This window comes from Camellia sinensis, chromosome 3, assembly GCF_055761805.1.
Source record: "Camellia sinensis isolate YWXY chromosome 3, ASM5576180v1, whole genome shotgun sequence".
Classification (NCBI taxonomy): Eukaryota; Viridiplantae; Streptophyta; class Magnoliopsida; order Ericales; family Theaceae; genus Camellia; species Camellia sinensis.
Window position 1 is genome coordinate 161,758,469 of NC_138963.1, and position 144,179 is coordinate 161,902,647.

The 144,179-nt window shown below is 44.7% G+C and overlaps 2 protein-coding genes across 2 annotated transcripts; one reads left to right on the forward strand and one right to left on the reverse strand.

Annotated features, from left to right (window-relative positions):
- Positions 1-18,114: 18,114 nt before the first annotated feature.
- Positions 18,115-88,493, reverse strand: LOC145821984 (uncharacterized). The gene is made up of 4 exons (XM_082918552.1): positions 88,089-88,493; positions 87,908-88,006; positions 87,523-87,699; positions 18,115-18,207 (listed from the first exon to the last, which is right to left on the reverse strand). Exons 1-4 carry the CDS (start codon positions 88,491-88,493, stop codon positions 18,115-18,117), a joined length of 774 nt encoding a protein of 257 aa, XP_082774678.1.
- A 12,552-nt stretch (positions 88,494-101,045) lies between these two features.
- Positions 101,046-118,968, forward strand: LOC145821985 (uncharacterized). Its single transcript, XM_082918553.1, has 5 exons — positions 101,046-101,066; positions 117,370-117,555; positions 117,642-118,205; positions 118,291-118,389; positions 118,684-118,968. Exons 1-5 carry the CDS (start codon positions 101,046-101,048, stop codon positions 118,966-118,968), a joined length of 1,155 nt encoding a protein of 384 aa, XP_082774679.1.
- The last annotated feature ends 25,211 nt before the right edge of the window (positions 118,969-144,179 follow it).

Here is a 144,179-nt window from a genome sequence, read left to right on the forward strand (position 1 = left end):
TTGGCTTCAGAACATTCTCTGACAAGTTTATTATTGGTCAACTATGGAACATGATTGTATTGGTTTTGTTCGGCGATGCCACAAATGTCAAATTCAAGCTAATCGCATGAACATACCGCCATCAAAGCTTTATAATATGACTTCGCCATGACCTTTCTTAGTCTGGGGAATCAACGTCATCGGAGCAGTCTCCCCAAAGGGTTCGAATGGGCATGAGTTCATCTTGGTGGCTGTCGATTATTTTACTAAATGGGTGGAATCTTAGTCTTACTCTGTGTTGAGGGCGTCACGTGTGGCCAAGTTTATCAAGAACAACATCATCTACAAGTATGGGGTGCTAAACAAGATAACCTCAGACAATGGCTCGCACTTCAAGAAAGAGGCGATTGACTTGCTCGAGAAATACAACTTGGCTTTTCACAAGTCATCAACATACAGACCACAGGCCAACGGAGTTATTGAGGCCGCTAAGAAGAATGTCAAGAACATCCTATGGGAGATGGTTGAGACCTATAAGGACTGGTCGGATAAACTGTCGTTTGCGCTTTGGGGTTACAGAACGTCAATTCGGACATCCATGGGGGCGACCCCCTATTCTCTAGTGTATAGAATGGAAGCTATTTTGCCAATTGAAATTGAAGTATCATCACTCAGAATCATGGCCGGGTGTCGGATAACAGAGGCAGATTGGCAGTAGAGCAGATTTGAAGAATTGATGTTGTTTGATAAAAGGAGGTTGAATGTATTGTACCATATCTAGGGCTACCAGCATAGAATTTCTAGGGCTTTTAACAAAAAAGTCAAGTCCAGAAACCTCAAAGAATGAGACATGGTACTGAAGGACATCCGAGACTCCATCCATGACCTTAGGGGCAAGTTCAGACCCAATTAGACTGGTCCCTACATCATCAAGTCTATTTGGTGAGGAAGAGCTATTATCCTTATGGATCTAGATGGCTTGGAGTTCTCATAGCCAATCAACATAGACAAGTTGAAAAAATACTATCCCTAAGAGGTTTGTTAGGTCAAAAACCTAAAAGGGTGGCTTTGGCAAAAGTTAGAGTGCAAAAGGAGAGAGTTAATACTCGAGCGAACTTGAACCAAACTATGTAAGGCCTGATTCCCATCTTTAGTATACGTAGGCAACTTCATCTCGAAGTTTGGCCATAACCATCTCCAACTCAATTATCCTACCTCGTTTGTTTGATTGGGCTGTCTCTTTCCATCATCTGTTAGCTTGGCAGAAGAGTTAGTTGCAAGAAAAAGCAGTGATGTAAAATGCAGTCGTGGGCAGTTATGATCTGCTAATTTAGGGTTGTACATCTTGAGGATTGATTCCATGCGTGTCAGATAGTGACCGTTTTCGAAAATTGTTTTGAAAAGTTTTAATAAATTGTTTTTCCTCAAAATTTTACCTTTTACAACTTCGACCATTTTTGGGACTAAAAAGGAAAATTTTCAGTGCTCACAACTTTAATTCCATTAGTTTCAACTCGAGTACATTCCCTTACTTTTGATTAAACCAAAGTTGCTTTTACATCATAAAAACTTGAAAAGAAAGTCAAGGCAATAAAACTAGGGCCACAGAAAGTTAGGTGGTCCTATGTCTCTTGCTCGCACTTGTGGGCGTCTTTCCTGCCAAAGTTGGCCCAGCGCGTTCCTCATCCTCGAGCTGAGCCAAGAATTCACCGAAAAGGGCATAACTACAGCTAGGGGTAGGGGCCTGAAGTTCTCTCCTCCTCCAAGCAGTCAGGTACCGAGTCAAGTGCTAACCATGAATGGGAAATGGAGTCAGTATTCTACCCCCTCTTCTAGACAAGTCTGATCATGCTCAAACTGGCATCTGAACCAAAAAGGGAAATAGAACACGCAATGCGTGAGGCCAATCAACTGTATACCCGGTTGTCGGGACATATTGTAGCTCATCTCAATCAAGTTAAGCCAGGGGCAACGCCAACCTATGTCACCCGCAGATGTGCTGCACATCCAATCACACCATAGTCCCTTCGTGGGGAAGTCCACCAGCCATGGACGAAAAAAGTAGGCTCGAGCTAAATACTCAGGGAAACGGTCCACCACCTTAAGCTTATAAATTAGCCACACCTGGGAAGGGATGAAAAATAAGAGAGATTAAAGAATAGAGAGGTGTACGTTGAGGGAAAAGTAAGAAAAGGGCTTTAAGAGAAAAATAGAGAATGAGTGTCGAGTGATGTGTGAATCATAAATAAGGAAGGGTGAGAAACAATACCTGAAGAAGCAGTGGGCTCTCTACAAATTGAGTGGTCTCTCGTCCATGAACCTATCAGGGTCTCGGCTAATGCCAAACCAATGCAACTCTTACCCCTCTTTTAGGCATTAGGCCACTTCGATCAACCTAATGTTGGCTCCGCCGTAATTAGGGACAAGAAGGAAGTGTGCTAACAAGCATAAAGAGAGGGCATATTGGTCACTCCTGTCTCTAATACATGAAAAGCGATGAACCAAACAGGGAATATTTAGCTCCCCGTTATGAGCCAAGGACCAAGCCTCATGCAAAGTGAGCCCACACATCTGTTCCAGAGCCCGTGCATGGCTGAAATTTGGATGGGGTATGATTTCCTGGTCACATCCAGACTCAATCAAAGCTTGAAGTTTTTCAAGAGTAGGACACATCTCCTGCGCTCTGAAGTGAAATACATGCATAACCGGGTTCCAGCATCAAACCACGGAATGAAGGAATGGAAAACAAAGTGAAGTACGACTCAATGAAAAAAGCCCATTTATGTCGAAACCTCAAAAATTTAGCTTTTTTCATGCCGTCCAAAGTGGTTATCCAATCCTTGAGCCTCTCAGTAAGGAATATCTCCATTTTTAGAGGAAACAGTAGCAAAAATGGGGTTTTGTCGAAGAAACAGTGCAGAAAGACCTTTTATAATGGATAAGGTTGTGTGAGTGGATGCCAGCTGTCAATCAGCTGTCCACCCACAACAACTGCCCAACAAACCAATTTTTTTGGCCGGCCATCCCTTTAGTGGTCGACTGGCCACTTTTTTTGGCCTGGCAGTTAATCTGCAGTGTTTTGTCCCGTCTCTCTGCTTTAAAGTCTTGTTTTGAGTCTTTTTGTTTTAAGCAAGTGTAAATAGTTGTGTTTAGGTTGTTTTCACTTCGTTTTCCATTTATCAAGTTATATTTACATTTTTGGTCAATTGTTAGCTCAATATCCAGTTACGAACATTGTTCAAATAAAATAATTCTACACATTCAGTTCGATTTGTTTTATGCAAGTGTGGTTCTATGCTCAAGATGAAAAAACAAAAATTCCTTTTTATAAACTTGCAGGGTTTTACCTCGATCATCATTTTTACAAAAAAAGTACAAGTGTTTCCAAGATAAAAGTAAAGGCCTACTTGAAGCTATACAAGTGTAAACTACCAAAATAAAAGAAAAAAAAAAGTTCAAAAATCTACATCAGTCACATCAATCAAACTCGAGAGGCCCTCTTCGTCATCTTCCGTGAAGGGGGCTTAGGGGCATTATCTGCATCAACACCACTGTCTTCAAAAGGATCCGACTCAGAACCAGAATCACTCTCTTCACTCCCTGACTCAGAGGCACTCTCCTCGCTCTCTAACCTCGAGCCAATAACGCCGTCCTTACTCTCAAATCCAGAGTGCCTGCTCGTCGTCTCCTCGGTGCTGCTAGACTCAACATCATCTCCACTCAGATTTAGCTTTGAGGAGGGGGAGGCCTCCTCCGTCTAGGACTCGCTGCTTCTACTGCGGGCACCCATGTCTTTACCCCGACCTCTACTATCGTCCCGGCCGCGTGTTGAGGCCCATCTGCCTCTCCTCTCTGTTGTCGGAGGAGATGCGGCTGATGCTGTTGGTGGGGCTAGTGGAGGTGGAGGCGGAGGCTGAAAATTAGGAACAGGAAATTAGTACAGTAATGCAGAGCAATACAAAATATTAGAGCAATACAATACAGAATTTGTATGGGTACGAATCAGTACAAGTCAGAGCGTGAGAGAAGGGAAAATACTTGGATACTGTGGAGAGTAAGCAATGTCTCCCCCCGTTACACCATCTAAACTAGGAAGGCGACCAATCTGAGGAGATTTTCCTCACACTCCCTAGGCGCCTGCAAGTGAGTTTGAATAATTAGTGACCAAGTAGGGAATACAAAATAAAAATTATAAAGTCAGGTCTATACCTGTGGTGCGTCTGGATCCCTGATGTACTCGTGCCCCTCTTTCGGCGGCTCTATCAGAATTTGATAAGCCAACCCAGTCGGCCGTCAACATGGGATCGTGGTCGGAATCGCTGGCCAACCGATTGTGTGCGTGATAGGAGAAATCTCTCCAACATCAGTCTCAACTGCGTGTGCAGCACCTCCTGCTGCATGTGCATTTGCAGCGTCTCTCGCACGAATCCCAGACAGGGACGACATCAGATAAGTCCTAATGAAGGCTGTGTAGTCTCCACCTCATCAAAAATAATCAGCATCCTGCCCCGCCATGTACTGAATGATAGCCTCAACGGGAAGGCTGTCGACTGTCCTCATGGATGCTAGGGGCAGAGCAGGAACAATCGAGGCAGGTAGGCCTAGAGTCTGGCACATGAACCGCTTGCCTAGATACCAAGCCCCGCAGAAGGGGCCCTCTAATAAGCTCCAAAATTGGGAAGTACCCCAGGATTCGGCAAACTGGTCCCGTATCCCGATAGACATCGTCACCCAAGGCCGCCATGTGATTTGCAAATGGAGTTCGTAGCCGTTAGTTATTGTGAGTGGTAAAGATGGATTGAAGAAATAGCAATGGAAATAAAGCGGCAATGAATATGAGATTCAGATTACCTCTCGTGCTGTCACTATATCAAAATATCGGCATTACTAAGTAAAGGTCATGTCATCACGGTGCCTAGAGCAGTATCTACCATCGTATCGGTGAGAGAAAGGTACGGCTGGTACTATCTCGTCTACTGACACTAGGGCAACGGCTGGGGAATGTGCATATACCCAGTGCCGTGAAGGAGAGATCAGTTGTGTGACCCAACATGTACAAACAGTGTAAAGATAGAAAGTGCAAAGCATAAAGTACAGATACAAACAATTTAAATATAGAAAGTACAAAGCAAAAAGCACATGTACAAATAGTGTAAAGATACAAAGTGCAAAGCAGAAAGCACAGGTACAAATAGTGTAAAAATAGAAAGTGCAAAGCAGAACGCACATTTATAAATAGTGTAAAGACAAAAAGTGCAAAGAAAAAAGCAGGGTGATAAGAACTGAAATGAAAGGGAAGTGCAGTTCGTACCTCCTAGGCCGTCCAATAGCCGCCGACCTTGTTCCCCTTCTTGCAGAAACTAGAGTTCATATATCCGTAGAGCATGGCGAGACCAACTTTTCCCCAATTGTTGAATCTCACTCGGGGCAACGTCATGAAGGCGCTCAGTAGGTATAGCCCTACTATATTCCACCTATTTGCAAACAAGGTGGTACCGAGGAAATAGATTAGAAAGCCCCTGGTGTACTGCTCCACCTCCTCCTTGTGTCTCTGGCTGACGCCCGTGGAAATGCTCGCGAAACCAGCTGTATCGAACCATAGCTAGCCTGTCCAGAGGAGGGTGTACTCCGAGTAGATAGATCTAGGCCGCCTCCCACAGACCCATGTCCATGCCAAAGGGGATCAAATCACCCCTACTCTCAAGCCGGTGATCATGGAGAAATCGCAGTGAGTCATTGTCATCTTCTCGGAGAAGGAGAAGTGGAAGGAGTTGGTGGTGTCCCTCCACCCCTCCACCAAAGCTCCAAGCAAAGCTCGACTGGCCAGTAGTCGTGAAAGTCCGGAGCAGAATAGGCTGAAGGCCATCTCGTCAACCAGATCGCGAACCCAATCAGGGAACTCAAGATACCAGTTTCGTGCTAACACCGCCCATATCCACTCCAAGAATAGGCGTGACCCTGTGTTGAGAAAGAAAAAGCATCGGTTGTGTAACAGTGTGTAACAAAGTGAAAGGCAATAATGAAATGACAAGAAAGTAAGTGCATACAATTAAAGTTCTTACCTCTGTGGCAGCATGAGAAAGATGGAAGGCCCGCTTCCTCAGTAGAACGTCCTTAGGCACGCCCATCGTGTGCGTCCAAGGGTGATAAGTAGCCGGGTCGAATGGCCTCAATCTCAATGGTAGTAACTTGGGCTCACCCACAGGAGGGAAGATCTCATCGCTCTCGATATCAGCGACAATGTCCTCTGCCACCCCATCAACCTCATCGGCTATGGGCTCCTCGACCTCAGCAGCAGATGGAAGTATCGGTACCTCAGGATGGGCACCATCGTGTGGAATGTTGTCCGCCATGGAAAAGATTGTGAAAATAGGGAGAAAATGAGGAAAAAAGGTATAAAAAAAAAAAACCTGAAAAGTCAACCCTAGGAGAGAGAAAAAAGTCAAAACCCAGGAAAATGCGTGAAACCCACGAAAATACGACGGAAAGAAGCCCAAAGTGATGGAAAAACCAAAAACTCAATGAAAATAAAATCTGATTGGTTCAAAACATAGAGGGCAAAGGTGTTTTATGAATAAAGTTTGAGTGGGGCGTTGGGAAATGGGTATAAAGCGTGAAACTAGAAGGAAAAAAAGCTAGAGAGAGACAGGTATTTCAGGTGGTGTGTGTGTGTAAAATGAGGGTTAGGTGGTGTTTGAAAGAAAACCTAGGCCAAAAGGTCGAAACTGCCCCGTAAACCCCACGGGTGGTCAGCCGACTGCCTAGTGGCTGACTGATTCCTTTTTGTGGCCAGCCGACTCCTTTTGTGGTCCAAAGCTAGTTTTTGCCATTCTCATGCCTCATCTGTGTATGGGAGGTCCTGTTTCCATCTTGGGAAGGAAAATTGAGGTATTTGAAGTTGGTTCGAATTTGAAAAAACCTGAGGTTATGTTCCGATTACACAATTTCGAGGCCTGCTACTTCTCCGGCGCATAAATGTGTCCCTATTTCAAACAAGAGCAAGGTGTATCCTTTTGCAAGTATTTGAGGACCTCCGAGTTGGAAGTCGGAGGGTGGAATATGAGATGCTTTCTAAAACACCACTACTTTGCTTTACTTTTTGTGGAATATTGTATTTTTATGTGGTTTATCGCATCTATCGCATGTTTTCATATCATGTGCTGCCTCGTGCCATTTATCCTATCATGCCGAGGCGTGTTTATGATCATTTTACCTTGTTCCTTTTTCTGGTCATATGAAACATGCTCTTGCGTGGTCTATCCTCCTCGTGATGCATGAGACGTAATCTCGGGAGATCCCTTTCTTAGGGTATGCATGAGACGTAAGGGTATGCTTTCTTATCATGCGTGAAATGTAAGGGCATGCATGTCCCTATGCACAGTGGGGTGTTCTCTGCCACTTTCTCTTTGAGGTGCTTTCATTACTATTGCTCTTGTGCATTATATTCGATGGAACATGCATTGCATTGTTTTTATTTATTTTTTATTTTTTTATTACTTGTATTGCATTGTACCTCATTCATATATAGCATACCCTTTGTGGTCACCATTTCTATGTGAGACATAGTTAGGTTTACACCATGCACCCCCACTGCGTGAGACGCAGTTTGGCATGGAGCTTTGACCCTCTCTACGTCAGATGTAGATAGGTTTGCACCCTCCACCGTCTCTGCATGAGACGTAGTTTGGTATGGAGCATTGACCCTCTCTACGTGAGACGTAGTTAGGTTTGCACCCTCCACCCTCTCTGCATGAGACGCAGTTTGGCATGGAGCTTTGACCCTCTCTACGTAAGATGTAGTTAGGTTTGCACCCTCCACCCTCTCTGCGTGAGACACAGTTTGGCATGGAGCTTTGACCCTCTCTACGTGTGACATAGTTAGGTTTGCACCATCCACCCTCTCTACGTGAGATGCAGTCTGGCATGGGGCTTTGACCCTATCTACGTGAGACGTAGTTAGGTTTGAACCCTCCACCCTCTCTGTGTGAGATGTAGTTTGGTATGGAGCTTTCACACTTTCTACGTGAGACGTAGTTTGGCTTGCATTTTCTTACATCCTTTCTAGGGGAGACGTAGTTTGGATTGCATTTTCTTTGATCTTTTCTATGTAAGACGTAGTTTGGCTTGCATCTTCTCACATCTCTTGTATGCGAGACGTAGTTTGGTTTGTATCCCCCATCCTCCTTTCACATGAGACGTGATTGGATGCTATTTGTTCACTTCGTTTCGTGTTAGACACGGCTTGATTTGTTTTGCTTTGATTTAGGCTTTCATTCAAATGTTGTTATCTTGTTAATTGCTTATTCCATTGTTTCATTGCATTGTTTTGCATGATCATAAGCTTTTGCGTGATTCGATGCTATAAGTCTGACTTTCAAATATATCCTTTTTGCATATCATTTGCACCTTGCCCTTGAACTAAGCTGGTTTGATTCGTTGCAAAGGGATGCGTAGGCAACTTTTGAGTTCAACCATTATATTTGCATTTTGATTTATTGCCCAAGTCTTGGGGCCGTGTCAAATGGGTTGTCTTTGGGCTTTGACATTCACTCACGTCATTTCATGACTTCGAGCTTTATCAAAGAGGTGCAACTATAGACACCCGTTTTTTGACCCCCCTTAAGACTGGGCACCTCAGGTAGATCACTCAATGATGAAAGTTACGCTGTATAATTGTGCAAGTTCCTCAACACAAAAAAGCTTCAATTTTCCAAATCCAGAGCCTAGAATTTGTACCATCATTGTACCAAACTTGTTTTGGTTTCCAAAACCTAAATTTTTCCAAAGCCTCACCACCTAGAGGCTAGCAAGCCAACTAGCGGCCGGCTGGCTAGAATTTAGTGGTCGGCCGTCCCTTAGGTGGCCGAGCGGCTAGGTCTCTTGGCTGGCAAATATTTTGCTGCCAACTAACCCCCCATGTGCATACACCATACTAGCTGGCTCTATACAACTGTGTTTGACAAAGGCATTGGTTTTTCTATATATACACGACCATCTCTCTTGAAATTCAGTTAGAAAAAATTCCAAGAGCTCCAAAACTTGAAATTTTCTCTCCCTCTCTATCTTACAACACACATACATTACCCAAACACTTCTTAAACCAATATTTTAGCTCTCTTTGCTGAGATTCTTGAGTCTAAATTTTAGCCCTTGAGAGTGAAAGCTTTGTGGTTTGTGAAACAAAGAGTTATCTCTCTTCAAGAGGTATAACTTCTTCTTTCTTTACACTACTTCTCCGCTATCTTTTCTTGTTGTTTTTGAACTGTTTTTACACTGTTTTTATAGGCTAAACCTTGTGGCATAAAGCTATCTAAGGTGGAGAGGTTAACCACCATTCTTTAAACCTTGTTCTCGAAGCTTTTGCCGTTGTGTTTCCCATCCATTTCTTAACTTTTTCTCAACTTTTTACCATTGATTTTCAGAGTTTTTCAAGTGATAAAAATGTGGTTTTCAAGTTCCAAAAATGGAGGGGGTAGCCACCCCTCTTTAGGCTTGCTTACTAGCTTTATTTCTCTATCGTTCCACCTTACTTTTCCTAGCATTTTCAACTTAATTACAACATTGTTTTAGCTATTTTTAGGACTGTTTCGGTGTATTTATTTCATTTTTGCTTTGTATAGTATGCTTGTAGTGTTGTAGTCGTCATAGGTTGGTGGTTTAGGCATTAGATGCCAACCTATTTGAGTCGATAGCATTTATTTTATGCTTTTCATACATATGATCACCTTTGCATCATCATCTCTACAACCTCCCTCTTTTCTTAGTTTTCTTTGTTTGAGAGTCGTTTTAAAAGAGTGTTGTTTAAGCTGAGAAAGAGACCCTTCCATACTTAATGGTTTAATCTCTTCGGAGGTTCATTACAAAGGCATTACATCTCTCTCATGTCGAAAATAACTTCTTGTTTGACACTTCCCTCCTTTTAGTGGACTTAATTCTAATTTTTTGGACTAAAATGACTAAAGAATGGAAAGGTAATTTAAAAAGGCTAATAAAATCGGACTAAAATGGTGCAAGAGTAATAAAATCAAGTTGGCGTTCAATCAAATGTTAATTGAACCCATTGAGTTTTGAGCCATTTCATACTCTCTTGTGATGATAATGGGTCAAAAATCAATTGAACCACTTCCCTTGATCAATCTCGTGATAAGGAGAGCATTTTTTTGGTATTTTAGTTTCATTTATTAAAGCTTTTATCCCTTGATTCATGGATCATCATGCAATAACCTTGCGTATTGATGGTTTGCAAACTGAGTCTACCCCTCATTTGATCTGTTTAGTGATAAGGAAAGGCAAAAAGGACAAATATCCCCTTGAAACAGTCTATTTGTGCTCTGTTTCTTTTCTGTTGCAGCAAGGCAGACCCCCAAAATAGTGGCCGACTGGCCACCAGACCATCCGGTCGACCACTATATCTGGCCGGTCAACCACCTTTTGTTGACCAAGTAGTGCCATTTTTATGGCAGAACAGAGTAGTGGCTGAAGGTGAAAATTGAGTAATTTTTTGACTGCGAACAGAAAAATTCTGGCAGCGAATCAGAGGCATCCTCGGGTGGACATTCGCATTCATGCATGAGTGATTCGTTGTCCCCCATGGCCTGTTAAATTATGCTTAATAGTATGTTGTTCATTAATTAGTTAAATTCCTTAATTTCTGACAACTTGTAATAATTTGTTCATTACTTAGATTAGTTTAGTTAGTTAATTTATGGGTTTGTAATAGTTAGTTTAATTCGGACACTTGGACATTTATTCGGACCCTCCCACATGAGGGAAAATATGTAATAATGCGTGTATGTCTCCCAACCTCCATGTGTTTCTCCCTTTTATTTATCTGTTTATAATGGCAGCATCATATCTTACATTTTTCATGTCATTACCATGCTTAAAATACCCGTTCTTTACATGCATAAGGTTCGGTTCATCACTCTAACAACATTGTCGTTTATTACTTCCATTAATACGTGCGCTACCTCATGCTATCAAATTGAATCACATGGCAGATTAAAAACTGAATCTATTAGGTGCATTTTTGTATGTATTGCATTAGACGCTTGCGTATTAGATCATGCATTTTTCTATGAATTTCATTTCTTTTTGGCTTGCCTTGGAGTACTAGGTGAGCATTTATTACTTTAGCATATTGCATGCGTGTGATTGTTTCCATATCAAGCGTAATACCATGAGGCTAAGTGCTTAACTGATATATATCTCTTGAATGCCTGTGAATAAAGGCTAATTGCTTAAATTGGGATGTTTAACTAATGTATATACAAGTCCACTTTTTTAAGTGACACTTATTCAAAACTCTATTAAAAAACATGAATCTAAACGTTCCAAATTTTGCAAATTAGTCTATGCTTGTGTGCATCACATAGTAAGAATAGGCTAATAATCCGAACAAGAGCATATAATGTAAATAAGAATCACATCATGATTAGTAGAGGTCGATCTTTGATCGGGTGAGTGAGGTGCTCAATTCATGATCTTTCCCTCTAATACCTAAGTCTTCGAGCCGAGACACTTTGGTGATAATGGACTAATGACCTTTGGCACGAGTCACGGGTTTCCTAAATTTTCCAAAATATTTAGGTGGCGACTCTAAAATCTGGCAATGCAGTTTATTTTTGGCATCTTTGATTGAAACTCAATTTTCTAAAATGGTTTGCTACATTTGGACTCTTTTGTGTTTATTAGCAGATTCAGAACCATAGGAGTCCGAACTGTAGTGTTAATCGTGTCCGAAATGAGCACGAAAAGAAAGCTACAGTTATCTAAAATCATAAAGGAAGTTAGGTAAACGATATTTTAAAGAATAAAGCCAGTAACAATGTGATTTCAATATTATATAAGGGGTGTCAGTATAATTTACCTTCCTTTTTTTTTATATGTTTTTTATAGTAACTTTTGTGGTTTCTTGATATAACATCCTGTGTTAAGACCCAATCCATTTGTACAGTTGCTTGTGAGTTTATAGCTACATTGGGCTTTGTATTACCTTTTCTTTGGGTTTGGGTGACTCTAGGTACTTTGTTTTGCACTTCACAGGTTGGCAGAATTCTTTTGCTATCAGCTAGGTCGCGCCCGTGAGTGTGTAGATTGCACCTGCATTGGGCCACAACTAGGCCTCTACCAAAACTCAAGTTCAGGTCCTATGTACGGGAGTAGAAGTGTGTGGCCTGCGAGAGGCCACGAGGGAGCCAGTGACCAACTTGATTGCACCCACGGTGTGATTGGTCGCCCCCGCGACTGTGCCATTCAAGGTCGCGGTCTTTTGTTCAAGCCCACGATCTTTTTTATCTATAAATATTAGTAAGTTGGAAAAATATCTGTTTTTGATTCATTTCTTCTCCAAAACCTCTCTAGATGCCATTTTTTTTTTGTCATTTTAAGGTATAAAACCTTGGTTTTGATTTAGTTACACCTATCTCCTACCCCTAGTGCCTTCGGCTTTATTGTAGAGCAAGTCGGTGGCAACGTTTTAATTTGAAATTTTACGATTTTTCGCCATTGTTGATTTCCGGCTGTTCTTCGGTTGCTCCTTAAGCTTTGAGGTATGGATTTCTTTAACATCTTGCATGTTATTTACCTTGGTTATGTGCTAGTTTAGTAAGTTGACACCAAGAGAGCCTTGATTTTTGTTTAATAAATGTTTAAAGGCTTAAAAGAGAGGTTATTCTGTACGTGATTTCCAAAACTCCTTTTGGTTGACTCATAAGGATGAGTGTTGTTCAACGTTGAAGGGAACATATTTTTAAAAGAATTTCCCTTTCATTTTTTCACAAAATCTATGAGTTGAAATATATTGGAAAATGGTGGTTGAGTTGTGGAATTATTGGTTATTCAGGTTTTGTATTCGAAATGGAAATGGTAGAAATATAATACTTGTCGATATATTGAGAATGACAAGTTGGGCTCTTTTATATGTATTGTTCCTTTTTAAATATATTGAATAGAGATAATTGCTCTAGCTATCGGTGGAGGATAGCATTGTTTGTTGTAGAAATTGCATGGGGACAAGGTTGATTGAAACCATTTAACTCATCCATTGCACGTATTCAAATGTTTCATTATCATGTATTGAAAAGGTTTGTTTCGAGAAAAATTGGTGAATATCTTGCTGAATCTAGTTAGGGGTTGTGGGTTGTGGTTTTAAGTTGGCCATTGTGTCCTTGCTGAATCTAGTCTATAAACCAACACGATTAGGTATCGATCCTTCCAAATAGTACCGGTGAAATGGTTTTTGGTAGTGCTTGTATAGCCTACTTTCAAACACGTACTTAGAGATTTCCAGTACGTGTATTTACCATCCTATTTCATATTTTGGAAAAATGATATAAACATATGAAAAGTGATTTAAACTATGGCATTGCATGGTTTTTGGAAAAGGAAGATACGCATGGTTTTTGTAATGACATCTTATGTGCATTCATTGCATTGTAGACACCCCATTTTTGACCGTCCTCAAGACTTGGATGTTCTTGTAGGTGCATCCAGTGACAAGTTTGATTGCTCATCGAGCGCTCGAACTCCATGGCGAAACGCCACAGGTTTGAGCTTTCCAAATCCCGCATCAATTCTATCTCATTTTTTGACCATGTTTTGGTCCTTCCAGCATGTTATTCTTGATGCATTGCCGGCCATCCTAAGGCACTGCTGGCTATTGATGTGCCCTGCCAGCCATCAATAAGCCCCTGTTGGCCATCACTAATGGCCGGCTAGCCACTAGTGTATCACTAGATATTTTCTGATATTTTGTGCCAGCTGTTTGCATAGATTGGAGCATCTTCTTGCACGTGGATGGTTGGATCGCTTTGAGAGGATTTTATATCTTCTATATATAGAGGCCTTCATCTTGCGTGCTCAAGGTTGGAAATTTTGAAGACAAAAAAATTTCTCTCTCTCTCTCTCTACAATCCTCTCTCTCTAAATATTTTTCCTTAAAGCCTAAATTCTCTACACTTTTGCTTGTGAGCTCTTGATCAAACTTGATCATCTTGGTGTTGAGGTTGCTTGACGCTCTATTTGAGCTCTAAAAGAGAATTTTTTCTTGGTTTGACTTGCCTTTGTTGCCTAAATAGCATCTTGTCTTCAAAGAGGTAGAATACTGGTGTTTTAAGCATAATTTAAATACTTGTTTGGCCACTTTTGCATGCTATTTTGAGGCTGGTTTTAACCTTTGAAATATCTATTTTATGGTTTAAAATGGTGCTTTGAGGTTTGTTTTGGAGTTAGGGGTGGTCCATCCTTTTTGTAGCTTGTTTGCTAAGTTATTGTGCCATTTTTCAAAGCTTCTATAACAACTTTTTTTTACCTTCTAACCGCTGAATTCCAGTAGATATTCAGTGGTAAAAACTTTGTTTTGAGGTCCAAAATAGGAGGGGGTAGCCTCCCTTCCTTGTGTTTTGTTTGAAAGTGTGGATAGCCCACTATGTGAGCATGTTTTTGCTACTTTTTTGATTTGCTTTAAGTCTATTTTGAGCTGGTTTGGCCACTTGAGGCTTACTTTGTATGCTTGTAGTGCAATTGTGCTTAATAGTCTAGTTTGTGCTATGTGTTGGCCTTTCACTCTAGCCTTTTTTAGCTTATTTCAAGCATGTTTTAGAACTCTTTTTAAACTGTTTTAGGACTATTTTAAAGTGTTTGTGCCTTTGGGGCTTTGTATTGCATGCCTCTAGTGTAGTGCTCTTCAGTAGTTTAGTGTTTTTGGCTTTTGAACATGTTGTGCATGAGTTGCTTGCATGTTGTAATATCATTTTTCATGCCATTTCAGCACTGAAATATCTGCAACCTCCCTCATTTCTTCACTTTTTCATTTGCTTCGAGGGTTGGTTAGCCTTAAGGTTGTGTTTAAGCTTGAGATATAGCTTGTGCTCAATGGTTTTAATCCTCTTTTGAGGGTTTCTACTAACCAAAGGTATGATCTCTCTCATGTATTAAATCATCCTTTGGTTGACCCCTCTCTCATTAGAGGACAATCACCTTGGACTTAACCGGTTAAAGAATGGTTTGGTAATGTAAAACGAGTAAATAAAACATTACAAGTAAAAGCTAAGCAAGATAAGCATGCTGTGTTTGCATTGCATGTGTTCAATCGGATGTTATATTGAACACAAGGTACATTGGACCATTTCATACTCAAAGTGATGAAATGAGCCAATCTCCTTTGTCTCCGTTGTCTTTGATCATTCATGACATGGTAGCGGTCTATAGTCTTGTTTTTGTGCATTTACTGAAAGTGTACAACTTGGATCTTTGGCCATCATGCATTGAAAATGCTTGATTGGTGGTTTGGCATCCAAGAGTGCCACTCCTTTGATGTTTTGAGATGCTAAGGAGGGCACAGTACAAACATATCCTTGGAAAACCCTCAATTTTCCTCTGTTGGTGCTCTGTTGCAGTGTGATGATTCAGCACACCAGTGGCTGGCAGTGGCTCACTGATGGCCGGTAATGCTTCATCCTTGGCCGGCATGGCACATTTTTGGCCGGTAGCAAGCTTTCATGGCTGGTAGGCCACTGGTGCAGTCCTCAGCATTGGTTTGGTAAGGTGGAGCAAAAAGTTCTTGGAACAAGCTCAACCCTACAAACAGAGCCTCTTAAGAGCAAACCGGTGGGCATTTCGGGGTGAAAACCGAGTCCATGCACCTTCTACTTTCCAATGCAGAGCTGAGGCAGTGTAGTTCAATGCTCCAAATGTTTATTTAGTGTACATTGGTTTTGTAATTTAATTAACTAGTTTCTAATTAGTTAAGTGTTGTAATAATTAAGTAGCTTAGCTTAGCTATTTCTTTATTTTGTTTTGTAATAATTAATCTAATTAGTTTAAATAGATTAGCTTAGTTAGCTTAGCTTAGTGTAGCTTAGCTTATTCATTCGGACCCTCCTTCGCGAGGGCGCAATGTTGTAATAAGTGTGCATGTGTGTGTGCATGTCTTCCAACCCTACGTCTTTCTCCCTTTTATTTAACCACTTTCGATGGTTAGTTTAGGGCCATTTTTCAATTAGCATACCTTATGCTTGCAGGTTTGCATCATTCATTTGTCTTGCATGTGCCGAGGCACGACGCATCATTCAAACTGCATTGTATTTCTATACACAACTTTGAATACGTGTTTATCACATGTTATCAAGTCAAATCATGTGCCATATTAGTAGCCGAGCATGTTCATTGCATTATTCCATATGTTGCATTAGGCATCTTGTATAGTTAGGATCATGCATTGTTTCTAACTAGCTTTTGTTTTGGCTTGGAGTACTCGGTAAGCTTTTGCGCTTTAGCATATTGCATGAGTGTAATTAACATAAATGCCATATTTAGCATGCTTTCCATGAGGCTAGTTGCTTATTTCCGAAACTGCATGAATGCCTGTAGATGAAGGCTTTGTTACTTGAATTGGAACAATTCGATAAATGTGAGTTTTAAGCCCACTTTGCGAAGTGGCAAATCATGTTTTAAGCCCACTTGAGGGTGAAAATTTCAAACCATTTTCGAAAGCGAACATGAGTTGAATTCGTTCCAATTCTTACAATTTCAGTCTATACTTGTGTGTGTGTAACATAATAAAGTTAGCTAAATAACCGGAATAAGAACGCATGTGTTTATAAAACAACATATCATGCTTAGTAGAGGTCGATCCTTTGATCGGGTGAGCGGGGGTGCTCATTTCAGGACCTTCCCCTCTCATACCCAAGTTCCTGAGCCAAAGCAACTTTGGTGATGACGGACACGTGGCCTTTGGCACGAGTCCGGGTTTCCTAAATTTTCCCAAAATAAAATATTTAGGTGGCGACTCTGTAATCTGTCAAAGCAGTACAGTTTTGGCATTATTTGATTCCAAATCGATTTTCCAAAATGATTTTCCGGATTGGACTCTTTGGTGTTTATTAGTCTCACATTGCACTTTGTGAAATTAGATTCATAACCGTGACAGGAGTCCGAACTGTGAGACCAATTCGGGCTCTTCGAAAGGGGGACGCAAAGAAAGTCGATTCTACAGTTTTTGTCGATTCTGCTGGGGATTTAGAGAACTTGACTCGAACTCATGATATGTTGTTTTATTTACACCTACGTGTTTCTTTACATTTGCATTTGCATTGGTGCACCTAAGTCATAGTGTTTTCCATTTGCGATTCCTAAACGGTTTTTCAGAGGCATGCTTGGAAAAGCGTGCGACAAGGCTGACTGGTTGCGGGCTTTGCCACGATGGGAACACAAACCTTGGATCTGGACTGCCGCTGTGCCGTTTGATCCTCCTTTCACTTCTCGGTGTTAGGAGTGAGAGGTATATTAGGTGGTCATGCTGAGGCACCCTTTTGACCAATTGACCTAGTTACATATCGGAAGCCATAGAGATTGTTCCAAACTAGGACCGATTTCTCGCCCGAATGCAGGATTGTTTGAAACCGCATGCATGCATAGTGAACCCCTAGCTCCTGAAAAAATTAGGACAGGGAAACCCTACCCCACCATGGGGGTGTTTTGGCTCTCACTTGCTTGATATGTGCTTTTAGAGTGTGACTCTGTAGGAATGTACGTATCAATTGCAAGTCTGGGTATCAATTTGAGGGTATCAGTTTTGAGGCAAAAATTTGGGGCAAAAATCAGTGTTTGAGTACAGATTGTCCAACTTATGATTTCAACTGTGTGTTGTCTTTGTCTCAGCCGAGGTGCTGTGCATTTGCTGATTATTGTTTCCTTTTTTTTTTGCTTTATTTTCTTTTTTTGCAAGGTAGTATTTCACAATTGCTTCCAATGAGGTAGTTTCCCCCCGAGCACTCTAGGCCAGAGTCAGGAGGATTTACCGATCTAAGGATCTTATTGGAGGACAACCAATGTTTGCTTCGCTACCCCTGGTTATGAGATAGAGGACAACCAGGCATAGATCACCAGTTCAACAATCGCCAATTCAACGGTCACTATCTGCTTCACCTGTGCGCAGTCGGGCCTAGTTTTCTGCTTCCACCTCAGAAAGAGAGAATACACCGGTTCTGACAGATCAGCACCCTATAGATAGTATGGAGGATATGATGCGCCAACTTTAATAGACCATCGAGGCCATGCAGGGGGATGCTGCTCGCCAAGCGGAAGTTACCGTTTGCCAAATAGAGGTTGCAGCCTAGTAGGCTGAACTGATTGCTAGGCTTCAACAGCAACAACAACAACCACTGCAGCAAGCAACAACTTCTGCATCCCACCCACCTCCTGTAGATATTCCAGTACCCAGAGCTCCTGTTCCCACAGCCAATGTCCAGGAAAATGCAGACATCACAGTGGATCCAGTTCCATCTCAGACTTCCAAAGCACCAGCCTACCCAACGGGCGCACTGTTTGAGTTTGAGATCGACCCTACCACTCCGAAAGTGAGCAAGCTTGAGAAGCTTTTTAAGAGGGCTCAGGGTGTCAACTCGATCCCGAACATAGAGGACGACTACACAGATTCGGCTGTGACATTGCCGGATAGATTTAAAATGCCACACATAGGCCGCTTCGATGGCTCGGGCGATCCTATGGTCCACTTGCGGCTATTTTCAGATATTCTACAGCTGATGGGCCTGACTAGACTGCAGAAGGTATCTCTCTTTGGCCGGACCCTATCGGGTATTACAACTATCTAGTATGCTAAACTGGAAAATTCTGTGAAAAGGAGCTGGGAAGAGACGGCTGAGGACTTTGTTGCCCAGTATTCCTATAACACTCAAATCGAGGTCACAACTCGTGATCTTGAGGCTACTCGACAAGAGCCGAAGGAAGGCTTGTCAACTTCGTCACTCGGTGGTGGGCCAGGGCCACCATGATGACCACAAGGCCAGCTGAGAAGGACCAGATAAGAATGGTCGTTCATAATCTGCAACGAAATCTACTGCAAAAGATGATTGTCTTACCGCTCCCTACACTTGCCAACCTTCATGAGATAGGGGTGCCGATAGAGGATGCGATGAAACAGGGCCTGATTGACCATGAAAAGGAGCAGCCCAAGAGGGCCTTTACACGCAACTTAAATGCGGCTACGAGAAGCAATGCAGTTGCGAGGACCTCTAATGTTGGTATGGTCACCACCGCACCTAAAACAGCCACCCCCTTCACTGACACATCCGGAACTACCCCATAACTTGCAAAGTACCCACCCCGGGGCCAGAGGGTTTTCACCTAACTCTACATGTCTTTATCCAAAGCCTTGGGGGTCCTAATTAGAAAAGGGCATCTGAAGCCCCTTGAGCCATGCCCGTTGCCTAATCCCCTCCCTCCTATACACAAACCGACCAAGTATTGTGCCTTTCACCAGCAGCATGGTCATGACACCGACCTATGCTTTAGATTCCATCATGAGATTCAGGATCTCATTGACAACAAAGTGATAGCGCCTCCTGAGAAGCCTAACATCACTACAAATCCTTTCCCACCACATAACCAACCCTCTCCCCCACCCAGGCAAGTAAACCTTATCCAAACAATGGCCATCCCATACGACCCCGGCTTATATATCACTCCCTCTCAGCTACCTAAGCCGACGCTATTCATCCCAGAAAGCACAGATTTGTGCATGATGAGTGTAGACACCCTATTTTTGATCACCCTTAAAACTTGGGCGCTACTGATGGTTTACTTGGTAATGAAAGATGTGCAGGGCAAAGGTTCGATTTCTTTGGCAAGAAGAGAGACAAATCCCAACCTCACACCCCTTTTTGGACCAAAAATATTTTGACTAAATGATTTTGAGACCTTAAAACCCTCTCTTTCAAAATAGCTTTTGAAAAAGTTCCTATGATGTTCGGACGCTCGCATTTTGTTAAATATCGCGCTTTTTGATAAACCGAGCAAGGACAAAGTGGAAATGAATGAAGGAGAGATGAACTCTTTTGAAAAAGCTTTTAAAACACCTTGTTTAGGGGTTTGGATTGGAAGAAAAGAGGAGAAGAGAGGAGAAAACTAATTTGGGAGAAGTTCGGCATGAATCCGGGTAAGATCGAAACTGAGCAGTCTTCACTCAAACAGGAATAACTTTTTTCACAGTTGTAATTTTTATGTGATTCTACCACCATTGGAAAGACTACTTCTAGGGATACAATTAGGCTCAAGAATGATCTGAAAAGGTGCCCAAATGAAGGAGTTATGTCCAATTGAAGTTGGGCCCAAAAAGTAGATTTTTCTGTCCAACCAGAGGTGGACGTTTCTGACCATGAATGGGATTTTTTGGCCATGTGCCGGCCATGAATGAGCAATGCCAGCCCCCTTCCATCCGAGAGTGTCCCATGCCGGCCAACAATGATCAAGTGCCGCCCAACATTGAAGAAGTGCCGGCCATTGATGTAGAAAAGCAAATTTTTGCATATATTTGTTGTCCAACTATTCCAGCTGTCTCTCTTGAGATATTTTCGACCAAGACTTGCATTCTTCTATACATAGAGGGGCTTCTCTATGGTTTTTGAGGTTAGAACAATTTAGGAAGAAGTTTGGCAGCCTCTCTCTCCACAATCCTCTCCCTAGATTTCTCTCTCTCTAAAGCTTTTGTGCTTGGAAGCTTGCATACATCCATCTTCAACCTATCAACCCTTAGCAAGAGTGGTTCATCTTTCGGCTGAGATTGCTTGAAGCTCTCTTGGAGCCTCCTTGGAGTTCTTGAAGGTCATTTGGCTTGGTTTTTTTGCTTAAGTGTTGTCTTCCCTTCAAGAGGTATAAGACTCACCCTTTAAGCTTGTTTTGCACACTTGTTTTGCCATCTTTGTAACCTATTTTTGGCTTGGTTTTGAACTGAAGAAAACTCTATTTTTCAGTTCTAAAAATGGTGGTTTAATCCCCTTTTGCGTTTGAGGGTGGTTCACCCTTCTTGTCTTTTTGCTTGTTAAGCTTTTGTGCCATCTTTCAAAGCTTTCTAAAATAACTTTTTTTGGCTTTTTAACCACTGAATTCTAGAGAATTTTCAGTGTTAAAAACCATGTTTTGAGGTTCAAAATAGGAGAGGGTGGCCTCCCCTCCTTGTGTTTTGCTTGCATGTGTTGATGGCCTAGCATGTGAGCATGTATTTTTACCTCTTTGTAGCTTTATTCAAGCACGTTTTAGGCCCTATTTTGACTTGGTTTAACTCTGTTTTTGGCTGGTTGGGCCACTTGTTGCTTACATCTTGCACTTGTAGTGTAATCTTGTTTGCTACCCTAACATACTTGATGATTTAGCCTATCATTCTAGCATGCATTAGCTTAGCTCCAACACTTTGTTGCTACTGTTTTAGCATGTTTAAGCTCTGTTTTGAGCTAGTTTGATCACTCGAGCTTTGCTTTGTATGCTTGTAGTGCAATTGTGCTAAATTGCCTAACATGTGCTATTGTTTTGGCCTCCAAGTCTATCCATTCTTAGCTTATTTCAAGCATGTTTTAGAACTCCATTTAGGCAGTTTTAGGACTGTTTTGGGTTGTCTTGGTCATATGAGCTTTGTCTTGCATAGCTATAGTGTAATTGGCCTCACTAGTTTTGTGTTTCAAGACTCTTAGCATGCTTTGCTTGTGTTGTTTGCATGATTTGGCATCATTTAGCATGTAAATTCAGTGCATAAACAACTGTCACACTCTCACATATTCCACTCTTTCATTGCTTTTATGAGTTGTGCTTTGTGTCTTGTTTGTGAGCCAACATGCGAGCATGTTTTTCTTGCCTTTTGTGCCGAAGTTTCAACATGATTAGGCCACTTTTTTGGCATGATGTAGCTCTGTCCAGAGCTGGTTTGGCCATTTGAGCATCATATTGCAAGCATCTAGTGTTTTGTCATTCACTAGCTCTAATGCTTTTGGCCCTTAACATGTTGTGCATGCGTTGCTTGCATGTTGTAGCACTACTTTTCATGCCATTTCAGCACTGAAAATTCTGCAACCTCTCTTTGTTCTTCACTTTTGAATTTGTTTTTGAAAGTGGTCTGGAACCCTTTGTTGGTATGAGCATGAAATTGAGGAACTCATGCCTAATGGTTTTAATCCTCTCTTGAGGGTTTCTACTAACCAACAGCATGCGACCTCTTTCATGCTCAAGACACTTGTGGCTTTGGCCATCTTTCCAATTAGAGGACTTTCACATTGGACTTAACCGGCTAAAGGACTAATTGGTAAGCTAAAATGTGTAAACAAGAATTGAATCAAGTAAAACTTGTGCAAGATAAGCATGTGTGTTGCATTGCATGTGTTTGGATCGAACGTTAATCCAAACACGAGAAATGTGAGACGTTTCATACTCATAGTGATGAAATGTGTCACGTTTCTTGGTCTTTATTGCCTTTGATCTCTCATGATAAGGTAATGAACTTGTGTCTTTGTTTTTGTGCATTTATTGAATTTGTGCAAGTTGGATCCTTGGCCCTCATGCATTGAAAATGCTCATAGGTGGCTTGAGATCCAATGGTGCCACTCCTTTGATGTTTTGAGATGATAAGGAGTGACATAGTACAAACATGTTCCTGGAAAACCCTCCATTTTTCTCTTTTTTGTGCTCTGTTGCAGTTGGTTGTTTCAACACACTAGTGGCCGGTAGTGCCCCACTGATGGCCAGGACTGCTTCATTCTTGGCCAGTAGTGCACATTCTTGGCCGGCAGGTGGCCGGCAGCCACCATTCATGGCCAACAGGCCACTAGTTCACTCCCCAACAGTTGTTTGGTAAGGTTCAGTAGAAAGTTCTTAGAGACACCCTGCAAACAGAGCCTTTAAAGAGTAAACCAGAAGAGTTTTCCAGACGAAAACCGACGCATGCATCTTCAACATTCTGAAACAGAGCTGAGGGAGTGTAGTTTAAAGCTTTTCTTGTTAGATAGCATGAATTTGTAATTTAATTAATTAGTGTGCTAATTAGTTAAGTGTTGTAATAATTAGTCTAATTAGTTTAATTAGATTATTTGCTTAGCTTAGCTTAGATTAGCTTAGCTATTATTCATTCAGACCCTCATTCGAGAGGGCACAATGTTGTAATAAGGGTGCGTGCTTGTGTGCATGTCTTCCAGCCCCATTTCTTTCTCCCTTTATTTAACCGCTTTCGATGGTTAGTTTTAGGGCATTTTTCAATTAGCATAGCTTATGATTTGTATGTTTGCATCATTCATTTGTATTGCATGCACCGGGCTCGGCGCACCATTCAAACTGCATTGTATTTCAACACTTACTTGAATATGTGTTTTAAAGCATGTTATCAAGTGTTGCATTCATATGCCATCTTAGATAGCCGAGCCTATTTAGTTGCATTTTTGCATGTATTCATTAGGCATCTGAACATAGTTAGGATCATGCATGATTTCTAACTAGTTTTCTATTTTGGCTCGGAGTACACTGTAAGTGTTTACGCTTTAGCATCCTTGTATGAGTGTCAGTGTTTCCATGATAGCATGCTCGCCATGTGGCTATTTGCTTATATGATTAACTGCATGAATGCCATTGGGTGAAGGCTTGATTGCCTGAATTGGGACAACTTGATGATTATGAGTTTTAAGCCCACTTTGCGAAGTGGAAAAATCATGTTTAAAGGCCCACTTGAGGGAGGCAAATCCGTGCTTTAGCCTACATACGAGTAGCGCTTTCAAAAACAAACATGAGTTGTTCCAATTCTCGTGATTGAGTCTATACTTGTATGATGTGCGCATCACATAGTAAGCTAGATTAATAACCGGAATAAGAACACATATGTTTATCAAAGAACGTATCATGTTAGTAGGGGCCGATTTTCTGATCGGGCAAGCGGGGGTGCTCATTTCATGACCTTCTCCCCTCGTACCCAAGTTCCCAAGCCGAGGCAACTTTGGTGATGACGGACACGTGGCCTTTGGCACGAGTCAAGGTTTCCTAAATTTCTCAAAAATAAAATATTTAGGTGGCGACTCTGTAATCTGGCAAAGAAGTCCAATTTTGGCATTATTTGATTTAAAATCGATTTTCCAAAATGATTTGCCGGATTGGACTCTTTGGTGTTATCAGTCTCACATTGCACTTTGTGAGATTAGATTTAGAACCGTGACAGGAGTCCGAACTGTAGAGGACCAATTTGCACCTTTTTTGAAAGGGAGGGCGCGCGAAGAAAGTCGAGTCTACAGTTTCGGGTGACTCTGCTGGGCATTTAGAGAACTTGGCTCAAACTCATGATATGTTGTTTTGTTTACACTTATGTGTTTCTTTGCATTGCATTTGCATAGGTGCGCCTAAGTCACAATGTTTGCCATCTGTTATTCCTGAACGATTTGCCAGAGGCTTGCTTGGAAAAGCATACCATAAGGCTGACCGGTTGCAGGCTTTGCCACGATGGGAACACAAACCTTGGATTTGGATCACCGCCGTACCATTTGATCCACCTTTCACTTCTCAGTGTTTGGTGCAAGAGGTATATTAGGTGGTTTTGCTGAGGCATCCTTTTTGACCATTTGACTTAGTTACATATCGGAAGCGATAGAGACTATCCAAACTAGGACAGGTTGCTCACCCGAATGCAGGATTGTTTGAAACTGCATGCGTGCGTAGCGAAACCCTAGCTCTTGACAAAGTAGGACAGAGAAACCCTACCCCACTATAGGGGTGTTTTGGCTCTCACTTGCTTGATATGTGCTGTTAGGGTGTGTCTCTACAGGAATGTATGTATCGGTTGCAAGTTTTAGTATCAGTTTGAGGATATTAATTTTCAAGCAGAATTTTGAGACAGAGTTTAGTAGAGAGCACAGTCATTCAGCAATGCTCATATTTGTTCTGGTGAAATCAGGCTGAGATGCTGTCTGTTTTCTTCTTTTGCAAGGTAGTCCTAGAACCATAGCTTCAGAAGGCTCCCATATCCCCCGGGTACATTGGACTTGTGTTGATAGACTTTGTCAGGTCAGAGATTCCTTTCAAAGGCGACCAGTGTTTCCTTCACCAGTGGTAAGGCAAAGAAAGGCCAGTCAGGGCTCACCGGTTCATCTGATCCAACAGTCACCAATCACATCACCTTTGTTCAAACTCAGCAGACCGTGATGGCACAAAATTAGGAAGAGGTTGTGGCCATGATGGTGGCATTAAATCAGGGAATCGCCATGCAGGGTGAGACCGATGCCGAAATACAACGCCCATCTTGGGCACCTACCGCACATCCAGTCTCGGAACCCCAATTATCTCAAACCCATGAACCCACTACTTCTGAGCTGGGGAGCATGATTGAAGACTTGCAAAGAACTATGGCAGATTTAGCCTTTGGGATTTTGGCTCCATCATCAACCACATCCAGGGCAAGAAATTTCAATCCAAAAGGCTCCTCAATCTTGGGGCGAGCTGTAACTGAAAAGGGCCAACCTGAAGCCGTCACAGATCTAGGTGGTGATATGTCGGCCAAAACCGGTCTCCGCTCTGATATAGCGACCCAATCCCTTCGCCAAGCTAAAGCAAGTAGTAGAAATGAAGCCGGGACAGGTATTGATCCTTATGCACAACTTCGGTGGGCTATCAAGGCATTGAAGGACAAAGGGCTGAACAAACAGCAACTGTTGGCCGTTGTTGCAATGACTGTGGATGGCACTTTTTCCACTTAGGATGAGAGCATTCTGAATCAAGGGGCAAGTTGGGAAAAGGGATGTCGTACCAGAAACACCCCTCTCAACTTCAGTCCTACATCTGTCGAAGATCAGCAAACCCAGTCAACACCTGCCGACCCTTTCACCGGTACATCCAACACAACCTCACAAACCTCGAAATGCCCACCCCGAGGCAGAGGTTCTTCACCCCGCTTTATATGTCCTTATCCAGAGCCATGGGTGTGTTGATCAAAAAGGGCCATCTCAAACCCCTTAAGCCTCGGCCTCTCCCGAATCCCCTTCCGGCCAAGCATGATCCAGCCAAGTACTGTGCCTTCCATTAACAAACCGATCATGGCACTGACAGTTGCTTTCGTCTTTGCCACGAAATAAAAGATTTCATTGATAACAAGGTCATCATCGCACCAAGTCCCGCAAAGTCTATCGACACTGGATCAGTGAACTTGGGAGATAATGTGACTATTTGATTGGGGGATGAACCACCTTCTGATGGTGCTTAGTTTACTCCAGATGTAGTGGATGGCACGCACTGTTTTGAGCAATGTGCAAATGCTGTTTATTCTACTTTCTGACTTGGGTGTTAGGTCAGTTCTGTTATGTTGTATTGAGTCAACCTTTTTGTGTTGAGTCAGTCGAGTCTATTTTGTTGTATCGAGTCAGTCCTGTTGTGTCGGAGTTGGGTGATTTCAAGGGTGTTACCTTGGACATCACTATCTTGTTTTGTGTTTTTCTTTTACACTCTTTCTTTTGCATCTATTTCTGCCTTTGCGCCAGTCGTGCCAGAAGATTTTGAATGAAAGGACAGAGATTTCGGTGCCTTGAAGTCATTGCATTGACCAAAGTTTTTTTAAATTTTTTTTCTAACACCATGATGAAAACAAGAAGGAAGAAATTCCTCGGGATTTGTAAAAATTTGATCAATGGAGAAGAAGAGAGGCCTGCTAAACCCTTAATGAATGAAATCATGCTTGTTAATGTGAGTACTGAGAAGGATCCTGGCTTGATCTAGATTGGTTCTACATTGTCTTCAGCGCGAGCGACTAGTTGCTTTCTTAGAAGATTTCAAAAAATATTTTGCGTGGTCCTGCGAAGACCTGTGTGGAATCACTCTTGAGATTATACAGCATAGGATCACTCTCAGCCTCGAGACTCAACCCCTTTTGCTTTCAAACCTTGAACTTTGACTCAGAATGTTCAACAATCAATCACAATATAAGGCTTGTATGGCCAGATGTGAAGCAGCTCATGAACTAGAGGCAATAAGGTCGCATAACATCAAAGGAGGCCCTCCAGGCCAGATTTGAAGCAGCCTATGAACTAGGGGCAATAAGGTCGTATGACATCCAAAGAGGCCCGCCAGGCCTGATTTCAAGCATCCCTTGAACTAGGGGAAAAATGTTAGATGTGCTCGAAGATTCAAAAGATGGGTCATTCCGCAAGTCAATAAAGACTGGCAAGAAAGCCAAATCCTAGAATAGAGAAAAGAAGAAAGTTTTGCTGAAGGACAATCGAGTTCCTATCCACAACACTAGGGGCAAATTTAGCCCCCATTAGATGGACTTCTACATCATCAGCGAACAACAGCCATTCTCCAAGATTCAGATGACTTCGAGATCTCAAGACCAATTAACATGGACAAGTTAAACCTTTTTACCCTTGGCTCGCTGGGCCAAAAGCCCAAAAGGGCGACCCAGGCAAAAGTTAGAGCAAAGAAAAAGAAAAAGAACAAAAATGAAGAAAATGAAAAACTGAAAAGAAATGAAGAAAAAGAAAAAAGATGAAAAGAAAAGAAATGAAATGAAATGAAAAGAAAAACAAAGCTCGCAAGGTTGAAAACCTAGAAGGCGGCCTTAGCAAAAGTTAAAGCACAAAAGGAGAGCGTCAACACCCGAGTGAACCTTAACCCAGAACTACGTCAGGCCTGATTCCCATGTTTGGGATACGCAGGAAACTTCATCTTGAAGTCCGGCCCCAATCATTTTCATCTTGCTTGGCTCATCCATGTTGACTGGTTTATCCTTGTTCAAACTTGGCTATCTCATCCATGTACAGAATGGCTCGTCATCGTTTGAAATCGGTTGTCCTATTCCGTTGGAAGATTTAACTGCAAGACAATTGAAGTTTAGATCTAAGTTTGTGCATCTCAAGAGTAAATTCTATGTTGGTCAAGCAGTGGCCATTTGCAAAAACAGTTTTTAGAATTTTTAATGAGGTTGACTGATTCTCTCAAAAATTATTTCAATTTTTCCAAAACTGGACCATTTCTTGGACCCAAAAAAGAAAAAAATTTAGTGCGCATAGCCTGACTTGCATGATTTCAAATCAGAAAATCAAACAAGTATGTTAATCAAACTCTCATATTGATCAAAATTGTGTTAGTAGAAAGACAAAACAAAAAATGGTCAAAATGATGAACTAGGGGCATAGTTGAGTCAGGTTTTCTGTCTTTTCCCTATTGTCAACATACTTGCCAGAATGGGCACTCTATTTGCCAGAAAGGGCACCATACTTGCCGGAAAGGGCATCGTATTCCCCAGAAAAGGCACAACTGAAGCTAACAGCAAAGGGCCGAAAGCTTTCTCATCCTCCCAGCAATGAGGTATCAAGCCAAGTGCAAAGCACGAACTGGAGATGGAGCTGGATATTCGTTTCCCTCATCTGGGATGATCATGCACAAACTGGCATCTAACCCGGAATGGGGACGTAGAAAACGCAATGTGTGAGACCAATCAATTGTATACCTAGCCGGTGAGACGTATTGTAATTCATCTCGGTCAAGCTAAGCCAAGGGCATCATCAACCAATGTCGATTGTAGATCTGTTGCGCATCTGGTCGCACCGTAACCCTTCTGTGGGAGAAACTCACTAGTTGTGAGCGAAAGAAGGAGCATCTAGTAGAATGCTAGGGGCAATAGCCCACAACTTCCTGCTTATCCATCAACCACCCAGGGGAGGGATAAAAAATAACAGAGATTGAAGAATAGAGAGATGTGTGCTGAGAGAAAAAGTGGGGAAAGGGCTTTTTTCAGAGAAAAAGAGATTGAGTGCCAGAGTGGTGTGAGAATCACAAATGAGAAAGGATGGGAAACAATACCCAATGAACTGGCTCCTCGTGAACTGAGAGGTCTCTTGCCATTGGAACACGTCCAAGTGTTGTGTTTGTTGTTTGTCTCGTTTCTTGTTTTGAGTCGTTTTGAGTGTCAATAGATGTGTTTAGGCTATTTCACCTTTGTTTTCCTTTGTTGAGTAAGGGTGCATTGTGGTCAGTCGCAGGCTCAATGCCCGGTTATGAACTCATTCTCAGTCTCAATTTCAAAAAATCATTTTGTGCTCAGAGTGCTGTGTCATTCTCCACATATGTGCAAAACAGGATTTGTTCTTTCATAAAACTGCAATGTTCAATCCAGGTCATGTGAGAACAATCGAACCTGGACCTATCTGAAGCTATTTAGGTTCTAGACTGCAAAGCAAAAGAAAAGAGGGAATTTTTGGAGCATCTTAGTGTGTTTCAACTTCGGCAAGTTCCGAGACTGCATTCCAGGTGCACCTTCTCAGGCCTCGCCATTTCTCTGAAGTATGAGTGTGGCTCTACATCAAGCTCAAGCTCAAGCCTGCTTCAAGCCATAATGGTAATCCAAGCAGCATGCAAATGTTACCCCTTGCCAATTTGAACTGGGTGTGTCCTTTTTGAGTTAAGCACGTTGCAAAGTCCTTCGAGAGGTAAATTGGAGGCATCAAAGTAGATATTTGCCCCCCTCATTGGATAGAATGTACATTTTCATATACACTTTTATTGCATGCGTGCCGCACATCGTTTATGATTCTTGTATAGAATATGTTTTTGTCTCTAGCATATTGTAGACGCGCCCGAGGGGTCTCGAGCTCCATGCTTTGCAAAGGCGCGAAATTCGTTCGCTCTCTAGCTACTACAAGTTCAGACTCAAATGTCACGGTTCTGAATCTAATCTTACAATGTGTGATGTAAGACCGATAAATCACCAAAGAGTCCAAATCTAGCAAATCATTTTAGGAAAACTGATTTTTAGAAAGAAGTGCCAAACATGGACTACTTTGCTAGATACAGAGTCGCTACCTATATATTTTATTTTTGAGGAAATTTAGGAAACCCTGACTCGTGCCGAAGGCCATGTGTCCGTCATCACCAAAGTTGCCTCGGCTTGGGAACTTGGGTACGATTGGGGAAAGTCATCTATGAGCATCCCCGCTCGCCCGATCAAATATCTGCCACTACTAAGCATGATATTTTGTTTTTGAAAACACATGTGCTCTTATTCCGGTTAATTAGCTAGAATTACTATGTGATGCGCACAGTAAAACAAGTATAGACTAGATCGCCTAATTTGGAACAAAGCATTGCATATCCGTTTGTTTGGAAAATAGTTTGAAGTTTGCTACTCGCAAGTAAGCTAAAATGCGGATTTCGATGAATTTTCCCAATTCAGGTAATCCAACCTTCACCCACAGGCATTCAGGCAGTTAATCACATAAGCAAATAGCCTCATGGTAAGCATGCTTTCATGGCAACATTAACACACATGCAGTATGTTAAAGCGTAAACACTCACAGCGTACTCCAAGCCAAAACACGGAACTAGTTAGAAATCGATGCATGATCCTAGTTCATGTTAAAATGGCTAATGCAACACATGCGGAAATGCAACTAAAATAGGCTCGGTTATTCTAGAATGTCATGTGAAATGCAACTTGGTACATGTATTCAAATTGGAATTGAAAATACAGTGCAGTTAGTATGATGCGCCGAACCCGGTGCATGCGATACAGATGAATGGATGCACGCATGCAAGCATAAGGTATGCTAAATTAAACATGCCCTAAAACTAACCATCGTAAGCGGTTAAGTAAAAGGGAGAAAGAAATGGGGGTTGGAAGACGTGCATCACACACACGCACGCTTATTACAACATTACACCCTCTCGAGGGAGGGACCGAATAAGAAGCTAACTAGCTAATTTAAGCTAATTAAACTAATTATTACACAATAAATTAATTAACTAATCCTAGTTAACTAATTATTACAAAACAAAATGAATAGCTAACGCGTTAACTATTAAAGTACGAACCAAAGCAAAAAAGCAAGCTATCTAAGCATGGCAGCTAAGGAAAGCAGTAAATCAAGAGCCTCAGAGGGAGAGGAATGCATGCATGCCCGGTCGCCTCGTTTGGAAATCCAATGCGATGCCCCGATTTGCCTATGTTTTCATTTGTTCTCAGAAACTTGCACCAAGCTCTAGAAAGTTAAAAATCCATCTTGCGAATCCTGTGGGAGGGTGGCCAACCACTTTTTGTTGTTGGAAATCAAGAAAACTGGTCGGCCAGCTACTTTTTCTGGCTGGCCGACCAGTTGTTGCTGCTAAACTGCAATTTGCTGCAATAGAGAGCAAGAAAGGGCATGGCAATGTATTTGCAAGATATGTGTGCACAACTACCCTCCCTATCATGTCATGAACTCAAGGGAGTGTAGTTTCTCGACCCTTGGGCCACCAATCGCGCATTCTCATGAGTGATGGCCGAGAGGCGAAGTTGCACAATTCAATATGAAATGAATCCACAAGTAAACACATAAAGCCTAGAACTCTATCATGGGTGATTAAGAGTGTCGGCGACCGAGAATTAAGACACGTTTCATCACTTTAAGTATGAAACATCCCTCGTTTCTCGTGTTTGGACTAACACCTATTCCAAACACAATGCAAGCAGGCATGGCAAACACAATGCAACTCGAGCATGCAAGTATGCAATATGACTTAAGCATGCAAACATGCAATGCAATATGAACAACCTAATAAGGCTAATGGCATGCACAATGCTAATGTATGCAACAACTAGCATGCACAATGCAAATACCAATTAGCATGCACAATGCCATGATGTAACCTAAACATACACAATGCAAGGTATAAGGCGTACACAATGCGATGAAGATGGCATACACAATGCGACTAGCAACCTAGCATACACAATACAAGGAGTAACATGGCATGCAAAATACTAAATGCTAAGAACTAGATGGCATACTCAATGCAAGGCAATCAATGAGGTTCTCAACACAATGTAATGCATGCATGCACAATGCAATGCAACAAGGGCAACTTGGCATGCTCAATGCAATATACATGGTATACTCAATGGACTTAAACCAAAAGGGTAGACCTCAATCATGCCCAAATCAATGGCCATTGGTGATGAAATGAAGACACATAAAACAAGGCATACATACACAATGCCTTGGCCATCAAAGAGGCCAAGGAGCACAACTCTCAAGAGTGCTCAATGAGTGACAAAAGTGGAAGTGCAACAACACTAAGTGCACTGAAATGAAGCAAGAAATGATGCCAAATCATTCAAACAACATAAGTAATGGGACTTAAACCAAAAGGGTAGACCTCAATCATGCCCAAATCAATGGCCATTGGTGATGAAATGAAGACACATAAAACAAGGCATGCATACACAATGCATTGGCCATCAAAGAGGCCAAGGAGCACAACTCTCAAGAGTGCTCAATGAGTGACAAAAGTGGAAGTGCAACAACACTAAGTGCACTGAAATGAAGCAAGAAATGATGCCAAATCATTCAAACAACATAAGTAAAGCATGCTAGGGTCCAAAGGCATGAAAGCTAGCAAAGAGCAACACAAAGGAGGCGTGCAATACATGGCACAAACGCATGAACTAAGCATGGACATAGCTCAAGTAGGCCAAAACAAGGACCAAAACACGCTGAGATAGGGGCCCCAAAGGCCTAGGCATGCAAGCATATGAGCTATGCCATAAGCTAGGCAAACATGGACAATACTCAAAGGCATTCAAAGCATGAATGAAGTAGGAACATAAGCATGCTATAAGCTCTATAATGTCATGTTAGATGATGCCAAATCATGTACACAACACAAATGAAGCATGCAATAGTGCCCAAAGCTTGAGGCAAACAAGAGCATTTGTACTACAAGTATACAAAACATGAAGCATGTGGTTAAGGCAACCCAAGACAGTCCTAGAACATGTTAAAATGAGTCTAAAACATGTATGGTATTAAGCCAAAATGTGCTAGCATGAAGGGCATGAAGCATGGTGAATGCAAGGCAAATAAGGTGGATTACACTACACCTATCAGGACCAAGCATGGGGTCACTTAAGCAATAAAAATTAGAGTTATGTCATGGCATAATAACCCCAAATAAGCGCTCAAATGGTGGCTCGTAAGCGAAGGCATGAAGGCATACACAATGGTTCATGTTAAGGCATAAAGGGGCAAATCCTCCAACGCATTGAATAAGTGACAAATACAAGTGTATGGCCATGAAACATGGACTGAAATCACATAACAAGTGATGCCAAATCACTAAAATAAGCCAAGTAATGCATGCTAGAGGATTCAATACACAAAGCTAACAAGCTAGATTGAACTAAGGCTATACAAAACAAGTCATGCATGACCAATTCAACACAAATCAGACCTTAAACATGCTAAAGCATGAACAAAGTCTTCATGAAGCTAAGCCAAAAGCATGCTAAAATGACATGTTACAGCATGATGCATGTTAGGCTATTTCATGGGATTGCACTACAAGTCCAAGGAGCATGCAAAGGCCAACCAAACCAAACCTAAACAAAGGTATGACATGGTAAAACAAGCTCAAAAACATGCTGAAATGGACACAACATCGACTAGAATGACATGCTACTTCATGAAGCATACAAAGCTAGTGTGTGTGATTTACACTACAAGTGTATTAGGCATGCAAGAGCCAACCAAACCAACCCAAAACAGATCTAAGGCATGTTAAAATAACACCAAAAACCTACTGAGATAGCCCCAAAACAAGCTAGAAACACATGCTCAAACATGAGGCATACAAGACTAGATTGTGTGATTTACACTACAAGTGTATTAACCATGCATGGAGTGACCAAACTAAGCAACAAAAGTGGTATGCCTCAGCAAAATAACTACAAATACAAGCTAAGATGTGGCCAACAAACACTTAGTAAAGATGCTCAAACATGAGGCTTATTAAGGCATGTATTGAAGATGCAAGGGAAGGGGATGGACCTCTCCTTCTTAGGACTTTAAAACACCATCCCCACCACTGAAATCTCTCTGGATTTTAGTGGTGAGAAGGCCAACACAAGGTGGTCCCCAAGCTCACAAAAAAGGCTTAAAAACAAGGCCAAACAAGGCCTAAGAGGGAGTAAACAACCCCAAAGACAAAAGTGATCTCAAACAAAGATCAAAAGCATGCAAAAATAGAACTTTTATCAGTTATAAGTTAAGCTTAGAATTGCATGCAAGATAGGCTAAAAGCTTAAGCAAGAAAGGGGGATTTAAAGGTCAAAAGCTCACCCTTGAAGACCCTCTTTATAACTTCAACTCCAGCAGATTTTTTGAACTCAATACAACCTAAGAACACCAAAATCAGCACCTTAGTAGCAAATGGATGGTGTTTGTGTTAAAGTAAGACAAATCTACACTTTTGAACACAAAAATGAAGAACGAGAGTGATATAGAGACAAAGCTATATGTAACTCTCTTGGGGCAAAATTCTGAACCTGGAGGAGAGAGGAGGAGCCTCCCTTTTATAGAAGAGGAAAGCTAAAGCTTCTTGGAGAAGCTAAGCTTGAATGTCGTCGCTCTATACACGTGTATGGAGGATGGCTCAAATGCTCTCCAGCTGTGCCAGCTGTCCCAAAATATCTCCAAAAAGGTGCCAAAAAGCAGCCAACCACTTGAAGTGGTCGGCCGACCACTTTAGGTGGTCAACCAGAGCAAGAACTGGTCGACCATAGGTGGGAGAGGTCAACACACTAAATGCAAGGTGGTGGTGTGGTGGCCGACCAGAAAATATGGTCCAAAGACCAAGAAAACCAGTTATCTGACAAGAAAACTAGTTGGAAAAAGGAAAAGTGGTCTCCAAGGAGAAATACTGGTCTCCCACCCTTGTACCACCTTCCAAACAAGGAAAGCAAGGTGTAGACGCTCCCGAACGTCCCCGGAAAAATCCCGCTTCGTTCATTGGGCTCACTACAGCTCAAACTCAAATGCCGCGGTTCTAAATCTAATCTCACAAAGTGCAATAAAAGATCGATAAATCACCAAAGGTTCCAAATCCGAAAAATAGCTTTGAAAAACTGATTTTTAGAAAGGAGTGCCAAACATGGACTGCTTGGCCAAATATGGAGTCGCCACCTAAATATTTTATTTTGGGGGAATTTAGGAAACCCTGACTCGTGCCTAAGGCCACGTGTCCGTCATCACCAAAGTTGCCTCTGCTCAGGAACTTGGGTACGATTGGGGAAGGTCATGCAATGAGCACCCCCCACTCGCCCGATCAAAGATCGGCCACTACTAAACTTGATATCTTGTTTTGAAAACACATGCGTTCTTATTCCAGTTTATTAGCCTAGAATTACTTTGTGATGCGCACAGCATACAAGTATAGACTGGATCACCTAATTTGGAACAAAACATCTCATGTTTGTTTTTTAAAGCAGTTTGCTACTCGCAAGTAGGCTAAAATGCGGATTTTGCCACCCTCAAGTGGGCTTAGAAAATATGGTGATTTACCACTCTCAAGTGGGCTTAAAACTCGCAATCAATGAATTGTTCCAATTCAAGTAATCCAACCTTCACCCACAGGCATTCAGGCAGTTATATCACATAAGAAGTTAGCCTCATGGTAAGCATGCTATCATGGTAGTCACTCACACACATGCAAGGATGCTAAAGCGTAAACACTTACTGAGTACTCCGAGCCAAAACATAAACTAGTTAGTAATCATTGCATGATCCTAGTTCATGTTAAGATGGCTATTGCAACACATGCAAAACGCAGCTAAGATAGGCTCTGCTATTCTAAGATGGCATATGAGATGCTACAGATAACACACATTCAACTTGGAATTAAAATACGATGTAATGAGTATGATGCGCCGAGCCCGATGCATGCAAGACAGATGAATGCATGCAAACATGCGAGCATAAGGATGCTAATTGAAACATGCCCTAAAACTAACCATCGTAAGCTGGTAAATAAAAAAAGGAGAAAGAAGTGGGGATTGGAAGACATGCATCACACACACGCACACTTATTACAAAAGTTGGCCCTCTCGACAGAGGCTCCGAATAAACAGTACAGAATCGACTAATTAACTAACTATTCTAGCTAATTAATTATTACATAACCAAAATTGAAACAAATATACATTCTAAGCTAACAAAAGTACTAAAATGGCCTCATGGCGAGGGATGCATGCCCGGTCGCCTTGTGCGAAAATCCATCGCGATGCCCCGATTTGCCTCTGTTTGCAACTGATCTCAGAGCACTGCACAAATCTCCAGATGGTTGAAACTCCACCCTGGGAATCTGTGGGAAGGCTGCCAACCAGCTATTGGCCATAGAGACGACCTGCCGACCACTTTTGTGGTGAAAAACCAGAAAAAGTGGTCAGCCAGCCACTAAATCTGGTCGGCCGACCAGTTTCTGCCCCTGGTTTCTGGTTTTCTGAAACAGAAGGGAAGAGAGAGAGATGGCAAAGTATTCGCAACACATGTGTGCACGACCACTCTCCCTATCATTGCATAAGCTCAAGGGAGTATAGTCCTTGACCCTCAGGCCACCAATCACGCATCTCGATGAATGATGGTTGAGGAGTCGAATTGCATGACTCAATGTGAAATGAATGCACATACAAGCACCTAAAGCCAACAATTCCGTCATGGGTAGTCAAGAGTGTCGGCGACCGAGAATCAAGGCATGTTTCATCACTTCAAGCATGAAACGTCCCTCGTTCCCCGTGTTTGGACTAACCCCTATTCCAAACACAATGCAACAAACAAGGCATGCACCAATGCAACTCTAGCATGCAATCTTAATGTAATGCAACTAAGTCATGCAAACATGCACAAGATAACATGAAAACATGCAACTAACATACACAATACTATGAACTAACAATGGCATACTCAATGCACATGACACTTATCATACACAATGCACGTAGAAACTAACATACACAAGGAGATGAACAAGGCATGCACAATGCAATGATCAATCATGCGACAACATGGCATACTCAATGCTATGGACTACAATGGCATACTCAATGCAAAATGGACTTAAACCAAAATGGATGGGCCTCAGCCACACCCAAATCAGTGGCCAATAGATGATGGAAATAAGGCATCGAAACACATACGATCATGAACAATGCAATGGCCCCAAGTCTAAGCTACAAAACACAACTTTCCAAACGCATTGAAAGGATGAAATATGGAGTGCAATGACACATGTGTTAGCTCTGAAATGGCGTACAAAATGACTTCGAATTATGCAAACAACACATGTAATGCATGTTGAATGGCTCAAGCATCGAAACTAGTGAAGTGTATTACACTATTGGTATGCAAGGCAATGCTCAAATGGCCAAACCAACTCCAAACAGACCCTATGCAGGCCCAAAACTGTAGCAAAATGAGTTGGGATGATGGCTTGAAAGGCACAAAAATGAAGCTCGTGCAATGGCTCACGAAATAGGGTACAAAAGCACAACTCTCAAGGGCACTTAAAGAGTGGAAAACATGGAAGTATGACAGCCCTATATGCTCTGAAATAGCATGCTCAATGATGCCAAAACATGAAAATACCTCAAGTTAAGCATGCAAAGGACTTCAAAACTCGAAGCTAGTCAAGGCTATTACACTACAAGAATGCATGGCAAGCATTTTTTGACCAAGAGGCCTCAGAACAAAGCTAAGGCAGCGCAAAATATGAACAAAACCAGGTTGGAGCATAGCCAAAATATGCTAGAACAAAGGGCCAAAACATCATGCATTCTAAGCTAGTAAACATTATTTACACTGCAAGCATATGAAGCATGTGAGAAGATACCAAACCAGCTGAAAATGGAGTCATGGCATGCCAAATGATGACCAAAAACCCACTGAAATATGCCCAATACATACAAGAATGACATGCTACTTTGATAAGCCACAAAAGGGATTACTCTACACATGCAAGAGGCAAACCCAAGGTGACCAAACAAGCCATAGACAGAGTCTAGGAAGGCCCTAAAAGTCACCAAAAAGTGCCTGAACCGAGCCTTGAAAGTATGAAAACAAATGCTCCTTTGATAGGCCAAAAATGCAAGTAACCAAGACCAAAAAAGAGAGGGTCACTCCCCTCTGATTTAGGGCCTCAAAACCACATGCCTACCACTGAAAATCCACTAGATTTCAGTGGCTAAAAGGCCATGCAAGGATTAACTCAAAGGCCTTATAGCATGGCACAAAACAAGTCCAAATAGGGCATGCATGAAGGAAGATGACCCTGAGCACCAAAAGGGCCTTAAACAAACATGAAAAACACTTAAATATGGAGCTTTTTTCAATTGACAACAAAGCTCAAATAAGCATGCAAGTATGGCTAAGAGAGTGATCAAGACAAAGCTTAAAAAGAGAGAAAAGAGATTACCCTTGAAGCTCAGCAAAACCAGCAAGTTCCTTAGCCAAAAACCACCCTTTTAACCTCGAAAAATAACCTCTAGGAACCTCAGTTCAATGGTAAGGATGTATGGCTAAGAGTTGGGGCGTTAAAGGTCAAGAACAATACACACTTTTGGCTCAAAATATAGAGATATAGAGAGAGATATGTGTTTGTGCCTTAGGAAATTTTCTCAACCTGGTTCAAGGAGAGAGAGAGCCTCTCTTATAGAAAAACCAAAGCCAAAGCTTCTTGCACGTACACATGTATGGAGGATACAGTCTGTGCCCTCCAGCTGGCACAGCTGGCATCCACACAATCTGTAGAATACGCAGGAAGGCCGCCGACCAGTTAATGTGGTCGGCCGACCACTTTAACTGGTTGGCCGGCTACTTTTTCTGGTCGGCCGACCACTTTTTCAAGAGAAAGTGGTCGGCCAGGAAAATTCTGCCTTCCAGGTCCAATTTCAAATGGCCATAACTCCTTCATATGAACTCCTTTTCAGGTCATTTTTGGGTCCAAGTTGAAGCCCAAGAAGTAAGCTTTCCAATGGCATGAGCGTTGCATCAAAATTCCAATTGTGCAAAAAGTTATTCCTGTTTTGGTGAAGCCGCGCGGTTTTGGTCCTACCTAGATTCATGCCGAACTTCTCCCAAACTAGTTTTCTTCTCTCCTTTCCTCTTTTCTTCAACTCCAAACCCTTAAACAAAGTTTTTTGAAAGATTTTTCAAAGATTTCATCTCTCTTTCATTCATTTCCAGTTCGTCCTTGCTCAGTTTACCGAAAAGCGCAACTTTAACGAAATGCGAGCGTCGGAACATCGTAGGAACTTTATTTTCAAAACATTTTGAAAGAGAGGGTTTCAAGGTCTAAAATCTTTTGATCAAGATTGTTTTGGTCCAAAAGTGAGTATGAAGTTGAGATTTCACTCTCTCCTTACCGAAGAAACTGAACCTTTGCCATGCACACCTTTCCCCATCAAGTAAACTATCAGTAGTGCCCAAGTCTTAAGGGCGGTCAAAAATGGGGTGTCTACAGTTTCCCCTCTTTGATAGAACTCGGAAGTCAAGAAGTGATGGGAGTGAATGTCAAAGCCCAGAGACGACCCATTTTTGACAAGGCTGAAGATTTGGACGAACAATCAAAATACAGATGTAGTTGGTTGAACCCGCAGGCTGCCTACGTATCCCTTTGCAAGGAATCAAACCAGCGTAGTTCAGGGGCAGGATGCAAAATGTTACGCAACAAAATAGTGTGAATGATATATAATGCAATGCAATATATGATCAAACCATGAGTAGTGCAAAACCGCACAAATATCATAAAGAGATGGAGATGCAAAATCGAACTACATATAACACAGAAAAGGTGTCGGAGCGTTGAAACCACAATTCTCTTAGTGGAATATGTGCATGCACAGATAGAACTATGTGTTTCGCAGAAAGAATACAAGTAATTGGGTGGGATGATATAAGCGAGGAATGATCTGCTGAGGAAAGATCATGATCCTACGTGCTAAATGCAATGAAACAAAATGTGAGGCAGTGGATGAAGCGAATGAGGCGCGCGGCCAAACCACATTTCTACTTAGAAAAGGCATAGACACAAAACAGACCACGTCTAGCACAGAAATGGTGCCGACACCCTCAGACCACAATTCTCTTAGTGGAATAGGCATGTGCACATAATCACAGAACCATGCTTTAATGCAAAAAGTATTGGCATATGGCAGACTAAGCTTAACATGGAAAGGATGCAGGCGATGCAATGGATATGTGGTAGATGCATGCGATAGATGCTATATGCAATGTGATGTAGTAGCTAAAATGCAACGTAATAACTAAGAAGTAAAGGTACCTTGCAGTGGCAATTGGCAATGACTTACCTCATGCTGCTGGGGATCTTTCACTTCTTCTTGGTTGAACCACAGGTACTACTTTTCTCCCTGACTATGGTTGCAGCTTTCCCTATTCTCCAACAGGGTGACAGACTAGGTTGGTTCAGTATCCAGAGTTGAGGCGCATACACATGCTATCTCAATCTATGGGGCTGCCATACAGATTTCAAGCCAAGGATATATCCCTGGGTATTTAAACCAGACTTTAGTATCGGAAATCCCGAACCTTTGCGTTCTAGGCATGAGCCATTCAAACTACAATTTCTACCGTCTCAGTTGGTCTCCTAGGAACTCACTGCAAACACAGGCAGGTGGCTATACCAGACCAGCAGAAGTCGTTCGGGCACGATAAACACCAAAGGAATTGCACCTTTAGAGGATTCAAGGTCTCCTAGACTAGAGTAAAACAGATATGACGCAATGGATGTAACTGATAGAGCAATAGATGCAAATGGGGTAACACACTCCAACCACGCTGGAATTGTGAGAGAAGGAAGAACAAAGAAAACCAATCAGGAGCGCGTTCCACGAAACCAGAGATAAATTCCAAAAACGTTGAAATCGTGTGAGGAAGGTGGAGACGTCCCCGAACGTCCCAGGAGGAAATCCCTCATTTTGTTCATTTAGGATCACTACAGTTCAACACTCAATGTCACGGTCCTATATCTAATCTCGCAAAGTGCAATGCAAGACCGATGAATCATCAAAGAGTCCAAATCTAGCAAATCGTTTTGAAAACAGATTTTTTGAAATAAGTGCCAAACATGGACTGTTTTGCCAGAAACAAAGTCGCCACCTAAATATTTTATTTTTGGGAATTTAGGAAACCCTGACTCGTTGCCTAAGGCTACGTGTCTGTCATCGCAAAAGTTGCCTGGAACTTGGGTACGATTGGGGAAGGTCACTTCGTGAGCACCCCCGCTCGCCCAATCAAAGATCGGCCTCTACTAACCATGATATCGAGTTTTGAAAACATTATGTGCTCTTATTCTTGTTTAGTAGCCTAGAATTACTATGTGATGCACACAACATACAAGCATTGACTGGATTGCCTAAATTGGAACAAAGCATCGCATGCCCATTTATTTTGAAAATGGATTGAATTTTGCTACTCGCAAGTAGGCTAAAACACGGGTTTCGACGAATTATTCCAACTCAAACAACCCATCCTTCACCCACAGGCATCCAGGCAGTTACATCACATAAACACATAGCCTTATGGTAAGCATGATATCATGGCAGTCACTCACACGTATGCAAGGATGCTAAAGCATAAATACTTACCGAGTACTCCAAGCCAAAGAAAGAAGCTAAATTTATCTATGCCCCAAATTTATTGCATTATCAGTACTTTCAAGTTTTCTTTATGAATGTAATAAAAAAGCAACTTCAATTTGTATTCAAGAGCTGGAGGACTTTGTATTGAAATCAATATAATTGAGGGTTGTGGGTACCGAAAATTTTCTGCTTTGGTCCAAAAATGGTCTAAGTTGTAAAAAGATTAATTTGAGTAAAATCAACTTTTATTAAAACTTTTCAAAACCATTTTTGATATGGATCAGAACTTGGACACACCTGAGATCTGTCACTGAGATGCACAACCCCGGATTCCAGCAACTGGAAAGTTGCCCCTCGTCTGAATAGCACTGTACCGGAGATCAGAACCGAAGCTCTTGAATGCAGAATAGACAAAGATGACCGAGATGAACAAATTGACAAACTTGATCGGGGAAAAGTTTATGGCTGAACTCCAGGATGAAGTTGCCTACGTGTCCCAAAGATGGGAATCAAGTCTTACGTAGTTCAGGCTTGGGTTCACTCGAGTATTTTCACTGTCCTTTTACGCTCTAACTTTTGCCAAGGCTGCCCTTTGCGGGTTTTCAACCTTGCGAGCTCAGTTTTTGTAATTTCAAATTTTTCATGCTCTAACTTTTGCCCAGGTCGCCTTTTTGGGTTTTCGGCCTAGCGAGCCACTCATGGGTAATATTTCTTCAACTTGTCCATGTTGATCGGCTGTGAGAACTCCAGGCCATCTAGGTCCATCAAAACGACAGCTCCACCCAACCAGATAGACTTAATGATGTAAGGACCAGTCCAGTTGGGTTTGAACTTGCCCCTAGGGTCGTGAATGGGAGCTCGGTTGTCTTTGAGCACCAAATCTCCTTCTTTCAAATTCTTGGACTTAACTTTCTTGTTGAAAGCCCTAGCAATTCTGCGCTGATAACCCTGAACATGGTACAGTGCTTTCAGTCTTCTTTCGTCAAAGAGCATGAGTTCTTCGAATCTACTCTACTGCCAATCTGCTTCAACTATCTGACACTTGGCCAATACTCGCAATGAAAGAACTTCAACCTCGATAGGTAGAATGGCCTCCATCCCATAAACCAATCAATATGGAGTGGCTCTAGTAGAAGTTCTGATTGAAGTCCGGTAGCCCCACAGAGTAAACGACAGCTTATCTGGCCAGTCCTAGTTGGTTTCCACCATCTTTTGCAAAATGTGTTTGATGTTCTTGTTGGCGTCCTCGACTACTCCATTGGTTTGTGGCCGATAGGTGGATGACTTATGAAAAGCCACGTTGTATTTTTCCAACAAGTCAATCACTTCCTTCTTGAAGGGGGAACCTTTATTTGAAATAATCTCGTTTGGGACCTCATAGCGACAGATGATGTTGTTCCTGATGAACTTTGCAACGTGCGAAGCCTTCAATACCGCATAAGATTGGGCCTCGACCCACTTCGTGAAATAATCTATCGCGACCAGAATAAACTCATGCCCATTAGACCTTTTCGGGGTGATAGCTCCGATTACATCAATTCCCCAAACTGAAAGCGGCCATGGCGAAGTCATATTGTACAGCTTCGACGGCGGAATGTTCATGCGGTTTGCATGGATCTGACATTTGTGGCATCACCGAACAAAGCCGATACAATCCTCCTCCATGGTAGACCAATAGTAACCCTGTCAGAGGATCTTCCGAGCTAAAATTAGCCCGTTCATATGTGCTCCGCACTCTCCTCCATGGATGGCCTCCATTAAGCACTTCGATTCTTCGGCATCAATGCACAACTTATGCATTCCCAGATGACCTCTCTTGTACAATTTACCCCCGCAGATGATGAATTGAACGGCTATTCTTCTTATTGCTCTTTTATCCTTGGTAGTTGCCCCTGGTGGATACGCCTCTTTTTCTAAGAAGTTCCAGACATCGTAATACTAGGGGTTCTCATCTTGAACCTCATCTATAGCAGCAATCGACTCGTAGGCTGGCGCAAATTTCTGGTTAATGATGATCAGACGCATCCGAACTCCGAAAGGGATGTTTATCATGGAAGATAGAGTTGCTAGTGAATCTGCGAAATTGTTGTTCTGTCTTAACAGATGAGCGAAGTTTAGTTTCTCAAATTGAGGAATTAACAAGTCCAAGGTCTGGTGATACATTATCATCTTTTCTTCTTTGGCTTTCTGATCTCCTTTTGCTTGAGATAAAACAAGGTTCGAGTCCCTGATGACGTCCAACCGTTTTCCCTAGTTCCAAGGCTGCTTCTAAACCCACAATGCATGCTTCATAATCTGCTTCATTGTTCGGGACTTTGAACCGGAGTTTGAATGCTAGAGGGATATGGGAATTTTCGGGTGCTATCAGCAACACCCCTATCCCATACCCGTATTGGTTTGACGCTCCGTCAAAGTACATCGTCCAAGTTTCGTCTTCGATATGTAAAATGGCCTCATCTGGGAACAAGTACTCAACTGCTTCACCTCCTTCCACCGGATGATCGGCTAAGAACTTCGCTACCGCTCTTCCCTTGACTGACTTGCGTGTCACATATTTCAGATTGAATTCGGAAAGCAACAGTAACCAACGAGCTAGCCTACTCGTAAGTGCCGGTTTCTCAAAGAGATATTTGATGGGATCTAATCTTGAAACCAACATTACAGAGTGAGCTAACAGGTAGTGCTGCAGCTTCCTAGTAGCCCATACCAAGGCTAAGCAAGCCTTTTCCAATGGTGTGTAGCGGGTTTCATACTCCAGCATCTTCTTGCTCAGATAGTAGATAGCCCTCTCCACCTTGTCTTCAGACTTTCGTGCGAGCATGCTGCCCATTGTAGTCTCAGTTACTGAAAGAAACAAAATCAACGGTTTCCCCGACTCAGGTGGTGACAACACAGGTGGGTTCTGTAAGTATTCCTTGATCTGTTCAAAAGCAGCTTGGCATCGGCCGTCCCATTGGAACTTCTTACCTTTCTTCAGGAGACCAAAAAGTGGTTCACAAGTCAAGGTTAATTTTGAGATAAACCGTCTTATGAATTGCACTTTACCCAGAAAGCCTCGCACCTCCTTTTTAGTCCTTGGTGGTAGCATTTCTAAGATGGCCTTGATTTTGGAAGGGTCGACTTCGATACCTCTCTATGTAATCAGAAACCCCATCATTTTCCCTGCTGTAACACCGAACGTACACTTCTGAGGGTTCAGCCGCAACCAGAATTCTCTGATCCTTGGGAAGAACTTTGGCAAGGCGGTGTAGTGGCCCTCTCTTTCTTGGGACTTGACAATCATGTCGCCCATATACACCTCAACCTCTTTGTGGATCATGTCATGCAATATTGTGGTTGCGGCCCGTTGATACATAGCTCCAACGCTCTTCAACCCAAATGGCATCACCCTGTAACAGTAAGTCCCCCACGGGGTGGTGAAAGCAGTCTTCTCTCGGTCTTCAGGTGCCATCACTATCTGATTATAGCCCGAAAATCCATCCATGAATGAAAGCAAAGCATGCCTCGCTGTGAAGTCCGCTAACTCATCAATATGCGGCAAGGGAAAGTCGTCCTTTGAACTGGCTCTGTTCAAGTCTCTGAAATCCACGCATACCCAGATCCTGCCATCCTTCTTCAGCACCAGAACAATGTTGGCCAACCAAGTTGGATATTCGGATACCAGCAGGAACCCTGCGTCAATTTGCTTCGTGACCTCTTCTTTAATCTTGAGGGCACAGTCTGGGCAGATCCTTCTGAGTTTTTGTTTAATGGGTCAGGCCTTTGGGTCAAGAGGGATCTGGTGTTGTACAATCTCAGGATCGATTCCAGGCATGTCTTCGTAGGACCACGCGAAAACATCTTTGAAATCTTTTTATAAAGCGACTAAGCGCTCGTGTTCCTCCGAAGACAACGTGGACCCGATCTAGACCAGCCGCGGGTCCTCCTCAGTACCCACATTAATAAAGTTCATTTCATCAACTACAGGTTTAACAAATCTTTCCTGCTCTTGATCAATTAAGCGTTGCAAAACCGGAGGAACTTCTTCCTCGTCGTTTTCATCAAAATTTTGAAAGTCTTGATTAATACAATAAATCAAGGGCACAGAAAAGTACTCAGAAAGAACATCCATTCCATTCTCACTAAGCATTTCCAAATCGTCCAATTCCTCAGTTACAACAAACTCAAAAGAGAAAGAAAAAGACGACCTGGACAGGACTGTGGCATCCGGGTTATCACCCCCAGGAATACCGAACTCAGACTCAGTTGAGGTAGAACTTGATTCCGACTCAACAGATTCGGTGGAATCAGATTCCCGCTCACTACCTGACCTGATGCTGCTTGACAAAAATCGCTGCTCGTACTGCCAAATTAGAGAGGGTGCGATGGATGCATCCAAAATGTTTGACGGTAGGCCTGCAGCCATTTCATTCCCAATCGTGGACACCGAGAAATTATCCCCCAACCACTTCTGGTCGATCGGAGGATCTGAAAGTACACAAGCCAGCGCTACCCCCATTTCAACTTTGGTGTCCTCAGAATCCACTTTCCCACATTGCTCAACCTCAGCTGATGGGTCTGTCTGCTTCTTGGCAACATCATCCCCGGATAACTGCAGGTTAAAAAAGATCTCAAACCCTGGCACACGGAGCTTCTCCTCGTTTATCCGCGGCTCTGGGAAGCCACAAAATGAAAAGTCCTCCCCCTCCTCGACAAAGCGTCCGTTTAGGGTACCCTGAATGGGTCGGTGCATTAATTCATACGGCTTCCCTGCCTGCTTTGCTCTGGCTCTCCCAGCCATTTCCTTGCCTTTTCTCACCTAGTCCTCCTCGGTGGGTTGATAACCCAAACCAAAGGTATGCGGGTTGTGTGGCACTTCGGCCGATACAGCGATGCTCTTCCGGCCACTCTTCCCCAATCCCATCCCGGGGATGTGTTGAAGCTTGTTCATGAGGTATATTGATTGTGCATTGACATACACCCCCTCATCAACAGCCAAAATGTTCTGCACAACCCGGGCCTCAGCCAGAGTAAACCCCGATAATAACACATCCTCTGTGCCGTGCTCAATTTCCAAGACTGGTGTAGACACTTTCAGCGGCAGATGGATTGATGAATTTTCAAAAACTATAGTTACCCCTTCCCGTGAGGGTATTTCAGCATCTGATGCAAGGTGGAAGAGACTGCCTTCACCTGGTGCAGCCACGGCCGCCCCAAAAGTAGGTTAAAGGCTGCGGGAACATCCAGGACATGAAAGTCAAACTCGTGTTGTCCTGGACCAACCTGGGTATGAATTTTCACAGTCCCCTGTGTTATCATGCGCCAAAATCACTTGGGCAGTTGGCACGAAGTCCACGGGCTTTGACCTGATTGCATATGCCGTCGTCGATGGGCACACATTAATGGCGGATCCCGTGTCAACAAGAACTACCGGTGTCCATTTGTTTCTACACTCCACAGAGATGTAGAGCGGCTTGTTATGGTTCGCATCCGCAGGTGGTAGTTCCTTGTCTGAAAAGGTCAACATCGGGGAAGCTCCTCCTGAAAAAACCATTCCCACCAGCTGTTCAGGTGTGGTGTCTATTGAGAGCTTGGCCTTATCCATTGCCATCAAAACAGCTTGTCTATCAACACGTGAAGCCATAAGCAGTCCCTATATGGAGATGTCTGCTTGTATCTTTTTCAGTTGTTTTAGCACGTCCTCTTCTTCAAGTAGCTTCCCTTTCTACTTCTCCGCCTCCTTATCCTTCCCAAATGCCTCTGGCTGATCTAGGTGTGGGGGCTTGAAATATCGCCCACTCCTAGTCATATGGTCTACTTCGCCAACATACCAGGTATCGTCTGCCTGGTTACTCCCCCAGTCCTCATCGGTGTGGGCAAGACATAGATCATCGTCTTCCCACCGCATACCTTTGGCAGCCGACAGACACCTGTCCGGCTCCGTTAAAAAAATCTCTGTACCCGCAGCACCTTACGTTCCTATAATCGCAGTACATTTTGTTCTCATGCCCACAACACGCTTAACCCCCACAGGAGCTTTAGTTTTCCTGGCTCTCTCAGACTGTTCGATCCCTTTTCATTCTGACTGCGTCAGTGCAGTTCGCTGTTCAACATTCCCTGTATTCAAAATTCTCAAATCTTGAGCAAAATTCTTGGCACCGGCGCTCTTCGGTGATGCATTCTGATTCCCGGCCCTTCCGGCCACAGCTGATGTCCTTGTCCGCAACAAGCCTTGTCCTGGCTGAGTTTCTTCCACAACATCGGGTTGGTCGTCAAGCTACCCTGTAACCTCTGCTGACTCTTCAAAATCAGACCAGTTGACTGTCATGTCTCTTAAGTCTTGTTCATTGAAAAACAGAAGGTCGGCGAAGTCCCCTTCCAAAGCTGCTAAGTCGTCTACTTTCTGATCAAGTCCGTCCCCCCAGATTACACAAATCTCCAGCCCCCGGGCAATTCCACCATCGGTCCAACTTGGTCTGCTGACCTGATGTAATCACTCAGATGATATACCTCCTCATTATAGCTCCCAGAATCCTCAGACCCTGAATCAACAACTCCCCTTTCCTCTGAAATCATCCTTGTTCCCTCTTCGATGGTCACCACCATTGGCTCAGGTTGGGTTTGGGAGATGTCCAACATGCACAAGTTAGTGCTGTCGGGAAAGAACACCTCCGGCTTGGGTAGGTGGGACGGGGTGATATATATGCTGGGGTCATATGACATAACCCCAGTCTGGATAAAGTTGATTCGTTTCTGAGGTGGAGCTTGGTTGTGTAGAGGGAGAGGGTTGGCTGTGACATTGGATTTTTCTGGAGGCACAATCACCCAATTGTCAACGAGATCCTGAATCTCGTGACGCAATCTAAAACAATGGTCGGTATCGTGACCATGTTGCTGGTGAAATGCGCAATATTTGGCTGGGTTATGTGAAGGGGGTAATGGATTTGGCAATGGCCTCGGCTACAGGGGCTTCAAGTGGCCTTTTCTGATAAAAACCCCTAGGGTGTGTTTGATTGGACGGACTGGAAAATGGGGGATTAGAATCCATCGGACTTGAGTCCTGGGACTGTGAATCCCCCGGACTATTTGGTCGGATTGGATATGTATCTTGTGTTTGTTTTTTCATGGGATTAGATGTCTAGATAGGACTATTTTCAGTGAATCCAACGTTTGGTTGGACGGACTGGATAGGATAAATGAACAAAAGACTATTTTACCCTTTTTCAATTGTTTACTAAGTAATAGCAATATTAAACAAATCTTTAATATTTTAATTATTTTTAGTAAACATTAAACATACTAATGGTTAAATTTTGTTTAAAGATATTTAAACATACTAATATTGATAAATTTTTTTGACTAGTACAGATTATTTTTATTTAAACAAATAAAAATTTATTGTTGAAATTAAACATACTAATGGTTAAATGTTTAAATTTTTATTTAAACAATTAACATTGAAATTATTTTGATGTACATATTATGTTTAAACAATTAACAATTAACAATTAAATAAATGTTGATGTACAGATTATGTTTAAACAATTAACAAATGTTGATGTAATTAACAATTAACAAATGTTGATGTAATTAACAATTAAAAAATGTATATGTAATCAAATGTTGACGTATTAAAACATAATTTAATAGATGTTAAATAAATATACATGTTGATGTACAGATGTTGAAATAATTTAACAAACATGTTGATGTACAAATGTTTAAATGTTTAAATAAAACATAATTTAAATAAATGAAATTATTTATTGTTGAAATTAAACATTTAATTGTTTAAATAAAACATCTATTAAAACATCTATTAAATTTAAATAATGAAATTAAATAAAACATAAACAAAATTTTAAAATAAAACATCAATAAAATATCTATAAAAAATTATTTTAAAAAATTAAATAAATAAAACATTAATAAAAAGTTAAATAAAATTATTTTATTTTTAAATTGAAACATTTAAATTTTATTAAATAGAATACATAATTAAATAGTAGAGGGGCACAATTGTCATTTTCGCATCTAATCCAAACAGTGATTAGTCCCCCCAAAACAATCCCACCCCCCGCCCCAGGACAGGATAGTCCCCCATATGGGGGACATGGAGTCCGGCCGGACATGGAGTCCGCCGGACTAAAAAAAAATCAAACGACGGATAAGGAACACTATTTGGATTGTATTTGGATTACAATCCAAATAGTGGATAGTCCACCCCCCTTATCCCGCGAATCAAACACGCCCCTAGAGCTTTAGACAAGGTCATATATAAAGGCGTGAAGGTTCTTTGGCCTCGAGGTTGGAACTTGGTTGTTTGTGGGTTGCTTCCGGACGCACCGGTAAAAGGAGTAGCCGCAAGGGCACTTGGAGGGTTGGTGGTGACCATGCTTACTTCTGAAGCTCTAGCAATTGCAGCACTGCTTGTTCCTGCATTGTTGTTTCGGTTGAAGGTTCTCCTAGGTTGCTCTTTCTCATTGTCAATCAAGCCCTGCTTTAAGGCATCCTCAATCTGTACTCCCATCTAATGCAAATCTGAAAAGGTAGGGAAGGGGAGTAAGATCATTTTCTGCATCAGTTTGGGTTGGAGGTTGCGCACAACCATCCGTACTTTATCCTTATCCGTTGACCTTATGGTCATCATTGAGGCCTTGGCCCTCCAGCGGGCTACGAACTCAGAAAAACTCTCCTTAGGCTCCTGCCTTGTTGTCTCGAAAGCATGAGTTGTAATCTCAATTTGCGTATTATAGGAGTATTGTGCAATGAAAGCCTCGGCCATCGCATCCCAGCTCCGCTTGACATCGTCTTCCAATTTTGTGTACCAGATGGCCGCCACACCCAACAGGGTCCGGCCAAACAATGAAAGCTTCTGCAGTCTGGTGAGGCCCATCGGCCTTAGTATGTCCGAAAAGAAGCGTAGATGCACCATAGGATCCCCGGACTCATCAAAGCAGTGGATTTGTGGCATCTTGAACCAATCTGGCAGCGTCACAGCCGCATCGGTATACCCGTCCTCAATGTCTGGGATGGATTTTACCCCTTGGGATTTCTTGAACAATTTTTCAAGCTCAATAACTTCAATGCTGTAGGGTCCACCTCGAACTCAAAGGGAGAGTCCGGTAGGTTGATAGGAGTGGGTGCCTTGGATAGTTGAGGTGGAATCAGGGGTAGAGGTGGCCCTGTCGGAATGTCCGTATCTGCCTGGATATTTGGTGTCTCCCAGGGTGCTGGAACTCTTGGTGGGGAGGAACCAGGTGTGAAGCAGATGCCCCAGTTTGTTGTTGCAGCCTGGCGATTAACTCCGCCTGCTGAGCCATGATCTCGGCCTATTGCTTGGCAAACTCATCTCGATGAACAGCGTCCTGCTGCATAGCCCTCATACTTTCTTGGAGTTGGCGCATCATGTCCTCCATCCCTGCCATGTTCTGCTATTCCAACTGACTGACTGGTGTATGTTCCCTTTCTGCGGGAGAAACAGGACTCTGATCCCTACTAAACTCAGGTGGAGTAGACAAGGCCCTCTGAACTGACTGTTGAACTAATATTCTCTGCCTAACTGCCCTCCTTCTGGTAACCGAGGGTAGAGAATGAAACACTGGCTGTCCGTCGACCAGATCCGCAGGTCGATTGAGTCGGCGACCTCTTATCCAGATTGCTTGGGGAATATCTGCCTGGTTAGAAGCAATTGTGCTATACTACCTGGCAAAAAGATAAATGAAGCAATAATAAGGAAATAAACAACCAGACAAACGGACAGCATAACAGCGTAAATAAACACACAACACACAGTTGGGCATCACAACACACAGTTGATAAGCTGGATAGACTGTTCTCAAACACTGATCATTGTTCCCAAATCATTACCCCCAAAACTGAATCTGATACCCGCAGATAACTGATTCCCAAAATTCTGAACTGGTGCCCGCAGGCCCGATACCCAAACTTGTAGACTGATACATGCATTCTTGTAGAGACGCACTCTAAAAGCACATAGCAAACAAGTGAGAGCCAAAACACCCTATGTTGGGGTAAGGTATCCCTGTCCTATTTTTTCAGGAGCTAGGGTTTCACTATGCACACAGCGGTTTCAAACAACCTATAATTGGGTAAGCAACCTGTCCTAGCTTGGAATGGTCACTACGGATTCCGAATATGCACTAGGTCGAATGGTCAAAGTGGGTGCCCCGGTAAAAACCGGGTTTGTGTTCCCATCGTGGCAGAGCCCGTAACCGGTCAGCCTTATGGCCCGCAGCCTCTGACAAACCGCTCAGGAATAGTAGATGGCAAACACGGTGTCCTAGGCGCACCAATGCACGTGCAATGAAAAGAAACACATAAGTGCAAACAAAACAAGATATCATGAGTTCGAGTCAAGTTCTCTAAGTCCCCAGCAGAGTCGCCAGAAACTGTAGACGCCCCTGAACGTCCCAAGAGGAAATCCCCCATTTTGTTCATTTGTGCTCACTATAGTTCAGGACTCAATGTCACAGTCCTGTATCTAATCTCGTAGAGGGCAATGCAAGACCGATGAATCATCAAAGAGCCCAAATCTGGGAAACTGTTTTGAAAACAGATTTTTTGAAAGAAGTGCCAAACATGGACTGCTTTGCCAGATACAGAGTCGCCACCTAAATATTTTATTTTGGAGAATTTAGGAAACCCTGGCTCGTTGCCTAACGCCACGTGTCCGTCATCACCAAAGTTGCCTCGGCTCGGGAACTTGGGTATGATTGGGGAAGGTCACTTCTTGAGCACCCCACTCGCCCGATCAAAGATCTGCCTCTACTAACCATGATATCGAGTTTTGAAAACATTATGTGCTCTTATTCCAGTTTATTAGCCTTGAATTACTATGTGATGCACACAGCCTACAAGCATAGATTGCATTGCCTAAATTGGAACGAAGCATCGCATGCCCATTTGTTTCGAAAATGGATTGAATTTTGCTACTCGCAAGTAGGCTAAAACACGATTTTCGACGAATTATTCCAAACTCAAACAACCCATCCTTCACCCATAGGCATCCAGGCAGTTATATCACATAAACAGATAGCCTCATGGTAAGCATGCTATCATGGCAGTCACTCACACGTATGCAAGGATGCTAAAGCGTAAATACTTACCGAGTACTCCAAGCCAAAGAAAGAAGCTAATTAGAAAACATGCATGATTCCTAACTATGCTGAAATGCGTAATGCAACACATGCAAAAATGCAATTAAGATAGGCTCGGCTATTCTAAACATGGCATATGAAATGCAACAGATAACATCTATTCAACTTTGAAATTGAAATACAATGCAGTTAGTATGATGCAACGAGCCCGGTGTATGCAAAACAGATGAATGAATGCAAACATGCGAACTTAAGTATGCTAATTTAAACGTGCCCTAAACTAACCAACCTAAGCTAGTAAATAAAAGGGAGAAAGACGTGGGGTTGGAAGGCGTACATCACACACACGCACACTTATTACAACATTGCCCCCCCTCGGAGGGTCCGAATAATAATACATAATCGAATGAATAATGAACTGCAGCTAACTATTACACAACTCCAATTGATTAACAAATTAACTAAGATAAATAAGCTAGCATGCAAATTTAAATAAAAGCGGACTGCCTCAGCTCTGTTCCGAATGATGGGGATGCATGCATGCTCAGGCCGCCTTGTCAGGAAATCCATCGCGATGCCCCAATTTGCCTCTGTTTGCGACTGGTCTTGGAATATTGTACAAAGCTTCAGAAGGCTGCTTGACCAGTTTTTGCTGCTGGTTTCCGGTTTGCTACAACAAAGAGCGAGAAAGGGGCATGGCAAAGTGTCTTCAACATATGTATAGATGACTACTCTCCCCATCATTGCACAAGCTCTAGGGAGTGTAGTCCTCGATCCTCGTGCCACCAATCACGCATCTCGATGCATGATGCCCGAGTAGTCAGATTGCACGACTCGATGTAAAATGAATGCACACATAAACACAACAAGACCTAAACTCCATCATGGGTAATCCGGAGTGTCAGCGATCGGGAATCGAAGAATGTTTTGTCACTTTGAGTACGAAACGTCTCTCGTTTCCTGTGCTTGGACTAAACCCTACTCCAAACACTATGGAATAACTAGAATGGCATGGCATGCAAACACAATGCAATATCTAGCATGCAATCCTAAACGAAATGCAACTAAGACATGCAAACATGCAAGGAATGACATACAAAGGTGCAACTAGCATACGCAATGCTATGAACTACAAATGGCATACTCAATGCATACAACACCATATGGCATACACAACGCACATGTGACGATGGACATACACAAAGGCCTAATCAGGGCATACGCAACGCGAGATCAAGCATGCGACAACATGGATATGGCACACACAATGCAAGATGGACTTAAACTAAAATGAATGGACCTCAGCCACACTCAAATCAGCAGCCAAACATGAGGGAATGAAAGGTAGGAATACTCATGCAAACATACCCGATGTAAGGAACCGAACCTAAGACATCAAATGCCACTCTATCAAAGCATGGCAAGGGGTGAAATATGGCATACAAACGCACATTTTCTAGCTCTGAAACATGATGCACAATGGTCCCGAATCATTCAAATATGTCACTCAATGCATCCCAGATGGCTCGAATACCGAAACTAGTGAAGCGAATAACACTAGAGGTACACAAAGCAATGCACAAATGACAAAACCAACCTTAAATAGACCCTAGGCAGATCCAAGAAAGTGGGAAAATGGCCCAAAATGATGGCTCAACATGCATAGAAGTGAAGCTCATGCAGTGGTCCCAAAACGAGGCATTTGTGCACAACTCTCAAACGCATTTAAAGAGTGGAAAACATGTGAATATGGCATGCATGTAAGCTCTGAAATATGATATACAGTGCCCTCAAAACATTGAAACAACTCAACATAGGCATGCAATAAGCTCCAGAACTCAAAGCTAGGCAAGGGTATTGAACTACAACCACGCACATCAAGCATTATTTGACCATGAGGAATAAAAACAGAGCTAAGGCAGTCCAAAACATGCACAAAATCAGTTTAAAACATGGCAAAAAAGTGCTACAATCAATGGCCAAAATGGCATGCAACACGAGCTAGTAAAGAGGATTTGCACTACAAGTATATGAGGCAATCAAATGGTCACCAAACCAGCATAAGACAGTTCTATGACATGCCAAATAAACCCCAAAAACCCAATGAAACATGGTCTACGCATGCAAGAATGATAGGCTCCTTTGATAGGCTATAAAGAGGGTTATGCTACAGATGCAAGAGGGACACTTAATATGGAAAAACCACCTCTGGAAAGAGGTTATGCAGGCCTTAAAACTCACTGAAAAGGGCATGAAATGAGGCTAGGAAACATGCACACATTGGCTCCTTTGATATGCTATGAAGAGGGTTATGCTACGCATGCAAGAGGGACACCTAATATGGCAAAAATAGCTCTGGACAGAGCTCATGCAGGTCCTAAAACTCACCAAAAAGGGCCTGAAATGTGGCTTTGGAACATGAAAATAAGGGGTCCTTTGTAAAGCCAAAAAAGCTAGTAAGCATGACAAGGGGTGAGATGGTCGCCCCTCTCTGATTTTGATCCTTGAAAACACATAATAACCACTGAAAATCTGCTGGATTTCAGTGGTCAAAAGGGCCAACAAAGCTCAACACAAAGGTCCTAATCCATGGCTCAAAACAAAGGGAAATGAAGCATGCAAGGGGGTAGGTGACCCCCAACAGAAAAATGGTCTTAAACAAACATGTTAAAAGGCTCAAAATAAGACTTTTTTTAGTTTATGACAAAGCCCAAATATGCTTGCAAATAGAGCTAATATATGAAGCAAAACAATGCTTAAAAGAGGGAAAGAAGTGTTACCCTTGTAGAGAAGACCTCCACCAGCTTCTAGACCAAAATAGCAAACCTTCAACCTCTAAAAACCAGCTCCAAGGTGCTTAGAGTGACGGTGGAGGTGTTAGCATAGGAGGTGGTGTGCAATAGGCCAAAAACAAGGGACCTTTGGAGCTAAAATGGGGAGAAATAGGGAGGGGAATGTATGTATGCCTTCAAACAATTGCTCAGCCCTTGCAAAGGAAGAGGAGCTCTTCCTTTATAGAGCCAAGGGTCAAAAGCTTCTTCAAGAAGCTTAAAACCTAGGTTATGGGGAGGATGCAATCTGTGGCTTCCAGTTGGCACAGCTGGCAACAACTCACTGAGACAAAAAAGGAGAAAGCTGGCCGACCAGTTCAGGTGGTCGGCCGACCAGGGTCAAAAGGTCCAGGTGGTCGGTTGGCTCCTACGGTGGTCTCCACACTCAATGCAAGCAAGTGGTGTGGTGGGAGACCAGTAATTGCGGCCCAAAAGTGAGGAAGACCACTTACCTGTCAAGAAAACCGGCCGACCAGGGAAAAGTGGTCTCCAAGGAGAAAATGTGGCCTCCCACCCTTATACCACCTTCCAAACAATGAAAATAGGGTCCATGCCAAAAATGAACCAAGACGGATGCAAAATGAGGGTTCGGGGGCCAACACGCGTGGCGGGAGGCCCCGAAAACTGACTGTTAAGCATCGAAAGTGGCGTGCGACCACGAAGGTGGTCTCCTGGGCCACAGTGTCCCTCTAGAGAGAGGAAACAAGGTGTGTGTCAAAAATCAGAGCAAACGGAGAAAGTTAAGCGATCCCGAACCGAGGCGCACGGCCAACGGCTTCAAAAACCGGAAACTGGTCTCCAAACGGGAACAGTGGTCTACGACCACGAAAAGTAGTCTACAGCCACTGAGAGATGGTCAACGAGACCTCCCCCTCCCTTTAGGAAGAGAAAACAGAACCTGGTTCGTAAACTAAGGCAAAGCACAAAAGAGTCCCGAAGTCCGAAGGCAAGGCTCTTAGCCGAGACTTCGAAACCTCAAAACGAGCACAACATGCGCAATCACCGAGCGCTCAATCGATGACGTCTGAGTCTTAAGGTCTGCCAAAAATGAAGTGTCTACAAAAAGGGGACACTCTAACCACGGTGAAATCGTGAGAAGAGGCCTGAAAACAAAACGCCCAAGCACGTACACAATGCAAACTTGGATAAATTCCAAACACGCTGAAATCGTGTGAGGAAAGGGACACTCAAACCACGTTGAAATCGTGAGAAGAGGCCTGAAAACAAAACACCCAAGCGCGTACACGACCCAACCTGGGATGAATTCCAAACACGCTGAAATCGTGTTAGGAAAGGGACAATCAAACCACGCTGAAATCGTGAGAAGAGGCCTAAAAACAACCGCCCAGGTGTGTACACAACGCAACCTGAGATAAATTCCAAACACTCTGAAATCGTGTGAGGAAACGGACACTCAAACCACGCTGAAATTGTGAGAGCAGGTCCGAAAACAAATCGCCTAGGTGCGTACACGACGCAACCTGAGATGAATTCCAAACACGCTGAAATCGTGTGAGGAAAGGGATATTCAAACCACGCTGAAATCGTGAGAGGAGGTCCGAAAACAAACCGTCCAGGTGCGTACACAACGCAACCTGAGATAAATTCCAAACACGCTGAAATCGTGTGGGGAAAGGGACACTCAAACCGCGTTCAAATCATGAGAGGAGGTCCGAAACAGACCGCCCAGGTGCGTACACGATGCAACCTGAGATAAATTCCAAACACGCTAAAATCGTGTGAGGAAAGGGACGCTCAAACCACGCTGAAATCGTGAGAGGAGGTCTGAAACAAACTATCAGGAGTGCGTTCCACGCAACCTGAAATAGCGCCGGAGGACAACGATCCTAAACGCTGCACAGCGTGAAAGGATAAACGATACAAGATAACACAAGATGCAAATAAATGCAATAAGTGTGATGATATGATACATGTTACAACATGTTACAAGCAATGCAGTGCATGATGCTTAGGGATTGTAATAAACAAACAAAGCGGCACTTTAGAAAGCACCTCATGGGCTGAGTGGTGATGAACCGCTCTACTCTGATTGGGATCTTCTCTTGTATTCTTCGAATACTTACCTTCAACTAACAGTATAAAGGTTCTGAAATGCTGACAAGGAGCAACATTTGCCTGTAGAAACCACAAATGTCGTTTTTCGTCCTGATCATATTCATAACTTTCCCTGGGAACTCATTGCAAACACAGCCAAGATGCCTCTGGCATGCAATGGTACTCAGAGAGAGCACTCCTGATCACCATTTTGGCTTTGATGCAGACTTGATCTTGAGCTTGAGGTAGAGGCGAACTCATACTTCGGAGTATCAACAAGGCTTAAAGAGGCACCTTCCGAGTACTATCACAGAATTTTTCTAAAATTGAAACAAACTCAAACGGTTCAATTTTCCTTCATTTCTTTTGCTTTGCAGTCTGGAACCTATATAGCTTCAGATAGGTCCTGCTTTTACTATTCTGGCATGACCTAGGTTGAAGCCTGCAGTTTTATGAAAGAACTAATCCTATTTTGCACAAATGTTGAGAACGGCACAGCACTTCGAGCACAAAAAAATTTTATTTTTGAATTTAAAATAAGAAATGAGTTCTTAACCGGGTATTGAGCCGACGACTGGCCACAGCCAAAACGACTCGACAAAGGAAAAACGAAGGTAAAACAACCTAAACACATCCGTTGACACTCAAAATGATTGAAGACAAGAATCGAGACAAATAAAGACACAAACGCAACACTCGGATGTGTATCACCAATGGCAAGAGACCTCTCAGTTCATGAGGAGCCAGTTTCTTCGGGTATTGTTTCCCACCGTTTTCTCATTTGTGATTCTCACATCACTCGGCCCTCAGGCTCTGTTTTTCTAAAAAAGCCCTTTCCTCACTTTTTCTCTCAGCGCACATCTCTCTATTCTTCAATCTCTCATTTTTTATCCCTCCCCTGAGTGGTTGATGGATAAGCAGGAAGTTGTGGGTTCTTGCCTCTGGTATTCTACCTGATTCTCATTCTTGTTCACAACAGTGAGTTTCTCCCACAGAGGAGTTGTAATGCGACCAGACGCGCAGCAGATCTGCAACTGACATCGGTTGACGATACTCTGCTGGGGAGTTTGGACGTGATCAGATCTGTCTGGATGAGGGAGTGGAATACCTTGCTCCATTCCAGTTTGTGCTTCACACTTGGCTTGTTACCTCGTTGCTTAGAGGATATGAGAGCCTTCAGTCCTTTTCTGTTAGCTTCCGCTGTGCCCTTCTTGGCGAATAGGGTGCCCTTTCTGGTAAGTGCATTGATAAAGGAGAAAAGACAGAAAGCCTGACTCAACTGTGCCCCTAGTTCATCATTTTGACCATTTTTTTTTTGTTTTTGGCTTCTGCTAAAACAATTTTAACCAAAATGAGAGTTAGATTAACACGCTTGTTTGATTTTTTGATTTGAAATCATGCAAGTCAGGTTATGAGCACTGGAAATTTCCTTTTTTGGGTCCAAGAAATGGTCCAGTTTTAGAAAAATGGAATAATTTTGGAGAGAATTAGTCAACCTCATTAAAAATTCTCAAAAACTATTTTTGCAAATGTCCACTGCTTGACCAATGCAGGATTTACTCTTGAGATGCACAACCTCATATCTAAAACAATGAAAAATTGCCCCTTGTCTGAACGGCATTGCAGGGCAACTGAAAGTTGCCCCTAGTTTGAATAGCACTGCAGCACTACATGGCAACGAAAAGTTGCCCCTAGTCTGAATAGCGCCGCAGCACGTGGTAACCAATCCTCACAGTGACCATTACCACCAAACTCTCTGATACAAAGAAGACAAAGATGATCAGAACCAGTACATGGACAGAGTCAATTTGGAAGTGTTTATGGCCGGACTTCATAATGAAGTTGCCTACATATCCTAAACATGGGAATCAAGCCTGACGTAGTTCTGGTTAGGTACACTCGTGTATTAACCCTCACCTTTTACGCTCTAACTTTTGCCAAGGCCGCCCTTCCGGGTTTTCAACCTTGCAAGCTATGTTTTTCTACTTTTCCTTTCAATTCTTTTCACTTTTTTTCTACTTTTCTTCTCTCTTTTTTTTTTTTCATTCTTTGCACTTTTCTTTTTTTCTTTTTTTTTTCATTCTTTGCGCTTTTGTTTTTTTTTTTTTGTTCTTTTTCTTCTTTTTGCTGCTCTAACTTTTGCCTAGGTCACCCTTCCGGGTTTTTGGCCCAGCGAGCCTCTCACGGGTAAAAGTGTGGCTTTGTCCATGTCAAATGGTTTTGAGATCCTGAAGTCATCTGAATCCAAGAGAAAGGCTGCTGTTCGCTGACGATGCAGGAGTCCATCCAATAGGGGGCTGAATTTGCCCCTAGTGTTGTGGATAGGAACTCGGTTATCCTTTAGCAATACTTTCTTCTTCCTCCCCTCTGGGATTTGGCATTCTTGCTGATCTTTGTTAGCTTGAGAAACATCCTAATTTTTTTGACTCTTCGAGCACCTTTGATATTTTTGCCCCTAGTTCGAGGGGTGTTTATGATCTAGCTTTGCAAGCTTCTTTTGACGACATCTGATCTTCTTGATCTGACTTCCCTGCCCATAGTTCGAGGGCTGCTTCAAATCTAGCCACACATGCCTCACATTGTAGTTGACCGTTGAACATTCTGAATTCAAGTTCAAGGTTTGAAAGTGAGGGGTCGAGTCTCGGGGCTAAGTGCTATCCTGAGCTGCACAATCTCAAGAGCGATTCCACATAGGTCTTCGCAGGACCGCGCAAAATATTTTTTGAAATCTTTTAAGAAAGTGACTAGTCGCTCGTGTCGAAGACAATGTAGAACCAATCCAGATCAAGACAGGATCCTTCTCAGTACTCACATTAACAAACATAATCTCAATCATTATGGGTTTAGCATGCCTCTCTTTCTCTCAATTGATCAAAAAAAAAAAATTACAAATCCCGAGGAATTCCTTCCTCTTTGTTTTCATCACAATGTTCAAAATGTTTTGAAAAACTCAAGTCAATGTAATGATTTCAAAACACAGAAAGGACACAGTTTTTAGTCAAATACTGCCATCTTATTCAGTACTTCTGGCACAATTAGCACAAGGCAAAAGCAAACACAAGAGTGTGAAAATCGCTGTCGTTCATTCAAATCTGTTGGCATTACTAGCTCCAAGACAGAAACAGACTCAAAAGAAAACGAAATGACAAACACAAAACAAGCAAGTGATGTCCTAGGTAACACCCCTGAAATCACCCAACTCCAACAAAACAGGACTGACTCAGTACAACAAAACAGACCCAACTGACTCAGTAAGAAAAGACTGACTCTGTACAACACAACAAGACTGACCCAATACGCAAGTCAGAAAGTAAAGTAAACAGCATTCGCAAATGCTCAAAATAGTGCGTGCCATCCCCACAGCTGGAGTGAACTGAGTGCCATCCGCAGGTGGTTAATCCCCCGATCACATGGTCACATTATCCTCCAAGTTCACCGATCCAGTGCCGATAGACTTTGCAGAGCTTGGCACGGCAATGACCCCATCGTCAATCAAATCTTGCACTTCGTGGCAAAGACGAAAGCAACTGTCCGTGCCATGATCGGTTTGTTGATGGAAGGCACAGTATTGGGCAGCATCATGCGTAGCCGAAAGAGGATTCGGGAGAGGCTGAGGCTCAAGGGGTTTGAGATGGCCTTGTCTAACAAGGATTTGGAGAGCTTTGGACAACGGCATATAGAGGGCATGGAAGACCCTCTGACCTCGGGGTTGGTACTTCAAGGTTTGTGGATTTTTGCTAGACGCACCAGTAAAGGGATTGACAGGTGTTGGCCTGGTTTGCTGACCTCTTCCGAGTGGAGGATTAGAGCTAACAGGATCGTTTCTGGTACGATGGCCCTTCTCCCGATTTTCCCCTTGCTTCGAACTGCTCTCATTCTGAGTGACGAAACTATCCTCTACAATCTTTGCAACAACTGCGAGCATTTGCTATTTGTTTAGCCCTTCTGCTTTCAAAGCCTCCACAGCCCACAGACGGTGTTCATGGGGATCAATACCTGCCCCTACCTTGTTCTTAGCTCTTGCCTCCACTTTGCCAAGGGATTGGCCTTCTTCCAATACAACCTGTCCCAAGATTGGAAGCCTTTTATCGTGAAACTCCTAGCATGTGATGTGGTCGATGAGGGAGCCAATGTCCCGGAGGCCAGATTTGTCACAGTTCTTTGAAGATCTTCAATCATTCTCATCAACTCAGAAGTAGTGGGTTCACGGGTTTGAGATGATTGGGGTTCAGGTGCACCCATCATGCATAAGTCCATGCTTTCTGGAATGAACACCTCTAGTTTGAGTAGATGGGCCGGGGTGATGTATATGTTGGGGTCGAAGGTGGATGGTAGTGTATGGATGAGGTTGAGGTGGGGAGGTGACAAGTTAGTACTAACCTGAGGTCCTTTGGGTGGAGCTAGGGTCTCTTCGTCAATAAGATCTTGAATCTTATGACGGAGGCGGATGCAACGGTTCGTATCATGACCGTGTTGTTGATGATAGGCGCAGTATTTAGTTAGGTCATATCTTGGTGGAAGAGGATTTGGAAGGGCTTGGGTTCTAGGAGTTCTAGGTGCCCTTCTTCTTGCAGCTTTTCCCAAGCTTGGGGGAGACTCATGTAAAGAGGATTGAACCTTCGGGCTTGAGGCTGATTTGAAGTGATTGGTTTCTAGCCATTGAGGGAAGTGGTGATAAAGTCTACTTCTGAGCATTTTGCCATTGTGCTACCATCAGTAGTAGCATTGGAACTGCGAGCACCATTCTTCTGCAAAGGCTCAACATCTTCCACAAACATTTCTTGTCTGATGGCATCCTCGATTTGAACACCCATTTCATGAAGGGCTAGAAAGGTAAACAGAGGTAGAACCACCATCTTTTGCAGCAACTTGCCATGCAAATTTCAAACAATCATCCTGATCTGATCTTTGTCGGAAGGCCTTGTAGTCATCATTGAGGCCTTTGCTCTCCATCTCATCACGAACTCTGAGAAACCCTCCTTTGGTTCTTGGATGGTGACTTCGAGATGACGAGTTGTGACCTCGACCAGTGTTATAGTAATATTGAGCAATAAAGTCCTCAGCTAGCTCTTCCCAGTTCCATTTCACAGAGTCCTCCAATTTCGCATACCAGATTGCGGCCATCCCAGCTCTTCCCAGTTCCATTTCACAGAGTCCTCCATTTCACAGAGTCCTCCAACTTCTGGGCTGTGGTCAAACCCATTGGCCTTAGGATATCAAAAAACAGGTGGAGGTGCACCATTGGGTCTCCAGAGAGGTCGAAGCGGTCGATATGCGACATTTTGAATCGGTCTGGCAAAGTCACGGCCGAATCAGTGTACCCATCCTCGATATCCGGAATGGACTTCATGCCTTGAGACTTCTTGAACAACTTTTCTAGCTTGCTCACTTTTAGTGCTGTGGGGTCCACTTCGAACTCAAAGGGAGAATCTGGTAGGTTGGTGGGTGTGGGTGCCTTGGACAGCTGGGGTAGGATTGGGGGTAGAGCCGACCCCGTTGGGATGTCCGTATCTTCCTGGACATTTGCTGTCTCCTCGAGTATTGGGACTCTTGATGGGGGAGGAGCTGGGTGTGAAGCAGATGCCCCGGTTTGTTGTTGTAGCCTGGCGATTAACTCTACCTGCTGGGCCATCACCTTGCCCTGGCGTGCGGCAAATTCTGCTTGACGAGCAGCATCCTGCTGCATGGCTTGTAAACTTTCCTGGAGCTGACGAATTATCTCTTCCATACCTTCCATAGAGTGTTGGTTTATCTGAACAACTGGTATATCTGTCCCTACAGTAGAAATTGAGACCTCAGCCTGACTGTTCATTGGTGGGGTGGATAAAGGCCACTGATCTGCTAATTGCTGAACTGGTGATTTGTGCCTGACTAGCCCTTTTACCTTGCCTCTGGCAAAGGAACACTGATTTCCCTTGAACTTAATCTCTGACCTGACAAAGTCTATCAGCACAAGTCCGATGAACCTCGGGGGATATTGGAGCCTTCTGAAGCTATTGTTCCAAGACTACCTTGCAAAAGAGAAAACATGCAGCATCTCAGCCCAATTTCACTCGAATAGATGTGACCATAGTTGAATGACTGCACTCTCTACTGAATTCTGCCTGTGAATTGATACCCTCAGGTAAAACTGATTCCCCCAAAATACTGATGCCTGCAGGCCTGATGCCTAAACTTGAAAATTGATATATGCGTTCCTATAGAGATACACTCTAAAAGCACATAGCAAGTAAGTGAAAGCCAAAAACACCCCTATGTTGGGGTAGGGTTTTCCTGTCCTATTTTGTCAGGAGCTAGGATTTCACTACGCACACAGCGGTTTCAAACAACCTACAATCGGGTACTACGGATTCCGATATGCACTATGTCGAATGGTGAAAAGGGGTACCCCAATAAAAATCGGGGTTTGTGTTCCGATCGCGGCAGAGCCCATAATCAGTCTGCCTTATGGCACGCTTCTCAAAGCGAGCCTAAGGCAAACCATTCAAGAATAGCAGATGGCAAATATGGTGTCTTAGGCGCACCAATGTAAATGCAATGCAAAGAAATACATAAGTGTAATCAAAACAGCATATCATGAGTTCGAGTCAAGTTCTCTAAATCCCCAGCAGAGTCGCCAGAAACTGTAGACGCTCCCGAACGTCCCGGGAAAAATCCCGCTTTGTTCATTAGGCGCACTACAGCTCGAACTCAAATGCCACGGTTCTGAATCCAATCTCATCAAAGATTCCAAGTCCAGCAAATCGTTTTGAAAAACTAATTTTTAGAAAGGAGTGCCAAACATAGACTACTTTGCCAAATACAGAGTCGCCACCTAAATATTTTATTTTGGGGAAATTTAGGAAACCTTGACTCGTGCCTATGGCCACGTGTCCGTCATCACCAAAGTTGCCTCGGCTCAGGAACTTGGGTACAATTGGGGAAGGTCATGCAATGAGCACCCCACTCGCCTGACCAAAGATCGGCCACTACTAAACATGATATCTTGTTTTTGAAAACACATGCGTTTTTTTCTAGTTTATTAGCCTATAATTACTATGTGATGCGCACAGCATACAAGTATAGGCTGGATCACCTAAGTGGAACAAAACATCTCATATTTGATTTTGGAAACGGTTTACTACTCGCAAGTAGGCTAAAATGCGGATTTTACCACCCTCAAGTGGGCTTAGAAAATATGCTGATTTGCCACTCTCAAGTGGGCTTAAAACTCGCAATCAATGAATTGTTCCAATTCAAGTAATCCAACCTTCACCCACAGGCATTCAGGCAATTATATCACATAAGTAGTTAGCCTCATGGTAACCACGCTATCATGGTAGTCACTCACACACATGCAAGGATGCTAAAGCATAAACACTTACCGAGTACTCCGAACCAAAACAACAACTAGTTAGTAATCAATGCATGATCCTAGTTCATGGTAAGATGGCTAATGCAACACATGCAAAATGCAACTAAGATAGGCTCGGCTATTCTAAGATGGCATATGAGATGCTACAGATAATACGCATTCAACTTGGAGTTGAAATAAGATGCAGTTAGTATGATGCGCCGAGCTCGGTGCATGCAAGATAGATGAATGGATGCAAACATGCGAGCATAAGGATGCTAATTGAAACATGTCCTAAAACTAACCATCGTAAGTTGGTAAATAAAAAAAGAGAAAGAAGTGGGGGTTGGAAGACATGCATCACACACATGCACACTTATTACAAAAGTTGGCCCTCTCGACGGAGGGTCCGAATAGATAATACAGAACCGACTAATTAACTAACTATTCTAGCTAATTAATTATTACACAACCAAAATTGAAACAAATATACATTCTAAGCTAACAAAAGTACTGAAATGGCCTCATGATGAGGGAGGCATACCCGATCGCCTTGTGCGAAAATCCATCGCGATACCCAAATTTGCCTCTATTTGCAACTGATCTTAGAGCACTGCACAGTGCTCCAGAAGGCTGAAACTCCACCCTGGGAATCTGTGGGAAGGTTGCAGACCAGCTATTGGCCTTGGAGACCACCTGCTGACCACTTCTGTGGTGAAAAACTAGAAAAAGTGGTCGGCCAGCCACTAAATCTGGTCGGCCGACCAGTTTTTGCCCCTGGTTTCTGGTTTTCTGCAACAGAAGGCAAGAGAGAGAGATGGCAAAGTATTCGTAACAAATGTGTGCACGACCACTCTCTCCATCATTGCATAAGGTCAAGGGAGTGTAGTCCTTGACCCTCGGCCACCAATCCCGCATCTCGATGCATGATGGCTGAGGAGTCGAATTGCACGACTCAATGTGAAATGAATGCACATACAATCACCTAAAGCCAACAACTCCGTCATGGGTAGTCAAGAGTGTCGGCGACCGGGAATCGAGGCACGTTTCATCACTTCAAGCATGAAACGTCCCTCGTTCCCCGTGTTTGGACTAACCCCTATTCGAAACACAATGCAACAAACAAGGCATGCACCAATGCAACTCTAGCATGGAATCTTAATGCAATGCAACTAAGTCATGCAAACATGCAAGGGATAACATGCAAACATGCAACTAGCATACACAATGCTATGAACTAACAATGGCATACTCAATGCACATGACACTTAGCATACACAATGCACGTAGAAACTAACATACACAATGAGATGAACAAGGCATGCACAATGCAATGATCAATCATGCGACAACATGGCATACTCAATGCTATGAACTACAATGGCATACTCAATGCAAAATGGACTTAAACCAAAATGGATGGGCCTCAGCCACACCCAAATCAGTGGTCAATAGATGATGGAAATAAGGCATCAAAACACATACGATCATACACAATGCAACGGCCCCAAGTCTAAGGCACAAAACACAACTTTCCAAACACATTGAAAGGATGAAATATGGAGTGCAATGACACATGTTTCTGCTCAGGAATGGCATACAAAATGACTTCGAATTATGCAAACAACTCATGTAATGCATGTTGAATGGTTCAAGCATCGAAACTAGTGAAGTGTATTACACTATTGGCATGCAAAGGCAATGCTCAAATGGCCAAACCAACTCCAAACAGACCCTATGCAGGCCCAAAACAGTAGCACAATGAGTTGGGATGATGGCTTGAAAGGCACAAATATGAAGCTCATGCAATGGCTCACAAAATAGGGTATAAAAGCACAACTCTCAAGGGCACTTAAAGAGTGGAAAACATGGAAGCACGACAGCCCTATATGCTCTGAAATATCATGCTCAATGATGTCAAAACATGAAAATACCTCAAGTTAAGCATGCAAGGGACTTCAAAACTCGAAGCTAGTCAAGGCTATTACACTACAAGCATGCATGGCAAGCATCTTTCGACCAAGAGGACTCAAAACAGAGCTAAGACAGCCTAAAATATGAACAAAACCAGGTTGGAGCATGGCCAAAATATGCTAGAACAGAGGGCCAAAACATCATGCATTCTAAGCTAATAAACATGATTTACACTACAAGCATATGAAGCATATGAGAGGCTACCAAACCAGCTGAAAATAGAGTCATGTAATGCCAAATGATGACCAAAAACCCACTAAAATATGACCAACACATGCAAGAATGACATGCTACTTTGATAAGCCACAAAAGGGATTACTCTACACATGCAAGAGGCAAACCTAAGGTGACCAAACCAGCCATAGACAGAGTCTAGACAGGCCCTAAAAGTCACCAAAAAGTGCCTGAACCGAGCCTTAAAAGTATGAAAACAAATGCCCCTTTGATAGGCCAAAAATACAAGCAAACAAGACCAAAAGAGAGAGGGTCACCCCCTCTGATTTAGGGCCTCAAAACCACATGCCAACCACTGAAAATCCACTGGATTTCAATGGCTAAAAGGCCATGCAAGGATTAACTCAAAGGCCTTATGGCATCGCACAAAACAAGGCCAAACAGGGCATGCAAGAGGGAAGACGACCCTCAGCACCAAAAGAGCCTTAAACAAACATGAAAAACACTTAAATATGGAACTTTTTTCAGTTGACAACAAAGCTCAAATAAGCATGCAAGTATGGCTAAGAGAGTGATCAAGACAAAGCTTAAAAAGAGAAAAAAGAGATTACCCTTGAAGCTCAGCAAAACCAGCAAGTTCCTCAGCCAAAAACCACCCTTTTAACGTCCAAAAATAACTCTACGAACCTCTGTTCAATGGTAAGGATGTATAGCTAAGAGTTGGGGTGTTAAAGGTCAAGAACAATACACACTTTTGGCTCAAAATATAGAGATATAGAGAGAGATATGTGTTTGTGCCTTAGGAAATTTTCTCAACCTGGTTCAAGGAGAGGGAGAGCCTCTCTTATAGAAAAACCAAAGCCAAAGCTTCTTGGAGAAGCTAGAAGCTTGGATAAATCCCTCCATATACGTGTATGGAGGATACAGTATGTGCCCTCCAGCTGGCACAACTGGCATCCACACAGTCTATAGAATACGTAGGAAGGCCACCGAGCAGTTAAAGTGGTCGGCCGATCACTTTAACTGGTCGACTTGCTACTTTTTTTGGTCGGCCGACCACTTTTTCAGGAGAAAGTGGTCGGCCAGCAACTTTTCTGGTCGGCCAGCTAGTTTTTCTGGTCGGCAGGAAAATTCTGCCTTCCAAGTCCAACTTCAAATGGCCATAACTCCTTCATATGAACTCCTTTTTAGGTCATTCTTGTGTCCAAATTGAAGCCCCAGAAGTAAGATTTCCAATGGAACTAGCCTTGCATCAAAATTCCAACTGCAAAAAAAGTTATTCCAGTTTTGGTGAAGTCGCGCGATTTTGATCGTACTCGGATTCATGCCAAATTTCTCCCAAAGTAGATTTCTTCTCTCCTTTCCTATTTTCTTCAACTCCAAACCCCTAAACAAAGTGTTTTGAAAGATTTTTCAAAGATTTCATCTCTCTTTCATTCATTTCCACTTCATCCTTGCTCAGTTTACTGAAAAGCGCAACATTTAACGATATGCAGGCGTCGGAACATCGTAGGAACTTTATTTTCAAAACATTTTGAAAGAGAGGGTTTCAAGGTCTAAAACCTTTTGATCAAGATTGTTTTGGTCCAAAAGGGGGTATGAAGTTGAGATTTGACTCTCTCCTTGCCGAAGAAACTGAACCTTTGCCTTGCACACCTTTCTCCACGAAGTAAACCATCAGTAGTGCCCAAGTCTTAAGGGTGGTCAAAAATGGGGTGTCTACATAGGGTTTGTACCAAAAACAAACCAAAGCGGATGCAAGACGAGAAAGCCCTGAAAACTAGCTGACAAACATGAAAAGTGGTATGCAACCACAAAAGTGGTCTTCCAGAGCACAGTGTTCCTCTAGGTAGAGGCAACAAGGTGTGGTTTAAAAACCACACCAAACGGAGAATGTTACGCGGTCCCAAGACAAGGCATGCGGCCAAAGGCTCCAAAAACCAGAAACTAGTCTCCAAATGGAAAAAGTGGCCTACGACCACGAAAAGTAGTCTACAACCATAGAGAGGTGGTCTATAAGACCACTCCCTTCCTCCAGGAAGGGAAAACAAGACTCGGTCCGCAAACCGAGCCAAAGCAAAAAGAGTTCCGAGGCCCGGAGATAGGGCTCTCTGCCAAAACTCCGACACCTCAGAACGAGCACAACATGCACCATCACCGAGTGCTTAATCGATGACGTCTGAGTCTTAAGGTCGGTCAAAAATGGGGTGTCTACAGTTGCCCCTCTTTGACAGAACTCGAAAGTCATAAATAACGGGAGTGAATGTCAAAGCCCAGAGACGACCCATTTTTGACAAGGCCGAAGACTTAGACAAACTGGCAAGATAACAAAGAAATGTGCCCGTAGGCAAGGGCAAAATGCAAATGACAAATGCAAGAAGCCGAAAATAACTTGTGATCATACAAAGAAAGCTATAATGAAGCAATTATGCAAAAGAAATGCAACAGTTTTAAGCAGGCGAATACAAATCAAACTACATCACATGCAGAAAGGATGTAAGAGAATTATACAATTCTCGCTATGTCTCACACGGAGTACATACAATACCTGTCTGGTTTGTCTAGTCGCGCCAGCTTCAAATGAACCGTACATACAATATCGTGCCTGCAAAAGAGAGAAACTCAACAGGTACAATATTGTTAGAAACATGCATAACAATGCAAGCGAAAAGTGCGTAACAACGCAAGTGGAGGGATGCATGACAATGCAACCTAAGCGTGACGCATGACAATGCGGTATGAATGCAAGACAATGCAACCTAAGGGTGATACATAACATTGCGGAAGGTATGCATGACAATGCAATGCACTAACGAGTGCAGGTAAGGTGCGCAAGATAGCGCGAATAAAATGCATGCAAAATGCTAGTATGGTGCACAAAATAGTGCGATTGAGGTACGTAAGATAGCGCGATAAAATGCAATGCACAAAACAGTGTGATTGAGGTGCGCCAGATAGCGCGATAGAATGCATGCACAATGCAAGCAATGGACATGGCGTAAAATAGCACGATACGCAAAATAGCGCGATAAAATGCATGCACAATGCAAGTATGGTGCACAAAACAGTGCAATTGAGGTGCGCAAAATAGCGCGAAAAAATGCAATGCACAAAACAGTGCAATTGAGGTGCGCAAGATAGCGCGATAGAATGCATGCACAATGCAAGCAATGGACACATGCACAAAATAGCACGATAAAATGCATGCACAATGCAAGTATGGTGCACAAAATAGTGTGATTGAGGTGCGCAAAATAGCGCGATAGAATGCATGCACAATGCAAGTAATGTACACAGCGCAAGATAGCGCGATGCGCAAAATAGCACGATAAAATGCATGCAAAAAGCAAGTATTGTACACAGCGCAAGATAGCACAATGCACAAAATAGCGCGATAAAATACATGCACAACGCAAGTAATATATTGCAAGAATTGAGAGGGTCAAACATGCGCTTTTTGAGGGATTAGAGATGTTTTTTGGACCGGTGTAATTAGATGGGTCTGGGTATATGAGACACTATTTCTGTTCTTTTTGGGTTGATGTCTCTATGCTGGCTCATTTTCAGTTTCTAGTATAGAGCTCCCACATGCAGGTGTTCTCAGCAGTCGCACGGTGCAGTGGCTAGTATGAGATTGTTTATTTTTTGGGGAGATTGAGATAGAGATGTGTGTAGACACCCCATTTTTCACCGACCTTAAGACTCAGACGTCACTGATTGAGCGCTTGGTGATGTTGCATAATGTGCTCGTTCAGAAGTTTCAGAGTTGCGGCCGTGAGCCCTGCCTCCGGACTTCCGAACCCTCTTTTGTACTTCGCCTCGGTTTGCGAACCAGGCTCGATTTTCTTTATTTCTATTCCTGAGGGAAGGGAGAGGTCCCGTAGACCATCTCTCAATGTCCGTAGGCTACATTTCGTGGTCGTAGGCCATTTTGCCCATTTCGGAGTCCGGTTTCCGATTTTTCGGAATCGTTGGCCGTGTGCCTCGGTTCGGGACCGCCTAACCATCTCCGTTTGTTCTGATTTTTGGCATACTTCCTATTTTCTCCCTTTTGGGGGACACTGGGGTCTGAGAAACCCACTTCGTGGCCGAATGCCACTTTCGGTGCCTAACAGCCCATTTTCGGGACCTCGAACAGCTCGTTTTGGCCCCCGAACATTCGTTTTGCAACAGTTTTCGTTCATTTTTGGCAGGTACCTCTGTTTTATCACCGGGGAGGTCACTGAAGGGTGGGAGGCTAGTAATTGTTGCAGCAACCAGTTATACATCCTCCGACGCCCTCCGACGCCCGTTTTTCACACTTCCGGGCTAATGTTGAACACCTTGGGGCCACATTCTTGAACTTTGAACCACATATTTGTGATGTACACACTTGGGAGGATCGTAAAAGTTGGTGGCCGGCCAGTAATTACACTGGACCCTTTTGAACCCCTCCTTCCGGGCTAATGTTGAACACCTTGGGGCCATCTTCTTGAACTTTGAACCACATATTTGTGATGTACACACTTGGGAGGACCCTAAAAAATGGTGGCCGGCCAGTAATTACACTTGACCCTTTTGAACCCCTCTTTCCGAGCTAATGTTGAACACCCCTGAGCCACTTTCTTGGACTTTTAACCACAGGGTTGTGATGTACACACATGGGAGGACACCATCATGTGGTGGCCGGCCACTAAATCAGCTTGACCCTTTTGACAACTAGCCGGCCGGCTAGGGGGTGTGGCCGGCCGGCCACCTACAACCAAAATAACTGGCCGGCCGAGATCCCCACACTGTTCACTTTACAGCTGTATAGCTTTATCCCCCAGAAAATATCAATATCCGGGGGATATTTTGTGGGGGAAAGTTGCCCTCCTTTTCCCCCACCTTTACACCCCCTTTTTGGCCCTTATAACCAGCTGGTGGCATCACATTTAGGGGTTAGAAAATTGGTTCTTCAAGCCTCAAGATCCATATCTCCCTCCATCCTTCTCATTTTCCTAAAAAACCATAAGTCCTACACCTTGTTTTCTTCATCACCACCAAGCTCTACCATCACCACTTCATTTCCAGCAACAAGGAGGGCTTCTCAAAGGCTAAAGGAGCTGCAAATTGGTCCAAGAAGCAACAAAAGCTTTAGTCTTCAAGGGTGAGTGACATTTCACCTCTTTTGGCCCTTTTTCTTGATCCATTTATAAGCCCTATATGCTTTTTGTTTCAAGCTCCGGCCCTAACTGGAAGTGGCCCTCTTTTGAGCTCATTTTTACTTTTCATTAAGGACTCAACCCTGTTTGAGCCCTCCATGATGCACTTGCTTCATTAATCCTCTTATATGTCATAATCTTGCATGCTATTTTTGGCCCATGAGTAATCTTTTTTTGAGCATGATGTAATCTGTGAATGTGCATATTTTGGGCCCTTCTTCAACATTGTTGAAGGGCCCCTCACCATTTGATGCCTCCATGTGCCACTTGTAGTTATATCCCTTATTTGGCCCCCATTTTTGCATAAATTGGCAGCCCCCCTTGCTTTTGTTTTTGGCCATTTTACAGGCCTAGAGATAGTCTTATTTTGGCCTATACTTCATGTTTCATTAACATTTTTTTTCTGTTTGGTGATTATTTTGTATACTTCATGTTATAGCACCTTTTGAGCCTCAATCTTGTGCCTTTTTTTTTAGCATGTTTGTATATTGATTTGAGGTTTGCCATATACTGTTAACATTCATATTTTTGGTCCCACTTCAATGTTGTAGAAGGAAATTTTTCAGTTTGGATTTTGCTTATATCACTTGCTTCATTACCCCTCTCTTGGCCCCTATTCTTGCATGCCATTTTTGTCCTACCTATGCTTGCTGTTTGGCCATGTTTATAACTGTGAAAGTGCCTTTTTCGGGACTGCATAGCTTCTGTCTTTGCATTACATGTCCATATCGTGCATGTTTGGCATAGCTATAGGCCATTTCGGGTGCCTAAATTCGCATTTCGGGACTATTCCATGCATTTGGTGTCATTTCGCCTCATTTCGGGACTGTTTTACCCCATATTTCATTGCTGAAATTCTATTAGAATGATTTCTTTCCATTTCTATGTCATTGCATCGCATTCTGCCATTGTCTCGGTTTGCGTGCCCGTGTGCACGCACTTCGAGGCACTTCATTTTCATCTACCGGCCTCTTATGTGAGTGTGGCTGAGGCTCTCTCATGTTAGTATAAGTCCATGTTGCATTCTATATGCCATTTTTGTCATTGCATCGCATTCTGCCATTGCCTCGGTTTGCGTGCCCGTGTGCACGCACTTCGAGGCACTTCATTTTCATCTACCGGCCTCTTATGTGAGTGTGGCTGAGGCTCTCTCATGTTAGTATAAGTCCATGTTGCATTCTATATGCCATTTTTGCCATATTGCATCGCATTCTGCCATTGCCTCGGTTTGCGTGCCCGTGTGCACGCACTTCGAGGCACTTCATTTTCATCTACCGGCCTCTTATGTGAGTGTGGCTGAGGCTCTCTCATGTTAGTATAAGTCCATGTTGCATTCTATATGCCATTTTTGCCATATTGCATTGCATATGCCATTGCCTCGGTTTGCGTGCCCGTGTGCACGCACTTCGAGGCACTTCATCTTCGCCTATCGGCTTCTTATGTGAGTGTGACTGAGGCTCTCTCATGTTAGTATAAGTCCATGTTACATTTTCCATGCCATTTTAGCCATATTGCATTGCGTATGCCATCGCCTCGGTTTGCGTGCCCTATGCACGCATTTCGAGACGTCTCATTTTTACAGCATAGTGCATGCTAGGTTGTATCTTAGATCGCATTCTGTCATTTTCTTGATTTGCGTGCCCCGTGTGCACGCATTTCGAGGCATCTCATTTTTACAGCATAGTGCATGCTAGGTTGTATCTTAGATCGCATTCTGTCATTTTCTCGGTTTGCGTGCCCGTGTGCACGCATTTCGAGGCATCTCATTTTTATAGCATTGTGCATGCTAGGTTGTATCTTAGATCGCATTCTGTCATTTTCTCAGTTTGCGTGCCTGTGTGCACACATTTCGAGGCATCTCATTTTTACAGCATAGTGCATGCTAGGTTGTATCTTAGATCGCATTCTGTCATTTTCTCGGTTTGCGTGCCCGTGTGCACGCATTTCGAGTCATCTCATTTTTATAGCATTGTGCATGCTAGGTTGTATCTTAGATCGCATTCTGTCATTTTCTCGGTTTGCGTGCCCGTGTGCACGCATTTCGAGGCATCTCATTTTTATCGCATAGTGCATGCTAGGTTGTATCTTAGATCGCATTTTGTCATTTTCTCGGTTTGCGTGCCCGTGTGCACGCATTTCGAGGCATCTCATTTTCATAGCATTGTGTATGTTAGGATTGTATCTTAGTCGCATTTCATGCATATCATGCATATTGTATCGTGTTCGGGATAGGAGTTAGCCCGGGCACGGGAAACGAGGTGCATTTCGTACTCCGAGTGACGGAATGTGTCTCAATTCCCCAGTCACCGACACTCCGGATCATCCATGATGGAGTTAGGTTTTGTTGTGTTTTCATGTGCATTCATCCTACATTAAATTGTGCAATTCGACTCCTCGGCCATCATGCCTCGGTATGCATGATTGGTGGCACGAGGATCGAGGCATGCATATATTTGTGAAAATACATTGCTATGCCCCTTTCCTGCTCTCTGTTGCAGCAAAATGAAGAATCAGCAACTTTTCGGAGCTTGGCATGCTTTCCAAGAATAACTGCTAAACAGAGGCTAATTGGGGCATCCCGGTGGATTTCCGCGCAAGACAACCCGGACATGCATCATCCATCAGAAGCAAGGCAGTCCCTGGCTTGCATGCCAGTTTTATTTATTTTCTTAGTTAATTTGTTAATTAATTAGGAATTTGTATATTATTTGGACTGTAATATTCGGACTGTAATATTCTTTTATTTGGGACTGTATTATTTATTCGGACCCTCTGCGCGAGGGCACAACTGTAATAAGTGTGCGTGTGTGTGTTGTATGTCTTCCAACCCCACGTCTTTCTCCCTTTTATTTATCCGCTTTTGATGGTTAGATTAGGGCATGTTTAAATTAGCATACAGTATGACAGCATGTTTGCATTCATTCATCTGTATTGCATGCACCGGGCACAGCGCATCATACTAACTGTATTTGTATTTCAATTCCAAGTTGAATACATGTTAGCTGTAGCATTTCATATGCCATGTTTAGAATAGCCGAGCCTACTATAGTTGCATTTTTGCATGTGTTGCATTAGGCATTTCTGTATACTTAGGATCATGCATGATTTCTAATGTAGTTCCTGTTTTGGCTTGGAGTACTCGGTAAGTTTTGTGCTTTAGCATCCTTGCATGCGTGTGAGTGAATGTCATGATAGCATGCTTACCATGAGGCTATTTGCTTATGTGATATAACTGCCTGAATGCCTGTGGGTGAAGGCTGGGTTATCTGGATTGGAACAAATCATTAACTGTGAGTTTTAAGCCCACTAGATAGTGGCAAAACCATCTTTTCTTAAGCCCACCTGAGGGTGGCAAAATCTGCATTTCAAGCCTACTTGCGAGTAGCAAACCATCTTTCAAATAAACAAACATGAAATGTTTTGTTCCAATTCAGGCGACCCGGTCTATACTTGTATGCTGTGCGCATCACATAGTAACCTAGGCTAATAACCGGATTAAGGACACACAAAGTTTTCAAAAACAGATATCATGGTTAGTAGAGGCCGGTCTATGACCGGGTGAGCGGGGGTGCTCACGAAGTGACCTTCCCCAATCGTACCCAAGTTCCTGAGCCGAGGCAACTTTGGTGATGACGGACACGTGGCCTTTTGGCACCGAGTCAGGGTTTCCTAAATTTCCCAAAACAAAATATTTAGGTGGCGACTCTGTATCTGGCAAAGCAGTCCATGTTTGGCACTTCTTTCAAAAATCTATTTTCTCAAAACGATTTGCCGGATTCGGACTCTTTGGTTCAGATTTAGAACCGTGACTACTAAGTCGAGTCCGAGCTGTAGCGAGGTCCCCCGCGGGCTTGTTACAGTTTCTGGCGACTCTGCTGGGGATTTAGAGAACTTGACTCGAACTCGTGATATCTCTTTTTGACTACACTTGTGTGATTCTTTGCATTGCATTTTCATTGGTGCGCCTAGGACACCGTGTTTGCCATCTGCTATTCCTGAACGGTTTGCTGGAGGCTTGTCTTGTCAAGGCATGACCATAAGGCTGATCGGTTGTGGGCTCTGCCAGTATGGGAACACAAACCCCGGTTTTACTGGGGCACCCTCTTTGACCATTCGACCTAGTGCATATTCGGATCCATAGTGACCATTCCAAATTATGACAGGTTGCTTACCCGTTTATAGGTTGTTTGAAACCGCTGCGTGCGTAGTGAAACCCTAGCTCCTGACAAAATAGGACAGGGAAACCCTACCCCAACATAGGGGTGTTTTGGCTCTCACTTATCTGTTATGTGCTTTAGAGTGCGTCTCTACAGGAATGCATGTATCAGTATATGAGTTTGGGCATTAGGCCTGCGGGCATCAGTTCAGTATTGTCAATATCAGGCCTGCGGGCATCAGTTCAGTATTGTCAATATCAGGCCTGCAGGCATCAGTTCAGTATTGTCAGTATCAGGCCTGCGGGCATCAGTTCAGTACATGAGTTTGGGTATCAGGCCTGCGGGCATCAGCCAGTATTTGAGAATTAGTTATCTGTGGATATCAGATTCTGTTTTAGGGGACAGTGATACAGGGATAATAATCAGTGTTTGAGGACAGTGTGTATTCAGCTTATTGACTGTGTGTTGATTATGCCCGACTGTGTGTCATGCATTTTATTTTAAGCTGTTATGCTGTCCGTTTATCTGTTTATTTATTTCCTTTTCGCTTTATTTATCTTTTGCTAGGCCAGTTTTAGCACAATTGCTTCCAACCCAGCAGGCATTCCCCAAGCACTTTGGACACGAGGTCGTCGACTCCATCGATCTCAGGATCTAATCGACGGACAGCCAGTGTTCCATTCTCTACCCCCTGTTACCAGAAGGAAGCAGAAAAAGCGCAGTGTATCTGAACAAAGATCACCAGAACAGTGGTTTCCCCCATCAGTGGACAGTCGGATTGAGATCCCCATTGAGACAGATCTGCCAGTAATTCAGATAGATCAAAACCGTATGACGGCACCAACAGGAGTTGAGGAAATGATGCGCCAAATGCAGGAAACCATGCGGGCCATGCAGCAGGATGCCGTTCGCCGAGATGAACTCGCTAAGCAACAGGCCGAAATTATGACCCAGCAGGCTGAGCTGATTACCAGACTGCAACAGCAGAATACAGCATCTGCTTCACAACAAATTCCTCCTCCGGCGAGGGCTCCATTACCTGAGCAGACACCTGTTGTTCAGAACGCTCCTCCAAACACCCAGAATACTGTGCCGACTATCCAGAACTTGCAAGAGGACACGAATCTTCCAACGGGGCCAGCTCCGCCCCCGCTTCCGCCACAATTGTCCAAGGTCCATACACCCAATCACCCGGACTCTCCCTTCGAGGTCGAGGTTGATCATACAGCTCTGAAATTAAGCAAACTGGAGAAGCTCTTCAAGAAATCCCAAGGGGTCAAGGCTATGCCGGATATCGAAGACGGATATACCGAGGAGGCCGTAACACTCCCCGATAGGTTCAAAATGCCACAAATCGACCGCTTTGACGGGTCCGGCGACCCCATGGTCCATCTCCGACTGTTTGCAGACATCTTGCGGCCAATGGGCCTAACACGACCACAGAAGCTTTCACTATTCGGCCGAACCCTGTCGGGTGTGGCCGCCCACTGGTACGCAAAGTTACAAGATGAAGTGAAAAAGAATTGGGATGAAATGGCTAAGGCCTTTGTCGCGCAATATTCGTACAACACTCAGATCGAGATCACAACTCGTGATCTTGAAACGACAAGGCAAGAGCCCGAGGAAACTTTCTCGGACTTTGTGATCCGATGGAGGGCAAAGGCATCAATGATGACTTTAAGGCCCACTGACAAAGATCAAATCGGGATGATTGTGCGCAATCTCCACCCAAAGTTGATGCAGAGAATGATTGTAGTCCCCTTCCCTACTTTCGCAGATTTACATGAGATGGGGGTGCAAATCGAAGACGCAATGAAACAAGGTCTGTTTGACCACGACAGGGAACAACCGAGGAGGACCTTCAACCGTAACAACAATGCGGGCCCGAGTGGCGCTGCAAATACGAGAGCCTCGGAAGTTAGTGTGGTCACCACCACTCCCCCTCCCCCTCCAAGGCCCATGGCTGCCACACCCTTCTCCGGCGCGTCCGGAAGCAACACACAGACCAACAGATTCCAACCGCGAGGCCAAAGAACCTTTACCCCACTATATATGCCCCTAACCAAAGTTCTGGGAATATTGATTAGGAAAAAACATTTAAAACCCCTGGAGCCCAAGCCACTACCGAGTCCACTCCCCCCCTCTTATGACCCAGCAAAGTACTGCGCGTATCACCAACAACACGGTCACGACACCGACCGTTGTTACAGATTGCGTCATGAGATCCAAGATCTTATTGACAAACAGGTGATCGCGCCTCCTGATAAACCCAATGTCACAACCAACACTCTCCCACCACATAACCAAGCTCCTCCTCCCAATAGAATCAATTTTATCCAGACTGGGGTCGCATCTTACGATCCTAGTGTCTATATCACGCCCACCCACCTACCCAAGCCGGAGGTGCTCCTCCCCGATTGCACTGACTTTTTGTGCATGGTGGACATCTCCAAAACCCAACCAGAACCGATGGTGGTGACCGTCGAAGACGGGGCAGGGCAGATTTTGGGAGAGAATGAGATTGTTGAATCCGGGACTGGACAGAATTTTGCTGGGGGAGCCTATGATCCAAGCGAGTATATCCTATCAACGAGCCGAATTGGGCTAGGTATAGAATTGCCAGAGACAGGAGAGCTATGCATGATCCGGGGGGATGGATCTAGGCTATGGGCAGATGATCTGACAGCCGTAGAGGAGGACTTTGCCAACTTGCAATTTTTCGATGACCAGGAACTGGGGGATGCGTCAATCAACTGGTACGATTATGAGGAATCGGCAGAGGCCACTGGATGGCTCGAGGATCAACCAGATGCAGTGGGGGAAGCCCAACCAGAACAGAGCCCGGCAGGGGCAGAAATATCAGTTGTGGCCGGAATGGCCGAAAGTCAAGTTGTATCGCCAGAGAGCGCCGGTGCTAAGAATTCCGCTCGAGATTTGGGCATTATGGATACGGGAATTGTTGAACAAACAGCTGTACTAATGCAGCTGGAACGAGAAAAGTTTGAGGAGACTGAGAGAATTAGGAAAGCTAAAGGCCCTGAGGGGACTGAAAGTGCTGTGTGCACGAAGATAGAGAATGCTGTGAGCATGTTGACAGGGAATACTGCGAGTGCAACTAAACCGGAGCCAGACAGGTGTCTGTTGGCTGCCGACGGAATGTGGTGGGAAGACGATGACTTATGTCTTGCCCACACGGATGAACACTGGGGAAATAATCAATCGAATGACACTTGGTACCTCGATGAGGTTGACCACATGACGATAAGTGGGCGGTACTTCAAACCCCCACACCTGGACCAACCCGAGGCATCCGGGAAGGGCAGAGAAGCGGAGAAACAGAAGGAGAAGCAGATTGAAGATGAAGCTGTGCTGAAACAGTTAAAAAAGATACAAGCAGACATCTCCATCTGGGGACTGCTAATGGCATCCCGAGTACATAGGGAAGCTGTCCTATCTGCTATGGACAAATCCAAACTCTCCATAGACACCACCCCTGAACAGCTGGTTGGGCTGGTTTTTCCGGGAGGAGGTTCCCCGGCATTAACCTTTTCAGACAAGGAGCTACCGCCTGAGGGCACAAATCATAACAAACCTCTCTATATTTCTGTGGAATGTAGAGATAAGTGGATACCGGTGGTACTTGTTCATACCGAGTCTGCGATTAATGTCTGCCCGACCAGAACGGCATATGCAATCGGGTTAAAACCCGCGGACTTCGTCCCAACTACCCAAGTGATCAGAGCATACGACAATACCAGCAGAGAAGTGATGGGGACTGTTAAAATTCAAACCAAGGTTGGTCCAGGACAACAGAGCATCGAATTTCATATCTTGGACGTTCCCGCAACCTTTAACCTACTTTTGGGGCGACCGTGGTTGCACCAGGTCAAAGCAGTCTCTTCCACTCTACATCAGATGCTAAAGTACCCTCACGAGAAAGGGGTAGCGATCGTTTTTGGGAATTCATCAATCCACCCACCGCCGGAAGTGTCCACACCTATCTTGGAGATCGAGCACGGCACGGAGGATGTGTTTTTATCGGGGTTCACTTTGGCGGAGGCCCGAATTGTGCAAAATGTCATGGCTGTGAATGAGGGTATGTACGTTAGTGCTCAATCTATCTACCTCATGAACAAGCTAAAACATACTCCCGGGATGGGATTAGGGAGAAGCGGCCGGAAGGGCGTCTCAGTGTTGGCCGAAGTGCCACACAACCCTCACGCCTTTGGACTGGGTTATCTGCCCACCAAAGAGGACTGGGTGAGGAAAGGGAAAGAAATGGCCGGAAGGGCCAGAGCAAAGAAGGCTGGGAAGCCATTTGAGTTAATGCATAGGCTCATCTGGGGTACCCTAAACGGACGCTTCGTCTGGGAGGGGGAAGATTTTCCATTCTGCGGCTTCCCGGAGCCATGGCTAAACGCGGAGGAGAAGCGCGTGCCTGGTTTTGAAATCTTCTTCGACATACAATTATCTGGGGATGACGTTGCCGAAGCACAGACAGACCCGCCAACTGAGGTTGAGCAGTGTGAAGCAGTGGATCCTGAGAGCACAGAGCTTGAAATGGGGGTAGCACTGGCGTGTCTACTATCAGATCCTCTGATCGGCCAAGAGTGCTTGGGGGATAACTCTTCGGTTTCTATGATTGGAGATGAAATAGCTGCAGGCTTTCCAGCGCCGATCTTGGATGCATCTATTGCACCTTCTCTCATCTGGCAATATGAAGAAGGCTTTTTATCTAGCAGCTCTAGGTCAGGTAGTGAGCCGGAATCTGATTCCACCGAATCTTGTGTGTCGGAATCAGATTCCAGCTCGACTGAGTCTAAGTCCGGTATTCCTGGGGGTGATAACCCGGATGCCACAGTCCTGTCTAGGTCGTCTTTTTCATTTTCTTTTGAGTCTGTTGTAACTGAGGAATCTGACGGCTTGGAAATATTTAATGAGAATGATGTGGATGTGGTTTCTGAGTATTTTTCTGTGCCTTTGATTTATTGCTTAAATCAGGATTTTCAAAATTTTGATGAAAACAACAAGGGAGAAATTCCCCCGATTTTGCAACGATTAATTGATCAAGAGCAGGAAAGATTTGTTAAACCTTTAATGGATGAAATCACTACTGTGAATGTTGGTACTGAGAAGGACCCGCGGCTGGTCCAGATCGGGTCCACGTTGTCTTCGGAGGAGCGCGAGCGCTTAGTCGCTTTATTAAAAGATTTCAAAGATGTTTTCGTGTGGTCCTACGAAGACATGCCTGGAATCGATCCTGAGATTGTACAGCACCGGATCCCTCTTGTTCCCGAGGCCCGCCCTGTCAAACAGAAACTCAGAAGGATTCGCCCGGACTGGGCTCTCAAAATTAAGGAAGAGGTCACCAAGCAAATTGACGCAGGGTTCCTGCTGGTATCTGAATACCCAACTTGGTTGGCCAATATTGTTCTGGTGCCAAAGAAGGATGGCAGAATTCGGGTCTGTGTAGACTTCAGAGATTTGAACAGGGCCAGTCCGAAGGACGACTTTCCCTTGCCACACATTGATGAATTGGTGGATTTCACGGCAGGACACGCCTTGCTTTCGTTTATGGATGGTTTCTCAGGCTATAATCAGATAGTAATGGCACCCGAAGACCGGGAGAAGACTGCGTTCACTACCCCGTGGGGTACATATTGTTATAGAGTGATGCCATTCGGGTTGAAAAATGCTGGAGCTACATATCAACGGGCAGCAACTACAATATTGCATGATATGATCCATAAAGAGGTCGAGGTGTATGTGGACGACATGATTGTCAAGTCCAAAGAAAGAGAGGGCCACTACACCGCCTTACAAAAATTCTTTCAAAGGATCAGAGAGTTTCGGATGCGATTGAATCCCCAGAAGTGCACGTTTGGTGTTACAGCAGGGAAGATGCTAGGGTTTCTGATTACACAAAGGGGCATCGAGGTCGACCCTTCCAAAATCAAGGCCATCTTAGAAATGCCGCCACCAAGGACTGAAAAGGAGGTGCGAGGCTTCCTAGGTAAAGTGCAATTCATAAGACGGTTTATTTCTAAATTAACCTTGACTTGTGAACCACTTTTTGGTCTCCTGAAGAAAGGAAAGAAATTCCAATGGGATGGCCGATGTCAAGCAGCTTTTGAGCAGATCAAAGAGTATCTACAGAACCCGCCCGTGTTGTCACCACCAGAGCCGGGGAGACCGTTGATATTGTATCTTTCGGTAACTGAGACTACCATGGGTTGCATGCTCGCGCAGGAGTCAGAAGACAAAGTGGAAAGGGCCATCTACTATCTGAGCAAAAAGATGCTGGATTACGAGAACCGCTATACACCGCTGGAGAAGGCTTGTTTGGCCTTGGTATGGGCAACCAGGAAGCTGCGGCACTACCTGTTAGCTCACTCTGTAATGTTGGTTTCGCGTTTGGATCCCATCAAATATCTTTTCGAGAAACCAGCACTTACGGGTAGGCTAGCTCGTTGGCTGCTGTTGCTCTCCGAATTTGATTTGAAGTATGTAACGCGCAAGTCAGTAAAAGGGAGAGCGGTAGCGGAGTTCCTTGCCGACCACCCGGTTGAGGGGGATGAAGCGGTTGAGTATCTATTCCCAGATGAAGCCATTCTGCACGTCGAAGATGGAACTTGGACGATGTACTTTGACGGAGCGTCAAACCAGTATGGGTATGGGATAGAGGTGTTGCTGTTAGCGCCTGACGATTCCCGTATCCCTTTAGCATTCAAGCTCCAGTTCAAAGTCTCGAACAATGAGGCAGAGTATGAGGGCATGTATTGCTGGCCTGGAAGCAGCCCTAGAACTAGGGGCAAGACGGTTGGACGTCATTGGGGACTCGAACCTTGTTGTGTCTCAAGCAAAAGGAGATTGGAAAGTCAAGGAGGAAAGGATGATAATTTACCACCAAACCTTGGATTTGTTAATTCCTCGATTTGAGAAGCTAAATTTCACCCACCTCGTAAGAGAGAACAACAGATTCGCAGATTCACTGGCAACTCTATCTTCTATGATAGACATCCCGTCCGGAGTCCGGATGCGTCCAGTCATTATTGATCAAAAGTTTACGCCAGCATACGAGTCGATTTCCGCCATAGATGAGGTTCAAGACGGCAACCCCTGGTATTACGACATCTGGAACTTCTTGGAAAAGGAGACATATCCACCAGGGGCAAATGCCAAGGATAAGAGGGCCATCAGAAGAATGGCTGCTCAGTTCATTATCTGCGGGGGTAAGCTGTACAAAAGGGGTCATCTGGGAATGCATAAGCTCTGTGTAGAAGCTGAAGAGTCGAAACGCCTGATGGAAGCCATCCATGGGGGGGAGTGCGGCGCACACATGAATGGAGTAATGTTGGCCAGAAAGATCCTCAGACAGGGCTACTACTGGTCAACCATGGAGGAGGATTGTATTAGTTTTGTTCGGCGATGCCACAAGTGTCAAATTCATGCAAACCTCATGAACATCCCGCCGTCAAAGCTGTACAACATGACTTCCCCATGGCCTTTTTCAGTCGGGGGAATTGATGTGATCGGAGCTGTTACCCCGAAAGGGTCAAACGGGCATGAGTTTATCCTAGTAGCGATAGATTATTTCACAAAGTGGGTCGAGGCCCAATCATACGCGGTGTTGAAGGCGTCGCACGTCGCAAAGTTCATCAGAAACAACATCATCTGTCGCTACGGGGTGCCAAACGAGTTAATTTCAGATAATGGTTCCCACTTCAAGAAAGAAGTGATAGACTTGTTGGAGAAATACAATGTGGCTTTCCATAAGTCATCTACATACCGGCCGCAAATCAACGGAGCGGTTGAGGCCGCCAACAAGAATATCAAGCATATACTGCAGAAGATGGTGGGGACCTACCGGGATTGGCCAGACAAGCTGCCATTTGCTCTGTGGGGCTACAGGACTTCAATCAGAACTTCTACTGGAGCAACTCCATATTCATTGGTCTATGGAATGGAGGCTGTTCTACCCATCGAGATTGAGGTTCCGTCGTTACGAGTATTGGCTGAATGCCAAATAGCCGAAGCAGATTGGCAGCAAAGCAGATTTGAAGAACTCATGCTCTTTGATGAAAGAAGACTGAAAGCACTGTACCACATCCAAGGCTATCAACGCAGAATTGCCCGGGCTTTCAACAAGAAGGTTAAGTCCAGGAATCTGAAAGAAGGAGATTTGGTGCTCAAAGACAACCGAGCTCCCATCCACGACCCAAGGGGCAAGTTCAAACCCAATTGGACTGGTCCTTACATCATCAAAGCTATCTGGTCAGGTGGAGCTGTGGTTCTGATGGATCTAGATGGCTTGGAGTTCTCAAAACCGATCAATATGGACAAGTTGAAGAAATATTACCCTTGAGAGGCTCGCTAGGCCGAAAACCCGAAAGGGCGACCTAGGCAAAAGTCAGAGCACAAAAAATTGGAAAATATAAAAACTGAGCTCACAAGGTTGAAAACCCGCAAAGGGCGGCGTTGGCAAAAGTTAGAGCGCAAAAGGAGAGTGAAAATACTCGAGTGAACCTAAGCCTGAACTACGTAAGGCTTGATTCCCATCTTTGGGATACGTAGGCAACTTCACCTTGAAGTTCAGCCATAAACTTTTCCCCGATCAACTCTGTCCATTTCGATCATCTCAGTCATCTTTATCCATCAGCATTTATCGCGATCTCCGGTACAGTGCTGTTCAAACTAGGGGCAACTTTCCGCTGCTGCGACGGTGCAAAGTTACTCAGACAAGGGGCAACTTTCCGTTGCCATGAAGTGCCGCATTGTTCTTCAGACTAGGGGCAACTTTCCAGTTGCAGGGATCTGGGGTTGTGCATCTCAGTGACAGATCTTCGGCGTGTCCAGTTCTGACCCACATCGAAAATAGTTTTGAAAAGTTTTAATAAAAGTCGACTTTGTTCAAATTAATCTTTTTACGACTTAGACCATTTTTGGACCAAAGCGGAAAATTTTCAGTACCACAACTTTCAATTTCATTGATTTCAAAACTGAGTTCCCCTACTCTTGCATTACAATCGAGGTTGCTTTCTTAGTACATTCATAAAGAAAACTTGAAAATGCTAAATAAGCAATAAATTTGGGGCATAGTTGAATCAAGTATCTCTGCGTCCCCTCCCAGAGCTGGACGAAGCATCTGATGCCAAGCTAGGCCCAACCTGTGCCTCCTCATTAAGCCAATCCAAGCACTCGTCGGACAAAGTGCAACTGAAAGCAGAAGCAGGGGCCAGGAGCTCTCTAGTCCTCCATGCTATGGCATATCGGGCAAGTTGTGCACCCCAGACCGGGAAAGCGGCTGGATACTCAATCCCCTCCGGTGGGCAGGTCTGATCATGACCAAACTGACGCAGGAACCGGAATGGAAAATAGAATACGCAGTGGGTTAGACCAATCAATTGGATCCCAATCAGCCGAGACATACTATAGCTCATTGCCGGGAGGTTGAGCCAAGGACAACGCCAAGCAATGCCGTCTGCGGACAAATTGCACATCCAATCGAACCACCACCTTTCGTCAAGAGCATTGACTAGGCGCTGCCGAAAGAAGTAGCCTCGAGCTGAATAAGCCAGGCAAGAGTCCACAACCTGCAACTTGTCCATTAACCATACCTAGGGGAGGGATGGAAAACCATACCTAGGGGAGGGATGGAAAATGAGAGAATAAAGAACAGAGAGATGTACGATGAGAGAAAAGTAAGACAAGGGTTTTTTGAGAAAAACCGAGCCTGAGGGTCGAGTGATCTGAGCAAATATATATGTGAGGTCGGGTGGGAAACATTACCTGCAGCAGCAGTGGACTCCCGGCAAACCTAGTCGCCTCCCGGCGATAGACAGAATCTAAACCCATCAGCGTCTCAGCCAAGGTCATGGCAATACATCTCTTTCCTTCTCTCAAGCCTTGGGCGACGTCAATCAGGCGAATGCTAGCCCCGCCGAAGCCCGAGGAAAGGAGAAAGTGAGACAACAAACATAAGCAGAGGGCGTGTTGCCGGAAACCCTGCCAATAGTGGTTGCTGCGGTCACCGGCGTCGGAAAAACGATGGATCAAGCCGAGGATGTCCAGTTCCCCACTGCAGATCAGAGATCGAGCGTCATGCGCCGTGAGCCCACACATCCGCCCTAAAGCCTGAGCATGGCCAAAACGGAGCTGGGGCAAGATCACTTCAGAGCATTCAGACTCCATCAAAACCTGAAAATCTTCGAAAGTGGGACACATCTCTTGGCCGCCAAAGCTAAAAACATTCGTCACTGGATTCCAGAACCTTGCCGCGGCATGGAGAAAAGGGAGCTGTAGCGGAGTACGGCTCAGCGTGAATAGTGCATTCAAACCGAAACCCCGGAAGTTCAGCTTTTCCGAGCCATCTAGAGAAGAGATCCAAGATGTCAGATTTTCCGCGAGAAACGCCTCCATCTTTGTGTAAAACTAAGGTGAAATGAATGTTCCCGAAGTTGAGGCTTTTATAGGAGGAAAAACACTATACACGGGGACACGTGTCAAAAACCAGGTGGCTGCAGGAATAAGTGGCCGGCCGGCCACCTTTTCTGGCTGGCCAGCCATTCTCTTTTTCAAAAATGGCCGGCCAGCTGTCTCTCTCCACAAAATTGGCCGGCCGGCTCCCAAAGGTGGCCGGCAATGCTGCAGTGTATCCCCTTGGCCCTGTTTTACTCTTCAAGGGAAAGTTCCAAGCATTTCCATGCAACGGGAGAGTCAAAGGCCTTCATTTCCCTCTGCTTCGGATACGTTCCGGTGCCCAGATCGTCAGAAGTACACTCTGTTGTTGTTTTGTTTATCGAGTTGTTGTTTTGATTATCGAGTTGTTGTTTTGCTTATCGAGTTGTTTGTCGAGCGGACGTGTTTCGTGTTTTCGAGTCATTGTTCTCTGTTTAAACAATCTTTGTTTAAAGTCTTGTTTATTTGCGTTGTCAACGTTGTTGCATTTTGTTTATCGAGTTGTAAACTTGCTAAAGGTTCTGTTATATCTTAGTAAGTTGAGTCGCTTAGTTTGTTGCGTCGGTTCACTACCTGACTTGGTGATTACACAATGCACATTCCGATTCAATTTCATTTTTGTGCAAAATAAAATGATGCGATACGATGCTAAAAGTTTGAAATACAAACACCTTTTCAAAAGCTGTTTCATTCCATCATGCTTTACAACAAACAAAGGTACAAGTTTTACAAAAAATAAAACTGCCTAACAATGTGCAAAGTGCTACAAACTACTAGCAAAAAGAAAAATAAAAGCAGGAAATAGCAACATCAATGTCCTCGGGAGCGGGAACGAGAAGCACTCCTCATCCTCTTCTGCGGGACAACCTCTGCACCATCATCATTATCTGAGTCGGAGCTGTCATCCTCAGGATCCCCCTCAGCCTCACCTCTGTTCCCCGAACCAAGACCGGAGCCCCCTCCTCAGCAGATGTCTCTGACTGATGGTCGGTAGCCTCCTCCTCCTCCTCAGCATCCTCCTCCTCCTCATCAGGCTCCGCCTCTACAACGTGAGCCCTGCATCTGCGGACAGGCCCTCCTCGAGCTCCTCGAAAAAGGTCTAGATGGCCCGGCTCCTCGGAAGGGCCGGGATGGCCCGCCCCCTGAAAAGGCCCGGGTGACCCAACTCCCTGAAAAGGCCTAGATGGCCCAGCTCCCCAAGGAGGCCCAGGTGGCCTGGCCTGCGGCTGACCGGACCATGAAGGCATCTGAAAACAAAAAGTTCAATTCAAATACATCAGTCCAAATATATACATCAGATGCAGATACAAGCAAAGGCTACGTGAAGTGGGTGCATGTAAATGCAGTGTCCAAGTGGGGTGTGTGTCAGATGTGCTCTACACAAGTAGTCTATCGTTGCAGTAGAAATCAACATGTCATCAGAAGTATGATAAATGCCAGAAAACTGAAGGGTACCTGAATGCCCGCGACAGACAACTGTGCCTCCCTACGCAGGACCATGCCCACGAGTGTGGCCACCAGTCCAACCACCTCCTCCATGTACCCTCGCGGTGGCTGCAAATATGAGCTCATAATCATCAGTGAACAAAAGAATGTCTAAACATCTGAATGATGAATGAAAAACAGTGGAGCATACCAGCGGTGAGTCAGGATCAATGGCGTATCGATCACTGGGCATCGGAGGCTCTAGCGGGATCGGGGTCGGAGAGATAGCCCCATACTGCCACGCCATCAACTCAGTCGGCATATCTGGCCATCCAGGATGAGGATAAGTAGACGGAACCGGAGGAACCGGTCTACCCCCACCTCTAGATGTACCAACCCTACTAGTAGAAGGGGCGTCTGCAGCCCGAGCTCGGGCCTGGCCCGAGGATGACATACCGGCAGGCCTCGTCATCGGGGTGCGAGCTCCCGTCAATGGAGGCATCAAATATATGTGATGGTAAGTGGCGTAGTCCCCCTCCTCAAGATATAGTAAAGCATCGCTACCCAGCATAGCGCCGACTACCTCCGAGTAAGAGAGCCTGTCAGTAGTCCGCATACTGACTGGGGGTACTGCGGGAGGATCCTGAGAAAGATACCCTCATACCTGACGCAGAAAGCGTTCCCCCAGGAACCATGCCCTGCCAACCGGCCCTTCGAGCAGGACCCTATACTGGGAGATGTCCGACCCTCCGGTATACTGAAGTCGGAGACCATCACCCAGGGGCGCCCAAGGCTGCCATGAGATCTGCGGATGATAAATGCATAAACCAATCAGAAATCGGGAATATACAGAGCAAATCAAAGATGAAAATGAAAGGAACTGAAAGTTCTGAAGTACCTCCGAATGCCGCACATTGTCAAAATACTGTCGCAAGTAAATAAGGGTCTCTCGGGGTCTCGGCCGGTGCGGGCCCTCGAACACTAGTGAGTATGGGGTCATGGGAAGCCCTGCCACCTCCAACTCTGGGGCTAATGCTGGGAAGTATACATAGACCCATAGCTGAGAAAAGCAGTGCAGAATGTAAGTACGAAATGCTGAGAGCAAAATACAGACTGTAAAAGTGCGCTGTGAGTGCAATGTACAAGTAATGAAGAGCAGAAATGTAAATCAAGGGGACAGAAAAGTACCTCCCAGGCTCTGCAGTAGCCGCCAAGTAAATCTCCCCGCCCGCGGGAGGTCGCGCTCATATAAAAGTAAAGGGTAGCCAGGCCGGCGACACCCCAGTCATATCGATGGACCTGTGATAGGTCAACCAGAGCGCTCAGCAGGTATAGCCCGACTGTGTTCCCTCTATCGGCGAACAGGGTAGTCCCGAAGAGGAACATAAGGAAACCACGGGCGTACTGCTCCGTCTCCTCAGGAGTCTCGGGCACCATCTCCGCCCGCCGAAAGTGGGAAGAGAACCAAGTGTATCGGACTCTCCCAGAAACCCTGTCAACAGGCGGACGAGCCCCCAATAGATACATCCAGGCGGCCTCCCACTCGCCCATATCCTCATCATAGGGGATGGGCCAACCTCCTATGTCTAAGCCAGTCAACACAGCGAAGTCTAGAGGCGTCATGGTCATGTCCCCGGTAGCAGAGAAATGAAAGGAGTTGGTGGTGTCCCACCATCTCTCTACCAAGGCTGCCATCAAAGTCCTCCTGGCGGAACAACGTGACAACCCGACGCAGAAGGGCCCGAACCCTGCCAAGTCTACCAAATCTCGGACACCCTCCGGGAGCTCAGCGTACCAGTCCCGCGCGGCGGTGGAACCATATCCCCGTACACTGCGAGAACCAATCTGCATTCAGAATGAATACATCTGTCAATAATGAAATGAAATGGGCTGTGTGCCGATGAAATGAAATGGGCTGTGTGCCAATGAAATGAACTGGGCTGCGTGCCAATGGAATGGAATGGGCTATGTGCCGATGAAGTGAAATAAGCTGCATACAAATAAAATGAAGTAGCCGTGTGTTCAGAAGTGAAGTGTACGAACTGTGTGTTCAGTATAATCAACTTTCAATCAGTGTCGGCTGCGTGTTCACTATTTCTAATCTGGGCTGCGTGTTCAGAAAATTTAAAGTTTGGGTTGCGTGTTCAACTTTCAATCAGTGTGGGCTGCGTGTTCACTATTCTAATCTGGGCTGCGTGTTCGGAAAATTTAAAGTTTGGGCTGCGTGTTCAACTTTCTATCAGTGTGGGCTGCGTGTTCACTATTCTAATCTGGGCTGCGTGTTCAAAAAATTTAAAGTTTGGGCTGCGTGTTCAACTTTCAATCAGTGTGGGCCGCGTGTTCACTATTCTAATCTGGGTTGCGTGTTCAGAAAATTTAAAGTTTGGGCTGCGTGTTCAACTTTCAATCAGTGTGGGCTGCGTGTTCACTATTCTAATCTGGGCTGCGTGTTCAGAAAATTTAAAGTTTGGGCTGCGTGTTCAACTTTCTATCAGTGTGGGCTGCGTGTTCACTATTCTAATCTGGGCTGCGTGTTCAGAAAATTTAAAGTTTGGGCTGCGTGTTCAACTTTCTATCAGTGTGGGCTGCGTGTTCACTATTCTAATTTGGGCTGCGTGTTCAGAAAATTTAAAGTTTGGGCTGCGTGTTCAACTTTCAATCAGTGTGGGCTGCGTGTTCACTATTCTAATCTGGGCTGTGTGTTCAAAAAATTTAAATTTTGGGCTGCGTGTTCAACTTTCAACTAGTGTGGGCTGCGTGTTCACTATTTCTAATCTGGGCTGCGTGTTCAGAAAATTTAAAGTTTGGGCTGCGTGTTCGACTTTCAACTAGTGTGGGCTGCGTGTTCACTATTCTAATCTGGGCTGCGTGTTCAGAAAATTTAAAGTTTGGGCTGCGTGTTCAACTTTCAATCAGTGTGGGCTGCGTGTTCACTATTTAATCTGGGCTGCGTGTTCAGAAAATTTAAAGTTTGGGCTGCGTGTTCAACTTTCTATCAGTATGGGCTGCGTGTTCACTGTTCTAATCTGGGCTGCGTGTTCAGAAAATTTAAAGTGTGGGTTGTGTATTCACTTTCGAATTCGGGCTGTGTGTTCGACAAATCAGTGTTTGAGCCGTGTGTTCGCCTCTTAACTAACGTGTACTGTGCGTTCACAATTAATTAATGAGCCAAGTGTTCAGAAATTCGAGTGTTTAAACTACGTGTTCAGGATGCAAGCAAAGTACTATGTCGTAAGCTAAACTGCATGTTCAAGCATGGCAAAGGTGCTGAAATGTACGAAAAATACAGAAAATGAAGTAAATACCTCTCGGGCCTCATGAGAGAGGTGATGCTCTGGCTCTCAGAGAAGCAGATCCCCGGGTGCTCGCTCGCCAAAGCTAGTGAAGTGACAGAAGACGGCACGAGGGAGGACATGTGCTGGCGGATTGTACCTCCCGGGAATAAAAGGTCGGGTCCTCGGGGGCAAAGTCATAGGATCAAAATCGTCTCCGGCACCTGGAAAACCTCCGCCGTGGGGAGAATTACCCGCCATTTTCAAAGAATCTGCAAAAGGAGCAAAAATGAGCGAAAATGAGCCAAAATTGGAAAAAGTCAACAAAAGTCAACTCTCGGGAAATGAAAAAGTCAACAAAAGTCAACTCTCGAGAAAATCTTCCAAATATTGAGACAAACTTACCTCAAGTGGCGAAAATGAGAAAAGAAGCTCCGAAACCGAAATTTAATCGCTTCAAAGTGTTTAAAACTGAATGTTTTTACGGAAACAACTTGCGTGGGGCGTTGGAAAACGCGTATGGAACTCAGATTTGGACAAGAAAGTGTTGTAGGAGGCAAGAGAGGAAGAAATCTCGGCTGCATTATATAGGCTCCAAATCTTGGGATGAAGGAGCATGAAAAGGGAGGTGAAAAGACCAAACTGCCCTCGGATTTGGGCATATGGCCGGCCGGCCACCTTTTCTAGCCGGCCAGCCATTTCCTTTTTGGAAAACCGGTCGGCCAGCTATTTGCTTTTTGGAAAACCGGTTGGCCACCTCCCCCTTCCCATATAACCGGCCGGCCATGTCCCTCACAGGCTCACCTAGCTCCCTGCAAATTTTGAGGAAGATCGGAGTTCCCGGGACCTGAAAAAGTTTAAGAAAAGTACACTTCCAGTCGCGAAATAGCTCCGCCGGGACTTCAGCTTCAAGTTCTGACATATGTCTCATCATCATTCATCGAAATCGAAGTATATCCTTTTTGAATGAGTTGTAGCCTTTCCGGGAAGCGGATCGGAGGCCGTGATCGAATTACCTTCGCCGAAACACGCATTTCCGTGCTCGTTACTTCATGACAAATGAACACCCTGATTTATGCTCGTTTTGCACTATCATGCACATAACTTGCATTCTCATGAGCATACTCACATTTTTATGCACATTTCTTGATATTGGAATACCTCTATGTTTGAGCATACGTTGTCACGCATGTTCCACTCTTGCATTGCGATGCATTCACTTACCGGCGCTGCGTGTGTCAAACTTTCGGAATCACATTAAATATATGTTATTAGCATATTGTGCTTGTTGAATTTCTCTCTTTTGCAGGCACGATATTGTATGTACGGTTCAATTGAGGCTGGTGCGACCAGACGAATCGCGCAGGTATCGTATCTTCTCCAAGTGAGACGTGGCGGGGATTGAATAATCCTCCGCATTCTAAACTGCATGAAATGTAGTTGTTGCTTTGCATTCTTGCTTAAAACTGTTGCATCTATTTGTGAATACTTGCTTCATTACAGCTTGCTGCATTTGCATGATCATTGAGTTATGTCTGGCTTCTTGCATGTCGCTTTGCATTTTGCCCCCCTGCCTGCGGGCCTGCCCGCGGGCACATTTCTGTTTATCTTGTACGTTTGTCTAAGTCTTCGGCCTTGTCAAAAATGGGTCGTCTCTGGGCTTTGACATTCACTCCCGTCACTTGTGACTTCCGAGTTCTGTCAAAGAGGGGCAACTGTAGACACCCCATTTTTGACCGACCTTAAGACCCAGACGTCACTGATTGAGCGCTTGGTGATGTTGCATAATGTGCTCGTTCAAAAGTTTCAGAGTTGCGGCCGTGAGCCCTGCCTCCGGACTTCCGAACCCACTTTTGTACTTCGCCTCGGTTTGCGAACCAGGCTCAGTTTTCTTTATTTCTTTTCCTGAGGGAAGGGAGAGGTCCCGTAGACCATCTCTCAATGTCCGTAGGCTACATTTCGTGGTCGTAGGCCATTTTGCCCATTTCGGAGTCCGGTTTCCGATTTTTCGGAATCGTTGGCCGTGTGCCTCGGTTCGGGACCGCCTAACCATCTCCGTTTGTTCTGATTTTTGGCAGACTTCCTATTTTCTCCCTTTTGAGGGACACTGGGGTCGGAGAAACCCACTTCGTGGCCGAATGCCACTTTCGGTGCCTAACAACCCATTTTCGGGTCCTCGAACTGCGCGTTTTGGCCCCCGAACATTCGTTTTGCAACGGTTTTTGTTCATTTTTGGCAGGTACCTCTATTTTATCACCGGGGAGGTCACTGGAGGGTGGAAGGCCAGTAATTGTTGCAGCAACCAGTTATACATCCTCCGACGCCCTCCGACGCCCGTTTTTCACACTTCCGGGCTAATGTTGAACACCTTGGGGTCACATTCTTGAACTTTGAACCACATATTTGTGATGTACACACATGGGAGGATCGTAAAAGTTGGTGGCCGGCCAGTAATTACACTTGACCCTTTTGAACCCCTCCTTCCGGGCTAATGTTGAACACCTTGGGGCCATCTTCTTGAACTTTGAACCACATATTTGTGATGTACACACTTGGGAGGACCCTAAAAAATGGTGGCCGGCCAGTAATTACACTTGACTCTTTTGAACCCCTCTTTCCGAGCTAATGTTGAACACCCTTGAGCCACTTTCTTGGACTTTTAACCACAGGGTTGTGATGTACACACATGGGAGGACACCATCATGTGGTGGCCGGCCACTAAATCAGCTTGACCCTTTTGACCCCTAGCCGGCCGGCTAGGGGGTGTGGCCGGCCGACCACCTGCAACCAAAATAACTGGCCGGCCGAGATCCCCACACTGTTCACTTTACAGCTGTATAGCTTTATCCCCCAGAAAATATCAATATCCGGGGGATATTTTGTGGGGGAAAGTTGCCCTCATTTTCCCCCACCTTTACACCCCCTTTTTGGCCCTTATAACCAGCTGGTGGCATCACATTTAGGGGTTAGAAAATTGGTTCTTCAAGCCTCAAGATCCATATCTCCCTCCATCCTTCTCATTTTCCTAAAAAACCATAAGTCCTACACCTTGTTTTCTTCATCACCACCAAGCTCTACCATCACCACTTCATTTCCAGCAACAAGGAGGGCTTCTCAAAGGCTAAAGGAGCTGCAAATTGGTCCAAGAAGCAACAAAAGCTTTAGTCTTCAAGGGTGAGTGACATTTCACCTCTTTTGGCCCTTTTTCTTGATCCATTTATAAGCCCTATATGCTTTTTGTTTCAAGCTCCGGCCCTAACTGGAAGTGGCCCTCTTTTGAGCTCATTTTTACTTTTCATTAAGGACTCAACCCTGTTTGAGCCCTCCATGATGCACTTGCTTCATTAATCCTCTTATATGTCATAATCTTGCATGCTATTTTTGGCCCATGAGTAATCTGTTTTTGAGCATGATGTAATCTGTGAATGTGCGTATTTTGGGCCCTTATTCAACATTGTTGAAGGGCCCCTCACCATTTGATGCCTCCATGTGCCACTTGTAGTTATATCCCTTATTTGGCCCCCATTTTTGCATAAATTGGCAGCCCCCCTTGCTTTTGTTTTTGGCCATTTTACAGGCCTAGAGATAGTCTTATTTTGGCCTATACTTCATGTTTCATTAACATTTTTTTTCTGTTTGGTGATTATTTTGTATACTTCATGTTATAGCACCTTTTGAGCCTCAATCTTGTGCCTTTTTTTTAGCATGTTTGTATATTGATTTGAGGTTTTCCATATACTGTAAACATTCATATTTTTGGTCCCTCTTCAATGTTGTAGAAGGAAATTTTTCATTTTGGATTTTGCTTATATCACTTGCTTCATTACCCCTCTCTTGGCCCCTATTCTTGCATGCCATTTTTGTCCTACCTATGCTTGCTGTTTGGCCATGTTTATAACTGTGAGAGTGCCTTTTTTGGGACTGCCTAGCTTCTGTCTTTGCATTACATGTCCATATCGTGCATGTTTGGCATAGCTATAGGCCATTTCGGGTGCCTAAATTCGCATTTCGGGACTATTCCATGCATTTGGTGTCATTTCGCCTCATTTCGGGACTGTTTTACCCCATATTTCATTGCTGAAATTCTATTAGAATGATTGCTTTCCATTTCTATGTCATTGCATCGCATTCTGCCATTGCCTCGGTTTGCGTGACCGTGTGCACGCACTTCGAGGCACTTAATTTTCATCTACCGGCCTCTTATGTGAGTGTGGCTGAGGCTCTCTCATGTTAGTATAAGTCCATGTTGCATTCTATATGCCATTTTTGCCATATTGCATCGCATTCTGCCATTGCCTCGGTTTACGTGCCCGTGTGCACGCACTTCGAGGCACTTCATTTTCATCTACCGGCCTCTTATGTGAGTGTGGTTGACGCTCTCTCATGTTAGTATAAGTCCATGTTGCATTCTATATGCCATTTTTGCCATATTGCATTGCATATGCCATTGTCTCGGTTTGCGTGCCCGTGTGCACGCACTTCGAGGCACTTCATCTTCGTCTATCGGCTTCTTATGTGAGTGTGGCTGAGGCTCTCTCATGTTAGTATAAGTCCATGTTACATTTTTCATGCCATTTTAGCCATATTGCATTGCGTATGCCATCGCCTCGGTTTGCGTGCCCTATGCACGCATTTCGAGACGTCTCATTTTTACAGCATAGTGCATGCTAGGTTGTATCTTAGATCGCATTCTGTCATTTTCTTGATTTGCGTGCCCCGTGTGCACGCATTTCGAGGCATCTCATTTTTACAGCATAGTGCATGCTAGGTTGTATCTTAGATCGCATTCTGTCATTTTCTCGGTTTGCGTGCCCGTGTGCACGCATTTCGAGGCATCTCATTTTTACAGCATAGTGCATGCTAGGTTGTATCTTAGATCGCATTCTGTCATTTTCTCGGTTTGCGTGCCCGTGTGCACGCATTTCGAGGCATCTCATTTTTATAGCATTGTGCATGCTAGGTTGTATCTTAGATCGCATTCTGTCATTTTCTCGATTTGCGTGCCCGTGTGCACGCATTTCGAGGCATCTCATTTTTATCGCATAGTGCATGCTAGGTTGTATCTTAGATCGCATTTTGTCATTTTCTCGGTTTGCGTGCCCGTGTGCACGCATTTCGAGGCATCTCATTTTCATAGCATTGTGTATGTTAGGATTGTATCTTAGTCGCATTTCATGCATATCATGCATATTGTATCGTGTTCGGGATAGGAGTTAGCCCGGGCACGGGAAACGAGGTGCATTTCGTACTCCGAGTGACGGAATGTGTCTCAATTCCCCAGTCACCGACACTCCGGATCATCCATGATGGAGTTAGGTTTTGTTGTGTTTTCATGTGCATTCATCCTACATTAAATTGTGCAATTCGACTCCTCGGCCATCATGCCTCGGTATGCGTGATTGGTGGCACGAGGATCGAGGCATGCATATATTTGTGAAAATACATTGCTATGCCCCTTTCCTGCTCTCTGTTGCAGCAAAATGAAGAATCAGCAACTTTTCGGAGCTTGGCATGCTTTCCAAGAATAACTGCTAAACAGAGGCTAATTGGGGCATCCCGGTGGATTTCCGCGCAAGACAACCCGGACATGCATCATCCATCAGAAGCAAGGCAGTCCCTGGCTTGCATGCCAGTTTTATTTATTTTCTTAGTTGATTTGTTAATTAATTAGGAATTTGTATATTATTTGGACTGTAATATTCGGACTGTAATATTCTTTTATTTGGGACTGTATTATTTATTCGGACCCTCTGCGCGAGGGCACAACTGTAATAAGTGTGCGTGTGTGTGTTGTATGTCTTCCAACCCCACGTCTTTCTCCCTTTTATTTATCCGCTTTTGATGGTTAGATTAGGGCATGTTTAAATTAGCATACAGTATGACAGCATGTTTGCATTCATTCATCTGTATTGCATGCACCGGGCACAGCGCATCATACTAACTGTATTTGTATTTCAATTCCAAGTTGAATACATGTTAGCTGTAGCATTTCATATGCCATGTTTAGAATAGCCGAGCCTACTATAGTTGCATTTTTGCATGTGTTGCATTAGGCATTTCTGTATACTTAGGATCATGCATGATTTCTAATGTAGTTCCTGTTTTGGCTTGGAGTACTCGGTAAGTTTTGTGCTTTAGCATCCTTGCATGCGTGTGAGTGAATGCCATGATAGCATGCTTACCATGAGGCTATTTGCTTATGTGATATAACTGCCTGAATGCCTGTGGGTGAAGGTTGGGTTATCTGGATTGGAACAAATCATTAACTGTGAGTTTTAAGCCCACTAGATAGTGGCAAAACCATCTTTTCTTAAGCCCACCTGAGGGTGGCAAAATCTGCATTTCAAGCCTACTTGCGAGTAGCAAACCATCTTTCAAATAAACAAACATGAAATGTTTTGTTCCAATTCAGGCGACCCGGTCTATACTTGTATGCTGTGCGCATCACATAGTAACCTAGGCTAATAACCGGATTAAGGACACACAAAGTTTTCAAAAATAGATATCATGGTTAGTAGAGGCCGGTCTATGACCGGGCGAGCGGGGGTGCTCACGAAGTGACCTTCCCCAATTGTACCCAAGTTCCCGAGCCGAGGCAACTTTGGTGATGACGGACACGTGGCCTTTTGGCACCGAGTCAGGGTTTCCTAAATTTCCCAAAACAAAATATTTAGGTGGCGACTCTGTATCTGGCAAAGCAGTCCATGTTTGGCACTTCTTTCAAAAATCTATTTTCTCAAAACGATTTGCCGGATTCGGACTCTTTGGTTCAGATTTAGAACCGTGACTACTAAGTCGAGTCCGAGCTGTAGCGAGGTCCCCCGCGGGCTTGTTACAATGTGGCAGTGTCATGCCAACTCATGTCCGAGTGGGAGATGTTAGAATTTGGGCGCCCATGTGGCATGACCCTCAGAACCTTTTGATCCTGAACCTTTTGAACCTTATCCAAATGGGTTTTGAATTTGAATTCAAACCTATTTGGATAGCCACTCAGGATATATATCTATCATATCATGATATGGATAGATGATATAGATATCAGATATTATCTCATATAACAAATATGGATAAATGAGATAAATAGATTATATATCTGATATATGGGATATGGGTGATTAAAAAGTGGAAAAATAACGTATGTTTGAGTTTTTCCCATATACTGACTCTCTCCCAAAAAATAACGATCAAAGCCATTTGCACTGTGGTTTGTGTGGGTGATATTCACTATTGTAATATCACCCCATTGCTGGGTTGATTGACTAGATTCAGGAAGCACGTGATTTACCCACGAGATCCTTCAATTCAGACTCTGTTTGAAAGGTATGACCATAATTTTCATTCCGTTGCGTTATACTTTGCTTACATTGACATCTAACCAGTTTGTGCATTTGTTATCTGCAGATCACCTAGCAGCCCTGGGCACCCCTGGGAGGAGATATCCGGTTTTGGTTCCATGGGAGGTGGGCCACTTCTCGATATAGGATTTTATTTGAGGGTCCAGTTGGTGGGGCCTGGTTTCTAGGGGATCGCTTCATGCGTCACACGATGGGAAACCCTGATCAAAGTATCCCTACAGCACCTCCAGACGACAAGCGATCCACAGAGAGACTCACTCCCCGGGAGGTCGAGGAGCTCATGTTGGGCACTGATGTAGTTCTATTGCTGGAGGAGGGAGATTACGCGACCTATCGCCATACGTACTTGATGCCTCCACTGTCAGGTATCCGTACTCCCACACGGAGCAGAGCTGCTGATATCCCTTCGAGTCGAGACCGGGTCGCAGATACCCCTTCGACTAGTAGGGCCGGCACATCGAGAGGTGGGGCTGGACCGATTCCCCCGACTTACCATCATGCTGGCTGGCCAGATCTCCCGACCGAGCTGACAGGCTGGCGGTATGGGACGTCTTACTCGATTCCATTAGAGCCTCCATTGCCTGATCATCGATACGTCAGTGACCCTGACTCGCCACCGGTATGCTTTACAGTTTTGATGTAACATTCAGCTATTTAGACATTCATTCATTCACTGATGACTTGAGCTTGTATCTGCAGCCTCCCAGAGAGTATTGTGATGGTATACTCGGAGTGGTGGCCTCACTCGAGAGTATGGTTTTGCGAAGGGAGACGCAGCTGTTCATCGCCGGCATTTCGGTACTTTTCAATTTTCTTGCATTTATCATACTTCTGATGTCATGCTGAACTTGAACATTTCACTGCATTGGTCGATTGCATGTGTAGAGCACATCTGACACACACCACATCCATATACTGTACCTGCACGCAACCACTCTATGTAGCTTTCTTGTCTCTGCATCTGATATACATATTGGCTAATTTATTCAAATTGCCCTCCTTTTTTTTTAGATGCCACCGCTACAGGCTGGGCCATCCAGGCCTGCTCGAGGGGCTGGGAGAGGGGACTCGACTCGCAGCCGAGGCAGGCATAGAGCGCCTATCAGAGATGATGAGGAGTCTAGTGATGAGGAGTCTGCGCATCCTCAGTCGGAGACATCCGCAGGCAAGGAGGAGGACTCTTGTTCTGGTTCCGAGAGTGGAGATGATGCCGGGGAGGATTCCGAGGATGGCAGCTCCGATTCGAATGATGGTGCTGGTGGAGATCGTGCAGGGACTTCCTAGCCGAAGAGGACGAAGAGGGCCTCCCAGCCTTGAGCTTGAGCGCACTGATGCAGATGTTCCTGCTTTGTTTTTCGTTTTACTTGTAGTTGTAGCACTTTGTACGGTGTTAGGCAGTTTCATTTTCTTTAAAACTTGTACCCATGTTGTAAAATGTTGTAAAAAAGGAACTATGATGGAATGAAACAACTTTTTGTTCAAAAAGTGTTGTATTTCGCGTTCTTAACATCGCATCGCATCACTTTGCACAAAAATGAGATTGAATGGAAATTGAGCATTGTACATTGCCAAGCCAGGTAGTGAACTGACGCAACAAACTGAACAACATAACTTACTAAGAAACAACAAAACCTTAGCAAGTTTACAACTCGATAAGCCAATCCCGACAATGTTGATAAACAAAGAGCAATAATTCGACAAACAAAACTCGACAACTCGAACAACTCGATAAGCAAAACTCAACAATGACTCGATAAGCAACACTCAACAACAACTCGATCAGCAAATGCGTTTCAGACAAACCGAGCGACGGAATGCACCCGAAACTGAGGGAAATGTGGACCTTCAATACTCCCAATACATGGAAAGGCTAGGAGCTCACTTCCAGAGACTAGGAAAAGACCAAAAACCAATTTTCCTCCATAGCCGACCACCAAAGGTGGCTGGCCGACCAGTTTCTTACCCTGGAGAACAATTATGTGGTCGGCCGGCCAGAAAAACTGGCTAGTCGACTAGAAAAAGTGGTCGGCCGACCAGTTGGCTTGGCGACCTCCAGATTTTTGACACGTGTCTTCCGAACAGTGCCGTATCCTCCATAAAGGTTCCAGCTTCGTGGTTCTCTCATTCCATCTCAGTTTTACACCAAAATGGAGGCATTTCTCATCCAAAATCTCACAGCTTGGATCGCTACCTTGGACGGCTCAGAAAAGTTGAACTTTCGGGGCTTCGGCATAAATGCACTATTCACGTTCAGTCGCACTCCGCTGCATCTTCCATTTCTCCATGCTGCGGCAAGGTTTTGCAATCCGGTAACACATGTCTTTAGCTTTGGCGGGCAAGAGGTGTGTCCTACCTTTGAAGCTTTCCAAGCTTTGATGGAATCTGAACATGACGAAGAAATCTTGCCCCAGCTTCGCTTCGGCCACGCTCAAGCCCTAGGATGAATGCGTGGGCTCACTACGCACGACGCTCGATCTTTGATCCGCGATGGAGAATTAGACATCCTCGACCTGATTCATCGTTTTTCCGATGCTGGCGACCATGGCGATCACCACTGGCAAGGTTTTCGGCGTCATGCCCTTTGTTTGTGCATGCTATCTCACTTTTTGCTTGCCCCAGGCTTCAGCGGGTCTAGCATTCGTCTGATCAAAGTTGCCCAAGGCTTGAAAGAGGGCAAGAGCTGTATTGCCATGACATTGGCCGAGACGTTGACGGGCTTGGAAGCTTTTCATCGCCGGGAAACGACCAGATTTGTGGGGAGTCCACTACTGCTGCAGGTAACGTTCCCACCCTTCCTCACATATATATTGCTCACATCACTCGGCCCTCAGGCTCGATTTTTCTCTCAAAACCCTTTTATCACTTTTCTCTCATCGTACATCTCTCTATTCTTTAATCTCTCAATTTTCATCCCTCCTCAGGTGTGGTTGATGGACAAATTGTAGGTGGTGGACTCTTGCCCAGCATACTCAGCTCGCAGCTACTTCTTTCGACGATGTCTAGTCAATGCCCTTGATGAGGGATGGTGGTTCGACTGGATGCGCAATCTGTCCGCAGACCGCATTGCTTGGCGCTGTCCTTGGCTCAATCTACCGGTAATGAGCTACAACATATCCCGGTAGCCCGGGATTCAGTTGATTGGTCTGACACATTGCGTCTTCTACTTTTCATTTCGATTCCTACGTCAGTTTGGACATGATCAAACTTGCCCGGCGGAGGGGATAGAGTACCCAGTTAGCTCGGTATGCCATGGCATGGAGGACGAGAGAGCTTCTGGCCCCCGCTCCCACTTTCAGTTGGACCTTATCTGATGAGTGCATAGATTGGCTCAATGAAGAGGCACATATTGGGCTCAGCTTGGCATCAGAAGCTTTGCCCAGCTCTGGGAGGGGGCGCAGGAACACCGGACCTATCTATGCCCCAAATTTATTGCTTTATCAGAACTTTCAAGTTTTTTTTATGAGTGTAATAAAAAGCAACTTCAATTTGCATTAAAGAGTAGGAGAACTCTGTACTGAAATCAATGTAATTGAAGGTTGTGGGTACTGAAAATTTTTTGTTTGGTCCAAAAATGGTCTAAGTCGTAAAAAGATTAATTTTGAGCAAAATTAACTTTTATTAAAACTTTTCAAAACCATTTTCGATATGGATCAGAACTGGACATGCATGAGATCTGTCATTGAGATGCATAACCCTGGATTCCAGCAACTGGAAAGTTGCCCCTAGTCTGAATAGCAATGCATTGGAGATGACAAACCGAGCTCTTGAATGCAAAATAGACAAAGATGACCAAACATAATCACATGGACAAAATTGATCGGGGAAGTGTTTATGGTTGGACTTCAAGATAAAGTTGCCAACGTATCCCAAAGATGGGAATCAAGCCTTACGTAGTTCGGCTTAGGTTCACTCGTGTATTAACCCTCACCTGTTACGCTCTAACTTTTTCCAAGGTCGACCTTTGCGGGTTTTCAACCTTGCGAGCTTAGTTTTTGTAATTTCAAATTTTTCATGCTCTAACTTTTGCCTAGGTCGCCCTTTCGGGTTTTCGGCCTAGCGAGTCACTCAGGGGTAGTATTTCTTCAACTTGTCCATATTGATCGGTTGTGAGAACTCCAGGCCATCTAGGTCCGTCAGAACGACAGCTCCACCCAACCAGATAGCCTTAATGATGTAGGGACCAGTCCAATTTGGTCTGAACTTACCTCTAGGGTCGTGGATGGGAGCTTGGTTGTCTTTGAGCACCAGATCTCCTTCTTTCAAATTCCTGGACTTAACTTTTCTTGTTGAAAGCCTTGGCAATTCTACGCCGATAACCTTGAACATGGTATAGTGCTTTCAGTTTGTGCTCATCAAAGAGCATGAGTTCTTCGAATCTGCTATGCTGCCAATCTGCTTCGGCTATCTGACACTCAGCCAGTACTCCCAAAGATGGAACATCAATCTCGATAGGTAGAATGGCCTCCATCCCATAGACCAATGAATACGGAGTCGCCCCAGTAAACGTTCTGATTGAAGTCCGGTAACCCACAGAGCGAATGGTAGCTTATCTAGCCAGTCCCGGTAGGTTTCCACCATCTTCTGCAAAATGTGTTTGATGTTCTTGTTGGCGGCCTCAACTGCTCCATTGGTCTGAGGCCGATATGTGGATGACTTATGAAAAGCCACATTGTATTTTTCCAACAAGTCAATCACTTCCTTCTTGAAGTGGGAACCGTTTTTTGAAATAATCTCATTCGGGACCCCATAACGACAGATGATGTTGTTCCTGATGAACTTTGCAACATACGAAGCCTTCAACACCGCGTAAGATTGGACCTCAACCCACTTTGTGAAATAGTCTATCGCGACCAGAATGAACTCATGCCCATTAGACCCCTTCAGAGTGACAGCCCTGATCACATCGATTCCCCAAACTAAAAATGGCCATGGCGAAGTCATATTGTACAGCTTCGATAGCGGGATGTTCATGCGGTTTGCATGGATCTGACATTTGTGGCATCGCCGCACAAAGCCGATACAATCCTCCTCCATGGTGGACCAGTAGTAACATTGTCTAAGGATCTTTCGGGCTAGCATTACCCCGTTCATGTGTGTTCCGCACTCTCCTCCATGGATAGCCTCCATCAGGCGCTTCGATTCTTCGGCATCAACACACAGCTTATGCATTCCCAGATGACCTCTCTTATACAGTTTTCCCCCGCAGACGATGAACTGAGCACCATTCTTCGAATTGCCCTCTTATCTTTGGCATTTGCCCCTAGTGGATACACCTCTTTTTCCAAGAAATTCCAGGCATCGTAATACCAGGGGTTCTCATCATGTACCTCATGTATGGCAGCAATCAGCTCGTAGGCCGGCGCAAATTTCTGTTCGATGATGATTGGACGCATCCAGACCCTGAAAGGAACGTGTATCATGGAAGATAGAGTTGCTAATGAATCTGCAAACCTGTTGTTCTCTCTTAACAGATAAGCGAAGTTTAGCTTCTCGAACCGAGGAATCAACAAGTCCAAGGTCTGGTGGTAGATTCTCATTTTTTCTTCTTTGACTTTCCAATCTCCTTTAGCTTGAGATACAACAAGGTTCGAGTCCCCAATGACGTCCAACCGTTTTGCCCCTAGTTTTAGGGCGGCTTCTAAACCAGCAATGCATGCTTCATAGTCTGCTTCGTTGTTCAAGGCTTTGAATCAGAGTTTGAATGCTAAAGGTATATGAGAATTGTCAGGTGCTATCAGCAACACTCCTATCCCATACCCGTACTAGTTTGACGCCCCTCAAAGTACATTGTCCAAAATTCTTTTTCGACGTACAGAATGGCCTCGTTCGGAAATAAGTACTCAACTGCTTCATCCCCTTCCACTGGGTGATCGGCTAGGAACTCCGCTACCGTTCTCCCCCTTACTAACTTGCGAGTCACATATTTCAAATCGAATTCGAAAAGCAAAAGAAACCAACGAGCTAGCCTACCCGTAAGTGTCGGTTTCTCGAAGAGATACTTGATGGGATCTGATCTTGAAACCAACATTACAGAGTGAGCTAACAGGTAATGCCGCAGCTTCCAGGTAGCCCATACCAGGGCCAGACAAGCCTTCTCCAATGGAGTGTAGCGGGTCTCGTACTCCAGCATCTTCTTGCTCAGATAGTAGATGGCCTTCTCCACTCTGTCATCAGACTCTTGTGCAAGCATGCAGCCCATCGTAGTTTCAAGCACTGAAAGGTACAAAATCAACGGTTTCCCCGGCTCAGGCGGTGACAACACGGGCGGGTTCTGTAGATATTGCTTGATCTGTTCAAAAGCAGTTTGGCATCGGCCGTCCCATTGGAATTTCTTTCCTTTCTTCAGGAGACCAAAAAGTGGTTCACAAGTCGGGGTTAATTTTGAGATAAATCGTCTTATGAATTGCACTTTACCCAGGAAGCCTCGCACCTCCTTTTTAGTCCTTGGTGGTGGCATTTCTAAGATGGCTTTGATTTTGGAAGGGTCGACTTCGATACCTCTCTGTGTAATCAAGAACCCCAGCATTTTCCCTATAGTAAAACCGAGTGTACATTTATGAGGATTCAGCCGCAACCGAAATTCTCTGATCCTTTGGAAGAACTTTTGCAAGGCGGTGTAGTGGCCCTCTCTTTCTTTGGAGTTGACAATTATGTCGTCTACGTACACCTCAACCTCTTTGTGGATCATGTCGTGCAATATCGTGGTCGCGGCCCGTTGACATGTACCTCCAGCATTCTTCAACTCAAATGGCATCACCCTATAGCAATATGTCCTCCACGGAGTGGTGAAAGCAGTCTTCTCCCGGTCTTCGGGTGCCGTCAATATCTGATTCTAGCCTGAGAATCCATCCACGAACGAAAGCAACACATGCCCAGCAGTGAAATTCACTAACTCATCGATGTGTGGCAGAGAAAAGTCGTCTTTCGGACTGGCTTTGTTCAAATCCCTAAAATCCACACATACTCAAATCCTGCCATCCTTTTTTGGCACCGGAATGATGTTGGCCAACCAAGTTGGGTACTCAGATACCAGCAGGAACCTTGCATCGATTTGCTTGGTCGCTTCTTCTTTAATCTTGGGAGCCCAGTCCGGGCGGATCCTTCTGAGTTTCTGTTTAACGGGTAGGGCCTCTGGGTCAAGAGGGATCCGGTGTTGTATGATCTCCGGATCGATTCCAGGCATGTCTTCGTAGGACCACGTGAAAACATCTTTGAAATCTTTTAATAAAGCGACTAAGCGCTCGCACTTCTCTGAAAACAACGTGGACCCGATCTAGACCAGCTGCGGGTCCTTCTCAGTACCAACATTAACTGTAGTGATTTCATCAACTAGGGGTTTAACAAATCTCTCTTGCTCTTGATCAATTAATCGTTGTAAAACTGGAGGAATCTCTTCCTTGTTGTTTTCATCAAAATTTTGAAAGTCCTAATTAATACAATAAATCAAGGGCACAGAAAAGTACTCAAAAACCATATCCATTCCATTCTCATTAATCACGTCCAAATCGTCTGATTCTTCTGTTACAACAGACTCAAAAGAGAAAGAAAAAATTGACCTAGACAGGATTGTGGCATCCAGGTTATGACCCCCGGGAATACCGGACTCAAACTCAATCGAGTTGGTGCCGGATTCCGACTCCACAGACTTGGTGGAATCAGATTTCGGCTCACTACCTGACCCGGTGCTGCTTGAGAAAAATCCCTCATCATACTGCCAGATAAGGGAGGGTGCGATGGATGCATCCAAAATGTTTGAAGGTGGGCTCGCAGCCATTTCATTCCCGATCATGGACACCGAGAAGTTATCCCGCAAGCACTTCTATACGATCGAAGGATCTGAAAGTAGGCAAGCCAGCGCTACCCCCATTTTAATTTCAGTGTCTTCAGAATCCACTGTCTCACATTGCTCAACTTCAGCTAATGGATCTGTCTGCTCCGCAGCAACATCATCCCCGGATAACTATAGGTCGAAGAGGATCTCAAACCCTGGCAAGGGACGTTTCTCCGCATTTAACCATGGCTCTGGGAAGCCACAGAATGGAAAGTCCTCCCCCTCCTGGACAAAGCGCCCGTTTAGGATACCCTGGATGGGTCGGTGCATTAACTCGTAAGGTTTCCCTGCCTGCTTTGCTCTGGCTCTCCCAGCCATCTCCTTGCCTTTCCTCACCCAGTCCTCTTTGGTGGGCAGATAACCCAAACCAAACGTGTATGGGTTGTGCAGCCCTTCGGTCGATACTGCGATGCCCTTCCGGCCACTTCTTCCCAGTCCCATCCCAGGGATGTGCTGGAGTTTGTTCATGAGGTATACTGACTAGCGCTAACATACAGCCCTTCATCAGTAGCTAAGATGTTCTGCACGACCCGAGCCTCAGCTAGGGTGAAACCTGATAGGAACACATCCTCCGTGCCATGCTCGATTTCCAAAACCAGTGTAGACACTTCTGGCGGCGGATGGATTGACGAATTCTCAGAAACTATAGCCACCCCCTTCCCGTGAGCGTATTTCAACATCTGATGCAAGGTGGAAGAGACTGCCTTCACCTGGTGCTGCCACAGCCGCCCCAGGAGTAGATTGAAGGTTGCGGGAACGTCCAAGACATGAAAGTCAATCTTGTGTTCTCCTGGACCAACCTGGGTCTAAATTTTCAGTCCCCATCACCTCTCTACTTGTGTTATCATATGCCCTTATCACCTGGGTTGTTGGCACAAAGTCCGCGGGCTTAAACCCGAATGCATATGCCATCCTTGACGGGCATACATTAATAGCGGATCCCGTGTCGACAAGAACCACCGGTATCAATTTGTTTCTACACTCCACAGAGATGTAGAGCGGTTTGTTATGATTCACGCCCTGAGGCGGCAGTTCCTTGTCGGAAAAGGTCAACATCGGGGTTGCCCCTCCCGGAAAAACCAATCCCACCAGTTGTTCTGGCGTGGTGTCTATTGAGGGTTTGGCCTTCTCCATTGCCGATAGGACAGCTTGTCTATGAACACGGGAAGCCATAAGCAGTCCCCAGATGGAGATGTCTACTTGTATCTTCTTCAACTATGTTAGCACGACCTCTTCTTCGAGTAGTTTGTCTTTCTGCTTCTCCGATTCCTTGTCCTGCCTAGATGCCTCTGGCTAATCTAGGTGCGGGGGCTTGAAATACCGCCCACTCCTAGTCATATGGTCAACTTCACCAATATACCAGGTATCGTCCGGCTGGTTACTCCCCCAGTCCTCATCGGTGTGGGCAAGACGTAGGTCATCGTCTTCCCACCACATGCCATCGGCAGCTGACAGACACCTATCCAGCTCCGTTACAACCATTCTTGTGCCCACAACACCTTACATTCCTATACTCGCAGCACGTTCTGTTCCTGTGCACACAGCACATTCAATCCCCACAGGAGCTTTGGCTTTCCTAGCTCTCTCAGAATCTTCGATCCCTTTCTGTTCCAACTGCGTCAGTGCAGCCTGCTGTTCAACATTTCCTGTATTCAAAATGCCCAAATCTCGAGCAAAATTCTTGGCACCGACGATCTCCGGCGATGCATTTTGATTCCTGGCCCTCCGGCCACATCTGATGCCCTTGTAATTAACAGGCCCTATCCCGGCTAAGATTCTTCGGCAACATCTGGTTGGTCGTCAAGCCACCCTGTAACCTCTGTTGACCCCTCAGAGTCAAACCAGTTGACTGTCGTGTCTCCTAAGTCGTGTTCATTGAAAAGCAGAAGGTCAGCGAAGTCCTCTTCCAGAGCTGCCAAGTCATCTATCCTCTGACCAAGTCCGTCCCCTCGGATTACACAAATCTCCACCCCGCTGTAATTTCACATTCGGCCTAACCTAGCCTGCTGGCGTAATGTAATCACTCGGATTATATACCTCCTCAGCACAGCTCCCAAATTCCTCAGACCCTGAATCAACAGCCCTACTTTCCTCCGAAATCATCCCCGTTCTACCTTTGATGATCACCACCATTGGTTCAGGTTGGGTTCGAGAGATGTCCAACATGCCCAAGTCGATGCTGTCGGGAATGAACACCTCCGGCTTGGGTAGGTGACAAGGAGTGATATATATGCTAGGGTTGTATGACACAATGTAACAGCGCCCGGGGAGGGGCCTCGCGCTACAGTTCGGACTCTCGATTTGTGTCACGGTTCTTAATCTGAACCAAAGAGTCCAAATCTGGCAAATCGTTTGAGAAAACAGATTTTTTGAAAAAGTAGTGCCAAACATGGACTGCTTTGCCAGATACAGAGTCGCCACCTAAATATTTTTAAAATGGGGAAATTTAGGAAACCCTGACTCGGTGCCAAAGGCCACATGTCCGTCATCACCGGAGTTGTCTCGGCTCGGGAGCTTGGGTACGATCGGGGAAGGTCAGCTATGAGCACCCCCTTTCGCCCGGTCCGAAGACCGGCCTCTACTAACCATGATATCCGTTTTTGAAAACTTTACGTGTTCTTATTCCATTTATTAGCCTAGAATTACTATGTTATGCGCACAGCAAACAAGTATAGACTAGATTGCCTAATTTGGAAATAAACATTGCATATCCGTTTGGTTTGAAAATGCTTTGGAATTTGCTACTCGCAAGTAGGCTAAAATACGGATTCCAACGAGTTTTTCCAACTCAAACAACCCAACCTTCACCCACAGGCATTCAAAACAGTTTAACACATAAGCATCTAGCCACATGTTAAGCATGCTGTTATGGTAACATTCACACTCATGCGATATGCTAAAGCGGAAATACTTACATAGTACTCCGCGCCAAAACAAAGAACTTGTTAGTAATCATGCATGATCCAAGTCCATGTGAAGTGCCTAATGCATCGCATACAAAATGTCGCTAAGATAGGCTCGGCTATCCTAAACATGTCATGTGAAAATGCACAATTATCACGTATTCAGTTTGGGAATTGAAGTATTGATGCAATTAGCGTGATGTACCGAGCCTAATGCATGTAATACAAATGCATGGATGCACACATGCATAGCATAAGGTATGCTAAATTAGACGTGACCTAATACTAACCATCAAAGCAGGTAAGTAAAAGGGAAGAAAGAAGTGGGGATTGGAAGACATTCACACACCCACCCACACTTATTACAGACTTGCCCTCGCTCGGAGGGACCGAATAAATATTACAAATTAATTAACTACGCAAGCTAATTAATATTACAAATTAACTAATTTAATTAACAAATTAAATTAAATTAATTAAAGCAGGAAAGCGTCTCGGGAAACGCGCCACCATGCGCAAGCTGCCTCTGTTTTCCTCCCTTTCCTCCTCTGGAGGTTGTCAAAACCCCAGGACTACATCCTTGGACAGAGGGGATCACCACCGGCTAGATGAAACTTCCACCGGCAGTGTGGTATGGCCATCGGCACAAAATAGGGCCTGTCGGCAGAGAAAAATGTGCCGGTCGGCACATTACACTGCCGGTCGGCAGAGTATTCCTGCAGAACCTGCAACTCACAGCAACAGAGGGCAAAACAAGGCATGACAGCATATTTCAAGACATGTATGCACTAACCATGTCCCTTATCATTGTGATGACTCAAAGGGACATGTGCCTCGGTTCTCGGACCACCAATCACGCATTTCCATGCATGATGGCCCAAGGAACCAAGTATGCAACTTTGGTTTCAAATGCATGCAAACCAATCAAACAAATAAGGCCCAATTCCTATCACCAATTCAAGGAACAAGGCATGCATGCGAAATGCAATGCAACCTAGACATACAAGCTAGGAATGCAACATGGCATGGCAATCAACTCATGCAAGCATACAAGCATGCATATGGCAATGCAAATGGATGCAAAGATGGACTTAAACATGAATTAGGCGACTCTAAAATAGGCCTAAAACAGTAGCCAAAAGTGCTAAAGAGTGAGAGCTAAATGGCATGCACACACACATGCTCATAAGGACCAACACTTAAGCATGAATCAAACAACATTCAAGCACACTTGAAAGGAGGAAACATGGACAAATTAGCATGCAACATGAGCCTTAAAATCATGTTATAAAATGAAGCCAAATCAAATTATAAATCAAGTCAAGCATGCAACAAAAAGTCCAAGTGTTCAAGGCAAGTTGATAAGGCATTGAACTACACTTATCATGACCAAACATGGCATGCATTAAACAACTAAAAATAGATTTAGCATGTTAAAACAAAGCTAAAGGACTACTTAGATGGCATCTAAGTGGCCCAAATACAAAGGCATACACCATGGCCAAAACATGGAACATTGCAAAACATGCTTTCAAAGCATTAAAGAGACATGCGAGGCAATCAAACAAGCATGGAAATGGGACTGAAATGACATATAGAATGATCCCAAATCACCAAAACAATGCAAAGATGGCATGCTACACATGCACATATTCAAGGCCAACAAGCCCAAATGCAAAGGAGCCTTATAATGCATGCTAAAATCGACCCAAACGACTATGGACAGATCTAAAACATGGCAAAATAAGCATATAACCTTCACAAATACAAGCCTAAAACATGCTCCAACAAAGGCTAACAACCTAGAACATGTTAAGGCACAAATAAGGCATTACATGGCAACTATGCTAAACATGCATAAGGTTCCAAAACCAACTTGAAATCATGTTATATCATGGATATATAAGCATGAAAAACAAACCAAACATGCTCAACACACACTCAAGCATAGGCTTCCTTAAGAGGCCAAAATGTGCCCTTTTCAAGGACAACAAGGAGAGGGGGTGGCCCTCTCCTTCTTGGGACTTCAAAGCATCATCTTCACCACTGAAATCCCTCAAGATTTCAGTGGTGAAGATACCTCAACACCAAAATCCCGGAGCTAACACAAAATGGCTCAAAATGAGGCCTTTTGGGGCTTAAGGGTGGTCAACACCCCTCAAACAACAAAACACTCTTAATAAACAATAAAGAGGGCTTAAAAAAAGAACTTTTTTATGTTATACAATAATCACAAAAACAGCTCTAAGACTAGTAGAAAATCAATGCAAAAAAGGGGAAAAAAAAGACTAGTTTCTCACCCTTGATGCCTTCTTCAACAAAGATGCTCCAATGGCCTCCTTGAGCTTGAATCCAAGACCAAAACTTCAAAACACACTCTTTAGAACCTCAGCTCCTAGAGGAAGGTGAAACACTAGGTGTTTGTGTGCAATAGTGAGACACAAAACACCTAGTGTACAAAATGAGAGGAAAAGAGAGATAGGTGAGTGTATCTAACCCTAACCCTAGAAAAACCAGAGCTCTCCTCTGTCTTTTTCTCTCTCAAAAATGTCTAAGCCTCTCCTTTTTCTAAGCCTTAGAGAGAGCTCTCTCTATAAGCCTCTTGTAAAGCTTATTCAACAAGCTTTGCAAGAGGGAGATCCCTCCATACACGTGTATGGAGGGGAGCAAAAGTTATACAGCTGTCCTAAAATATCTGCAAAAGCAGATGAACAGCAATCGGCCGGCAAAAAATGCCATCTTGGCCAAACAAAGTGCCGACCGGCACAAAAAAGTGCTGACCGGCAACAAATAGTGCCGACCGGCAAACTATTTTGCCGGTGGCAGCAAAAACCAGCCAGTGGCCTCTAGCCACTGCCGGTGATGGGTGGGGATGGTCTACAAGCCCTACCCTGCCCTTCCAAGGCAAAACACAAGTGTTCGGTGCAAAACCGGACACTGAACGGTCAAGTTCGGAGATTCTGAGGTAGGGCGCGAGAGCCAAAACCTCCGGGAACTCCAAACAAACACAAACAAGGATAATCACCGAGTGTTCAAGCGGTGACGTCCGAGTCTTGAGGACGGTCAAAAATGGGGTGTCTACAGTTGCCCCTCTTTGACAGAACTCGAAAGTCATAACAATGACGGGAGTGAATGTCAAAGCCTAGAGACGACCCATTTTTGACAAGGCCGAAGACTTAGACAAACATGCAATACAAATAAGATATGCGCCCGAAGGCAGGGGCAAAATGCACGACAATGCACAGAGCTGAGCATAACTTATGATCATGCAAAGAAAGCTGTAATGAAGCAAACATGCAACAATTTTAAGCTAGCATACCAAACTACACTACAATGCAGAAAGGATGTAAGAGAATTATGGAATTCTCAATACGTCTCACTCGGGAGATACAATACCTGCGCGGCTCGTCTGGTTGCACCAGCTTCAAATGAACCGTACATACAATATCGTGCCTGAAAAGAAAACAAACTTAACAGGTACAATATTGTTAGCAACATGCATGACAATGCAAAATGGATGAAAAACGAAATGCAATATATACAAAACAATGTATAAACAATGCAAATGCAGATGCAATGTAATTGAAACAATGCAAGCTACATGCAAAGCAATTGAATCGTGATCCAATCACGAGCGGTTCGAAACCACACCTATGTCAAATAGATTGATGGAGGTAACAAGGATGTCTACCATAGAACGGTCAACTGAACTATGAGTATTGTAGACAGACGCAAGAACAAGTATTGGGTGGAATGACACAAGTGGGGAAACAACCCGCTGGAGAAAGGACTACGATCCTAATGCCGGATGCAAAAATTACACTACAATGTAATGGGTGGATATGGCACGCAGGCCAAACCAAATCTTGCCTAGGAAAGGCATGCATACATACAAGCCATGTGTAACACAGAAAAGGTGCCGCAACCCTCAACCAACATATCAATGTGGAATCGGCGCGATACACATACAGAACTGTGTTCTAACATGAAAAGTAAGGGCACATACCAGACCAAGCTCAACCTGGAAAGGCGCAAGCCATTAGGCGGAAGGTGATGCAATGAATGCATGCAATATTACAATGCAATATTTACAAATATGCAATGGAATGGATACAATGGATATGGCATACAAGCCAAACCAAATCTTGCCTAGGAAAGGCATGCACACATACGAGCCATGTGTAACACAGAAAAGGTGCCGCAACCCTCAACCAACATATCAACGTGGAATCAGCGCGATACACAAGAACTGTGTTCTAACATGAAAAGTAAGGACACATACCAGACCAAGCTCAACCTGGAAAGGCGCAAGCCAAAGGCGGAAGGTGATGCAATGAATGCATGCAAACTACAATGCAAATGCAAGACAATGCACATATGCAATGACTATGATTGCAACTTTCCCTATCTTACCAACAGGGTGATATACTAGGTTGGTTCAGTATCCAGAACTGAGGCGTAGACATGCCGCCTCAACCTATGGGGCTTCCATACAGATTTCAAGCCGAGGGTAAACCTCTGGGTATTTAAACCAGACTTTAGTCTCGGAACTCCCGAACCTTTGCGTTCTAGGCATAAGCCATTCGAACTCTAGTTTCCACCGTCCCAGTTGGTCTTCTAGGAACTCATCGCAAGCACAGACAGGTGGCTTTACCAGACCACCGAAAGTCGTTCGGGCACGACAAACACTGAAGGGATTGCACCTTCAGAGGATTTAAGGTCTCCTAGACCGGGATGCAAAATGTATGCATGACAATGCATGTTTTTTTTGTTTTTTTTGAAATGCAAATGATGTATGAAATGCATGTTGCATGAGATGCGCGACAACACGCGGCTTAAGATATGTACAAAGCAATAGTGTGCACACCAATGCAATAAAGGTCTTGCACCTTCCAAGGATTTAAGGTCTCCTAGACCGTACGTGTTTAAGGTCTCGCCAGACCATGCGTGTTTAAGGTCTCGCCAGACCATGCGTGTTTAAGGCCTCGCCAGACCACGGGGGTATTTACAAGACGCGTGACAATGCGCTGAAGGTTTCGCACCTCCAAAGGATTTAAGGTCTCCTAGACCGTGCATATTTAAGGTCTCGCCAGACCGTGCGTGTTTAAGGTCTCGCCAGACCGTGCGTGTTTAAGGTCTCGCCAGACCGGGGGGTTTGCACGACGGTATGATGCGCAAAATAGCGCAATGCGTTAGGCAACGCGAGTGCACAAGACAGTGCGATGGAATGCATGCAAAATGCAATGAGATGCGCAAAACAGCGCGAACAACTTTGAAATGCACAGAACAGTGCGATGCGCAGAACAGCGCGAGGTTTGAAATGCACAAGACAGTGCAATGCGCAGAACAGCACGAACAATACAATGCACTAACAAGTGCAATGCGCAGAACAGCGCGAACAAAATACAATGCACTAACAAGTGCAAGTAAGGTGCGCAAGATAGCGCGAACAAAATACAATGCACTAACAAGTGCAAGTAAGGTGCGCAAGATAGCGCGAACAAAATACAATGCACTAACAAGCGCAAGTAAGGTGCGCAAGATAGCGCGAACAAAATACAATGCACAAAATAGTGCGATGCGCAAAATAGCGCGAACAAAATACAATGCACTAACAAGTGCAAGGCCAAGTGTGACGTGCATGCCACACGGAGTGTAAATGGGCTTAAATGCGCAACAACGCACGTATTCCGGAATGCATGACAATGCATGGAATGGAAATGCAATGATGATGCATGAGAAATGTGTACGACAATGCAAAGGGGTGCGTGTTGCAACGCATGTAACACGTGCATAACAATGCAAATGTGTGGCGCGTGACAGCGCGATGTAATGCACCGAAGTAGTGTGATGAGTTCGTGCAACACACATGGGGCAACTTTTGAATTCAAAAGGATACAAAAAGGATACACCTTGCACGAATTCGAGTGCCACGCACTGGAGACACGGCCCGAAGTCAAAACGGAGGCCGGTTGAATGTCGGAGATGCGCTTTCTTGCACTTTCTTCAGCTATGAAGACCCAAAACAACTCAAAAGGCCTAAACAAGGCTGTGGGAACCCCACCGGCCGAAAGGGGAGGCCACCGGCTGGCCGTCGGCACAAAAATAATTCTATCGGCACAAAAAAAGTGCCGGCCGGCACAAAACATTGCCGACCGGCAAACAGTTGCTGAATCGGGGCAGTTTTGTCTTTTCACTTCGGGCATTATAAAAATAGGGCTTGAAAACCCTATTCTTCACTTTTCCACCGCCGAAAATTCTTGCCCTCTCTCTCTAGAGTGCTTCTGTCTCATTTTTCGCCCGTTTCTTCGCGTTCTACGCCCGTTTCGTCGTCGGATTCGCGTTTCTCTTCGCGTTTCGGACATTTTCCACCGATCACATTCTCGTTTCGGCGCCTCGTTCGGCGTTCTCGCCTTCTCGGGGTTTGTTCCCCTCACTTTCCTCTTCATTTCCGTGTCCTTTCACATTCCGGCCTTCCCGGCCATTTCCGACCCTCTCGGGAGTTGACTTTTCAGTTGACTCTTCGTATTCCGGCTCGGTTTTCCTTTTCCGGCCATTTTCACACCACTCTCTACATGGCGGACGACATTCCACGTGTCGGGACTCCCCCGGACCACGAGATGGACCCCGGGGTCGAGCTCTTACCACTGAGCGAGCGCCCGTTCGACCCGGCGACCTACCGGCCGGCGATCCACGTTCTGCCCCCTGACGGCCTGCGTCAGTTCCGGAGCTTCGAGAGGTACGCGCCCCCTGAGTTACTGCTACGCGAGCCTACCTCCCACCTTTCATTCGGCACTCCCGAGGTAACTCTTCATCTTCTGCTTTACTTTCTGCAATGTAGGATACAAAACTGCCATAGTTAGCTGTATTCTTTAATTGCTGAAATCTGATATGCCGTAGACCGTAGTTGACTGTAAACATACATACAACTGATATCTTCTTGAGACTGACACATGCACACACACTGCACTAGTCCTGAATCACCCAAACACACGGCACACACTGTATTCTACTGCACACACACTGGCACCCAGTATTTGTCTGAATCTGTTCGATTTGCACACATGCCACATCTGTTCTGAAACGCCCAAACACGCTGACACAGCACACGTATTTTCTATAAGCACACCGGCACCCGGTATCTGCCTGAATCTGACAAACTTGCATACATGCCATATCTTTCTTTTCAAAATCGCATTTTGAATGTTGTCTTGCAATTGTTGTTTTCTGTTTGCAGGAGGGTTCCCATACCATTCGCGGGTATGGGAATACTGGTGCGCGGGAGTGGTATGACGAGCTCCCTGATGCGGTCCAGCGCATCGTGGACCGAGCGGGCTTCGGCACCTTCTGCCGAGGGCTCTCTAGGTTGTCCACCTGCAGACCTCTTCTTGCTGCTCTGGCGGAGAGGTGGTGGGACACCACCGATTCTTTCCACTTTTCTGCCGCAGGGGATATGACGATGACCCCTTATGACTTCTCGATGCTCACAGGCATCGGGGTAGGGGGTGATCCGATCCCCTTCGACATAGCGATGGATGAGTGGACCGCCGCTCAGGTTCATTTACTGGGGGAGGCCCCTCCGCTAGCTCGCCCAGGCTTCGTCCGCTATTCCTGGTTCGAGGCACAGTTCAGGGTCCTGCCCGCATTGGGGGAGGAGACTCAGATGACCGAGGAGGACGTGGAGAGATATGCTCGGGGCTTCCTCATGTTCCTTTTCGGGACTACTATCTTCGCCGACCGGGCGAACACCGTGCCTCTCTGCCTTCTCAGTGCACTGGTGGACGTCCGAGATATTCTGCACTTCGATTGGGGCGGCGCTGCTCTGGCCACCTTGTACGGATATATGAGCTCGGCTTCTCGCGGCAGCGGCCAGCTGCTCGGAGGTTACTGGCGGGCTTGGGAGGTACATTTCTTCTCCACTTTTCCTTTCTGTCTCGTACTTTCCGTAGTCTGTACACTGCACACACTGTAGTCTGCGTTACACTTACTGTATACTGTACACACGGCACACACATACATTCTGTTTTACACTGACTGTACACTGCTCACACTGTACACTGCACACAATACACTGCACAACACACGGCTCTGCCATTTCTGCTTTATTCTGTATACCCTGCTTTATCTGAAGGTCATACTGACATCTGTTTTGCAGTTGTGGGTTTATGCCTACTTCCCTAGGCTTGCACCTGTACCAGTTGCGGAGCCTCCTCCGGCTGTTCCTTTCTCGAGTCGCTTTGACGGGGGATGCACCCGGCGACCTCGGGAGACATTCGGCTTCTTCCGCCGATACTTCGACACCATCACCCCCACAGAGGTATCCTTTACTTTCAGTTCGTTTAGCTTCGCTTTCCCACTGCATGTTTCAATAACAGTAGATAACAAACTGTCTGTTACTTTCAGATCACATGGCGGCCATGGGCTTCCTTGCCGTCGGCGATGCGGGGTCGGTTCCCTGGTGCTGAGGAGACCTCGCGTTTCCGGATTCTGCTAGAGGGCCCGGTCTGTCGGGCTTGGTACCTGGGGGAGCGTTTTCTACGCCAGACCCGCGGGTTACCTGAGCAGATAGTCCCGGCTCACCCTCCTGCAGAGATGAGGGAGACCGAGGGGCTGACCCCTGAGCAGCTGGATGATTACTCCATCGGCTGGGAGGAGGCCGGCTTCCGAGGCACCGGCGACTATCAGGAGTACGTGCGAACGTACCTGATGCGACCTTTGAGCGGTCGTCGAGCAGAGGGGGCCAGGCCTGTAGCATCGGCGGCTGGGGCCGGAGCAGGAGCCGGGGCTGGATCTTCGAGGAGGGCCCGAGTCCGTGGCAGGGGCGGAGCGCGGGGAGGACGAGGAGCTGGCTGGCCTGCCCTGCCTGCTGTGCTGACTTTCCAGGGGCAGGGTGGGGCGACCTATCAGATCCCCTTCGCCCCTCCACCAGCTGGGCATGAGTTCACTGACATCCCCGACCTTCCGCCGGTATGTATCACTGCACTTCGTACAGTTATCTCACTTCAGTTTACTGATATTCCACAGAATACTAATGCATCTGATACCTTTGCAGGCTTCTCCTGAGTACACCCGTCAGTCGTTGGCGATGAATGCCTCGATGATGGGGATGCTCCAGCGGACATTTGACCTTCTGGCTGTCTACAGCATACCGGTATGTCCTTCTGACACTGGCCTCAAACCATTCATACACTGCTTCGCATAATCTGATTCACGGCACAACACCTGATACACTGATCTCACTGTATCTGAGCACTGCATACACTGCATTCTGCACTAAACTCTGTACTGACAAACTGCTCACGGCATTCATACACTGTATCCATACACTGCATTCTGCACTGATAAACTGCTCACAGCATTCATACACTGTATTCAACATTGCATTCTGCACTGATAAACTGTCTACAGTATACTGATGCATTTCACTTTTTGTGTGCTTTTTCAGCCTCCCTTCCAGATTCCCATGGCAGGAGGTGCTCCAGCCAGACCTTCTGTCCCTGCCCGGGGGAGAGATGAGGAGGGCAGGATATTTCCCCGCACTAGGGGTGGGCGTACTCACGTCGGGAGCAGCTCGCGGGCTCCAGTCCCGGACGATGACGACGACGAGGAGTCAGAGGCGGAGGCAGGGTCGTCGGAGGAGGAGACCGCAGACGGTTCTAGCTCAGGCTCTGATGACGACGCTGTTGATGCTCCTGGACCCTCGTCCAGGAAGAGGACCAGGACAGACTGACAGCCCTTGGAGTGATCGACACAGATGCAGATTTTTGTTATCTTTTCTTCCTTTCCTTGTACTTTTCTTTTTGGTTGGTAGATAGATTACCTTGTACTGCCGCAGGCAGATTTTGTTTCCAAAGCTTGTACATTTGAAAAGATAGTGAAATGAAACAGCCTTTTTATCTGAAAAAGTGTTTACATTTACACATTTCATGCGTTGCATCGCATCTCATCATGTTACACCTCAATGTAAATGGAATTGATTGGTTGTCTAAAAATTGAACACTTGCACTGTAATAATCAGATAACTTAAACAGCTAACAACCGAAACAACCCAAGCAACCCACTGCCTGATTCTTAGACACACAGCCCTTACTCTGTTGGGGATTGATCTGCATACAGCCCAAAACACAGCATTCAGTTCATTCTGCACACTGCAATTCTCAAACAAGACAGCCCAATCTAATCAGGACGGACCTCAAAGATGGAACCGGTTGGAGTCGGAACACGTTCCAATGTAGAGAATGGCACAGCATTCTGAGCATAAGCGATTTTTGAAATCGCATGAGGGTTTTTCAAACCGGGATATCGAGCCTACAACCGAACACAGCGGGGAGGACTCAAATATAAAGGTACACGACCTAAACACAACGAGACACGCTCGGGAGAGACTCAAAACAAAAGACGAGACCGTCAAATGAAAGAGACACGACACACAGACGCGTAACCGAAGATGGGGGACCTCGGACCACGAGGAGCCAGTTCAATCTGGGTATTGTTTCCCACCCTTTCTGATTTGTGATTCTCATATCACTCGGCTCTCAAGCTCGGATTTTCTCTCAAAACCCTTTTCCTCACTTTTCTCTCAACTTACACCTCTCTATTCTTCAATCTCTCATTTTTCATCCCTCCCCAGGATGATTGATGGATGAACAGGAAGTTGCGGGTTCACGCCCGATGCCGTTAGCTCACCGTTATTTCTTCTGGCGGGTAGAGCGCTCTTCTGGCAAGTACGTCGGTGACGGGGAAAAGACAGAACGCCTGGCTCAACTGTGCCCCTAGTTCATCATTTTAACCATTTTTCGTTTTTGCTTTCTACGAAAACAGTTTTGATCAAAATGAGAGTCGAATTAACGTACTCGTTCGATTTTTGATTTGAAAGGCATGCAAGTCAAGCTGCAAGCACTGAAAGTTTTCCTTTTTGGATCCAAGACAATGGTCCAGTTTTGGAAAATGAAATAGTTTTCGAGAAAATAGTCAACCTCAGTAAAAAAATTCAAAAACTATTTTTCAAACAGCTGATGCTCAACAAGCATGGAACTTACCCTTTGAGATGCGCAACCTCGGATCGGAGGCAATGGAAAATTGCCCCTGGTTTGAAGGGAGTGGGAGGCAACGGAAGGTTGCCCCTAGTTTGAATGGCGTCTCACGACGGCTTGTGGCAACGGAAAGTTGCCCCTTGTTTGGGATGGTGCCGCCGCAGCAATCCGCAGACAGTCTTCATTGGCGGTGGTCGAGCTCTTAGACACAGCGATGACGAAGACGGTCACAACACATATATGGACACAGTCACCTTGAAGGGTGTTGGCCACTGGACTTTGGAACGAAATTGAAACCATTGCATGGACTGAGACGCTATGAAAGCGTTGGGGGCTGGACTTCATGATGAAGTTGCCTACGTATCCCAAACATGGGAATCAAGCCTTACGTAGTTCCGGTTAAGGTCCACTCGGGTATTTTAACCTTCACTTTGTTTGGCTCTTATTTTTGCCAAGGCGCCCAATGCGGGTTTTCGACCTTGCGAGCTTCTTTTCATTTTCTATTTCTTCTTCATTTCTTTTGCATTTTTCTTTTTCTTTTCTTTTTGGTATCTTTTGTCTTTTCTTTTCTTTTCTTCTTTTTTTTGTATTTTTCTCTTGCTCTAACTTTTGCCTGGGTCGCCCTTCTGGGTTTTCGGCCCAGCGAGCCTCTCAAAGGGTAAAAGTGTAGCAAGTCCATGCCAAATGGTTCCTGAACTGGAAGCCTTTCCGTGTCTAAGAGAACGGCTGTTGCACTGATTTGCGGAGAACCCATCAGGGTTACTCTACGAGCTTCTTCCGGCGAGATCTACTCCTTCTGATTCGGCCTTGATGCTTCTTGATCGAAGGCTACCTCAAAACTGGCCACACGGGCCTTTCATGGCGTTTGTCCGTTGAAGTTTTTGAACAGTCTGAAAGGGTTCAAAGTCGGAACGGGTTGAATCTTGAGGCTGAGAGCGATCCTAAGCTGTGCGATCTCAAGAACGATTCCACACAGGTCTTCACAAGGCCGCGTAAAATATTTGTTTTTGAAAGTTTTTAAGAAAGCGACGAATCGCTCGTGCCGAAGATAGTGTGGAACCAATCTGGATCAGGCGAGGGTCCTTCTCAGTACTCACGCCGACAAGCATGATTTCATTCATAAAAAGGCTTAGCACGCCTCTCTTTCTCTCAAAATGATCAAAATTTTACAAAACCCAAGGAATTCCTTCCTCTTCGTTTTCATCACCGCAGTGTTCAAAAAGTTTTTTTTTGAAAACTTAGGTTAATGCTATGAGTTTGGCGCGCAGGAGAGCAGGCGAGATGTACTGTCAGCCCGATCAAATTCTCTGGCCCTTATGCTGAAAGCAAGCATGAAGTTGAGATAGCAACAGCTGTTTCGTTCGGATTGATTGGTGTAACTGGCTCCTTGGCAGAAACAGACTCAAAACAAAAACAGATAATAATTACAAAACAAAATGGTGTTCGGGACAACAACCCCAGAATCACCTGGTATTATATACAACGGGGACTGACTCGATACAACAAGACAGACCCATGAGCAAAAAAGACTGACTCAAGACAAAGAGACAGACTCAAAACAAAAGACTGACTCGACTCCCAAGCCAGGATTTACAAAACTCGGTTTCACCGATGCTCAAAAATGCGTGCCAGACGCTTCATCCAAAAATGTACCAAATGTTGCCCGCAGGCGGTTCACTTCACATACTCGCAGTATCTGAGCCCTCGAAATCCAACAACTGAGTGGTGACGGGCTTGCCCGAGGTGGGTGGTAGGATAACCTTGTTATCAATCAAATCCTGCACTTCATGACGAAGGCGGGAACATCCATCGGTGCTGTGACCGGACTGTTGGTGGTACGCGCAGTACAAGGTAGCATCATGAGTGGTGGGGAGATTCTTCGGGAGTGGCCGGGGCTCCAAAGGCTTAAGATGCCCATTCTTCGCCAATATTAGCAATGCCCTAGACAAAGGCATGTGGAGATCGTGAAAGACCCTGCGCCCTCGGGGCAGGTACTTTGCAGTTTGAGGATTCTTGCCAGATGCGCTGGGAAAAGGATCGGCTGGCGCTGCCTTGGCTTTTTGAACCTTCCCCGGTGCAGGGTTGGGAACTACTGGAATTGTCTGGGCATGACGGGGCCCATCCCGGTTTTCTGTCTGGCTTGAACTGCCTTTGGTTGGAGCGGGGAAAGCATCATCTATAGTTTTGGTCACTATTGCAGATGTTTGTTGCTTGTTCATCCCTCTGACTTTCAGAGCCTCGACTGCCCACAGCAGTTGTTCAATAGGGTCGGCATCTACCTTTGCCTTGTCCTTTCCTTTGGCCTCAGCCTGATCGAGGGTCGGGGTTAGTGCTGACATATCGTGGCTATAGCCAGAAGCCATCTCTGGCTGGCTGAGCTCTATCACAATCCGCCCCAGTAGCGGGGGCTCCTGTGGTACAAAATTCCCGGCATACGGTGCCGCTGGTGGTGAAGCCGACATTCCATAGGCGAGGTCTGCCACAGACCTTTGGAGATCGCCTATCATCCCCATCAATTCGAAGGTGGTGGGCTCACGAGCCTGGTATAACTGGGGAGCCCAAACCGGGTGCACAACGGGCGACCTGGGCGGATATGACATACTGATGCTGGCTTCATTCTGCGGAGTGGTTCCCTGCTCCGGTGCGGCTGTCATAACCACAATTTCTTCTGAACTTTGTGTCGCCATAAATCTTGCCTCAGCAAGGGGGAGACACTGGCTGTTCTGTATCAACTCTGCAACTCTCTGGACTGAAAGAAAAACAGACAGCACTTCAGCCCAAACTGATCAAACACGGGTGTAGCCGAACAACTGTTCCCTACTGCTGATCACTGTTCCCAGATTTCTGTTCCCCAAAATACTGAATCTGATACCCGCGGATAACTGATTCTCAAATTCTGATACCAATGCCCTTAGGCCTGATGCCCCAAACTTGCAAACTGGTATGTACATTCCTGTAGAGATACACTCTAAAAGCACATAGCAAGTAAGAGAGAGCCAAAACACCCCTATGTTGGGGTAGGGTTTCCCTGTCCTATTTTGTCAGGAACTAGGATTTCACTACGCACGCAGCGGTTTCAAACAACCTATAATCGGGTAAGCAACCTGTCCTAGCTTGGAATGGTCACTATGGATTCCGAATATGCACTAGGTCGAATGGTAAAAAAAAAGGGTGCCCCGGTAAACCGGGGTTTGTGTTCCCATGCTGTCAGAGCCCATAGCCGGTCAGCCTTATGGACATGCCTTGACAAGACAAGCCTCCGGCAAACCGTTCAGGAATGGCAGATGGCAAACACTGTGTTCCTAGGCGCACCAATGCACATGCAATGCAAAGAAACACATAAATGAGATCAAAAACAGGATATCACGAGTTCGAGTCAAACTCTCTAAAAATCCCCAGCGGAGTCGCCAGAAACTGTAACAGCGCCCGGGGAGGGCCTCATGCTACAGTTCGGACTCTCGATTTGTGTCACGGTTCTTAATCTGAACCAAAGAGTCCAAATCTGGCAAATCGTTTGAGAAAACAGATTTTTTGAAAAAGTAGTGCCAAACATGGACTGCTTTGCCAGATACAGAGTCGCCACCTAAATATTTTTAAAATGGGGAAATTTAGGAAACCCTGACTCGGTGCCGAAGGCCACATGTCCGTCATCACCGGAGTTGTCTCGGCTCGGGAGCTTGGGTACGATCGGGGAAGGTCAGCTATGAGCACCCCCTTTCGCCCGGTCCGAAGACCGGCCTCTACTAACCATGATATCCGTTTTTGAAAACTTTACGTGTTCTTATTCCATTTATTAGCCTAGAATTACTATGTTATGCGCACAGCAAACAAGTATAGACTAGATTGCCTAATTTGGAAATAAACATTGCATATCCGTTTGGTTTGAAAATGCTTTGGAATTTGCTACTCGCAAGTAGGCTAAAATACGGATTCCAACGAGTTTTTCCAACTCAAACAACCCAACCTTCACCCACAGGCATTCAAAACAGTTTAACACATAAGCATCTAGCCACATGTTAAGCATGCTGTTATGGTAACATTCACACTCATGCGATATGCTAAAGCGGAAATACTTACATAGTACTCCGCGCCAAAACAAAGAACTTGTTAGTAATCATGCATGATCCAAGTCCATGTGAAGTGCCTAATGCATCGCATACAAAATGTCGCTAAGATAGGCTCGGCTATCCTAAACATGTCATGTGAAAATGCACAATTATCACGTATTCAGTTTGGGAATTGAAGTATTGATGCAATTAGCGTGATGTACCGAGCCTAATGCATGTAATACAAATGCATGGATGCACACATGCATAGCATAAGGTATGCTAAATTAGACGTGACCTAATACTAACCATCAAAGCAGGTAAGTAAAAGGGAAGAAAGAAGTGGGGATTGGAAGACATTCACACACCCACCCACACTTATTACAGACTTGCCCTCGCTCGGAGGGACCGAATAAATATTACAAATTAATTAACTACGCAAGCTAATTAATATTACAAATTAACTAATTTAATTAACAAATTAAATTAAATTAATTAAAGCAGGAAAGCGTCTCGGGAAACGCGCCACCATGCGCAAGCTGCCTCTGTTTTCCTCCCTTTCCTCCTCTGGAGGTTGTCAAAACCCCAGGACTACATCCTTGGACAGAGGGGATCACCACCGGCTAGATGAAACTTCCACCGGCAGTGTGGTATGGCCATCGGCACAAAATAGGGCCTGTCGGCAGAGAAAAATGTGCCGGTCGGCACATTACACTGCCGGTCGGCAGAGTATTCCTGCAGAACCTGCAACTCACAGCAACAGAGGGCAAAACAAGGCATGACAGCATATTTCAAGACATGTATGCACTAACCATGTCCCTTATCATTGTGATGACTCAAAGGGACATGTGCCTCGGTTCTCGGACCACCAATCACGCATTTCCATGCATGATGGCCCAAGGAACCAAGTATGCAACTTTGGTTTCAAATGCATGCAAACCAATCAAACAAATAAGGCCCAATTCCTATCACCAATTCAAGGAACAAGGCATGCATGCGAAATGCAATGCAACCTAGACATACAAGCTAGGAATGCAACATGGCATGGCAATCAACTCATGCAAGCATACAAGCATGCATATGGCAATGCAAATGGATGCAAAGATGGACTTAAACATGAATTAGGCGACTCTAAAATAGGCCTAAAACAGTAGCCAAAAGTGCTAAAGAGTGAGAGCTAAATGGCATGCACACACACATGCTCATAAGGACCAACACTTAAGCATGAATCAAACAACATTCAAGCACACTTGAAAGGAGGAAACATGGACAAATTAGCATGCAACATGAGCCTTAAAATCATGTTATAAAATGAAGCCAAATCAAATTATAAATCAAGTCAAGCATGCAACAAAAAGTCCAAGTGTTCAAGGCAAGTTGATAAGGCATTGAACTACACTTATCATGACCAAACATGGCATGCATTAAACAACTAAAAATAGATTTAGCATGTTAAAACAAAGCTAAAGGACTACTTAGATGGCATCTAAGTGGCCCAAATACAAAGGCATACACCATGGCCAAAACATGGAACATTGCAAAACATGCTTTCAAAGCATTAAAGAGACATGCGAGGCAATCAAACAAGCATGGAAATGGGACTGAAATGACATATAGAATGATCCCAAATCACCAAAACAATGCAAAGATGGCATGCTACACATGCACATATTCAAGGCCAACAAGCCCAAATGCAAAGGAGCCTTATAATGCATGCTAAAATCGACCCAAACGACTATGGACAGATCTAAAACATGGCAAAATAAGCATATAACCTTCACAAATACAAGCCTAAAACATGCTCCAACAAAGGCTAACAACCTAGAACATGTTAAGGCACAAATAAGGCATTACATGGCAACTATGCTAAACATGCATAAGGTTCCAAAACCAACTTGAAATCATGTTATATCATGGATATATAAGCATGAAAAACAAACCAAACATGCTCAACACACACTCAAGCATAGGCTTCCTTAAGAGGCCAAAATGTGCCCTTTTCAAGGACAACAAGGAGAGGGGGTGGCCCTCTCCTTCTTCGGACTTCAAAGCATCATCTTCACCACTGAAATCCCTCAAGATTTCAGTGGTGAAGAGACCTCAACACCAAAATCCCGGAGCTAACACAAAATGGCTCAAAATGAGGCCTTTTGGGGCTTAAGGGTGGTCAACACCCCTCAAACAACAAAACACTCTTAATAAACAATAAAGAGGGCTTAAAAAAAGAACTTTTTTATGTTATACAATAATCACAAAAACAGCTCTAAGACTAGTAGAAAATCAATGCAAAAAAGGGGAAAAAAAAGACTAGTTTCTCACCCTTGATGCCTTCTTCAACAAAGATGCTCCAATGGCCTCCTTGAGCTTGAATCCAAGACCAAAACTTCAAAACACACTCTTTAGAACCTCAGATCCTAGAGGAAGGTGAAACACTAGGTGTTTGTGTGCAATAGTGAGACACAAAACACCTAGTGTACAAAATGAGAGGAAAAGAGAGATAGGTGAGTGTATCTAACCCTAACCCTAGAAAAACCAGAGCTCTCCTCTGTCTTTTTCTCTCTCAAAAATGTCTAAGCCTCTCCTTTTTCTAAGCCTTAGAGAGAGCTCTCTCTATAAGCCTCTTGTAAAGCTTATTCAACAAGCTTTGCAAGAGGGAGATCCCTCCATACACGTGTATGGAGGGGAGCAAAAGTTATACAGCTGTCCTAAAATATCTGCAAAAGCAGATGAACAGCAATCGGCCGGCAAAAAATGCCATCTTGGCCAAACAAAGTGCCGACCGGCACAAAAAAGTGCTGACCGGCAACAAATAGTGCCGACCGGCAAACTATTTTGCCGGTGGCAGCAAAAACCAGCCGGTGGCCTCTAGCCACTGCCGGTGATGGGTGGGGATGGTCTACAAGCCCTACCCTACCCTTCCAAGGCAAAACACAAGTGTTCGGTGCAAAACCGGACACTGAACGGTCAAGTTCGGAGATTCTGAGGTAGGGCGCGAGAGCCAAAACCTCCGGGAACTCCAAACAAACACAAACAAGGATAATCACCGAGTGTTCAAGCGGTGACGTCCGAGTCTTGAGGACGGTCAAAAATGGGGTGTCTACACACAACCCCAGTCTAGATTAAATTGATGCGTTTGGGAGGTGGAGCATGGTTATGTGGTGGGATAGGATTGGTTGTGACATTGGGTTTCTCTGGAGGCACAATCACCCGGTTGTCAATGAGATCTTGGATCTCATAACGCAATCTAAAGCAATGGTCGGTGTCGTGATCATGCTATTGGTGGAAGGTGCAGTATTTGGTTGGGTTATGGGAGGGGGGAAGTGTTTCTAGCAATGGCCGCGACTCTAGGGGCTTTAGGTGCCCTTTCTTAATCAAAACCCCCAGAGCTTTGGACAGGGGCATGTGTAATGGCATGAAGGTTCTTTGGCCTCGAGGTTGGTACTTGGTTGTTTGTGGGTTGCTTCTGGACGCACCGGTAAATGGTGTGGCTGCAAGGGCTCTTGGGGGAGTGGTGGTGACCATGCTAACTTTTGAGGCTCTGGCATTTGCAGCACTGCTTGTGCCTGCATTTGCGTTGCGGTTGAAGGTCCTTCTGGGCTGCTCTCTATCACTGTCAATCAGACCCTGCTTTAAGGCGTGCTCAATCTACACCCTAATTTCATGTAGATCTACAAAAGTGGGGAGAGGGAGGACGATCATCTTCTGCATAAGCTTAGGCTGGAGGTTGCGCACAACCATCCATATTTGATCTTTGTCAGTTGGCCTAATGGCCATCATTGAGGCCTTGGCCCTCCAGCGAGTTACAAACTCAGAGAAACTCTCCTTAGGCTCCTACCTGGTCCTCTCAAGATCATGGGTTGTAATATCGATCTGTGTATTATAGGAGTATTGTGCTATGATGGCCTCAGCCATCTCTTCCCAACTCCTCTTAACGAAATCTTCCAATTTCGCATACCAAATGGCCGCTACACCTGACAAGGTTCGGCAGAACAAAGAAAGCTTCTGCAACCTGGTGAGGCCCATCGGTCTTAGTATGTCCGAAAACACCCGCAAATGCACCATGGGATCCCCAGATCCGTCAAAGCGGTCAATATGTGGCATCTTAAAGCGGTCTGGCAGCATCACGGCTGCGTCGGTGAACCCATCTTCAATATCTGGAATGGACTTGACGCCCTGAGATTTCTTGAACAACTTTTCAAGCTTTCTCACTTTCAATGCTATGGGGTCCACTTCAAACTCGAAGGGAGAATCCAGTGGTTTGATAGGCGTGGGTGCCTTGGATAGTTGAGGTAGGATGGGGGGCAGAGCCGACCCTGTTGGAATGTCCGTATCTTTCTGGGCATTAGTTGCCTCCCCGAGTACCGGCACTCTTGGCGGGGGAGGAGCTTGTGGAGCTTGTTAGGAAGCTGATGCTCCGGTTTGTTGTTGTAGCCTGGCAATTAACTCAGCTTGTTGAGTCATGACCTCAGCCTGTTGTTTGGCAAATTCCGCTTGACGGGCAGCATCCTGCTGCATGGTTCTCATACTTTCTTGGAGTTGACGCATCATTTCCTCTATTCCTGCCATACTGCCTTAATCTAGCTGAACTACCGGTATATGTTCCCTCTTCGCGGGAGAAACAAAGCTCTGATCCCTACTATACTCAGGCGGGGTAGAAAAAGCCCTCTGAATTGACTGCTAAACTAATATCCTCTACCTAACTGCTCTTTGTCTGGTAACCGGGGGTAGAGAATGGAACACTGGTTGTCCGTCTACCAGATCCTCAGATCGATTGAGTCTGCGACCTCTAGTCCAAAGTGCTTGGGGAATATCTGCTTGGTTGGAACCAATCGTGCTAAACTGCCTAGGAAAAAGATAAATAAAGCATAATAAGAAAATAAACAACCAGAAAACGGACAGCATAACGGCTTAAATAAACACAACACACAGTCGGTATGACAACACACATTTGACATTTGTAAGCTGAATATACTGTTCTCAAATACTGATCATTGTCCCCAAATTACTGCCCCAAATCTGAATCTAATACCCATAGGCATAACTGATTCTCAAAACACTGATGCCCGCAGGCCTGATACCCAGACTTGCAAACTAATACGTGCATTCCTGTAGAGACACACTCTTAAAGCACATAGCAAACAAGTGAGAGCCAAAAACACCCCTATGGAGGGGTAAGGTTTCCCTGTCCTATTTTGTCAGGAGCTAGGGTTTCTCTACGCACACAGCGGTTTCAAACAACCCATAACCGGATAAGCAACATGTCCTAGTTTGGGATGGTCACTATGGATTCCGAATATGCACTAGGTCGAATGGTCAAAAAGGGAGCCCCAGTAAAAATCGGGGTTTGTGTTCCCATCGTGGCAGAGCCCGTAACCGGTCAGCCTAATGGCACGCTTCTCAAAGCGAGCCTCTGACAAACCGTTCAGGAATAGCAGATGGCGAACACGGTGTCCTAGGCACACCAATGCACATGCAATGCAAAGGAACACGTAAGTGTAGTCAAAACAAGATATCATGAGTTCGAGTCAAGTTCTCTAACTCCCCAGCAGAGTCGCAAGAAACTATAGACGGTCCCGAATGTCCAGGGAAAAAATCCCGTTTTGTTCATTGGGCTCACAACAGATCGGACTCAAATGTCACAGTTCTTAATCTGATCTCACAAAGTGCAACACGAGATTGATAAATCAGCAAAGAGTCCAAATCCGACAAATCGTTTTGAAAAACTGATTTTTAGAAAGAAATGCCAAACATGGACTGCTTTGCCAGATATAGATTCGCCACCAAAATATTTTATTTTAGGGAAATTTAGGAAACCCTGACTTGTGCCTAAGCACGTGTCCGTCATCACCAAAGTTTCCTCGGCTCGGGAACTTGGGTACGATTGGGGAAGGTCATGCAATGAGCACCCCCGCTCCCTCGATCAAAGATCGGCCACTACTAAACATGATATCTTGTCTTTGAAAACACATGCGTTCTTATTCCAGTTTATTAGCCTAAAATTACTATGTGATGCGCACAGCAAAACAAGTATAGACTAGATCGCCTAATTGGGAACAAAGCATTGCATATCCATTCGTTTGAAAAATGGTTTGAAATTTGTTAATCGCACGTAGGCTAAAATGCAGATTTCAATGAATTGTCCCAATTCAGGTAAACCAACCTTCACCTACAGGCATTCAGGCAGTTATATCACATAAGCAGTTAGCCTCATGGTAAGCATGCTATCATGGCAGTCACTCACACACATGCAAGGATGCTAAAGCGTAAACACTTACCAAGTACTCCGAGCCAAAACAGAAACTAGTTAGTAATCGATGCATGATCCTAGTTCATGTTGAGATGGCTAATGCAACACAAGCGAAATGCAACTAAGATAGGCTCGGCTACTCTAAGATGGCATATGAGATGCTACAGATAACATGTATTCAACTTGAAATTGAAATACAATGCAGTTAGTATGATGCGCTGAGCGTGGTGCATGCAAGACAGATGAATGAATGCAAACATGCAAAGCATAAGGATGCTAATTGAAACATTCCCTAAAACTAACCATCGAAAACAGGTAAGTAAAAGGGAGAATGACGTGGGGTTGGAAGACATGCATCACACCCACGCACACTTATTACAACAGTTGTGCCCTCTTGACGGAGGGTCCAAATAAATAATACAGAACCAACTAGCTAATCTAAGCTAAGCTAATCTAATGAAGCTAGTTATTACACAACCAGAATGAATAACGAATCACGGCTAATTATTACACAACACTAATTAATCAACAAACTAACTAAGTAAGCAAGTAAACTAAATGAATGTGAGCTACCTCGACTCTGTTTTGCACGACAAATGATGCATGCATGCTCGAGTCACCTTGTTCGGAAATCCCTCGCGACGCCCCAACTCGCCTTTGTTTGCAATTGATTTCAGAAACTTGCACAAAGCTCCAGAGAGATGAAACTTCACCCTGGGAATCTGGGGAAAGGTTGTCGACCAGCTTATGGGCATGGGAGACCAACTACTGACCACCTTTCGAGGTGGAACCCAAAAAAGGTGGTCAGCCAGCCAGTAAATCTGGTCGGCCGACCAGTTTCCTCTCATGGATTCTGGTTTTCTGCAACAAAGGGACAGAGAGGGGCACGACAAAGTATTTTCAACACATGTATGCACGACCACTCTCCCCGTCATTGCATAAGCTCAAGGGAGTTTAGTTGTCGACCCTCGGGCCGCCAATCACGCATTTCGATGCATCATGGCCCAGGAGCCAAGTAAGCACCTAAAGCCAACAACTCCGTCATGGGAAGTCAAGAGTGTCGTCGACCAGGAATCGAGGCACGTTTCATCACTTCGAGTACGAAACATCCCTCGTTTCCCGTGTTCGGACTAGCCCCTATCCTGAACACAATGGAGCAAACACGACATGCACCAATGCAACTCTAGCATGCGATCCTAATGTAATGCAACAAAGCATGCAAATATGTAAGGGACATGATGGCATACACAATGCCAATATGAAATGCAACATGGACAACCTAACAAGGCTAATGGCATGCACAATGCACAATGCTAATGCATACATACTCAATGCAAGACAATATATGCAACAATATGACAAAATGTGGCTAGCATACACAATGCGAATATCAAGCATACTCAATGCGACATACTACATGGCATGCGCAATTCTATGAACTACAATGGCATACTCAATACAAATGGACTTAAACCAAAATGAATGGGCCTCAGCCACACCCAAATCAGTGGCCAAACATGATGAAAACAAGACTCCAAAACTCATGCTAGCATACACAATGCATGGACCTAAGCCCAAGGGCACAAAATAAAACTCTACAAAAGCATTGGAAGGATGAGATATGGCATACAATGTGTAACAAGCCCGCGGGGGACCTCGCTATAGCTCGGACTCGACTTTGTAGTCACGGTTCTAAGTCTGAACCAAAGAGTCCAAATCCGGCAAATTGTTTTGAGAAAAAACAGATTTTTGAAAGAAGTGCCAAACATGGACTGCTTTGCCAGATACAGAGTCGCCAGCTAAATATTTTATTTTGGGGAAATTTAGGAAACCTTGACTCGTTTGCCTAAGGCCACGTGTCCGTCATCACCAAAGTTGCCTCGGCTCGGGAACTTGGGTACGATTGGGGAAGGTCACTTCGTGAGCACCCCCGCTCGCCCGATCAAAGATCGGCCTCTACTAAGCATGATATCTATTTTTGAAAACATTGTATGTTCTTATTCCGGTTATTAGCCTAGGTTACTATGTGATGCGCACAGCATATAAGTATAGACTGGGTCGCCCGAATTGGAACAAAACATTTGATGTTCGTTTATTTGAAAGATGGTTTGCTACTCGCAAGCAGGCTTAGAATGCAGATTTTGCCACCCTCGGGTGGGCTTAAGAAAAGATGGTTTTGCCACTATCTAGTGGGCTTAAAACAAACATTTGATGATTTATTCCAATCCAAATAACCCAACCTTCACCCACAGGAACTCAGGCAGATATATCACATAAGCAAGTAGCCTCATGGTAAGCATGCTATTCATGGCAGTCACTCACACGTATGCAAGGATGCTAAAGCATAGAACTTACTGAGTACTCCAAGTCGAAATAGAAACTACATTTAGAAATCATGCATGATCCTAAGTATACCAAAATGCCTAATGCAACACATGCAAAATGCAAATATAGCAGGCTCGGCTATTCTAAACATGGCATATGGAATGCTACAACTAACATGTATTCAATTTGGAATTGAAAGTACAATGCAGTTAGTATGGTGCGCCGAGCCCGGTGCATGCAAAACAGATGAATGATGTAAACATGCTGTCATACTGTATGCTAATTGAAATATGCCCTAATCTAACCATCATAAGCTGGTAAATAAAATGGAGGAAGACGTGGGGTTGGAAGACATACAACACACACACGCACACTTATTACAGTTGTGCCCTCGCGCAGAGGATCCGAATAAATGTACAGTCCCGAATAAAAGAATATTACAGTCCAAATATTATACAAATTCCTAATTAATTAATCAAATTAGATAAGAAAATAAATAAAACTGGCATGCAAGCCAGGGACTGCCTTACTTCTGATGAATGATGTATATTTAGGCTGCTTTGCGCGGAAATCCACTGGGATGCCCCAATTAGCCTCTGTTTGCACCTGTTCTTGAAAAGCGTGCCAAGCCCCCGAAAAGTTGCTGATTCTTCATTTTGCTGCAACAGAGAGCAGAAAAGGGGCATAGCAATGTATTTTCGCAAATATATGCATGTCTCGATCCTCGTGCCACCAATCACGCATACCGAGGCATGATGGCCGAGGAGTCGAATTGCACAACTCAATATAGGATGAATGCACATGAAAACACAACAAGACCTAACTCCATTATGGATGATCCGGAGTGTCGGCGACTGGGGAATCGAGACACATTCTGTCACTCGGAGTACGAAATGCACCTCGTTTCCCGTGCCCGGGCTAACTCCTATCCCGAACACGATGCAATATGCATGACATGCATGAAATGCAACTAAGATACAATCCTAACATACAGAATGTTATGGAATGACATGCCTCGAAATGCGTGCACACGGGCACGCAAACCGAGAAAATGACAGAATGCAATCTAAATGACGTGGAAATGTGATATGGGCTTACACTAACATGAGAGAGCCTCAGCCACACTCACATAAGAGGCCGATAGATGAAAATGAAGTGCCTCGAAAAGCGTGCACACGGGCACGCAAACCGAGGCAATGGCATACGCAATGCAAATGACATGGAAATGGCATATAGAATGCAACATGGACTTATACTAACATGAGAGAGCCTCAGCCATACTCACATAAGAGGCCGATGAATGAGAATGAAGTGCCTCGAAATGCGTGCACACGGGCACGCAAACTGAGGCGGTGACATATGCAATGCAATAACATGGAAATGATATGCAAACATGCCAATGGGATTTCAGCAGCAAAACGAGGGGGAAAACAGCCCCGAAATGAGGCGAAAACACACCCGATGCATGGAATAGTCCCGGAATGCAAAATTAGGCACCCGAAATGGCCTATAGCTATACCAAACATGCATAATTGGCACATGGAATGAAAAGACAGAAGCAAGGCAGCCCCAAAATAAGCATTTTACTAGTACAAAACAAGGCCAAACAGCAAGCAAAGATAGGGCAAAATTAGCATGCGAAAATGGCCCTAAACATGGGATTAAGAAGCAACTCATAGCTGCTGTCCTCAAACAGGTTAGGACCCTTAAAAAACATTGAAGAGGGACCAAAAATAAGCACTTTCACAGAACTGTAAAAACCTCAAAAATAAACATAGATAAGGCTAAATTTTTATGCAAGAAAACGGACCAAAAGGTGGCCAAAGAGGCAAGTGGTATATGCACAGCCCAAATTGAAAAATTCCCTTCTACAACATTGAAGAGGGACCAAAAATAAGCATGTTTACAGAACTGTAAAAACCCAAAAACAGTATACAAACATGCTAGAAATGCAATGCAAAATAAGTCTCAAAAGAGGCTATAACATGAGGTATGCAAAATATTCCACAAACGGCCAAAGACCCTTAATGAGACATGTAGAATGGGCCAAAATAAGACCTTTTCTAGGCCTGTAAAATGGCCAAAAACAAAAGCATGATAGGCTAACAAAACATGCAAAAATGGGGACCGAAAGTGAGATATAACATGAAGTGGCATATGGAGGTCTCAAACCATGAAAGACCCTAAACAAAACATGAATAATGGACCAAAATGAGACTATTTTCAGAACTGTAAAATGGCCAAAAACCAAAGCATGATAGGCTTCCATAGCATGCAAAAATGGGACCAAAAGGGGAGTATAAAGGCAAGTATAACATGGAGGTCCAAAACAGTGTTGAGCCCTTCTTCAATGTTGAAGAGGGGCTCAAAATAAGCCTATTTACAGTTTATGTCATGCTCCAAAACAGATTACACACGAGCTAAAAAAATCATGCAAGAAAACGGTATTTACGAAGGGTATTGAAGCAAGTGGAATATGGAGGGCTCAAACAGGGTTGAGCCCTTAATGAGACATGAAAATGAGCTCAAAAAAAGGCCACTTTCAGTTATGGCCGGAGCTCAAAGAAAAAAGCATGGTTGGCTTGCAAAAGATCCAAGAAAAGGGCCAAAAAGGGGAAATTGCAACTTACCCTTGAAGACCAATTCTTTTGTTGCTTCTTGGGCCAAATTTGTTGCCTCTTAGCTGCTGGAATTCCTCCCCTTGCTGCTGGATTGGAGTGGTGGTGGTAGAGCTTGGTGGTGATGAAGAAAATAAGGTATAGGACTTAAGGATTTTTAGGAAAATGAGAGGGATGGAGGAGGATTTGTGTCTTGAGGCTTGAAGAACAAATTTTCTAACCCCCATAACAAACAATGGCAGCTGGTTATAAGGACCAAAAGGAGGGTGTAAAGGTGGGGGAAAAGGAGGCAAGCTTTCCCCCACAAAATATCCCCCGGATTGGGATATTTTTTGGGGGAAACAGCTGCACAGCTGTAAAGTACCAAGCATGAGGAACATGGCCGGCCCCTTACTTTTTCTGCAGGTGGCCGGCCGGCCACCCCCCCTAGCGGGCCAGCTAGGGGTCAAAAGGGTCAAGTTCAATTAGTGGCCGGCCACCACAAAAAGGTGGCCTCCCAGGTCTCCTTTTCACAACCCTGTGGTTCAAATTTGGAAACTCTGAAACAGGAGAGAGAACAAGCCATTTTGAGGAGGGGTTCAAAAGGTTCAAATGGAATTAATGGCCGGCCATAAAGTTTTAGGGTCCTCCCATGTGTGTACAACACAAATATGTGGTTCAAAGTTCAAGAAAGTGGCCCAAGGGTGTTCAACATTGGCCCGGAAGGAGGGGTTCAAAAGGGTCAAGAAGCATTAGTGGCCGGCCATGAACTTTTAGGGTCCTCCCATGTGTGTACATCACAAATATGTGGTTTGGGTTTGAAGAAAATGGCTCCAAGGTGTTCAACATTGGCCCGGAAGTGCGAAAAACGGGCGTCGGAGGGGGCCGGAGGAGTAAAAAACTGGTTGTTGAAACAATTACTGGCCTCCCACCCTTCCATGACCTTCCTAGTGATGAAACAGAGGTACCTGCCAAAAACGAACGAAAACCGATGCAAAACGAATGTTCGGGGTCCAAAACACGCAGTTCGGGGCCCCGAAAACTGCCCGTTAAGCACCGAAAGTGGCATTCGGCCACGAAGTGGGTTTCTCAGACCCCAGTGTCCCTCAAAAGGGAGCAAATAGGAAGTATGCCAAAAATCAGAGCAAACGGAGATGGTTAGGTGGTCCCGAACCGAGGCACACGGCCTGACGGTCCCGGAAAATCGGAAACCGGGCTCCGAAATGGGCAAAATGGCCTACGGCCACAGAATACAGCCCATGGTCACTGAGAGATGGTCTACAGGACCTCTCCCTCCCCTCAGGAAAAGAAACAGAGAAAACCAAGTCTGGTTCGCAAACCGAGGCAAGGCACAGAAGAGGGTTCGGAAGTCCGGAGGCTGGGCGCACGGCCAAGACTCTAAAACTTCTGAACGAGCACATTATGCAATATCACCAAGCGCTCAACTGGTGACGTCTGAGCCTCAAGGTCGGTCAAAAATGGGGTGTCTACACAATGACATATGTTCCAGCTCTGAAATGACATACAAAATGGCTCCGAATCGTGGAAACAACTCACACAATGCATGTTGGAAGGCTCAAGTACCGAAGCTAGTGAAGCACATTACACTAGAGGCATGCAAGACGATGCTCAAATGACAAAACCAACTCCAAACAGACCTTAAGCAGGCCCAAAATAGTGGCAAAGTGAGCCAAGATGGTGGCTCGAAAGGCATGAGAATATAGCTCAATGTAAAGGCTCATAAATAGGGTATAATGATGCAATTCTCAAACGCATTGAAAGAGTGACAAACATGAGAATATGGCCAAGAAATAAACTCTAAAATACCATGCTCAATGATGCTAAAACATACAAACACCTCAAGTTAAGCATGCAAGGGGATTCAATACTCAAGGCTAAGCAAGGCTATTACACTACAACCATACATGGCAAGCATCATTCGACCAAGGGACCTCAAAAGAAAGCTAAGATATCCCAAAATATGAACAAATTTAGTTTGGAGCATGGCCAAAATATGCTAGAATCGAGGGCCAAAACATCATGCATTTCAAGCTAGTAAACCATGATTTACACTACAGCGTATGAAGCATATGAGAGGCTACCAAACCGGCCCAAAATAGAATCATGGCATGCCAAATGATGGCCAAAAACCCACTGGAACATGACCAATACATGCAAGAATGAGGTGCTACTTTGATAGGCTATGCAAGGGATTGTTCTACACATGCAAGAGGCAAACAAAAGGCGACCAAACCAGCCATAGACAGAGTCTAGGCAGGTCCTAAAAGTCACTAAAAAGGGCCTGAACCAAGGCTAGGAAGTGTGAAAATATATGCTTCCTTGGAAAGCCAAAAATACAAGCAAACAAGGCCAAAAGAGAGAGGGTCACCCCTCTCTGATTTTGACCCTCAAAACCACATGCCAACTACTGAAAATTCGCTGGATTTCAGTGGCTAAAGGGCCAAGAAAAGCTCAATACAGAGGCCTCATGGCATGGCTCAAAACAAGGCTAAATAGAGCATGGAAGGGGGTAGACGACCCCCAACACTAAAAGAGCCTTAGACAAACATGAAAATCACTTAAATATGAACCTTTTTTCAGTTGACAACAAAGCTCAAATAACCATGCAAGTGAGGCTAAGAGAAGGATCAAAATAATGCTTAAAAAAGGGAAAAGTGAATACCCTTGAAACTCAGCAAAACCAGCACACTTTGGGACCAAAAACCTGCCCTTTAACCTCTAAAAACAACCTCCAAGAACCTCAAATCATTGGTGGAGGTGTATGGCAATGAAGTGTAGTGTAAAAGGGTCAAGAACTATGCACACTTGGAACCAAAATAGAGAGATATAGAGGGAGATATATATTTTTGCCTTAGAGAAGTTCTGAACCTGGTATAAGGAGGGACAGGGCCTCTCTTATAGAGATACAAGGCCAAAGCTTCTTCATGAAGCTAAAAAACAAGGCTCAAGATCCTCCATACATGTGTACGGAGGATACAGTCTGTGCCTTCCAGCTGGCACAGATGGCACCCACTCAAACAGACAAAACAGGAAGAAGTTGGCCGACCAGAATAGGTGGTCGGCCGACCACTTCCCCTAGTCGGCCTACCAGGGTAAGTGGTCTCTCACACAAAAAAGTGGTTGGTGGCCCCATTTGGTGGTCTCCACCTTGAAAACAAGCTAGTGGTGCGGTGAGAGACCAGTAATTGTGGCCTAAAAATCAATGAGACCAGTTTCCTGACAAGAAAATCGACTGGCGGCCGAAAAGTGGTCTCCAAGGAGAAAAGGTGGTCTCCCACCCTTGTAGAACCTCGAAAACAAGAAAAACAAGGTCCATGCCACAAATGAACCAAGACGGATTCAAAATGAGAGTTTGGGAGGCAAAGCGCGCGGCCAAGTGCCTCGAAAACTGGTTGCTGAGCACCGAAAGTGGTGTGCGACCACAAAAGTGATCTCCCGGGCAACAGTGTCCCTCTAGACAGAGGAAACAAGGTGTGTTCCAAACAACCGTGCAAAACGGAGAATGTTAAGCGGTCGTGAGCTGAGGCGCGCGGCCGACGGCTTCGAAAACCGGAAACTAGTCTCCAAACGGGAACAGTGGCCTACGACCACGAAAAGTAGCTTATGACCACTAAGAGATGGTCTACAAGACGTCTCCCTCCCTCCGAGAAGGGAAAACAAGACTTAGTCCATGGACCGAGTCAAAGTACAAAAAGTTTCGAGGCTCAGAGGCAAGGCTCTCAGCCAAGAACTTCGAAACCTCGAAATGAGCACAACATGCACCATCACCGAGCACTCAATCGATGACGTCTGAGTCTTAAGGTTAGTGAGAAATAGGGTGTCTACAGTTAGCTTGAGAAATGTCCCAATCTTGACTGTTCGAGCACATCTGACACTTTGTTTTTTTTTTTGGCCCCTACTTCAAGGGGTACTTCTGGCTTAGCTTCACAAGCTTCTGTTGACAACGTCTGACCTGCTTGATCTGACTTTCTTGCCGGTAATTCATAGGCTGCTTCAAATCAAGCCACACAGGCCTCACATCACAATTGACCTTTGAACGTTCTGAATCCATGTTCAAGGTTTGAAACGAAAGTGGTCAAGTCTCGAGGCTGAGAGCGATTCCACACAGGTCTTCGCAAGACCGCGCAAAGCAATTTTTTAAATCTTTTGAGAAAGCGACAAATCACTCGCACTAAAGACAGTGTAGAACCAATCTAGATCAACCCAGGATCCTTCTCAGTACTCACACTAAGAAGCATGATCTCATTCATTAAGGGCTTAGCATGCCTCTCTTTCTCTCAATTGATCAAATTTTTACAAATCCCGAGGAATTCCTCCCTCATCGTTTTCACCACAGTGTTCAAAAAGTTTTTAAAAACTTAGGTCAATGTAATGATTTCAAGGCACAAAAGAGCAGGTGAAATGCACTGCCGTTTCATTCAAAACTTCTGGCACAACCGGCACAAGGCAAAAACAAACACAAGAGTGTGAAAATCACTGCTGTTTCATTCAAATCTTCTGGTGTAACTGGCTCTGTGGCAGAAACAGACCCAAAAGAAAGCAAAAAGACAAACACAATACAAAATAGTGATATCCGAAGTAACAGCCCTGGAATCAACCAACTTTTATGCAACAGGACTGACTCGATACAACAAGACAGACTCGACTGACATAGTACAAAAAGACTGACTATATACAAGACAACAAAACTGACTAAATACCCAAGTCAGAAAATACAAAACCTAGCATTCGCAAATGCTCAAAATAGTTTGTGCCATACGCCACATCTGAAGCAAACCGAGTGTTGCCCGCGGGTGGTTCATCCCCTAATCACATACTCGTACTATCCCCCAAGTCCATTGATCCAGTGATGATAGACCTTGCTGAGCTTAGTAGGATGATAACCTCGTCATCGATCAAATCTTGCACTTCATGGCGAAGACAAAAGCAGTTGTTGGTGCTGTGACCGATTTGTTAATGATATGCACAGTACTAGGTACCATCATGCTTAGCTGGAAGGGGATTCGGGAGGGAGCGAGGCTCAAGAGTTTTGAGATGCCCTTTCTCAACAAGGATTTGAAGAGCCTTGGACAAAGGCATATAGAGGGCATGGAAGACCCTGCGACCCCGGGGTTGGTACTTCGAGGTTTGTGGGCTTTTGTTGGGTGCATTAGCAAAAGGGTCAGCAGGCACTGGCTTGGTCTATTGATTTTTCCCAGATGCAGAATTGGGGTTGGAGGAAGAAGTCCTGGTACAACGGTCCTTCTCCCAATTTTTTCCTTGGCTTGAACTGCCCTCGGTCTGAGTAGGGAAGGTGTCATCTATAGTTTTTGCAGCAACTACGAGTACCTGTTGCTTATTCAGTCCCCCGACTTTCAAAGCCTCAACAGCCTGCAGAAGTCGTTCGTAGGGATCAGTGTCTGCCCCCATCTTGTTCTTTCTACTGGCCTCAGCTTGGTCAAAAGTTTAGGTTGCTATATCAGAGTGAAACCTGGTTGTTGTTGGCATGCCATTGCCTATACTTAGAATGGGTTCAGGTTAGCTGAGTTCAATTACAATCCGTCTCAAGAATGGGGGTTCTTCTGGCATGAAATTTTTGGCATGCCCTATGGTCGACGGTGGAGCTGACATTCTGAAGGCTAGAGTAGCTACAGATCTCTGAAGATCGCCAATCATTCCCACAAGCTTGAAAGTCGTGGGCTCACGGGTTTGAAATGGTTGGGGTTCCCAGATCGGGTGTGTGGTAGGTGACCTGGGCAGATGTTCTATTTCAACATCGGTCTCACCCTGCATGGCGATTCCCTGGTTTAATGCTGCTACCATGACCACAATTTCTTCTAAATTCTGTGTCATCGCGAGTTTGCAGGCGGGATGTGACTGGTGACTGACGGATCAGATGAACCGGTGAGCCTTGACTGGCCTTTCTCTGCCTTGCCTCAACGAAGGAGAACACTAGTTGCTCTGAACTAAATCTCTGAACTCCCCCCCCCCTTGAAAGAGAAAACAGGCTGCATCTCAGCCTAATTTTATCAAAATAGATATAAGCTTAACTGAATAACTGTATTTTACCACTGATCACTGTTCCCCAAATTATTGCCCCAAAACTAAATCTGATACTCACAGATATAACAGATTCTCAAAATGCTGATGCCCGCAGGCCTGATACCCAGACTAGCAAACTGATACACAACCTGTAGAGGCACACTCTAACAGCACATAACAAGCAAGTGAGAGCCAAAACACCCCTATGTTGGGGTAGGGTTTCCCTATCCTATTTTGTCAGGAGCTAGGGTTTTACAACACACACAGTGGTTTCAAACAACTTACAATCGGGTAAGGAACCTGTCCTAGTTTGGAAGTCATTATGGATTCCGAATATGCACTAGGTCGAATGGTCAAAAAGGGTGCCGCGGTAAAAACTGAGGTTTGTGTTCCCGTCGTGATAGAGCCCGCAACCGGTCAGCCTTATGGCGTACTTCTCAAAGCGAGCCTCTGCAAAAACCATTCAGGATAGCATACGGCAAACACGGTGTCCTAGGCACACCAATGCAAATGCAATGCAAAGAGACACATAAGTGCAATCGAAACAAGACATCATGAGTTCGAGTCAAGTTCTCTAACTCCCCAACAGAGTCGCCAGAAACTGTAGACGCGCCCGAGGGGTCCCGAGTTCCGCGCTTTGCGAAGGCCCAAAATTCGTTCACTCTCTAGCTACTACAAGTTTGGACACAAATGTCACGGTTCTGAATCTAATCTTACAATGTGCGATGTAAGACCGATAAATCACCAAACAGTCCAAATCCGGCAAATTGTTTTAGGAAAACTAATTTTTAGAAAGAAGTTCCAAACATTGACTGCTTTGCCAGATACAAAGTCGCCACCTAAATATTTTATTTTGGGAGAAATTTAGGAAACCCAGACTCGTGCCAAAGGCCACGTGTCTGTCATCACCAAAGTTGCCTCGGCTCGGGAACTTGGGTACGATTGGGGAAGGTCATCTATGAGCACCCCCGCTCGCCCGATTACTAAGCATGATATTTTGTTTTTGAAAACACATGTGCTCTTATTCCGGTTAATTAGCTTGAATTACTATGTGATGCGCATAGCAAAACAAGTATAGACTAAATCGCCTAATTTGGAACAGAGCATTGCATATCCGTTTGTTTGGAAAATAGTTTGAAATTTGCTACTCGCAAGTAGGCTGAAATGCGGATTTCGTTGAATTGCCCCAATTCAGGTAATCCAACCTTCACCCACAGGCATCAGGCAGTTAATCACGTAAGCAAATAGCCTCACGGCAAGCATGCTTTCATGGCAACATTAACAAACATGCAGTATGCTAAAGCGTAAACACTCACAGTGTACTCCAAGCCAAAACAAGGAACTAGTTAGAAATCGATGCATGATCCTAGTTCATGTTAAAATGGCTAATGCAACACACGCGAAAATGCAACTAAAATAGGATCGACTATTCTAGAATGTCATGTGAAATGCAACTTGGTACATGTATTAAAATTGGAATTGAAAATACAATGCATTGAGTATGATGCGCTGAGCCCGGTGCATGCAATATAGATGAAGGGATGCACGCATGCAAGCATAAGGTGTTGTAAATTAAACATGCCCTAAAACTAACCATCATAAGTAGTTTAAGTAAAAGGGAGAAAGAAATGGGGGTTGGAAGACATGCATCACACACACGCACGCTTATTACAACATTACGCCCTCTCGAGGGAGGGACCAAATAAGAAGCTAACTAGCTAATCTAAGCTAATTAAACTAATTATTACACAACAAATTAATTAACTAGTCCTAGTTAACTAATTATTACAAAACAAATTGAATAGTTAACACATTAATTATTAAAGTACAAACCAAAGCAAAAAGCAAGCTATCTAAGCATGGCAGCTAAGGAAAGTAGTAAATCAGGAGCCTTAGAGGGAGAGGAATGCATGCATGCCCGGTCGCCTCGTTCGGAAATCCAATGCGATGCCCTGATTTGCCTCTATTTTCATTTGTTCTCAAAAACTTGCACCAAGCTCTAGAAAGCTGAAAATCCATCTTGGGAATCCTTTGGGAGGGTGGCTGCCCACTTTAGGTCTCTCCAGACCCCTGCCGACCACTTTTTGTTGTTGGAAATCAAGAAAGGTGGTCGGCCAGCTACTTTTTCTAGCTGGCCGACCAGTTGTTGCTGTTGAACTGTAATTTGTTGCAACTGAGAGCAAGAAAGGACATGGCAATGTATTTGCAAGATATGTGTGCACAACCACCCTCCATATCATGTCATGAACTCAAGGGAGTGTAGTTTCTCGACCCTTGGGCCACCAATCGCGCATTCTCATGCGTGATGGCGGAGAGGAGAAGTTGCACAATTCAATATGAAATGAATGCACAAGTAAACACATAAAGTCTAGAACTCTATCGTGGGTGATCAAGAGTGTCGACAACCGAGAATTAAGGCACGTTTCATCACTTGAAGTATGAAACGTCCCTCGTTTCTCGTGTTTGGACTAACACCTATTCCAAACACAATGCAAGCAAGCATGGCATACACAATGCGACTCGAGCATGCAAGTATGCAATATGACTTAAGCATGCAATGCAATACGAACAACCTAATAAGGCTAATGGCATGCACAATGCTAATGTATGCAACAACTAGCATGCACAATGCAAATATCAATTAGTATGCA

Excerpts from the sequence above, each read along its gene's own strand:
- LOC145821984 (XM_082918552.1), bottom strand. The coding sequence starts at position 88,493 with ATGCGGACTACTGACAGGCTCTCTTACTCGGAGGTAGTCGGCGCTATG. Across the intron at positions 88,007-88,088 it reads TTGATCCTGACTCACCGCTG|CCACCGCGAGGGTACATGGA; the intron begins GTATGCTCCACT and ends TCATATTTGCAG. Across the intron at positions 87,700-87,907 it reads TGTCTGTCGCGGGCATTCAG|ATGCCTTCATGGTCCGGTCA; the intron begins GTACCCTTCAGT and ends TTTTGTTTTCAG.
- LOC145821985 (XM_082918553.1), top strand. The coding sequence starts at position 101,046 with ATGGCGATCACCACTGGCAAG. Across the intron at positions 101,067-117,369 it reads TGGCGATCACCACTGGCAAG|GTCATACTGACATCTGTTTT; the intron begins GTTTTCGGCGTC and ends CTTTATCTGAAG. Across the intron at positions 118,390-118,683 it reads TGGCTGTCTACAGCATACCG|CCTCCCTTCCAGATTCCCAT; the intron begins GTATGTCCTTCT and ends GTGCTTTTTCAG.